General features: G+C 39.6%; 1 protein-coding gene across 3 annotated transcripts; it reads left to right on the forward strand.

The window, feature by feature from the left end:
* Nucleotides 1-37,269: 37,269 nt before the first annotated feature.
* LOC132979438 (netrin-G1-like) lies at nucleotides 37,270-111,675 on the forward strand. 3 transcript variants are annotated; one of them, XM_061045248.1, is made up of 7 exons: nucleotides 37,270-37,665; nucleotides 43,390-44,040; nucleotides 71,850-72,493; nucleotides 93,325-93,497; nucleotides 99,749-99,775; nucleotides 101,554-101,598; nucleotides 109,629-111,671. In XM_061045248.1, the coding sequence occupies exons 2-7, from the start codon at nucleotides 43,795-43,797 to the stop codon at nucleotides 109,853-109,855; spliced, it is 1,362 nt and encodes a 453-aa protein (XP_060901231.1). In that variant the 5' UTR covers nucleotides 37,270-37,665; nucleotides 43,390-43,794; the 3' UTR covers nucleotides 109,856-111,671. The 3 variants fall into 3 exon arrangements, with proteins under 3 accessions (XP_060901231.1, XP_060901232.1, XP_060901230.1); XM_061045247.1 differs by lacking the exon at nucleotides 37,270-37,665 and adding an exon at nucleotides 38,575-39,135; XM_061045249.1 differs by lacking the exons at nucleotides 37,270-37,665; nucleotides 101,554-101,598 and adding an exon at nucleotides 38,574-39,135 and having other exon boundaries at nucleotides 109,629-111,675.
* The last annotated feature ends 12,704 nt before the right edge of the window (nucleotides 111,676-124,379 follow it).

A 124,379-nucleotide genomic window follows, 5' to 3' on the forward strand; every position in this document is an offset into this window, starting at 1 on the left:
ACAACTTCTGTATTTTTGGTCCACATCGGGACTTGAACTGGTGACCCTCTGGTACCCAACCCGAGTCCCTACAGACTGAGCTACTACCGCCCCACCTTTACTCCAATCGACCATTATAGAATCAAGGCTAAACTGGTCACCAAATCAAAGTGGATCTTTAGAATTAAGCTCATGCTGTTAATTTCATATAAAATTAAAGAACACTGAAAAAAATGTAACTGAGAACCTCTAAAATGTCTCTGATTGTAATTTGACATCTTTCTCTTTCCTACTCCGTGGGCCATCTCCAGCTCAGAGGAAAGCCAACAGTGAGGAAAAAAGCCACGACGGTAAAGTTTTCAAGAGGATTACAGGCAGACTTTGTCAAACAACCCAGGACAAGGAAATCACTTTCACTAATCCCGCTCTCTGATGTCGGCCCCACAAAATGTCCCTTTCATCAGCAATAATTGAACATTGAGCAGACTACTATTGTGCTCGAGTCATTTCCTTTGCCCTCAGCCTTTTGACTTTCAAAGTGTCTCTGTCCTGTCTCAGATTTAGAAAATGTTCTGTCATTGCTCCGATACTACATTTTGAGGGATCCCACTACACTACTGCAGGGTATGGCTTACTTTTTTTCCAACATTTAAAAAAGTTATTTACTTAAAGCTCTTGTGAGGAACTTAACCTTTATGTATATTGTGGTGCCCCCTGTTGACAAAGCGCTACAAGCCCTACATCTTATCTCTTTGCTGATTTTGTCCTGTACATGCATAGGTAAATTTTTCTGCCCAAAGATCTCATTGTGCTTTCTTTCAACAGTTCATTTATCACTCATTGTTAACATGTGCTGTGGAACATGTAAAACAAATTATGTTTTTCAGTGTAGTGTTAATTGTTTTAACTGACATCTACCCCTGAGCAGAAGTAAAAGATGTTAGAAATTACAAAGTAAAAGTCAATCTTGTAACTGATGGTCTGGTGTGCTTTTTTAGGTCATAGAGAGGTATTAATTTAAATGTCATTCTGTTTATTGACCACATAAAAAATCCTCACAGGGGCTTTAAATTACAATCAGTTATATCCAGTCTAGAATAAAAATGGTGTGAAGTTTACCAGCTAAACTTTACTGTAATTTTCCTGAAGAAAATATTTCCATATTTTCAATTCGGTAGACAAATACAGTCTTTCTGTTTGTAGGCAGCAAACATTAATTTTACCGTTGAATAATGACTGTCACTGGCAGATTCAATCAGATGTAGCTATAGCAGCTATCTCAGCTAATGTTGGAAACCTTCTCCGGCTGACTTTTTAATATTTCCAGCTGAGTTGTTTTCTATGTGAATATTGCAGTAGGGGTCTTAAATATGCTCTTAAAGGCTACATACATGATGCCATGCTAAAAGATTGATGTCCCAAGCAAAGGTAAGCACACTCAATGTTAATGTTAATCCTTGTTGAAGACATGGAAATTAAGAACATTTTTATTTTACTACAGTAGCTGGTCCTAATAATTGACATATGATGTTTTAATTCATTTAAAAAACAGCCCAGTTTGGCAGCATTGCTTTAGAACATTCTGTGCTCAAACTGTTTGTTGAGTTAATGATTTTTTTGCAGGAGAGTAATCCCCCTGAAAAAAGCAGGAAAACTGCTAGCATTAGCCTTAACTGGCTAGCATCCAGGAGTAGCTATCAGAGTAATGCCCTGAATGTAAATGTAGCCTGTTACCTTACAAACCTCCTTGGCTTTGGAAGTAATTGTCCGTTACAAGATGTTATGTTAGAGCTAGTATGGTATAGCAGGGCATGCTAATAGGCTAATGTAGTTTTCAAAAGAGAAATAAGCAGAAGGCGACATTTGACCCCTCACAATTTTTCTCTTACGTTTTTGTGAAAAACAAAATCGCAAGAGAAAAAGTGTCCTCACGTCGGCTTGTACAAACCTAATTTATTACGCGAAGGAACAAAAATAACCCTCTGCCTTGGGGCAAACTGCACTGGCTTTAAAATCCCCCCCTTGTACATTAATGTAGGATGATGGTAACAAACAATGTGCAAGTCCTCTGTGAATCTTCTGACCTTGTGCTTCTGGGCTTAACTCAAACTAAAAAAAAACAGCCAGATATTTCAGTTTAACCCAGAGAAACTCAGCTCAACAGTGTCTACCTGCATAGGAAGCACAATTTCAAAGTGCTCTGTCCCAAACTGAGTTAGTGAAATGTCAAAGTGTGCTTTGGGTATTGCTCATGCATTTACAAGGAAGGACAGGGTGTTAAAGTTTATACATTTGGGCTTGTTGTTTTGTCTTGTTTCCCCGGCAGCAGGGAGTTCTCAGGCCCTGCCATCTTCACACGTGGTTTAGCCCGAGGCACTTTAAACCCCCCACCACAGCACACACATACACACACTTGCTTCTCTCTCGCTCTCCCTCACTGTCTGCCTTTTTCTGTGTCTGTCACTCCCTCTGTTTGTCTGTCTCTCCTCTCCCTCCCTCACCTTCTTTCTTCCCCTGTTCAGTGTTCAGTTAGTGAATCCCTCAAGTCTATACCGGACCACTTCCTTTGACACACACATAGAAAAAGCCTGTCTGTCAGCTCCCGCGTTGACAGGATGAGGCCAAGCTTCCCCAAAAAGTTGTGTGGATGTACGTGACTATATGCAAGATTGAGCTGAGTGATACAGTACTTCCTTGCGTGCTTTTGCATGCAAGTGGTGTCACTTAAGTTGGGTGGCCTTACATTACACACTGTCAAATAATTTGGAAAAGTTTTTAAGGGAATAGTCCAAAATACATGCTGTGGATGAAATGCAATGTGCATATGAACCAGTCAAATTGTTCTGATAATACAGCTGATGACCCTTATCACTGTTTGTTTTGCTTCTAGCTTGCTTTTTACATGTATTTAGATTAAATCAGCCCTGCTGCAAGACAACGTACTGTATCACTGCCCTGAGCGGCTAGCAGGTGCATCCTGAACATTTCAGTCACTTGTAAGTATTTACATCATGTGTGGCTTATCATCAGAAATAGAAGTCCTTAAAGCTGTCATTGCAACAAGCACTAAATAGTAGTTTTGTGATGTAGTTTCCAGCCACAAGAGGCAGCACTGAGCACATGGATGCTGTGCACTCATTTGTGTTGCTTTTAACAACAACATCATGTTGTCTGTCTTTTCACATTGGCCCGACTTCAATGCTGACACGTTCTATTATATTTGGAAAAAGTGAATAGACTGTGGTATTTTGTTTATCCTCAAAAATGACTGAATGACTGAAATGTCTACCCTCCACCTGTCATTTATATTTCATGTAATACTTGTGAATGTGTCGTCTTCTGTTATCAAAGTTTTACCAAAAGGATTAAAAAAAAAGAAGTGTGAATGAAAGACAGAAAAACAAGCTGCCTAATCCCCAGTTTAAACCCTGTTTTCAGCTGTTTTTACCTTGAGCCTTGTTGTTTGACAAGTTTCTTTCAGTACTATTCTTGTTTCTTTCTTTAATCACAATGTGCACATAATTAAAGAACAGAGTTACAGTTAGGAAAGATTCATACAAAGTGGAATGCAGCAGAATAGTGTCCAAGTATAAAAGTACCATCAATGAGGTACAATTAAAAAGAAAAATATGCAGATTAATTCATTATAAATTCAAGTCAAAGTGGATTAAAGTGGACGGCATCAGTTTTTGCAATGACAAAGTATCCTGACAGAGCAACAGAGACATTTGTCCTAAATCAGCGGCTGTGTTTAGTCTCAGTTTGCAAATATGTACTATTAGATCAGGATTTAGTAAATGAGTCACAAGGTGATTGTCTTCTACCGTTGGACCTTCAAGACAAAATACCTGAGAAAGGAGGCCTTCCTGGACAAATTGCCTTGTTGACTTTGCTTTTTCCTCTTCAAGGTCACCTGCTCCATCCTTACCTCTCCGTCTCTGCAGGCTTGACTGGCGCAACAGAACAAAAACGTTGACACCTTGTTTCAACAAATGAGAAATGACAAATGCATAAATCATTCAGGCTCTGCCGCGTAGAGATTCCAGTTTGACACAGACCGAGGCTGCTCGGTGCTCCACTGATGAAAAGTTCCACGGAAAGCCCACAAGAAGCCACTGCTGATGTGTTAAAACAATCCATGTTTTTTTTTGTTTTTTTCTAACCAAAACTTCTACTATCAAAAGAGCCATGAAGATGTATGGGGACAAAACCAGACATGCATGCATTTTTCTTTAAAACATTTTTGCTCTTACCAGTGTTTTTAAATATATATATATATTGTGAATCAATGAACTAATGCAGGAAGTGAGTAATTCAATTTCCAACACATTACAGCCTCATTGTGACTGAACTGCTGCTATATTGTGCTTGACCTCATTCTTGAAAATCTCCTTCTTGAGTCAGAGGTTAGTATTCCTCTGTGGACTGAAACAATATATGAGGTTTTTCCAGTGAGAGTTGCATTTAAAAGTGCAGCAGCTCAGATAAAAAAGTGTAAAACAACAACAACCCCAAAGTGGTTCCATATTGGCTCTTTGTTCGGATAACGTGATGAAAATACTCAACAATAGACAAAAAATGACAAAACAGTGTTTAGTTTTTTCCTCTTACATTAGCTAGCAAATTAAGCAACATTTCAATTATTCTCATAGTATGAGTATGGAATGCAATTACTGTAAATCCCATGGCTTGCATTTCTTCAAAACTTACTGTATTTCCAAATGAGAGCAATATTCCACAGAAGTGCGAATCTATCTTCAAGCCTGTCCAATTATCTATTTAGCCAAACGTATAATTACTCATCTGTGTGCCAAGAGTGTTTATTAGGATTCCTTACACACAAATTAAATTGCCCATAAACAATTTTCTGGGAGCCATTAGAGCATCTCCAGAAATGATTCACTTAATGAGGGGGCGGGATGGGAGTGTTTGAAATGAGGAGACGGGGGGTTATTGGAGTAAACAGTGACATTGGGGAAATAGACAATTAGATGTTGGCAAGCTAAACTGCTATACACTATCATGATGGCTTGTTTGAAATCAATATAATGAGCTACATGTAGAGGGTTGTAACACTTTTTCATATGAACATAAACAGATGGGAGAGACCCCTCCCTCGCGCTGGTTATGAATTGAGCGCTTGTACAGAAAGCTGAGGAGGAAACAATAAGGGTGATCGCGCTGTATCCCACCGGTGTTATGGAGTGTGCATCTTCCTGTCGCTGATGTGTTGTTGGAGTAGCTGTGTGAGTGGAATAATTAATCTGTGCAGCAGCTGTCCCTCATTTATGATGATTGATTTAAACACTCGCCTGCAGTTGTAGATCTGCAGCACTGGATACATATTTAGACAGAAAACACACCTCTGGAATGAGCAGTGAGTGCTGAAAGAAGTTCTCATATTTCACTTTAAAACGAGAACACTCAATAACAAGTCAAGTAAGTACGTCAGTAAGTACTGAAAAATATAGCTTGTCTCTTTACACAAAGTCGTTGGGTCAAATTCCATGAACCATAAAGTGTTACAACTACTTCACAAATTACATCAAGACTTGGTTGGCTTTCAACTTACAGACATTTGAAACATTAAAGATACAATATGTAGATTCTGCCACCAGGGGGCTCTCAATCAATACAGCAATAACAAAATATGACGTCGAGGCTAGCGGGGAATCATGGGAGTACTCCCAACGAACTCTGCGTTGACATAGTAAAGACAAACGGGCAAAACCGAGCTGAGGAAGAGAATATATTCACAGACGACATAACCATGTATAATTTACGTGACGTTTTTTTTTTTTATCACAGCGGCACATACAGCAACAGTACGGCAGCTTTCAGTAGCAGCTCCCGCTTCCTTGTGTAGCATGTCTTTGACGTAACATCCGGTGTTTCCACGGCAACGATAAACATTTTGTGTCTGTCCTGGTGACGTTACAACTATAAAATGACAGATTTCTCTGTTTTTGATAACTGTTGGAAATATTTGAGGTGATCTAAGTACTCAACAAAAAAATAACAACATCAGTTTAGTCAATTTTTAATTAATGTCGATATTTGAATGTAAACGTTGTCGTAAATTTCGACATATTCTACATTTAACAAATAGCTCCGAGTACACAACTTTTTTTTGAAGCACATTTAGGAATTCTAGTAAACTGTCAAAAAAATGTTTTGCCCTTCACAAGCGCATACTCTGTTTTTAGCATACCATCTTATCTTTCAAAGAAGCTATGGCTGTCAAATCATTGATGTAAAAACATATTCTCCTTTAGAATTTAGAGGAAGAGAAGTTATCAAAATCATAAAATGAATAAACCAGTACATCAAAATTGTGCTCAAGTGATAGATTTATCTTTAAACCCTTGAAACATGATGTTTGTTTAATAAACCAAGCATCTGGTTAAGTAGCTCCATTTATATCGTCATTCAGATTGTATCCTTTCACATTATTTCTTCAGTGAACTTGACATAACAGTATACAGTATGTGTTACTGAAGATCCTCCGAACAAACCTTGAAGAATAAAAGTTTGACCACGAGAGGAACTGTCATCACTTATTCACTAGCTAGTGAGGACTCGTGTTTTGACACCTCACTTCAAAGTATCTGAATTCTTTTTCATGTTGGCATTGGAGGAAAGTCAAAAGGATGCCAAATGCAAAATCCGTCACCAAGGTCAAAGCTTCTCCCAAAGATGACAGAGGGGGTCGACAGACTCATTGTCAGAGCGCATATACAAGGCCACCTGTCCTTGAAATCCTGTTCTTAGCATTAGCTTTGTCCTTTCTATCCAGCGTGACCAGCTCTCTTTTCTCTTTAGATGCTCTTTCATCTGTTATTTAATGGAGGGATTGCCAACATGAAAGCCGTGACCCTTTTTTTTTTTTTTTTGCCTTTCATCACAATGACATCATCCCTCTGGCTACCTGGGAACTTGTCTTATGAAAATGAAGAAAATATCCCCTATATCGCTCCTATTGTTGAGGAGACACAAGGATCATCAGGGAGTCTAAAGCCTTTGCTCTCGGGACAGATCGCTCTCCTCCTGTGTTCTGTGTGATTCTAAAATTGTCATATTTTCACAATAGTTTTCTGTTTTTGATTAAAATTTTGAACTTTCCCCCGCTGGAACTGAGAACTGTGTGGACGGTTTTAAAAAGCAGTTGAAGACCCATTTGTGTAGACTTGCCTTAGTTTATCTGTCTATCTGTTATGAGGTATGTATTTAATGTATTTTTTTATTAATCTTTTATTGTGAAGCACTTTGTGATGTCTGCTCTTGAAAGGTGCTATATAAATAAACGTAACTTACTTACTTACTAAAATTCACAAGCACAACCAAAAAGTTTCCCTGTGTGCTGCTATGTTTTAACACCCAAATATGCCTCCCCCCACCAATCCAGATCTCTCCATTGTGTATGATATTTGATCAACACACACTTCTTTGACAAACCCTGATAGTGTGACCAATTCTTTCCCTGCACATTTTTTTTCAGTTTCCAAATAACTGCAATAACTCCTTTACTTTCTTTCTATTACTAAACTCCAGAATTAAATTTGTCAGCCTGTCTTTGTTTATTTCCTCATGGTTAACAGTTTCTGATAGTATTTCTTCAGTTCCTGTTTTATTTCTTTAAACGACTCAGCTTCTATTAAGTGCTTTTTTTCCCCCCAAAGACATATCTGTTATTTTGCTTTGTATCCAAGCCTCAAAAATAGGACAAGGTAGTAAAAAAACACACTGGAGCAATTGCTCTGGTTTCTAGAGGCATTTGAAACGTTCTGCTGTAAATTATAAAAGTCACTTTCACATCAGCAACTCGTCAATAATCAATATTCAGAAGCCAGAAATTAATGTATTCTTTTTCCAGGTGGAGTTCCCTTGTATGATTATCAGTCGGAGCCTAAAGGGCAAACAACCTGCACCAAGTTATTTGTATTGATTTAACATTATCAAACCCAAATATAGGCTTATGATGAATAATACATTGTTATCCAGGGATAGTATTAGAGCTGGCCAATAACGATCAAATGATTATATACCGACGGTTATTAGGAGAGTTTGTTACTGCACTGGTATAGAACATAGCCATGCATGCGCTCGTTTGTCCCATTGACTCATCTTTTTTTATCAGTGGTGGCTTGTGCATTATTCTCCAGATGTAAATCTTGGTTTGTTAGCTTGATGCTACCACATAATGTTAATAGACATTAACCTGTTATCAGAATTAGCAGTGTTATTGCAGTCAAACGATTTGTTACAGTCAAGTTAAATAGTTTCCTAAGTTAAGAGAAGATACTTTCTTAGCATCTCTAAAGTCTATAAGACTACAGTTTTGTCATCAGTCACCCAGTTAGCTAAAGTGCAGGAGTGAAGGTTGTGCATCTGTAGCTAGATTAGCGCTGGTGTTTTCACATAGTTTACGAAAAAAGCACGTGATCATGGCAGGCGGCATCAGTTGTCCAATCACAAAAGAAGAAAATACATTAGAACAATAACAATCTGCTGACAATGAAAGTGAGAGTGTCTCTATGAAACTTGAGACAAACTAGAGAGAAGCTGATTGGGAGTTAGCATGGAGGATAGTTCCTCTGTTTTCCTCGATGTTCTCTACTCCTGCCTCAGTACCACATGATCAGTTTTAGCAAACAGCGGGGTGTCTTTACAGATGGTTATCCCCACTTCCTCACAGTTCTCTTATCTGAATCCTGATAAGACTTTTAGGACTTGTGTATTCATCCTTGTCTCTACAGTATGTTCTGAGGGAAAAATTGTTATCTTTAGGAACAAAACTATCCTGTGTTGATAGGGAAAAGGAAGGGTGAAGGTTTTACTGGGTGCTTGTTTGTAATATAACTAATTAAAGGGCTGAGACATACAGAGACAGAAATGGATTCACTTTAGAGTAACTGAATAAAACCACTCTTTTTTTTTTTTAAAGCTTTTCTCTTCTTTTTTTTTATTGCATGAAACTGTTCAGCTGTACTCGGTTCCCCGGAGACTCTGCAGACAACTTCAATAGAACACCTGCCCTTATCAGTGTGCTTGACCTATTTCCCCAGCTTCTGTGCTCCATCCCTCCCTCCGTACAGCTCGGTCTGCAGAGGACAGGTAATCCCATTGACACTAGCAGAGACGGATGTAGTGCACCTGTGATCTGGTTATCTCGCCCTATCTCGATTCCAGATAAAGCTGGCAGCGGACCGGCGAGCTTCTTGTAAGAGTTATGGTGCTGTCACGGATCAGTGACTAGAGTTCAGCTACATGAGCTTTAAACTGGCTGTTATAAGGGACAACTTAGCGTGGCAGAGTTTAATGATGGTGCTGAGGGTGGCTACAGCCTTGCTAAGCATGCAGAGAACATTACGCTGTCGGGGAAGGTAAAGGAGTGCTGTTTGTATTTACATATCACTTTGCTGCACATGAAAAGAAGACCTTGACTGTATACAACCTATAAGCAACACTGTATGTAGCAATATGGAATTTTTAGCTTGTGTCATTTCTTTAATGAAAGAGTGGAAATGAAAGCCCCTGGCATAATTATCTGTGTGCTTATAATTGAGGTGAAACTGTGAGTTCTGCACACACACAAAAAAATCCACACAAAACTTCTTGGAGAGGGCTGCTGCATTACGGAAAACAAAGATAAGTAAAGAAAATATAAAAGTTCCCAGAGTATGGTCAATAGAGTGAAGCAGCTAAACATAAACAAACTTAAATATTGATGCAGGAAGTGGATCTCCTGGGAGGGAAAAAGCTAAGGCGTCTTCTGGTGCCTCGGCGTCTGTCTGAGCTACAGAGAAGCTTCGGCGAGCTTCTGCAGCTATAAAAGATGAGAAGCAGTGAACGCAGTCGCTATCAATGCCGGGCCTCTCGGTTGCTTAACTCGTTTTTTTTTTTTTTTTTACTCATTTTAAAACATAATGTGCACTTTGTTTTATCACAGCGGTGTAACTCAATCCGCGTAAGAGTTGTCCACTCATTCAATTAATCGATTTAGCTGTCATCAGCCACTCTCTCCAGCGTGCTCTCTCTGCCTTCCTTCTTCGACCTCTCTGCGGGCTCTTGATGGCAGCCGGACCGGTCGTAGCGAGGCCCAGCAGGTATTTAAGCTTTCAACGGCTCAGGATAATGTGCATCTAGTGCATGAAGCTAAAAATGTAGCTACTCAGGCCTCCCTAATTCATTTAGCAAAGCCCAAGGAGGCTCTGCAAGGGATATGCAAAATCCATCAGCTGGCGGTAAGAAATCAGGTGGGAGCAAGGCAAACAAAACTGCCTCCAAGAAGCAGAGATGTGTATGTGGAAGAGTTATAATTCTCTGTCACAATGGCTGCTTCCCATCAGATGAGGACTGAAGAGTCACATAGTCTGATTTATTGGGAAGACACATAATAGGAAAGGAAAAACAGAGGTGTTGATTAGTCTCAATTCTATCAGAGCCGATGTATTTGGTTTGGCTCTGGTGGTGAATTTCACTCCATTGGAAGCTTTTTTTTCTCAGTGTTTTTTTTTTTTTTTGTACTGCACTCAAGCAGGTTTAATCTCGGGGGCTGTGCAGGAGATGCTCATCTTTCTTTCGGAGAAAACCAGGGCAACCACCTTCTGACAACTCCCTCGACTCCCCTGGCTTAGAGAGTCAGACAGCGAGCACATGCATACACACAAACACACCGCGCATACTGTATGTAGGTGGTGATAGACAACTAAGAGGAAGAACACACTCATACACATACTGTACAAGGTGAGAGACACATGCAATAGAGAAGCTGGCAGGTGGATGGATAGGGAGTTAGGGAGGCGCAGAAAAATGTGCTGTAAATGCAATTCATATTTCACCTTTCTATATTAATGACACAATTCTATTACCTGCAAAGAACGCCTCTCAGTCAATGTGACAATCTGTAAACCATTTAAAATGCTACAAATATGTTCTTTTTAAAAAGTATTTCAAACTTTCTCATTCAGTTGACTTCTAGCACGGTGGGGTTTATTAAAAATGTATTGCGGCTTGTCTATCCTGATGCCTCGGCTCTGCAGTAAAGCAGAGTGTCGTCTGCAAACTTTTTTTTTTTTCACGTATGCATACACTCGCACCGAATTTTCCTTCATGGCGACAGAGGTATTGAGGCTTTCACAGATGTGCTGTGGCACAAGTTGTCTCGCGTTGACACGAGGGCTGCAGAGAGTTTTGACAGTGTTCACTCCAAATATCCTGCTCTGAGTGGAGCCGATCAGAATAGATGCCTCTCTCAGCACTGCTAGGCTCAGCTCCACATCACAGTCTGTCACCACTGTCAGAAAGTGGGCACCGCAGTTGGATGCTCACTTTACAACATGGCAATGGCCTGTAACATCTTGTTAAACTCTGAAGAATGTCAGTTTTAGCGTTTCTTTGTCAGGGGGTGGTTTGGTTTTGGACTGGTGCACAAAATGTAACACATACTGGAAAGAAACAGACTAAAATATGTCAAAATACACTGTGCATGTTGTGGAAATGGATGTCTCAGTAACCCTCATCCTCATTTGAGGTACAAAATATCACTCAATCCTTCTATCAAAAGCATAAAATACCTTTGTGTATTGCTTTATAATTCACTGACCGATCCATACAAAGTACTTTGTCATTGTTGTGAAGTGAAAAGTTCCCCTTAATGAAGAACAAAACTTAACACCCTTCAGTCAGTGTATAAAGTTTATTAATAGTTTTTCTGCATAAAATGCTGTCAGTTGTCAGTTCATGAAAGTGTTGTTACATACTTTACAAACAGGGGATTACTTTTTCAGTCTTATATCATATCATTATATATATCAAAAACATCATTTAAATTAATCAAAAACATCATTTTAATCAAAAACATCATTTAAATTAATCAAAAACATCATTTAAATTAATCAAAAACATCATTTAAATTAATCAAAAACATCATTTAAATTTTACCAATGCGAGTAGCCATAGTGTCAGTCTCTGGTCATTACAAAACTGAGATATCCATGATCACAGTACAAAGTGACATTAGTTAATAGTTCAGTCAGACAACACATGTTTGTAACAGTTGAAACATAAATTGCAGCACAGCGTCTTGGCTCAGATCTCATTTTTCGCTTTCAGGCCTCTCTTAATTAATGTCATTAAGTACTGAAGTACATTTCTACATGTCTGTGGTATCAGGTCATTTTTGTCATTTTTTTCAAAATGCTGAAGATGTGAACTATTGGAATTCCACTACCAAGAGAACATACATTTGCATGCAAAAATTGCTTTGTCTGCAACATTTTTGGAAATGTACACCGGGATCTTAACCAAACGCCATAGTAAAAATACATCGAGCAGTACAAGAGATAAGGAGTTTAAGAAAGGCACTCAACAGACTCAACATCTAGCAAAACATTTTTTTTTGTTTTAAAGGTTTATATTTGGGCTTTTTATGTTTCACGGTGAGGAGGTTCCCTGTTGGACAAGGCCTCTCTGTGTGTAGTTTGCATGTTCCCCCAGTCCAAAGACATGCTCGTTAATTGGTTACGTTAATTGAAATTTCCCGTAGATATGAATGTGAGTCTCTCTAAGTCAGCCCTGGGATTGACTGGCAAACAGTCAAGAGTGTACCCCACTTCTCTCCCAATGACAGCTGGGATCGGCGCCAGCCCCCCTGCGAACCCAAATGGGGAAAGCGGTTTAGATAATGGATGGATTGAAGATGGATTTTAAAACAATTCAGGTAAGGCAAATGATTTGGATGAGGTAGAGACAAGGTATTTTCTGCAAGTTATTTGTGAAATGTTGTAATAAGACCTTTTTGCATTAATCAACCTGTGCGAACTTTAAAGATATGCAAAACGGTATGTATGAGGAAAAAAGTTGCTTATAAAAGTTGATGTCAATGCTCTGATGATGAAACTGTAGAGATTCTCATAGCTCCTGAGTATTCTGAATAAACAGTTTTCAGTAGCAGAGTGCACCGCTGCTGCCACCACGACACGACCACGGATAAGTGGAAGAAAATTGATGGATGGATGGATGGATGGATGAGAGTGCAATGAGTCTATAAAGCCATAATAAATAAGTACTTTTATCCTCTATTAAACGCCACCATGGGATTCACATGTAAGCAATGTTTCATCTTCATAAAAACTTAGGTCAAGCTCAAAGAAGAAGTAAACTGTTTCCATTTTAGTACTGTCATTCATTTAAATGCTTCTTCGCTGTTAATCTTTATGTTCTGTCTTTTCTTTGTTCACTTTTCTTGTCATGTCTACATTTGGTTAAACCAAAATGAAGAATTCATATCCGTCGTAACAACCTCACTGTAGTTAAAGTCTCCCCTTCCTAGTGACAGCCATAATGTGACTGAGAACACGTTGCTTTCCTGATGGGCCCTCTGGCGATAACAGCCTCCCACAGTGTGGAAATTAGTAAAAAAAAGTTAAGGAAGGACGGAACAAGTCATTTGGATAATAGGACCTTGCAATAATCTCATTAAAAAAGAGGCTGATGAGCACAGGGACCATTATCTCAATCCAATGCCTACATTAGAGGTATTTATTACTTGGATTTGGTGTGCTTTTCTCATCAGCACCTTGATTGGGATTCTGCCCTTTGTGTTGTGTCGCTATCCAGGGTGTTCGCAGAGAGCCCCCATCAACACTCAGGTGAAGTGAAATCTGGAACTGACGGAGTGCTCCCTGGTGACTTGACAACATTGCTAATGGCCTCGCTCCGGGCCTGCCCAGGTATGGCTTGTCGATACAATTCTCCTTCGTTTTTTTCCCACTTGCCAGTTCCCATCTGGAACCAATTCATGAACCGCGATGGTGTGTGCGTTTCCCACGAGGTCACCAGCCTGTCTCCGCATAACACTTAGCCCTCGTCCTCCTCTCCTCGCCCCCTCTGGTCCTCTCTCCTCTCGCTCCACTGAGCCGCTCTTCAGTGTGACAGGCCCGTACAGTGCAGTGCATTACAGTGAGTCACATCCCCCTTTACTGTAAGGGTCTTATTTATGAAACAGTCATAAAAGTGCTGCTGTGGGGCTATGACTACAGCAGAAGCAGCACTTCACAATGCACATCTTCATATCACTTCGGCAGAATGTTAAGAAACGTGAACAAACTTTCAAGGAGGTGAAGTATTAAAGACAGGGTTAAAAAATAATATATAAGTAAATGCTCATCATGATTTCCTTTGATTGATAACCCATACAGTGTCGCTCCCAGACATAATCCTGCACACACTGTGCATACATTTTAGTACTGGTATTTTTTTTTCTTTGAAAACTAAACGGTGACAGCAGCAGCAGATCCTGTGTTTTATTCTTTTTCATTTATTTTCTCTTTTCTATTCTTGAGTTGCAGTTGAGTTTCAGGCTTTTGGAAATAAAAAAGCAACTTTCTTTTGAAGCACCTGCCGAGTGTAAGACTAGCGCATGTCTTGCTTACGTTTGTGGTACAACAGAGGGTAGAAAGCTAATCTATTTAAAAAAAAAAAAAAATCAATTTGTGGCGTTGGGCGGCTGTGGCTCAGTGGTACAGTTTGTCGGTTTTCCATCGAAAGGTTGGTGGTTTAATCCAAACTCCTGCAGCTCATTTGTCAGACTTAGACTTCAGACTTTAGACTTTATTGTCCTTGGGTCAGGGTGTCCTTGAGCAAAACCTGGACCCCCCAAATTTCTCCGAGTGGTTTAAAAGGGATAGTTGTTGGTTTTTTTTTTAAGTGTGGTTGTGTGAGGTGCTTGTCAACAGGAAGTGCATTACCCACAGGACATTTCAGTCAACTTGTCCTCTTGAAGTAGAAGCTGGTCAGCAAAAGAAAACTATCCATTTAACATCGGTATTTATATGAGTAAAATGGGATTAGTTAGTACTGATGGACACTAACACAGCACCCTCTGCCATCAATGTGTGGTGTGAATGGGTCACTGTTGCATGTAGTGTAAAAATGCTATGAGTTGTCAATTTGCCATTTATAACTAAGATTTATTGTATATTGTATATTGTGTATAAACTAATTTTTGAAAAAAAAAACTCTATCAATCCAACTCCATTTATGAAATTAAACTTAATTATTCAGCTTTTTTTCTGCAGTCTTGTTCTTATATTTGATGTAAGGCAGTTGCACATATATTGGTTGTTTGTCATACTGATACATACTATTGGTTGTTAGAGTAAATCAATTCAGCTGTCACTTCAGGTGTAAGTCACAACTATCCTGTCAGCTGTATTAAAAAGGAGCTCCAGGTTACTAAGGACCATAACATATAATAAACAGTATATAATATAAATATTTGAGCATTACAAGGCGCCAAAATAACTTTTTTTTAATTAAGTTTGGCTTATCTCATTTCAGAGTGCTTAAGCTTGCGATCCACCAAAACATAAGACACCATACATAACAAAAACAAAAAGTTTGTAAGCTGCCACAAGTCAAGTGGTGAACAGCAGGAGGCTGTCAGGCGGGCTGGCTGAGGAGGTTATGGTTTCCACTCACCCAGTCAAAGTGCATATTCATTCATGCTGCTCCGCTCTGGTACAGCACTGAACTGTTCAACTGTGTCTCAAGGGTGAGCATCAGACAGGCATAATTTCAAGGCCATGCACCGATGCTTTCATTATTATTCAGAGCCATATTTACCTGTTTAGCTGAGGGGAGGGAAGGAAGAGTGAACAGGTGAGACTGCAACAAGCGACGGATCGATTAAAACAGCGGGGGATTTGTTTTATGTTTAATTTCAGGGCTTTGAAATTATGAATGGTAAATTTTGATTGCAAAATAAATCATTTATGGAAGAAATCTTTTCCAGCTCAACTCTTTGACCCTGTTATAACCCAGAGGCCTAAACATATGCTGACATACACAGAGCAGAAACATGGCAGACACACTGGAGAGTTCATCATGCAGGGACGAAACACACTCAAACACACCTGGTCACACCTCGAGTCTCCACGTACAGTATGTCTTCAGAATGTGGATGGAAAACAGTACTTAAGATTGATGCCTTTATCATGTACTTAGATGTAGAAACATAATGTTGATCTGTAGAGTTTGACTAGCTGCCGTTGATGTTACAGCCGAAATCTGGTCTGAACAGAGATGCTGAATCTACATCGTCAAATTTTGTCGATAAAACTTTTACTTTTGTACCGTTTTCACTTTTCGTTACATCTTTAGATGGTGGCCATAGCTGCTCACTGAGACCTTTGAATATATGGACTGCTTAGATGATTAGGTCCTGAGACCTTCTTGGTGACAGCACGTTGCCCAAAAAACAGGTTATAACGGTGTGTCCTGTTTTTTTCTGGGTTCTTTTCTTTGAAAGAACTCTACTATATAAGGATAGAGCTTTTTGGGGCTATAACAGATTACACTGTTCTATACATGGGGCCATGCAGCAGATCCAGAGAGCTTCTTGGCAGTGGGCCAGAAGGTAGCAATGTTTTGCTTCAGGATTAAAGCTCAATAGCTGTCACTTTACAAGAAGTTGGCCAGAGGAGCATTAAATGCAGCAGACACTGGCCTGGTGTCAGACACATTTCAAAGACCAAAGCAGCAGACTTTTCATACTCACAGGTCTCTCCCCGGAGCAGAGCATGCTGTACAGTACCTGACACTCACCAACCATCAGGGAAATAAGATACTTCCCACATAGCTTTACCTCTCCAAAGATGGTGGAAACATACAGAACACCACACAAGCTTTGACTTAGTGCAAAGCAAAGCATGCCGAGGCATCTGTCTCTATAACACCCACAGGTGTCTTCCTCGTCCACCGGTCTCGCCCACATCAATGCCACCCACCAGCTATCCCAGCTGCCAAACAGTAGGTGGTAGGAAGCAGAATAGGCAGGTGTATGAAGTACAACAACACCTCCGAACACAAAGCACAGTCCCAGAGACACAGAGGTCTCCTCCTGGTGCAGAGGACACAGGCAGAGACCTTGAGTGTCATCTGTGAATATTACTTAAGATCATGCAAAATGAGTATCAAAACCAGCAAAGCAAACGTATTACCTCCAAGTGGTTTTAGACCATTAGAAATTATACCAAATTAATAAGAAAATGGTATTCCTGATTGCAAAGTTGAGAAAACAAAACGACCGTTTCAAGTTTGTGCAATAGAACGTAAAGTGAATATTTATGTAAGTAACATAGTAATATCTATGTTACTTGCACAAGTCTGAACAGACTTACACAAACAAAATGAAAAAGTTTTACTTTAATATGATTGTTGAAATTGCAACAGGATGCCAAAATGACTTTATAATAATGCAGATATATATAATAATGTCAAACTCATGCTTTGTCAAAATAAAGCATACCATTCATGAAGTGCCTGTTTGTTTTTCAAGGGCTGACTCACACTAGGTCCAGTGGCCTCGTACCTTGCTGATGCATGATTGCATGATTGAGTGAAGAAATGTGCTGTTTTGATTTGATTCTACCTCTCTTCTACTTCTGTTTTTTTCAGGCTAAAGAATCCCTTCTTGTGCATTATGACAAAACTGAGCCAGAGTCTGACTTCATATCTGTTTATTATTCCCATCAAAGAATGTATCCCATCTCACCTGCAAGCTCTGTGTGTTGACCCACTTGTTTCTGTCACCAACGCGTTGTCTTTTACATCTGTCTACATGGACCTCAGAAGCTGAAATTCATGATGAGAGAAAGCCACCACCATATACCACCATGTCTCCTTCATCCCTGAAAGAAAAGGAGAACGAGTCGTCAGTTTTTTTGGGGGGTCGTTACTGCTGTTATGGTCACCGCTGTCGTCTTCATGAAGCTCACTGAGGAGACAGACTGCTGCCTAAACACCATCACACTGGTGCGTCATGTATGCGTGTGGTGATGAGCATAGCAGAGTACTCACTTCCAGGCAGTCTCAATAAAGTAGTGATGCAAAACCATAACTATGACACAAGTGTCAAGGGTTTGCATCCAGACACCTGTGAGTAATTTTTATTGAAACTATATCGCTTTGGTCATAGAGATCATGATTTTGGTTAAATATTAATAACACACATTGTCTTGATTCACAGTGGATTTCTCATTCATAAAATCAGACAACACTTCAATTCTCCTCTATACCCGACTCTCTGTTTCCTGGTTGAGTGGAGTTTAAGCTCTAATAAAGTCTGCCAGCTCACCTTTAGCAAACTCATTTGGGTTGTCTGCAAGTGTCTCATCGCCCCATCGGAGTTTAAAATGTAAGTTTCCTTTTGTTTAAAATGTGAAAGTAGCATTTAAGAAAGTCACGATTTCATTACATCGTTGATTTTGTCTCTGATGTGGTTAAATAACATCGTTATTCTTTATATTTGAAATACTAATGATGATGATTTACCTTTGTTATTATTTGAGTTTTAGTTAGAAATGATGATTTCTAGGTGGTTTTTTTAACCATTGGACTAGAACTCCTGTCCTCTCCCACAACCCACTGAGTTTGTATAATTCCCCAACACTAACAGTACTATTCCACTAAAAATGCTCTTCACTAACCTTAACACACTAATGTTAACATGTTAACATTCAGCTGTTGTCATTTCAAGTGGATATGGGAAGATTGCCAAGAATTTACTGAAAATGTAAAAACAAAAGCATTAGGTGAAACAGGAAGTGTGTAAAATGTAAAATGTATAAATGTGTATTTTTATGAGCAGTAGAAAGATTTCTATTGTTATTTCACAAGAGAGATTTTGCTTTTTCCTTTCTTTTGTGCTCTCAACAATTTCTCAGGTTTAGGGAGCTCTGAAGAAAAAAAGTTTGTTTTTTCAAGTTTGTCGCCAAACCACTCTCAATCAAAATGGATCTAACCACAAACATGCTGATCTTTATCTGACACATCCTGTGATCATTCAATTGTGTAAAGCAACAATGTGTGATTTCTGTATGGAGTGAGTGCAAAGAGGCTTGATCAGACCCCTGCCATAAGACAATGTACATGTCTGGATGTAAAAATATGCAATATCTGATCTTCACATGCATAACTTTCCTCATATGAAAGCCTATCAAGCCATTCACACATCCAGCCTGGCTTTAAATGTGAAATGAAAAAGGTGGATCCTCATATCCTTGCATACTCAGCTCTGCTGCTTCTCTCTACCTGCCAGCCTCTCTGAGTAGAATATTACACAGCTCTTTTTTTTTTTTAATGTTCTCTGTAAATCCTGTGGGGAAATTACCCGAGCCCGGTCACCACCGTTTGTGACAGATGGAAAACCTTTCCAAAGGGATTATGATGCCCTAGACTTGCTCTCGTTCTCATTTCTTTTAAAGCCCAGGTATCAGTGATCTGTCAGCCGAGCTCTGGTTCATCTCGACAGAGGCGCACATGTCTCAGTCTGCTCGGCCCCTCAGCCGGAGAGCAGATGAAATTCCCCGTTCTGACCTCTTTGTCTCTGGCGTTCACAGCTGTCAGGCGACACAATGACATGACGGTGACAGTTGAAGTTCACCTATAATAGTGCCCTGTTGAGCCTTGTTACTAGTATCTCACCTCACACAAGAAGAGGCTGTATAGATGATCATCTTATTGTGCCGAGGTTCACTATTGCTCCTAAAAAATGGGATTAACTTTCAAATAAACACATGAGATGACACAGTGAAAGGGAAACCCAGCTGACTGCTCTATTAAAGGGGAAGTTGTTGAATTGTTTTTGTTTTTTTTTAGATTTCATGAAATGATTCAAGCATGGGTGAGTGTGAGTCAGAGTCGAGGCTGTTGTCATGATGTCAGGGGGCATTGTCATTGTGTCTAAGAACAGGTCCACACAAAACACTGTTTGGTAGCATGAAGGGTTGGTTGGATTTTGTCCTATCATTATTTTAACTGTAAGAAAAATGTTAGAAACACACAAAAAACTGATATGAGAAAGGACAAATAGAGCTTTAGAAGAGTGTTGGAAAGATTCGCAAAGCAAAAAAAATAAAAAATGTTAAGTGTCTGTATGCGCAATACAAATAATGATTAATCAAAAATAATGATATAAAAGACGGTAAATAGTTAAAGAAAAAGCTTTCTTAATGTAAGCGTTTCTTTGAGTAAGCTGGATCTGTTTTGTCGTTATGTTTTCCATGTGGAATTGCTGTTGACAGTTGATCAATAAAGACACAGAAGTGTCCCTCCAACTGAAAATATTTTCTTGTTTATTTGCACTGCTTCATGGCTTTTTCTCCCTCCTTCTTCGTGTTCTTTTACTGTAACTAAATTGGAAGGTGGCACAAGAGGAAGGGGACAAGGCATCGCTAAAATCATGATCTGAGAAATCGTCTGCATGGGCGCCATGAAAGAGTACAAATTTTAACAGCAATGATCAAACGTGTGTCAATACAACATAATTGCTTTTAATGTACTGATTAAGCTTTATCAATCACTCTGCTGTGTTGATATAAAGTAAAGATCTCAAACCATCCTGGTATGAGGTGGTAAAGACTTTAGCTTAGGCCTATAGGGCGATTATATCTCTAACACTATTACATCTGTAACACTTTGGTGCAGAAGCTCTGTATGAGAAGTAGAGGTTAATGTGTAATATGTTACAGTTAAAATAATGAATTAGTCTTTATTAGCTTAAATGTATTTGGTCAAACAACACAGTACTGCGAGTAATTAGTGTAGTTCTAACCCATAACCGCTGTTACCACATGGGATCTGGATAATTAAACACATACTACAACGTCTTTCTAAAGGCAGTATTTATCTGTTTATGTAAGGATATATAATATGTACGTATTTATGGATGGAGATCAAAATGTACCTTACATACATACAGAATATTACAGAAATTGTTCAGAAAGTACACGAATCAACACATTTTCACAAAAACTAACACAGGAATAAAGGGAAAAGAAATGGGAGTGAATAAATATCTATAATGTAGCTGTTGTGTTTGTTTGTTTTTTGTCACAAGATCCCTGACAAATGTCATATTATGGATTGTGAAACTATATAGCATTACACATAACATGGTAAGGAGTAAAAAAAAATACACAATCCCTCTAGACCCCAATTAAGGTTTCTAGGGTAATGGCAGCACGTTTCATCCCGATTTAGTCTTTAAACTCTCGAAACCAACTGTCCAGGCTACAGCAGGAGTTTCTAATTCATGTTTTCTTTGTGTCCTTAGCTGCTTCCATCTTTTATCTGCCCAACCATCATTCATCCATCATCTTCCCACCAATCCATCCTATACTTCAATCCTTTGATCCATCCATCATAAGGCCAAAAATCCATCCATCCATCTGTCCATCCATCCATCATCTGCCCAACTATTCATCCATCCATCATCTGCCAACCATCCATTCATCCATCATCTGCCCAACTATTCATCCATCCATCCATCCATCCATCCATTATACAGCCAATCAATCATCCATCCATCATCATCTGCCCAACTATTCATCCATCCATCATCTGCCAACCATCCATTCATCCATCTATCCATTATCAAGCCAATCAATCATCCATCCATCCATCCATCATCTGCCCAACTATTCATCCATCCATCATCTGCCCAACCATCCATCCATCCATCATCTGCCCAACTATTCATCCATCCATCATCTGCCAACCATCCATTCATCCATCTATCCATTATCCAGCCAATCAATCATCCATCCATCCATCCATTCATCATCATCTGCCCAACCATCCATTCATCCATCATCTGCCCAACTATTCATCCATCCATCCATCCATACATTATACAGCCAATCAATCATCCATCCATCATCATCTGCCCAACTATTAATCCATTCATCCATCCATCATCTGCCAACCATCCATTCATCCATCTATCCATTATCCAGCCAATCAATCATCCATCCATCCATCCATCCATTCATCCATCATCTGCCCAACCATTCATCCATCCATCATCTGCCAACCATCCATTCATCCATCCATCATCTGCCCAACTATTCATCCATCCATCCATCCATCCATCTATCCATTAACCAGCCAATCAATCATCCATCCACCCATCCATCAGTCCACCCAACCATTCAGGGGTTGCAAGGGGGCTGCAGCTGATCGCAGCTGTCGATGGGCAAGTGGTGGGTAGACTGCATAGTGTGGTCATTCACAGGGCTGACATATAGAGACGAACAACCAGTGACACTCTACAAGCAATTTAGAGTCACCAATTCCCCTAGGTGTGTTTTAGGTTTCAGTCTGTGATTGTGGTTCATTTGGATAAAATGAAATTATGTTTGCTCAGTATTTGTTATCAATTGCAGATCTTTCAACTACTGACATAACACAAATGCATTTCAAATTAGTTTTTCCATTTAAAACAAAACAAATCCTTTGTGGAAAATCCTGTGACATGCTAGCAACCATAACACTAGGAAACACTTAATGACATAAGGACCTAGCCTTGACCCAGGGGGTTAAGCGGCACAATGTATTGCTTAAAAATAAAAATTTTAATGGAAGTCTGCTTTTAATGCTCTGACAGGATAGGCACTCGCTTTTTTGTCCAACATAATATTCCCATTGGTTGCCACTAATTCTATACTAAGCACAATATTAGAAAGAAAAAAATGCCAGAAGGAAGCTCATTTCCATATGTGTCCCCCTCGTCCCTGGACTGACTGAGAGCAGTGGCTCTCTATATTCATCCTCTGCGGCCTCGCCGGAGGTATAGATATTCTTCCTTACATCTTTGACATTCATATAGATGACATTCTCTGTTTCAGCTGCATCAAACCTCCCAGGTCTATTATTTAACTCCCATTAGTGCCAAAGTAAGACAAAGAGGAGTATCTATGAGGAACTGTTTAAAGTAAAAAAAAAATCAAGGAAATGACTCAATGCAGAATTTAATTTGCAAGTCTGCTCATTAAAACTGTATGGATAATAAAGTAAAAGCAGCAAACATCAAAATTAAACTTTATTATTTGAATTGCCGAGGAGAAAAGGGGGCATAAGTATTGAGAAGCAGGGTAACATTTTGGTGAATATACTTACTGTATTTTCTTAATACTGAGTATTAACATAGACACTGTTTTGGCTCAAAAGATTCATAAAAACAATTTCAGATTTAGTATCTCATTTCAGTTCTTCATAAAATTTCATAATTATACCTACAGTATTGTCTTTAATTGAATAGAGCGTGCAAAGATTGGAAGCCTTTTTTTGGCTCTGCCTTCCACATTTAATGCCACAGGGTAAGATTTAAAGGGATTATCCAACAATTTCCAACCTTTTCTCTGTCCACGTTGGGTAAATAGTGTGAAAAACGCCTGCAGTTGTGGCTGATGTTCTGTGTGTGCCAGGGTGCAGCTCTGCAAAGCTGCAAAATCTGTTATACTTCTGGCATTAGCATCATCATGTGACGTGTACAGTGACATAGTTGTGGGACCCTTAAGAACCAAAGGATATCTTCAATGATTTCTAGTCTCAGCGTTCACCTGATTTGTAACCTGGCCATGAAAGTACACCACAAACTGAAAAAAAGGGCATGCCAGATTATAACTGTGATCATATCACACAAGCCTTATTTATTCAAACCAGAGTGTATGCAGCATAGAAATCTACTGTTTGGTGCTGGTTGTTTATGCACAATGCATCCTGGAACATGTAGGCCCACTGGCAAGGCTCCATAGAGAACTCAGAGATCTCAGTCGAGGTAGCACAGACTGAGGAATGTATTTGCTTCATAGACAACATATACCATTAATACTGATCTAACGTCCAAATATAACATGCAAACAGTATCCTTTAAAAGAATATTTGAGGAAGTATCCTTCATGTCAAGAGCTAAGAGGTGATTGTTTTAGCTTAGCATTCAGGCTCCAAACAGCTGTCCTGCTTCTATTGAAGCCTTCCAAAATCTCTGTGACTCTCTAAATATCATGCTTGTTTGATTTGCACATAAAACATCGATATAAAATCACAATTTTAGGGCACTTTTCCAGCCTTCAGATAAAAGCAAGCTATTATCGGTCTGCACACAGCTCACAAACTAAACACAAATATAAAAGTGGTGTTGATGTTCTCCTCCCACTATGTAGAGAAAAAGTGGATAAGTGTAGTTTGGAAAAAATGTCAAACTATTTCTTTAATTTAGGGTTTTGCATTTGGTAAACATTTTCCAAAGGCAGAAACGAGTCAAAACTTAAAGAGAAATCCAAAACTGCAGCAGAATATTAGTTCACTCTCATCAAAGAGCGCTTAAATCAGGAACATGGTAACTTAACTCTCCCTTTGGACCTCTGGGCTGGGTAATTCTTAAATATTTAAAGTGTTAAATCCTGCTTTCAGTAAAGACCGTCATCATGGGGACATTTTGTAGTGCATATTTAATTTATTTTCACAACTATGTTGAGCCAAATATTAGCAACATAAATACACAAATATTAAAATGTGGAATATAGTATTTGATTACTTTTATTACCATTAGTACTTTGTCTTTATACTCCCTAGATATAACCATTTAATTGAAAAACGTAACAACTGAGTTGTAAAAAGACAGATTGTCCCATAAGTAGACCCAAAATGCTCTGATTTTAGGTTGACATCTACAAATTAAGTCCTTTAACTGGCTCAACCTCAGAAAAAGGGGGAAAAAAGAAAGCAGCAGGAGGGTAATCTTTGGAGACAGGGTAGTAATTTTGCTAAGTGAGTCATCAAAGATAGCCATTTAATCCCTGATTTGTGCCAGACAGGAAGAGAGAACTCTTTTGATCAGGAAATGAGGCCAGCGCTGGGCCTCCAGAGAAAAAAACCCAAATCCATTTTGGGGATTGAAGTCAATTCTGGGAATGAGAAGATCAACAAACTATCTGTTTGTCAAACAGCAAAGCCCGTGGTTATCTTATTAAGTTAAATCTACACAAATGAGGCTGTGGCTGTCGAAGAGACTAGGCAATATAGGGGAGAGTTATGGGAATTCAAATTTTGTTTTATAACAAAGATAAGAAGAACGATCTGCGAGCCATTTCATAGAGAGCTGTGTTGTTAAAGGAAACTGCTTTAGCATATAAACTCGGAACGATTTCTGGACAATTTCAGGACATTCAGGACCTCCAAACCGAAAATGATTTTGCACATCTCTTTCATAGCACATGTGCGTAAGAGGGTAATGCACCCATCAAAAGTTTCAAGCTAACTCCCACAAACTGCCTAACTTCCAAACATACATAGCAACGTTTCGGGAATAGACCTTCATCAGGTTCACTGTTGGTTAAAGGGCCAATATGTAAGAAATCTACTGAATTAAAACAAATAAACTTACTATGTCATCAGACATTAGGGAAACTTACTATGTTGTATGTCCTCCTTCTAAGCTTTGATTCCGATCCTGAATGGTTAGTATTTATTTTGAAGGTAAGCAATTTTAAGGCACCCACACATGGTTGTTTTGGACGCCCCTCTATTTGACAGATATGAGACCAGTTATTACCGCAAACCAACGGGTGTTGAAGCAAAGGAAGCAGGCAAGCGAAGTGGTTCAGATATAACTGATTCTACCCGACCTAAAAAGCTTCTGCATCTTTCTAATAAGCTCGGCAACCGGAAACATGGTAAAACTAGGATTATGATGGAGAGAGGATAGAACACAGAAAGGTTTCAAAACCGATGCAGAGTCGTTAACCACTGACTCTTCCATGTCCGCAACATGGCAACTTGCATGCACACTGACTTTTCGGGAGGGAGGCTACAGGGGGAGACAGCTCTCTCCAATGTTTAGAAATCAGACTGTGGTACCTTCTTTTAACGCTACATGTCTGATTTAACACATGTTAAATAGGAAGTGTCTACAAGCCCGGAAACCATCAACATCATAACATCAGATAGTTTAATTAATTAATAAATGACAAATATAGGCCTCCTGACTCCTGAGAGTACACATTCCAAAATGTTACTTAGAGCTAAAAAAGGTCATCCATAATAGAAATGTTCCTGAGTCACCTTTGAAACATGGGGAGAAGAGGGTCTTTGTTTTTTATTGGGATTGTTCTGTGTTCTTATTCTCACTTATTAAATGTGTGTCTATGTGTGTGTGTGTGTGTGTTTGGGGGGGTTGTGTGCGTGCATGCAAGACTGGTTGATCTGTATTTACTTAGGGTTTGAAATAAATAGTTTGCCTCAATCATGAACATATATCCCCTCTCAGAAAATGTTCGGACATTTTCAAGGCTTCATGACTTTAAACTAACGTGCAGTGTCTTTGAGTACCTGAAAAGCAGTTTTTTAAATAAAATGAATTATCATTATTATGATTATTATTATTATGATTATTATTACAGGCCATGTGTGAATTGGGCTGACATCTGGTGAATCAGTAAATGTCCAAAACATGATCATTGTACTGTGTATTGGTTTTTTTTTAAATATAGATTTTTACCTGACAACTGCATGGACCCAACTTGCTGATTATGTTTAGATCTTATAGCGAACATTATTGAAACCATCCACTCTTATGCAACCGTCATTCTCACACACAGAAATATCACAGCTTTAGCGGCGGTTTTCTATTATTGAACAGAAAGACAGAAAAACTGCAGGTGGTTGGCGTTTAATATTTAAAAGCTTTCGCTGGATTCCAGTACCTGCCTAGCATACTGAAGAAAAGCTGAGGATCTCTCAGCAGACCTGGCCTGCAGACCCTGTGGCCTCCACACTGCCCTCATTCCCACCGCATCCCCCCTCCCCCCCAATTCCTACATCTCTCAACCCAACTCTGTCTTCTCCTTAAAGCCCGGTCTGCACCCAAACACTTCGCCTTCATGCCTTATTCATCTCCCTCATTTTCCATAACATGAACATCACAAGTAAATCTGCTTCTGGCGGCCACTCTTTGGATTCTGGGATTAATATAAATCCCCACAAACAAAGAGGATTCAGTAGTGGATGATAATGGATAGGCGCTATTTGCATTGTAATATGAATACATCAGATCCGTCTATATCCAAGAGACGGCTGCCTGTCTCAGAACTGATGTGACGTTTTGTTTCACAGGTAACATTTCCTCCAGATGAGGAGTGGAGATAGATCTGTCCTTGTTCATCTGCGGAATTGTTCATCATGATTCCTACGCACTCGTTTTCTTTTTTTGACAAATCAGCTGCAGCGCTTTTTTTACACCAACATTTTAGTGGGGGGGGAGAAATGCTGGCAATTTCCCTCAGGACCCCCTATTCTGCAGCTTCTCGCTTTTTTGTCCCCTCCTCGGCTCTCAGCAGGAGGAGAAGCAATGTGTTATGTTTAAAATGAAAAGAGGTGTCATGAAGCTTCGCTAAATGCATGGGGACTGTGTTTGATTGCTTCACTCTGGTACGAGAGGCTGTTCTTGTGTCTGTTTGGTGCCTATCACTCGCTGTCGGTTTGCCTCATCATAAATAATGCAGCCTGCATCCTGCCCACCCAACAAACACCTAAATGAAGCCGAGCCTGCATTGCAGATTCTCACAATGAGTAAGGTTACTTCAAGGAGCACGGCGGATGAGAACACAACAGGAAAACGTTTGACAAAGATGCCGCGGTTCGAGGGAGGCGTTTTTCAAGTGTGTGTATATTTGTGTGTTGGTGCTGCTGTGCACATGTATCTGCTGGTGTGGGTGGAATAAATAGAGGCACCATACATATTGGTAGGAGTATAGGAGAAGAACAGAGAAATCTATGGCTGAATACGTAAGCGTGTAAAATACAGTAGCTCCATCTCTAAAAATATCATGTTTTTTTAGGGGGGGAGGGGAGCAAGATTGGCAGAAAGAAATAAGAGATGACAGCTATCTTCCACATAAAAGTGCTCAAGCATCGCTCCCAAAAACTTGTGACTGAGGCATTCCTACAATCAGAAAATCCGTTCTCCTCTGCTTTTAATCACTTCAGATTCTGATGAAATACACATATGGAGGCCTGTCAATCCTGAGCGTAAAAACTAACCAATTTGAATGCAGCATACATATGAACAGCTAAATGTCTAATTGGATGGCCTGACAGATGGTTGTAATCCTTGTATAGAATTTCATGAGTTGTGGTAACACATATTGGTCATTATATATAGGCATTACTGTACCATCAAATGAAGCACATATCTTGTACCTGAGTCATATACAGTAGCTCTTCACCTCTTTCTTAAAGCTCCTGTAACTTTTGGTAAATATTTATTTTGGCAAACTTTGATGACAAAGTTGTGTTTGAAAAAAAAAACAAAAAAACTAATTTGCCTATTTCAACATAGTGTGTTCGCGCTGCGTACCGTCAGCACAACAGTATTGCTCTGTCGGATGACACGGTGCCTCGCTGAGAGCGTTTCAAGACGGAGCGCAGCCATGAGCAGCTGTACACACATCATGAGAGAACTACTAAATCACGCGGAAATCAAGAGAAAAAAGAAATGCAAACAACACGCTGCTTTGTCTCTCTGAGGTCGATTTGTTGGTCGTTCAGTGCCTGTTTTGAATTAATGCGGATCAAGTGATGGAAAATATGAACGGGAGTCCGTACTGTATATTGTGTTTCATTCTGAAAATTTACCAGATGCTCTTGTGAGTTTAATTGTCTGACTTCCTGTCCGGGTCGATCTATTCTGTCCAGCTTGACGCGTGCTCGCATTGCTTGCTCGCTCAGGAGACGGGCCGAGCGCCTTCCTCTGGAAACAGGAGCATTGGCTAGAGTTGTAGCGAACATCACTGTGGTGGTATCACTCTTTGAGAATCTTTGTCGTGGAGGCTGTATCTACGTTGGCAGTTTCTAACTTTGTCTGACACCTACTCTCTGCCAGCGGTTTTAAGGATTTCAAAAAATGACAGAAATAACCATGTTACAAAGGAATTATTTCACGGCCAATAAAGACAGGAGAAATACAGACAGCAATAAAAAACAACAAACCAATGAACATCTTTAGACTTTGCAATGTTTTGGAAATATCAACCTCAATCCTTCAAAGATTGAATTTGAAGAGGCTTGAATGTCTTTTTATGTACTCAGTATTTATCTCAAGTGGTGGAAACATGTGAACTGCAGTGACCTCTGGACCTGCGCTTCCCTCAAACTCAACTGGATCTAACTTGACAACTAAGGTTGTCCAAATCTCTCTCTCCCTGAGGCTACAGCAGCATTACTGGGTTATTCTTTACTATTACATAACATGCAGTAGGTATGTTTCTTTGTTCCACGTATATTTAGAAATGGGATCTTTCTATTTTATTTCCAAACAGGAGAACTATGTCAGAAAAGGTAATACATGTATTTCTCTCCTATTGTAATTTCTAAATATAAAAGGCCTGTCGTTTCAGGGAGCTGGGGGAAGTGAGAGGTTTGTTATTCATTGAGCTTGCTGCTGTTTTGAAGACGTGATCTCTTTCGTTCTGATACTACAGCAGCCTTTGGAAATAGAGTTCAGTTTATGAGCAGCACGGGCCCCTGTGGCTTACAGCATCCCAATGTGTTAACCTCAATGAAAAGTAGATTAGACTCGGGTGAGTGAATGCTTAGTCAAGCATTTAGACACACAAATCAAGACTTTTACAGTGTGTGCTAACCTACTGGATCAATATTCTAAGTGCGCCTTAGCATTAGCAATAAGTCTACCCATCAAAATGAGTTACCCTCAATCAAAAGACGATTAGGTAGAGGTCAATGACTACCTTGTCGGCCGCCAATGGTCCATGTTAGGAATAATGAACCGCTCTAAACATGACAGAAACAAATACCATGATATATGAGAGTATCCTGCTCCGCACAGGCTGTGCAGGCCTAATTGTTAGTCAGGTGATTAATAAGGCAGAACACAAGAAAAATCCAATCAATTAATAGTTCCATGTTTGCAGGACACTTTGCATGGCTTGTAAGATAGAGAGATGCATGTAGCAGCGAGGATGGAATAATGAATGGCTGCTTGGAATTTTAATTAATAACAGTGGCGACGTTTGTCTGTGCTAAAGCGTGTTAACACGCGCCTAGCGTTGGTTGGTACACTCTGTTAACTGTGTGCCCCGTGCCTTAACTACACATATTCAGCACTACTGTTCTTTGTAATACGATCCAATTTATAGATAATTGATTCTGGGATATTTTCCATCCACGTCTGTCTTTTGGGAAATAGTTCAGTGGTCACACAACTGCTGAATAGCTTCAAGACATGACTGGAGAGCCAAGAAATTCTATCGTAGACTGATTCCGTTACAAAGAGATGGGATTTCATCAACTTTAAATGTGCTCCAGCATCAGATGGCACAGGAAGCAGGCTCTAAACCTCACCAAATGTCAGCCTGGCAAAGATCACGCCAATTAACACGTTATGATCAGCTATTAAACATGTGTAATTTCAAGCACTAAACATTTACACTAGCAAAAGCTGTGGGATGTAGAGCGTTTATCGACTTGTTAATTCACAGGGAATCCTGTGAGGTATGATCCTGGCATCTCAAACACTTATATTGTATCTTTAAAAGCCACATTTTTTATTCAGGGACATCTTGTCTTGCAAATTCAAATAAGCCTGTTGCATGTGGCATCTCATTCGAATAAAAGGAGAAGAAATTCTCTGAATGTGTCAATTGGCTTAGTGCTCATATTGCTCAATTGTCAGCTTGTTAGACTCTGAATTTTAGCCTTGATCCTACAGGGATGCTTCTCAAATATTAAGGACGGGCTGTCGATGATCTGATTCATTGTTACGGTTAAAAACGACTCGTGCCATCCATCATGTTGTGAAATGTAGCACAGCTCCCAGAGAGGTTGGCATGTTGCCCGTTTTCTCTCCAGGCAGGAGGAGCCGGGCTCCAGCTGCTTATATGCCCTGGTTTTGGTGCAGCTGAGGTGCCGCCCGCCTACCTGCCTCCAATACCTGGCAAAGAATGGAAGTGTGCCGCCCACTCAACAAGACTTCTGAGTTCAGATTCCAGAGTGCAACATGCAAAGAGAGCAGCCTTGAATATGTCTACCTTTCCAGAGAGTTAAGGAAACTGGGATGCATCTGTATGTGTCATTAGTAACGCTTCAGACATGATTACCCTCCTCAATATTCCATTCAACACCGACTTTGTCTGAAGACTGGATTTGGATCAATCAATGGATTTCCTTTACCATTCCTTATTCAGAGTAAATGGTAAATGGACTTGAGCTTGTACAGCGCTTTTCTAGTCTTCTGACTACTCAAATCACTTTTTACATCGCAGGTCACACCTACCCATTCACACCACATTCACACACTGATGGTAGAGGCGTCTGTGTAAAGTGTCCATCAGTATTAACTTGCTGACGCAGCAGCGGGAGGAATTTGGGGTTAAGTGTCTTGCTCAAGGACAAATCGACATTTGACTGCAGGAGCTTAGGATCGAAACCCTTGACCTACCGGTTCCAACTCTACCACTGAGCCACAGCCGCCTACTCAAGGTGCATAGAGGCTTAGTTTGGATAGAATGGAAACACTGCCCATGCCATTGACAGAAAAGTGAGGTCTACTCAAGCTTCCATAAGTCCATTGGTACATTAAAGAACAATCACTTATGAACAGAGATGACAGTCACCACATGCGGGAACAGGTTCATACAACAACAAACAACATGGTTTATTGGTAAAGTGCTCAGTAAAACTGCAAGTGTTATACCACACATCAAACTGAAATGGGATTTCCTTTTACTTCACTTATTGTGCCTCATGTTTCGCTTTTGTTTCTGAGTTTTCACACAAAAGTGCAAATGTGGAACAATACAGCAACACAGAGACAGATCTGTTTTCATTATGGATTGTGAAATTATAGTTTTGGCAATAGTTCTATGACTCATAATGACATTATGCTTTCCCACTACACTGCAGCAAAATGAAGTAAAGTCAACTTTAGATACAGAAGTTATAATAGCAGCATTTGTAGTCCATAGAAAATTTTACCAAAATGTCTTATAAGGGAATTGTCGCCTCCAGGAACTGTGCAACTGTTGATTTATACCCTTGTAGGGAGTTTTTAGTCGGTTAAGAAACAGACTATTACTGATGCTTAAATATGACCTACAAAAACAGAAGAAGAATATCTGAGACGTAAATCTTAGTGTCTGCTATCGCTGTCCCAGAGTCCGTGAAAAACAGAATGCTGCCAAAACAACCTTTCTTTATGTTTTCCATGCGGCAAAGATTGTCAGAGAGGGATGTGTTTGATTGTTTGTCCGAAAGCACTTCGTTCACACGTGTAGGAGCACATATGCAGATAAGAGGTATTGCTTCATCCACAGGGGGGTGCAGGGATCGGCACAGTGTGAAAGATTATAACAGAAGCTTGAAGATCACGTTGACAAGTCAAAGCAATACGCATTTTCAAAGGTTTGGTATTTCAGCATAGTGGTTTCAAACCTATCCGTACTTATAATTCTGTTGCTAAGAGGTTTAGCTGGATTGCCACCTAGTTGCATATGAAGATGACAACACCTCTTTTAATTTTTAGTACAAAGTTTTGATTACTGATTAAATCTTCAACGTGTGAAAACTGCCATCTATAACTCCAGACCTTTTTGGAACTGCTAAACGAGGCAAAGATATTGGCAGAAAAAGCTCATGATCTTATAAAAGATCACCATGGTTTTCTTCCTGAAAGTTAAAGGGTTACGTATTATGCTAAATACACTTTACAGTGTTTTTCTAACACTAATATGTGTCCGTAGCCTGTCGACCAAACCCCCTCTCCATCTTTTTCCAGCTCCACTTTGCAGAAAATGTGTGCTGAAATAAGCAGTTTGGAGATTTTCCCTTTGTGACATCAGAAAGGGAGGTAACTCCACTCCCAGTTGGGTGACACTCACACAGCAAAGTGTTTGTTCTGCCTTCTTCGTCTGCCTTCTCACTGTAAACAATTGGGCAAAGCCCATACCCAAGCCCTTCTAGAGGGGCGTGGTCGAACCCAGCTCACTTACTTTTAAAGCTACAGAAACAGAAACAGCCTGTTCTGAAATAGAGGGGCTAAAAGGCATGATAGAATACAGGATCTGAATGGAGTTTTTAACCAGAAACTCAGACATGTTTTGGAGAGCTCTGAGACTTTAAACTGGTTGAAAAGGAAAATATGTGACCTTTAACTTTCGATATGTATTGAAAACAGAAAGTAAATGCAGCTTTGTATTTAATGAGGGCTATAATTCATGCATCAGAAGAGAAAATATATAGAAGTATGGAGGTTCTTTAGAACTAAGTAAGCAACATGGGGACATTTGAATGTGTATGTCTTAAATGAGCATTACCTTCCAAAAGCAGACACACACACACACACACACACACACACACACACACACACACACAGGTACACACACACACACACACACACACGCACACCCCAGTGCTTGAACTGATTCCAAAGAGTGTTTCCTGTCTCTCCCTGTCTCCTTCCTTACCCTGATCACTTCCTGGTCTGAGCTTCACAGCGGTGGCTTTGGCAGATTCTCCAGAAAAGTGTCACTTATTCCGTGTACACACTAGACTTTAACGTGCGGAAACAACCCACTCGAATTAGCAAGTATGTCTCACAGGGTGAACAGCTACACTGTCATATGCCACTACATTGCTGCTCAACTTGTCCCGTTAAAGGTGAAACTCCACTTCAATTATCAGAGGGAATCTAGTGAGATCAGCTGTAACAACCTTCTCGCCTGAAGTGCATCATGAATGAGTGATGTTTGTCAGTGCTTTGTGAATGCTCCTTTAAATATAGCCAGGAGCACTCAGAGATCTGTATGTAAATTACTAATACCTGAAAAAACAACAACTTTTGGGTTAACTTTCACAGGGAATTGGGAAGTGATCTAATATTTATACCCCCTCTAATTGCATGCCATAATTACAACCTTGGCCTTAAGAAAGGCTTTGGAATAAATTGAATTAATTTGGCAGCCATAAGTTGTGCCTGTATGCTGATTCCGTCTGCTCCACCTCTGGAGAAAAATCTGATTAAATACACCTTTAAAAACATTTTAAGAGATAGAAATGCTTCTCAAAGAGAGAGAAAAGAGAAGCCTGAAGCTGCATGGAGTAAAAAAAAAACAGGTTAATCCAAATCTGGATGATAAGTGGAGAAAATTTAAAGTCACATAAAACACTAAAAGGGGGAAAAGTGGCTCAATAGACTCATTATTTCTCCTGATCTCATCTCTTCGGTTCTACTTTTTCGTCTTCTCTCTTGACTGCTCGCACACAAACACAGCTCCTAATCCTGTCCCCCGCCCCCCCCCTCTGCGGTCTTCCGACATGCAGCCGGGGTCACGGATGATTAAAGCAGTGGCAGGTGGACTCCACTTTGAAACTATCAATAGACCCCCGGGAGCTGAATCAAACAGCAAACCCTCCATCTCTGTCAGCCCGAGCTCTCGGTGGCACAGAGGGAGAGGACAGGCGGAGGGTGAGAGGGCAGACTCCACCTCTGGATCTTCATCGTGCACCGCGGCAAGCCAACAGAAAAAAAAAAGAAAAAGCGTGGAGTGTCAATGGAGGAATGGAGGAATTTCTGCCTCTCTGATGTGATTTGAAGCAGGCTTTGTGGATTCATCCAGCCGACCCCACCACCTCTGACCGGAGGTGGACGGTGAGAGCCGGCCCATGCAGAATATTGTATTCCCACCATGCTGCACTACTGTAGTTCGTAGACACAGACATGTAATGAACTTAGTGTGACATTGCACTGGTAGCCTACTACTGCTGGAATCTAAATAGAAAAAAAAGCAAGGAAGGACACCACGGTCAATTTTCACACACAAGTTGGGTTTGCGATTGTGTGAATTTCTCCTCCTGTGAGGCTTGTGTAGCTGATGTGACCATATGATGTGGTGTTTACAAAGCACAGACGTATTTCTCCAGATTGTCTCTGAGCCATTTACTCTCCAACCACCAGCAAGAGCAGCTGTAGTTGTGGAGAAACAAAACATTCAAAGGGTTTTCTCTCAGTGCCATGTTGGAAAGAAATGAATTTACCATACGTGCTTTCTATAATTCATATATCCATGCCCCAAAAAACATACCTATAGTTGTGGAGAAAGAAACATTGTTGAGGTTTTCATGTGAAAAGTCACTGATCCAAGCAAACAGTCACAACAGTTCACTTGTGTGTTGTCTGAACTGGGACACACCTGTTCCTGGACACAAATAACCTGCATATAGTAGATGTTAGCATGGAAACCAATTATTTAGATACATTAATGTGTTAACAATGAAGTTAAGCAAACGGAAATTAAAGTAACAGAAGTTACAGTACTGTAGTGTAGAAACAAAATTAGATGAAACCCTGCAGTAACCAAACCATTTTACTTTAAGGAAATGTGTTAACCGCATATGAAAAGTTGGAAGATAAAAAACAAAACACTAATATACTGTAGGAAATAGAGGACCAGTTAGCAGAAATGTTAACCTTTAACTTGAAAAAAGGAGAAAAAAAGCCCGGTTCTCAAATGTACAACATTAAACTAGAACTACTACACTCACTGAAACAGCAATGTTGATCCACCACTTTCAGCCAGCTGAAGCTGAAGCTTATATGTAGTTCAGACATTTACTGTCCACTGAAAAATCAACTCATAGACTTGGTGGCCCTCTGACTTCCTCTTGTGTCACCATAAGGCTAGCGTTTGTGTTTTTCAGTCAAATGATCTACAACTATTGATAACTGTCGTGAATTTAATCACTTGTGGTGATTTTTCATCTCACCCGAGGCCCCCCCCACTTTGCAGGGGGGCACGCCCCACAGCTTGAAATACTGCTCTACACTGTGCCACCTGTTTCGCCTTTGTTTTGTGAACCCTAGTTTTAACCCTCTACTTCTTGAGTTGGACTGTTGCCATCTTGTTTTTTTGGAATCAAAAGTGACAACATTTGGTTACGCATTCCTCCCTCTCTGTCCTTGTTGACACTGCAGCCACTGAAGTCTCCCTTGTCTGTCCTTTAGAAATACTGCCAGTTTAAGGTACATCTGTGTCAGCTTCACTTTTGCAACAACAAGCTACACCCACTTCTTACACACAGACTTTGTTAAATACTCACAAATGTGCCCATCCCAGCAGCTTGTAGCAGCTGGTAATTAGAAAATATAATGAAGTTAACATGATAAACCAAAATCTTACAAAGGAACAACAAACATGTTAACCTCAGCATGGCAGAGTTGTAAGTTTGAGCATGTTGAAGACAGTATATGGTATCAATGAGTGCATCAGAACTTCATATGAATGTCTTGTAGTCCTATAGTGTTACCTTCATTATCCATTAAAATGTAGGACAAACTGTTATCCATCTATCTATCCATCTATCTATCAAGTCAGCACAGTCATGTATGTGAGTGTCAGGGCGAATGATCGTGTTTCCAGGAGGAAGGATTTAATGGAAATGTCAAGAGCAGCACACGCTCCAAGCAAAGGCTGAACCCTCTCATACGATGTGAGCCACTTTACCTCAGCAGGGACCGGAGACTTGTTGTCATTCAGCCCCGGTCCAGACCCCAATTCTGACTTTATCAGAACAGAAATGGCATTGCCACTTTTTTTTTTTTAATGGGATTACAAAGGGTTTCGTTGCATATTAATTTAAAAGAAATCAATACGGGCTTCGCTTCTATTTTGGGGGCATATTAAACATTGAGCTGCAGAGCGTACATTCTGCTAAATAAAAGAGTGTTGAAGAGAAAAGTAAGGAGGTTGGGAAATTAGACAAGTATATTCTGGTTTCCAGGAAGGGTTAGATTGAAGGAAGAAGAAAGAAAGGTCAAATGGGCTCCTTCAAAACAAGATGGTTGATTCCAATCTTTCTATATATATATATACATACAGCACCCCCTTGAAAATGAATACATAATTAGATGCTGGACATAAGAATATGGGGGGAAAGATAACCAAATGACTAAATGTAAGGTAGATGAGGCCCAACTGGGGACACGAGTTGGAAATTAGCAATAGCTATATACTCTTTATGCAGCACATCAGTTTCATGCTTTGTATTGAAATTAAGTTAAATTGCATTGTCCCTATTAAATAAATAAATTCAATTCAACTAAGAGGGACGGACAGAAGTCTCATAGTAGTTTAAACTGTCATAAACCACATTGATGATGAATTGAACATTGGACATTAGTTACAAAGTCATGGAAAGACTAGTTTTTGTGTGCAAAGTTTGACTTTTGTTCCACTAAAAAAATCATTGCAGGGTTGAGTACAGGGAGCAGGAGCTGTCCATGGTGCTGAACATGCAGTTAGTACATCAGACAGATTATAATGTAGGAACACTAAAAAAAAAGTAACAGGAGAATAGCAACACTGTTTTCTGTGTCTTTGAGTGAACACCGTCTTGTTACACCCTCCAAAAAAAAAGGGGGACTGAAGAAAACAGGGACTTAGAGATGAACTGATAAACTGAGTTTAAACCTCTATTGCACCGGCATGGAAAACGTTCTACTCAATTACTGCTGTGACCTTCACGTGGGCGCGGTTGTTCCTATCGTGCGATCTCCACCAGTTGGCATTACAGCACAATTAAAATGCGTGTTCAAAGCGACCTGTCACCGCGGTTGTTTGCCGTGCAGCTTGGCACCCTGTAGTGGAGAGGGTGACATCTATGACTCCTCGCCAAGGGAGCCCGGGAGACGCACCTCACTGTAGTTATTCTTCCAGCACTGCCTGCAAACCCACCGAATAATTACAGCAACAACTCCGGCCAGGGGAGTTTTTTTCCTTTTCCTTTTTTTTGGCAAGCGAATTACTAATCCCTCGCATTCTTACATAGAAGGTAAGATGTCCTTTTTTGTTGTTGTTGTTGTTGTTGTTTGTTTGTTTAACCGGAGTCCTGAGGCGGTGTTGTAATAGTAATTATTTGTGTATAACCTGCGGGCGATTACAAACAAGCAAAAATATTCTGATCGTATTTTTTTACTTCTTGTTCGAGTGTATTCCTGCAACTTCGGTTGCATTTTAATTGTGCTGAACTGTGTTTTTATCTACCCTGGAGACTCGCCTCTGTTAAGTTTCTGTGGATTTACTCTCCACATGTATCCCTTGTCGTTTTAGTGCCTCCTGAAATGTGATAATAAAAACACCAACGAGTGTGCTCATGGGCTAGACTTTGCGGGGATGCAGGTGGTAGATGTATTATACCGTATTTCAGGTGAACGTTTGCAATCACCCTCACCCTGCAGTTTTAGCTCTTTTGTTTTCCAAATGACATCAGTGCATTTGGGCTTGCAGCTGTTGGACGCCGCTGCAGAAAGCGATGCAGCTTATTTATGAGCAATTATCGAGTAACTTAAAATAGAAGAATCCAATTTAGTGCCACTGCAAATAAGTCTCCGATTACGAATCGAACCATGACGTGCTAAGTGTTCAGAATTTGCTCCTTTAAGAAAAGGAGAGTGAAAGATAAACATTTCCTGGAGCATCCTTCCTAAATCATCACTGCGAGAAACTTGCTTTGTTGCGTTATAAATACATTTTCAGCCCAAGTGGCTAAAAAAAAAAAAAAAAAATCTAAGATCCAGAGACTCAGGATAATAAATGAGTCTACTATTCAATGGCTGCATGATGAGTTAAACATCCGCTTGAGAACAACGGTTGAAGTTGAGACTTCGGTGCCAGAAATCTTTAGGACCCGGCGGAACGCTCGTTTGAAACTGGACATAGTCGCTCCATTAGAGAAAGATCGCTTATCGCTCCCCTCCTCTCCCGTCCACAACTCGGCTGGGCAAACGAAATAGTCTCTCCAAAGAGTTTCTCTCCAATGGGACGTGTTGAAATGCGCGTTGATGGGCTCTTACGAATTTGCAACCAGGCTGTGAATCCCCTTAACGGGTTCTTGAAGTGTTTGTTGTGCGCCATTCCAATGAACGCAGTGCCAGGAGCAGCGCTGCGTAAAGCCCAACAGCTCGCGTGGAAACCAGTCGGTTCTCGACGGCGTTTGTGAGCGCGGAGCGGAAAAGGATTGTATATGAAAGAGTCCCGGAGCGTTATTCGAAAGGAAATAATGCTCCTTTAGTGAGGGGGGAAAAAAAGTTTATAGAAAAGTTTAAAGAAGGAAAACGTGGTTCTCTCCGCGTGAACGCGCGACTGCCCACGTTTCGCTTTTATTGTTCCATCTGGAGCGAAATTAGAATAAATCAGATAAAGTGGAATCAGTGAAAGGCGCGGGGAAAACCCTTCTGCAGCTACTCTCTCTTCTGCATATAACTTGTTGAATGAGCTTGTCGTCTCAGGAGCGCATTTTAATGTGAGTATTGTGTTTTGAGCATTATGTTTGTGTAATTTCCTTCTTTATAACCGTCACTTGTGTGATGATGACAATCATGACTAAATGGGCGATAATGGGGTAATTACAGTGGGCTGCTTCATGGGCGTAACGTTAGCTGTAATCAGGTTTGAAGTGGGTTAAATGAATAAGGAATGAGCAGCCACAAAGAAATGGAGTAAGAATCGCTGTGGCATGTATCCACAGCGTTTTAGTTTACCTTTAGCCTCGTTTTGGAGGTGTTCTTTATTTTGCAGGAAGTAAGAGCGTATGAATCTGTTTACACAGTATATTTATACTTTGAAAGCTGTTGTCATTTTGGAAGTTTTCTCGTTATCCTTGAAGGAATAATGAGAGTTTAACCTGTTGCGCAGCAGGTCAGTAAAGTCAGAATTAGGTGTGTCTCGCCTCTGCGCAAAAATCGGACCTAGAAGTGACTGTCAATATCTGGATTACTGAAAGTTCTTGATTGAAATCATATATTCGACCATATAAAAAAAAAACGACTGGACTTTTTCCTTTCTGCCAGTCCCGTGTTTCTGATTGCATGAATGTTACATGTCCTGGCATTTTAAAATGTTTGCAACATGCTCTGCATTTTTTGCATGTTAGTGCTTCAGGAGAGGGGCTTTGAATAATGTATGGCGGCAGGTTTCATGTGAGGCAGTTGTGAAGGCTGTTATCCCTGAATCTGTGTGGGCTCCACACTGAGAGACCCTCACATTGTACCCACATCAACCACATCCTAGCTCGGAGGGAAAAAGAGCTTTTTGCAGCAGAGCACAGCCGGTCCTTGTTGTAAATAAAAAGTGTCTCCAGTTGAGGAGGTCAAAAGTGCAACCCCTCTGGACTTATATGTTATATGTGCTTACGGATCTATTGCTGCTATTGACAGACATAGAGGAAAAATAGAGGGGGGGGGGGGGGGGGGTGAAGGACAAGAGAGACAATAAGAACACAAACGCGTGCCAGAACAGACATGCTTCTGCTTGCCAGTCGATTCCACTGTGACTCATATGGAGGGGCTGGTTTTTGGCTCGAGGAATGTTGGAAGCATTAACCTGTTTATTGTTGCAGTCATCAGCCAGCTACAAAGCATCAGTCTGTTTAAACTGGCCGTGGATCAGAAGTAATTGGTTGGAAGTCTGCAAGATCAATAAACATAACAAGGCAGTATTGTATTTGTGTGCATCCAAATCCAGAATAGGTGCTGAAAGGAAGGGCAAAAAATAGCAATTGTTGCTAAATGGACAACACAGGGAGCATCAGTCTAGGTTCCTTTTTTTAAATTATTTAACTTACTATGATTAGTGTCATCTTGCAACCACAGACGTCAGCAATTACAGTTCTGGCCCTGTGGATATGCAGTACGGGGTCCTGTATTTCAGCACCATGGACAGCTCCCCTAAACACCGCCCTGTATTCGAGCCAGAGGTTTTGGATCACAAAAAGCCACACTTGGAGACTGAGAGCAAAGCCACACTTCAGCAGGATTAGTATAAAATGAATGGAGAAAAAAATACATCCGCCATGGGTTTTTAAGAGTCTAGCAGGGAGTTTGTAACCAATATAAGCCACGGGGCACGGCTGCACGCTGACTTTTAAAACACTCTGCCATGCTTGAGCTGCCCAGGGGATGGAATGCAAGCGGACACAAGGGGGTGTTTCAGAGGCTACAAAAACAAGTGAAGGAAAAGAGAGATGGAGAGATGGAGAGAGAGAGAGAGAGAGGGGAAGAGAGAGGTGGTCACCCTCAGCTTTAAGCTCTCTCTCCCTCCCTGCATACGGAGAGCTGCTCAAATATTGATGACTTTTAATATAGAATCTGACCTCATATATTTCTCGGAGAAATTATGACATTTCCAAGCTTCTCCTTGAATTTTTGAGCGCCAAAGGAGGTGTGTAGATGTAGATGTAGGAACAGGGGAGACAAGGATGCTTCACTTATACCATATTGCATTTGTGGCTTAGTTTGTGTAATTGTTGTGAAATATTGATGCCTTTGTGTGAGGTATGATAGCACTTATAAATGGTATGAATCACAGTTATTTTCATAGGTTAATTAATCTTCTGCAGAGAGCTTTGTTAAAGATGAATTAGCTTCCTAAATGGTGTCAGAACACTTATTTTATGCAGAAATAATCCCTGGAGCAATGAAGCAGATTTTCTTTTTAAAATTAAACTTCATGCTTTTTTTCCCTTCACTTGCACCTTAGTAGTGCTCTGATGTTAAATGGTATGTGTCCACAGAGCTTCCTGACACCATCCTTTCATCTGTATAGATTTCATTACTCTAGGTGTCTATGAATTAAATCCAATATTCCCCTGGTTAGCTCCATTTGCTGTCGCTTATTAGCTTTGAATGTTCCCTATTAAATAAAAATAAGATAAGCGACCTCCACCACCCCGCCGCCGGTACCTAATTTGACTGCCTTTATAATGAAAGTCAACCTCGGTGTTATGAAATGGAGGCGTATCCAGGTGTGTGTGTGTGTGTGAGTGTGTGTGTGAGATGAGAGTGGTCCCTCCCATGACACATCTGTGATCTGGGACTGACATTTATATTTATGAAATGTGATACACGCATCCCCACTGAAAGGTATGGCGTATTCATCGCTCATGAGCTCCAGCGGCGTTATCAAATTTGTAAATGGCCCCTTCTTCGGAGTCTTAATGATTGACACGAGCACATTTAGAGAGCCAGCATTCTTCCACTAGCTTCTTCCCTTTCCCCAGCAGAGGTCCGTCAAATGAACCCTGCCACCCGTACCTCCTGACAGGGCTCACTTTGAAGGGGTCTGTCCAGGCTGAAAAGCAGTGCAGATCTTTTCTCAGGCTCGGATCTTTCATTCTGGTTGGAATGTATTCAAGCCTGTAGTCATTTGTAAGAAAAAAAAAAAAAAGGACATTATGTTGGGTGGAAAGCAGTAATTGGTTTGAATGTGGGCAAACCCGTTAAAATTGGTTCAATTTTCAGTCGGAGACAAGACGGCCAAGTTAAAATACTGAATCCTAATGTCTCCATATGTCGGCAGGGAGAACAGAGATCTGCCTGTGTGTGTGTGTGTTTATGAGAGAGAGAGATACACCGACTCACTCACCCAATCTCATCTAAATCTTTGTCCTTTCATAATTAATTGTTTTTCCTTCATTAATTTGATTTGACTCTATTATCTCTTGATAAAAAAAACTCTAATCTTTTGACACAAATTGAAAAAAGTAGCTCTTTCCTCTGAGCACAAAAGACTCTCCACATGCTTCAAACCGCTGCTTACCTGGAAAAGAAAAATCTGTATTTCAGTAGTGAGCGTTGGTCACAGAGGGTCGGATGTAGCCCGGGGGGAAGAGAATGAATCTGCTGACCGGAAAGTTAGAGGTTCAACTGCATGTACCAGCTTGGTTGTATTAGGCATTATTTAAGTCTGTGTTGGATTAAATATGATGTCACATTACAAACTTAGACTTGGCATTAATAGAGGACCATTTTTCACGCTTGCAGAGGGCAATGGTTAAAAGGTAATGTACACCTACCCATAGGAATAATATCAAATTTTCCCAAAGCCAAAACCTTAGGCCATCATATTGACATTCAACAGTAACTTAACTCCTATTTACAGTGTCATTACTCTGTTGGCGGCAGCTGTAAATAGCTGCTCCATTTTATTTCCCCTATAAACACACCCTTTTTCTTTTTTACCTGAGACATTGAGATTGTGCCGGTCTCCACTGACTGCTGCCAGGCAACCATTACCTGACGAGTTAGGCCATCTGACTGATGGCTTGTGATAGCTCTGAGAAACGTACAATCCCTCAAATAGACCATTTCTGTCTCCCAATTTTACTTTAATATTTCCCAAATGCCTCTAAAGGCTTTGGGACAGAGGCAACTCCTGATTCGGCTAGCGGGGAGCAAGAGTCGGGTGAAAAGCAATAACTTAAATGTCGTGACTTGACACATGGAAATAAGCCTTTTTGTATGAAAATCAAATGGAGATTAGGCTTTGGAGAACAAGCCCCATTTGAATTGTATATAGTGATTTTGGCAAGGTTATTATTGAGGGCTTGATACAAACAGTGGAGGCTTGCATTGTGTTTGTATGTGTGCACTGAGAAGCACTACTTATCCCAGTGCCCTTAAACCATGTTGAAGCATTGTTAAAATTTTAATACTGTGTTTCAGCTGTTTTATGTGTTTTTGTGGTCTATTTAAGGTATTTCTTTTCTTCTCTCCTTAAGGATGCTGCCTGTGGCAAAAACCACAGGAGAGCGAGCTCAGGGCGTCTGACAGCCGCTGACTTATGAGGAGTGTCACCCTGCTCTGCACATCACATCTGACCGCTTGTTGACCCTTTCATCAACGCTCAACACTTGTAAAGAAGCTCACTTGTTGACAACCCTCATCAGCCAGGCAGAAGTGGCAAAAATTGGAGAACAAAAAGAAGTGAATAGGGCTAATGGTTGCCTGAAGCTGCTCACTCAAAAGTAGGTAGCAACATGCTGCCACAGCTCCCCAATGATCAATTGCCCCTCGCAAAGCTGCAGTTAGTGTAGAAAATTCCCAGCAATATTGTCATATTCGTGACCAAGAAGCAGCTGTAAAGAAAAAACAAGACGTTCCACAGCAGCCACAAAGAACCAGCAATGTTTTGGCTCGTATTGTTCTCTCTACAAGCGGTGTGCACCAGCGTGGCACATGCCATGCAGCATTACCCAGCGGCCTGGGGACACTATGACGTGTGCAAGTCTCAGATCTACACAGAGGAGGGCCTGGCATGGGACTACATGGCCTGTCAGCCAGAAGCCACCGACATGACAAAGTACCTGCGAGTGGCCCTCGACCCCCCAAATATCACGTGTGGAGATCCACCAGAAACATACTGCGCTTTGGTGAGTTGTAACCTCGGCCGTCCCCTGATGGAGACAAATGAGGCTGTAGGCAGGATCGCACAGCGTACTGGGTCAGGGATAGAGAGCAGTGCATACAAGGCAACGGGGCTGCCGCTGCAGCAGAGATTGATGCACACAAACACACAGACAGCCGAGTGCATTAGGATGCAAGTGCTAACATCCAGCAGCACACTTCCGAGAAAGACACACACGCACGTCAGTTAATGCAAAGATGAATGCGCAGGCACATTTTCACACACAGACAAGTACTGCACAAGGAAGGACATACAGGCTGTTTTAGACATGCACACACAGTCACACAGACATGCACACGCATAAAGAAGTAAATGTTAAGTACACTACATCCTTGCACCCGGATATGAAAAGTGAATGTACAGAAAAATACAAACAATGCTTTGAATTTCAGTCGGGTCAAGCAAAATTACAAAAGTTTTATTCTAGCTGCTCTGATGGTAACTTAGTGACAAATGTCTTGTGTGTGTATGAGCTTGTGAAATGTGTGCAGCCAAAGAAAGGGCAATTCTTCAGATAGTGAAGGCAGATACCTTCTTCTGCATTCCTTCATGCAGTTTCTTGCCGAAACATTTCACATTCCCAAGAGAGTTGTCGTGATTCATTGCAAAATGTTGCATACCATTGCTGAACTTTCATGTATTTCTTTTTTTTTTTCCAACCTAAAATATTTCTCAAACTTATATCAAAGAAGATTTGATGAACCATTTTGTTTACAAGCCCTACAAGCATATAATGCTGCACATACAGACCTTCACAAATGCATGCATCTACAGTACAACGTCAAACCCCACTCAGTACTGCACACACACACACACACACACACACACACACACACACACACACACACACACGCACACAAACACAAACAAAGACACAGAGGAAGGATCAGTGTTAACAGTGACAGGGTTATTGTGTTCAGTTATTATGCTCTGCAGTCTCACCACAGCGTTTAGCGTTGTGTTTCACCGGGCCTTATCAACAATTATCAGCAGTTCAAGCGCAGGTTGAGTTAGTTAAGAATCACACTCAAAGTAAGCAGCAAGAGCCCACAGGCTTTAAAGTACTTCATTAGAAGTCGTGTGTGCCCGCCGAGAGCTCCTGCGAGTAAATATTTACCAATTAAAACGGGCAATCTTTAAAAAGGAGCGTTTTTAATTCTCGCAGCAGCAGATGGCACTGAGACATTTAATGCCGCTGTAGGATGAAAAAGGAGCCGGTCTCCTGTCACGTGTGGCATTCTGTGGAGCTTTATATCAAAATAAGCTGTGGAACCTTTATCAGCCTGCTATATTACCCTGATTACACAACATGCACAACACTGAGAGCATAAAGAGCTAACTGAAGGCAGGGGTTGGACTAATGCATCATTTTACCACAGTAACTCTTGGTAGTTGAAGATGGAATACAATGTGGTTCATATTTCCCTTCTAGTTATTTTGGAGAGATAAATCCATTTAAAAAACTACATTTCATACACATTGTATTAAATCATTATCATCAATACTAAAGTGTGTTATATAGTTATTGTTGATATATATTACAGATATTACAATACTACCATTGATGAGTCAGCTGTCATGAAGACTGGTCACTCGTATGTAGAACTCTTCATGCTTGTGACTATGTGACTGGCTCCAGTAAATACCTCAAGTGGATTTGTGTGTTGAATTTTGAATTTGTAAAGAATAGAAAGGATACGTGAAAGTTGTGTCTACTTTGATGGCTAGCCTACAGGAGCAGAGCCCTATAAAAATAATGTATCTGTTCTTGACATAGGTGGATAATGTGGTAATCTTGGTAATTCCATCATATGAGCGCTTACATGCAAAGCTGATACGCATCCAAATATATGTTGTGGGAAAATTCAGCGTCTCAGTTTGCAGGTTTGTTTGTTTGTTTGTATTTTAACAAGGGGAATAAAAGGGAATTATTTTGCTGTCAGTGTGGCTACAAAGATCTTTGTCTGTCACTCAGTCAGCAGGTCATCACCTGATCAATCAAACACTGGTCCAGACTGGAATAGCTCAACAACTATTGGATTGATTGCTATCATAGGCTGTATATAATATGGACAAAGAGGTGTTTTGAAGCCTAACTACTGTAGTCCCCATATTGGGAATGCTGCCTATACAATAACTTTTGGTCTATCTAACAATCAAAGAAGTGGACTTCACGCAGGTCTTTAGCCTACTGGCAAAATGGCTACAAAACACCTGCCTATCAGTCAACCCAGTTAATCTCATTATGCAAATGTATGAAAAACTCTACATGAGTTATTTTAAAAAATCACCCCTTGTACAGTGTTTACAATAATTAAAAATAGCTATTGATAATAATTTGTTTTCAATATGTTCATTTTAACTGTAAAAATAGGCATTTTAATATAGGACCTAATGGAGCATCCTGAGTTTTTGCAGACAACCTCAAGTGGACACTCAAAGAACTGCAGTTCTTTGCACTTTCTCATTGGCTTAATTTCTATAAAACAAATAGAGATTGCATGCAGCTTGATTGCTCTGCTATATTGCAAAGACATTCAATTTATCCAGAACATGAGTCCTACTGTACCAACTCAATGTTTAGCTGGCTTTTACTCTAGTGCCATAGGTCGAACACCTATCACACTTTGCAAAAGTTCCTGTGAAATATATAGAAATGGAAAATCTGAACTTACATTTAGAATGAGAAGAATCTTAATGATCTTAGTGAGTCTTTTTCTTTACCATTTGAAGCTCCCCAAGGTTGGCATTTGTATTTTTAAGAATAGTTTCTCGAGTAGATTGATTGATGTTACAGATCACCTGAAAGGTGTCAGCATATTGGCACTGCCATTGTGGAATTGTTTGCAAGCTGACATTAGCAGTAAGGTCAAAGCTACACAGTGACTCTAACAAATCTCTCCTTACTGCTTTAAGTTAAATGGTTTCAGATTGATTATCAATTATTTTATTTTATTGTACAGTATTTTTCCGTGGGTTGGTCAAATTCTCTGACCTCCAAGATCCACTGAGTTTTATTGAATGAATGAATTAAGTTGAATAAAATAAAGTTTTGAAAAAATTAATATGAAAAATTCTGACTCCCTGAAAAGTAATTTCAGTTTAGACAAGTTGTTCTCTGTTGGCAGTGAAAAATGGAAGGACACTTGACTAAAGTGTCACTTGGTATACTAGATATAACAGAAGGCGTTTAAGGAGAAATAGTTGAATGCCTACAATACAGAAAATACAAAACTGCCAAAATATGACATAATAAAACCTGGATAGAATAAAGTATCTGCATACCCAATACTCCCCCTAACACCATATGCACATTAGATTGATGCCTTTTTACAATGAAGGTTTTGTTATGCAACTTGTCAGATATCCCTACATCTCACTGCCAAAATGTCCATCACCTCTGACATGAATCTGAGGTCATCATTGTCCAGATGATCAGGAACACGGCCTCCCTCTGCACTCGCCTAAACAGCTGTTGTGCGTTTGATCTGTTTACACTCTCGTCTGGCACACAGGCAGACTGACACCGGTGACCTTATCCACGGGTGCTTCCTCAGACTTGTGTGGGAGATGAGAGGAGCATGCAAATGAGCTCTTTTGGCCAATCGCTATGTTGCCTTCAGTTGTGAGCGCAGGTCTAATCACTTTCCCCAGGAGTTGCTTTGCCTTCCGGTGGATGGTCAAAGATTGGATGTCCCTCCCTTCCTTTCCCTTCTGCCTTCTGCCTACGATTCTCATCTCTGTCGCTCATGGATGCGGTTGCTGTTTTTTTTTCATCCAAACTAATCTTTGCAGATCATGTATATAGCTTTGACAGTGTGTGTTCATGAAAAGGGCATTCATCATTCAAGAGTTGATGAGTTTTACAGCTTTAACATTTAAGGTCTGACTTTTTGGATAAAATAGTGAAGAAAGCCTTTTTGTTTTTGATTCTGTGTTTTCTTCAACGTTTGGGACATGAGATAAAGAAAGTCCGGGGATAAACAGAGTGGAGGACAGGTGTGCTGCATCGGGGAGTTAGCCCTGTTTTTATTTTTAGCTGCAGACCTTCAGGGGTTCTTCAAAAATGTGTTGGTATTAAGGCTGTTCTCCTGTGGTGCACTGGGGCACTGTCACTCACTATCAGTCAGCCCTGGCTTCAGCTCTGTCTTTCTTTCTTATTTTAAACGATCTAAAGAATCACAGAGTGTGCAAGATAAAAGATCAAGCTAGAAACACTGTTATTCAAGAGGAAAGCTGGATTCATTGATTTATTTCATCCAAATTTGTATAATAGTCATTTCTTAGTCATGCATTCTGATGCGACTAATGGACAAAAAAATATCATCTGCAATTTTATACATTAGTACAAATTATACAATTAGCCTCATTTGAATGCTTGTAGGCGAGACATTTATTAGACTATCACACCGCATGGGCCCAAGCTGTTAATGCAAACGAACGTCTGCTGAGAGACATCTGCATCTTAAAGCTCATAATCACTTTTTATATGATCAACAGACACGAGTGCTTTTAATCACAGCACTTTCCCTCTCTCCTTTTACTCCAAATCAGTTTGTCTTTTTGTGAAAAGATGAATGCCAATTCATTTGATTGTGTTTAGAGAGGAGGTGAACATTTCATTTTTTTGCAGATGAAAAGTGGATTTAATCATTTGGATATGCTGAGTTATGGGCATGGGACATGTTTGTTCCACTAAACATAAAAAAGGGTGGCAGATGGCTGCCACCACGTCATGATCAGACTCTGCTGGGTAAATAAAGTCTGTTTTCTTGATCGGACCACCATGTGACTGCTGTGGTGCAGCAGTGTTTGGATTAGCACCCTGCTGATCAGAGATTTTTCACCCAGTGGTTCAAAAAGTGGCAGGGAAAATCTCGCTGAAAGAATTTGAGAGACGCTCTGTCATCTTATCTACATGGAGGAATGTTAGCTTTGATTTAGCATCATTAGCATCTAACTGTTCTGCAGTATTTGCAGCCCTGCGGATTGATCTACATCATGTTAAAAAACACAAACATTTGTGAGACTGATTCAGTTATGTTGCTGATTCCAGATACTCTCGGTCCAACCGGGTGGATTCTTGTAATTCCTCTGAACTTTATTCAGCTCTCTCAGAATGGATGAAAGGAGACGTGGCTGCCAGTTCACCGCTCGGCCCCCTTGGAGGCTTAGGAAGGAGAGACGAGACGAGAGCTCCCACTAAGCTGCTCGGAGACTGCCACGATATTGACAGTCAATGCAGCAGACTTATCTTTGCTGGCAATGACTGGAGTCATTGTGAACTTTCAATCTGTGTCTTATATGCCCACAAGAACTGATGTAATAGACTTTAGAAAGAAAAATAGATTATAAAATTGCCAAAAGGAAGTAACCTTTAGGCCAGGAGGTCATCGACAGAAATAGTGATTTTGCAGAATGGCTTTAATCTCCTTCAAGATATGTTATGAACCTATGAATTTGCTTTGCCAGACAGTTTTTGGAAGAAATACAGAGTGCTTGCAGCCTGGATTAACATGCATAGTTTGAGAGTTTGTGTCCTGAAATGTCCTTTTTGAATAACAGGGGCGTGTCCAGACTTTTTTTTTTTGACTTGGGTGTCCCACCAGGGTCCTGATTTATGCAGGGGTGGCATATATGTGCAAACATATGATTCAATTTCATTTATCTACTTCTGAGTAACAAAGCTATTAAGCTATTTTCATAGCTTAATTATTTTCTTTTTCGAATACTTTGTACTCAAATGTCCAGATTTGGACCTGAATTGATCCATAACACTACTTAATACTCAAATACAGAGGTTTATAGTTGAAAAAAGTGGTTTTGGGGTTTAGTTACTCTTTAAGAACTCATTAAGATGATGTCCAAAGTCACACAAACTTTGCATGCAAACTCCGGCCAACCGTCCAGTGGTTTGAAGGATTGCTTGGAAATGTTTGTGGATTTGTTCCTTTCCTTTGCATCTGTTATGAAACAGATTTTAAAAGTATTTATTTACAACAGAGTCCAAATTTTTCAATTGTAACATTAGTTCCACCTCTGACAAGGTAAATAGAACATCATAGTTCAGGATTTTCTGGGTGGCCATTAAGATTTCAAGGGGGGCCCATGCCACCCCTTGTAACCAGTATTGACACGCTCTGGTTGACTTTTAACAATGGTAAAAAAAATATTACAAAAATATGAAAAGCAGTCCCTAGTCATCTCAGCTTTTTGGAGTCTTTTGGTGTATTTCTTTTGTTCTACTTCTTGGCCTGAATGTCACTGTTTTGGTTCACCCTCAACAGCCTCATTTATAGTTGCAGCAGGCAGCTGTTTTGAGTTACTAAGCTGTGCCAGACCTTATTCACTGAAGAAAAGTTGTTGGGCAAAATCAACTTTATGAGCATTATTATGTGTCTGCTGGGTCTGATAACTGTTTTCTAACTATATTGATCCCATCAAGTGTATAAAGTAATAGTTGTTAAAGGTTTTGTTCAGTTTCTTTGTTAGAAGTGGACAAATAAATCACTGAATGCACAAATAACCAAGTCTAAAACTTTCCTACGGTGACCAATAACAATATGACAGAATGTGCTACAAATCGATCAAAATCAAATAGATTGAGATGTTTTCTTGATTTACCTTCGCATTGCGTTTGTTTTGAGCTTTCAGGGAACTCTCACTGTACTTTATTTACTGACCAGAACTTCTTGGTGACATTAAAGCGCTAAAGAGTAAAGAGTGTGTTTACTAGTTTTAAAACTGATTAAAATTGATACTCATGGCACTATATGACCTACAGGAGTTAACATTACTATCAGCGACATTTATTATTTCAATATTGTTGTTTTAAACACCTGAAACAGCTGCTGAGGGGTAGCTGTCAGTGAAAGGTATTTGCAGCTTGCAGAGCAAATATTCTTGAACAGAAATATATTTCATATTTGTTTTTTTGGTTAAAATCAGTCAGTTAAAAATCCTAAAATCCTAACGGGAACTAAACAAATATGATCCGATATTTATTTCATGTTTGCTATGAACAAGAGGCATAAATTCTATTAGAGGCAACAGACTTAAAGTCGTTATTTCCCGCCTCTTTATCTAACTCCTTTAGTGGAGCCCCTTAGATGTGCTCTTATTTAATCCCCTTTTCACATATTCACTTCTCCCTGTTCTGTATGATAGAAACTGAGAAGTTAGCTCTACAGTGTGCAGTATACTGAGATTTTTTTACAAATAAATCATCATTATTTGCATCCTTCAATCTATAAAATGGGCTAAAATGCATTTTGGGATTATCTTTGACTTGTGTTGTACATGCTAATGACACTACTTCTACTATGTCACATAAAGTATAGTATATACAGTGGATTATAAAATACATTTAGAGGGATTTTAGATAAAGCCTGTGAGTGCTGGAGACCAGTCTGAGCTTTATTATCATGAAAAGCGACTGCAGTTACTAAAATAACAGAAGTTCAGAGGCCATGCGAGAAAATGCCACTGCCCCTCTTTGATCTTTGTAACCTTCTTCTTGAGGTGGGGGTGGTGGGGATTCACTCATCCATATATTTGTTTGGGGACAGGGAACAGTTGGAGCGTTTAGCTTCCTGTCAACCCTGTGCCCTTGACTCTGTTCTGAACTGGCCCTGCCCAGCACATCATCACCGCACCACTGCGTACCAAGACACCGAGATGACATGCAACATGTCCCCTGACTCCAGGAGAGGAGGGAGTGGTGGGGGGGGAGTCATCACTTATTCTTTCACTCGCCTGCCACCTCTTTTGTCTCCTGGCTTTTTAATTTCCCCGTCCCTTGTTTTCTGTCAGCTGATGATGCATAATATCCATGCCTTGTTTGAACGCACGCAGGTTAGATGCTGTGTATGAGGTGAGCGCTTGACAGATAGAGATATGTCGGCATTATTCTCCGGGATCTGTGACAGGTTAATTCTTGGAGGGTTGTAAATACAAAGACAGATGAATTATGCATGGCGATATAAAGGAAAGTGATGGGCTCTGTGGTGCAGCCAGATAGAGACTTTCTGGACAGCTTAACGTATGGATGCGTGTTTGCTGAAATGGAGCGACCTCAAACAGATTCATAATGCTCTCCGTATTGCTTGGAGAAACTTTCTAAGCAGACAAATTAACAAAGAGGCCTGTAGGAATGATTTTTTTCAGAGCACAAATGATTATAGATCCAGTTTTCCTTATGACCTTTACCTTGAAGTAGTCCGACCGTCTCCCACCTATACAAATATCGTCAATTAGACATACATATTTTTGTCAATTCAAGCTCTTTATTTGAACCGTGATGCTCAAGAACGTAAGCAGTTAATTTACAGATTGAACATTTCTCATTGTAGATTTTCACTGACCTATGATGGAACTGAGCTCCCTCACACAGCTGCCTGTCTATCCTGTACAATGTTTGCCCACTGTGTTTGAAATATGACACAGTTCCACTTAACACAGCAAGAGCACATTTGAATCATAGGGACTTGGTCCTACACTGTAAACTACTCAGTCTCCCCACAGCAGCAGCATTTAAAGCAGTGGCATTAAATTTCACCTGAAATGTGAAGCATCTGCCCTAACATTAAAAGAAAGAAGTACATTTCTAATTAGAAATACAATTAGCTTATTAATGCTTCAAAGAAAACGAGTAGCAGCAAAAGTATTATTTTTTAAATATTAACATGAGTAAGGTTATTGTTAGAGGGATGTAGAAACATTGATGAACTGTGATTCGTCTGTATCTGTGTGATGCAGCTTGATGGAAATTCAGCCTCTTTTTTAAGTGATCCAGATCATTTGGCTCAGCTCAGCATCAAATGGCTCCCAGATGGCTCTTCATTTGGTATTAATTTGGCTTTCATTAAATCAGCCAAATGTAGCAATGTTTTTACCTATGATTGATATGTGTGCATGTATTCTGTTTCAGGTATTCATTGTAATTATACTACCAGAATAACACTACACTACACAATGTTTTGGTGTAAAAAGCATTAATATTATACCATCAAGCACTAGTCCTCCTGTGTATTGAACGTGTTTCTTATGCTGAACACTTTTTAAAAGGGGCAACCTCTGGTGTAGAAAAATTAAGCCGATGCGGAAGTGCAAAAAACTGCAGTACCTCAAGTGTCCTCTTGAGGCTTGCTGCCTGTGAGCCGGAAAATCCAATACACACCCATACGAAAAAAAGGCATGATTAAAAAAAAAAGAAAAAAGAAAGATTTGGGATTCTGAATAGCTCATGTGTTTATCACTGTACAGGGGTGATTTTTTTTATTTTGTCCCTTATTACTCATAATAAGGGACGTGACTGATCTGACTGACAGGGCGACATGTTTCAACTGTTTCTCAGAAGGTTGAAGTTCTTAGCCTGTTCCTATGGTTGACTGAAAGTTAGTTTGAATGGGTGACATCACTGAGACTACGTCCATGTTTTATACAGCCTATGCCTCAAACACACACAAAAATGTTACTGCTCTACTATGAGATCTGCATCAGATGAATTCATATAACAAATCAAATAATCAGTCCAAAACACAAATGATTCCAAATAAATCACACATTAGATGGACTGCCTGTGGCCGAGCGATGTGGATAAAATATGATCTCTTTAATCTGTCGTATAAAACAAAAATGGGAAAAGTAAACCAGCTCTCAAACGTGAACCAGCTCCCATCATTCACATAAAAGAGCCTGCTGTATGAGCCGCCTCGTTCGCTAAGAACACGTCACTATGCAGCTCAGGAGTTGAATGATATGTGTTTATGACACATAAAGTGTGATTGATTGATCACACTTTATGTGTGTTAACTCCACTATAATTGTTTGAAACAGTAAACAATAATTTACAGGTTTGGAAAGAAGAACAAAAAAAAACTCTCTTACATGGTCAAATGTGAGAGAGAAAAATCTAAACTCCGGGGTAGACACAAGGATGACGTTTGATGGGACTATGCCTTGTATCAATAAAAACTGTAATTATGTCTTCAGCTATGGAAAACAATCAAGTTAAATTGAATATTGAAGTTTTAAAATATTCCCATTTGGTCTTTTGATCTTTCTGTGCTAAACGGTGGTTGTGAGACATGTCATAATCCTCGTAAAAAAAAAAAACAGTAATATCACAAATCCTTACACAGAGTTACTACTACCAAAATAAACTTAATGTATGAAAATCTAAAGTACCTGTAAGATGAAGGTTCAGTGGGTAGTAGTGTTGTCACTCTTGAAGAGAAGAAAACACAGGATGGAGGTGGATAACTTTCTCAAGGAGAACTTCCCTGTTCAACACTCCTCTGAAGTTTCAAACAAACACCACTTCCTGGTTCATAATCACATGTGTGAACTGAACTAACCAATCAGGGGCCTGGAGGACTTAATGTTCAGAAAAAGAGCATGGGCTGTATTCAGAAAGCTTCCTAGTTCAACGACTTGTTCTAAGAGACAACATTTAAAGACACTTCTTAGAATCATGATGTTTTCTAAGAATGTAAAGTTAAGACTAGATCCCGCTAGAGAATCACTTATTCACAAAGCATCTTGGCTCAGCTATAGGAGTAGAGTGGAGGACTTTTAAGAGGCTTAAGAGTTTCTCAGCAAGAGAAGAAAATAACAGAGCGAAAGGAGAAATGTTCTCCAAACACTGAAAGACAGTGAGTTCATTTATTCATAAAATACTACATTTTGTATCATTCAGGGATCATGTTTGTGGTAGATCGCAGAATAAATCCAACTCAGCTCATGCCCAATGCATGATCTGCTTTAAGATTCTTGTCAATTATAAAAAATCTCCTCTGCAGAAGTGATGACTTGGGCCGGTCGCAACCATCAATCAGCGAGGTGATCACACAAACAATGACAGTGCTGTCACAGCCTCATATTAATATCAATTAGATTAAGCACTTAAATAATCAGCATATTAAATAATCGTGAACAAAAGAAAATAACTGTCTGCAGTGAAGAGGCTACTGTGCAAGAGCACTTTTAAAGTATAGGGCTGTATTAAATATAAAATGGTGTTCATAATTACACTAAGTCTGACTAGCCTCTATGATCCTTTGTATCTATGCCGGGGCTGTCAAAGGATTAAATAGTTAATCATGATTATCCACATTTTTATTAATTTCATTATTTCACCTTAGAAAATTGTTAGGCCCAGTGTCTACCTAGCTTTTTTTTTATGAGCGCCAGTGCTTTTTAAAAATTGTTTTCAATAAAGAGAGAGTGTTCACAGAAGCAGGCGGTCGCCAGGTGAAAAAGAGCAGCGCTCAGCATTTTTTTTTTTGAAACACGCCTTTTTGTGTGGCCGCTCTGAGCGCTTGAGTAGAAAATCTTTCAACTTTTCAGGCGATGTTGACGTCACCGGCGCTCTTTTCCAAATGTATGATATTCCCCGTAGTTTTGCCGCCTTCTTGAACCTGCATCCTCCTCGCTCCGAGTTGAAAATAAATGATCTAAAATATCAAACATACAGTAAAAAGTAACGGGGCTGGGTCGGTCATACAGCGGCCTTTGTCAACAGACTGTTGTCAAAGAGACAGGATGGACGTGCAGCGCTTTTCTTCTCGGTGCGCAAAAGCTTCATGAGAGCGCTTCCGAGCGCACAGTCGATGTTTTTCTACCTGGAAAAAAAGCGAGGTGGACTCAGGGCCTTAGGCTGTTTTTGTACCGTCTTAAGCTGAGGGTACTTTTATTTGTATCAACCAATCACAGCGTTTGAAAGAATGTATCATACCTATCAACAAAGTCAACCACACCTCCTAACCCTTTAAACCAAGTTAGGATCTCTATGAGGAGATCCTGAGAATGACTGAAGTAGATTCATCAGACTTTTGTTTCAAAATGATGCTGGAGAAAATAAATAAACTTGTGACTTTGTGCAAAATAACATAATTAAATTATTTAATTAATTTAAATTACATAAAAAAATTGTAAAATAAATAAAGGCCTCGCTGAACAGGCCAAAGGGGGAACTCTTTGCTGTTGTCTACTCTGTTTGTCTTTTACTCTGTGTTTTGTGTATGTACGTTCTTTGGTGGGAATTGTCTGTTATGACAGTAACGGTGCTGTGAAAAAGAATTTCCCCATGGGGACAATAAAGTCTAAAATGAATTCACTGTATAAGAATTATAAACAAATGTATTCAAACACAGGAATAAATTTTACACACTAACTGCACATACTTATTATTTAGTGAGAACCATTTCACAATAAATGCCTTCAGGTATATCGTGTTTTCTGATTATAGTAATTGGTATATTTGCGTATTTAAAAGCTTCAAACAAATGATTTGAGAACAAAAAAAATGTTTGTCCTCTACGTAAAGAGTCAAAATCTTAAGTCAAAGATGAAGAAGATGAAAATACCAGTAAAGTACAAACACTTTAAACGCACAGTATGTAAAATCACCTCTCAATCAAAACAATAACAATAGATGACGTCGAGGCTCATGGGAGTTCTCTCTTGTGCAGTACGGTCGATTACTTTAATCTGATTAAATCTGAAGAATCAGACATCATGTTGTTGATTTTCTTTTTTTTTAATAATTTTAATGGATTTGTTTCATCCTATAGGAGGAATAAAAAAGTTTCTGTGCTAGACACATCCTGACAAAGATTTAAATTAACCAAACTTATGAGATTTACTTTTAGGGTTTACATTTGAATACAGACCAAACTTCAGTTGAACTGAATCCTTACATCTCATCTTTTCCTCAAATCGCACTTCAATAGTCTATCCACATAAGATTCTAAATCTATTTAGCTCCCTTTAGGTTTGGATTTTCAAAACAGGGGGGACAAAGACGAATCTCATTAGCATTAACTGCTAGAGGGCTAAAATTGCAGGAGATAAGATGGTATTTTGGAACGATTTAAAGTAAATCCTCTTAAACCTCACAATACAGTATGACTCAGCTTCCTTTCTTTCCCGTAGTCCGCGCCTCATTCGACTCATTTGCTGCAGCCTCGCATGCCAACGCAATTTTTTTGCCGGTTGCCTGGCAAAGGAAGCCGGCAAAACATGGATGAATGTTTCATCTGTGAATCATAATGTTTGTCTTACACCTCTGTACGGGAAAACATTATATTTCAGCATATGTGTCAATCTCAGAGTGACAGTAGTTCTTAGAAAGCTACCAGCTTCCAGTGAAGTACTGTGAAGTGACGATGCTGCTTAAGTAACCTTTTGGCTACTTTGAGATCAATTTTCCCCCTCAGAGAGCTTTTCACAGCTTTCCGTCCTGCTTTGCCTCGTCCAGGTACGCTCTTCTACTTAGAAAAAAGAAACAGACGACTGAGGCTGTCAGCATCTGTAATTTTAGAAATGAGGGGAATTCCTTGACCATTAAATTGAATTCTTCTCACTCTCCCATGCAGCCTTCAGTGCTTGCACACCCATTCAGCTCCCTTTGTATGCCTGACGAGCCGTATTGTCTTCTAGTAAAAGATACAGCAATTGAATTAGTCAAAAGCTATTTGACTCAACTTGGCTCACCCTTCTGCCAAAGGTTTCTTTTTTTTTTGTCTTAGCAGGGAGGTGCATGTAACTGTGAAGGACTTCCCCTCCCTAAAGACAGCGCCTGTAATTTTGTCCAGAAATGAGAGGTGTCAACCAATCAGAGCAGGCTCTCATGGGAGAGGAAGCTTTAACCTCGAGCATTATGGGAGTACAGCTGTGTCATAACATGTTCACCTGCTCTTAATGAAAACAAATCATAGCATCACTCTGAATGTAATAGAAGCATGATTACCAAATTAACAAGAATATGTATTTATGTTCTTAAAGCTCCTGAGAGGAGTTTTTAGCTGATTACTAAACAGAATGACATTAATATTGATATATCTTTATGACTTCCAAAAGCAAATTAGACCATCAGAAACAAGATTTTGTATTTCTGTATATTTATTTTTAATGCCTGAAGCCCCTGCTGAGGGGTAGGTATCAGACAAAGTGCCTTTGTTTGAATTTTCCACCGCTAACTGAATGCCAGTGAGTGACACAGTATTTGACTCTTAAGAGAACAGCTGTATAAGAATTATTTTCAAATAAATAACAGGTACAGCCCTGTCCTGAGGTGTTCCAGAAAATCAACAGAAGCAGGAGGTTTAAGTTGTGTTATTATGTAATGATAGGCAAACGAAAGACAGAAACTTGTTTACAACGAGACGAAGTCATCCGCATGTGAAAGGTTTTTAAAAAGTCTGTTTTTGAAGGCTGATGTTGGGACTTCAGCCTTCAGTATAAAAAAGAGCACATAATACACTCACGGTCTAAACGATCTAAATACAATCTGCATCTCTGTATTCTATTTTCCTTTCAGTTTCAGTTTTTATGCTAAGCTAGGCTAGAGACATTCCAGCTGCAGATCAAGTGGCAGCCTCCATAAAAGCCAATGCAGAAGTTCAACAAACTGCAGTTCCTTGAGTGTCCACTTGAGGCTGGCTACATAAGCCACAGGTGTCATTAACACCCATGTTAAAAAGCTCCTTTTAACAGCAGAAGTAAACATGTTTGCAGTTTGGTTTGACCAATTTTGGTCCAGACAGTTCATTGATTAACTGCTAAAAATTGTATATTTTCTATAACTCATCTATTTCAAGACTAAGAGTTGCATACATTTTCATACTTACAGTAGGGGCATGCCGAGTTGACTGACAGGGGGGCACGCTGTTGTTCTTTTTCACAAGGCGTTAGGCTCGCCTCAACTACACCTCTTTCCTTTTTTTACTGATCGCAAGGTAGGTGGAGATTTCACTTTCCATTATGGCGTTCACCATGGTTGGGCTTAAAAAAAAGTATTTTCAGAAAAAAACAATGGGTGATGTCACTGAGACTGCGTCTGTTTTATGCAGTCTATGCTGCTGATCTAAAGTCTTAAGGCAGAAACAATGCATTCATATGGATCTTCTTCACTTGTTTTCTAGAATGAACTATACGAGTAAATCAGTCGATCTCAGGTCTAAAGGTCTTTGTATGTACAGTACTTCATGTTACCTCTGACAGCCCCTAGAAGTCAAAACACTGACTGTGATTTTTGAAAAGGTTAAGCGTTGCAGGGCAGAATTTAATGTTTCTGTATACTTTCTTTTTTTTCTTTTTTTTTTGAGAAATCATGAACTGTGTCAGGGGGGAACGACTTGAAAGAGAGAAATAATGGCAAGATGACGGGCAACTGTTGCGACCCACCTCCCCTTAGGAAACCAAGTCATCATGTTGTCAGGCCGTATTGATCCATGAGAAAGAGTGAAAGAGACTGAGCTGAAGAAAGAGGGCGAGAGAAAGATGGAGAGGGTGAGAGGTGTAGGGATGAAAGTAAAGCAGGGAAGAATGTTCTTTTTCCAAAAGTGGCTTGTGCGATTTTATCATGCTCAGTGAAAGGGGTGACATTTCAGTAATGCTTTATTCCTCACTTTGGCATTTCAAATTAATAAAAGCCTCTAATAACTATGCAGATTGGAAAGATGGAGGATGAGTTGACACACAATGAGCTAACACACTGAACAATGCAGCAATTTCCCTCTCGCTGTCTCCCGTTCTTTTCTCTCGCTCACTCAATTTCATCCTAGTTTCTATCAATTTCTCTGCGATGACCCCCGCATCTCATTGTAAAAAGGCTGAGAACCGAGTCTGTGTCCTCTGATTTTCTTCTCAATGAGAGAACACTTAGAATTCCTCAGCGGCATATTTTCACGTGTTTTAAAGCTCCTTGTATGAAACCAGCAGGAGTCCAAATCAATAATGCAATGATTTTAGAATAATTCATCTGCTAGTCGTTAGGGTGGAGGCATTCTAGGGTAACAAATGGATTTCATTTTGGTTTTGCTTTGAATTGTTTCAAACTATATTGTCTCTTAGCAGCAAAACAGGATCGAGATTTGGCTTTCTTTACTCCAATCACAGTTGGAATCATTTATGTGGGCAATCATTTGTTGGGTAACACTTTAAATTGAGGTCACAATATTCACCATTAAATAGTAACTTATTATCAGGCTAATTGGTAGCATACTGGCTGCCTGTTAGCACTTATTAGTACCTTATTCTGCATGACCATTTTCTATAGCTAATAGGCCGCTAACTAAGAGTTTGCTCTCAATAGTCTCCTAATTACTGCTTATTGATAGTGAGTTAGGAAGTTGTTGTACATGAATTATGATCTTAATATGCTTTGCTTACGTCTACATTATAAGGGTCATACTACGCAAAGCATATTAAGATCATAATTCATGTACAACAACTTTCCAACTTGCTATCAATAAGCAGTAATGACTTATAGGCAGCCAGCATGCTAGCAGGCTAATAAGCAGCTAGTTAATAGTCAATAATGTGACCTAATTTAAAGGGTTATCATTTGTCTATATGGGGCTTTAATTCTGAGTTAAAATACAATGACCAGCTAATATACTGTATGGCATTAGCCAATCTAATTGTCTTAAAAACGCTCAAAGGAGTTCAACAGTTCATGATTATACTTTTTTTTAAAGTATCAATTATCCCTGAATTGCCAAGTGGGCCAAGTATTGCATATCCAATCATAATGTATTACATCATATTACATCATATTGAATCATATGGTATGGTACCAAATCGTATCTTATCCCATCGCATCGTATCATTTTGAATGGTATCATATAGTATCTTATCATATCATGTAGTATCTTATCATATCATGTAGTATCTTATCATTTCATATAGTATCTTATCATATCATATAGTATCTTATCATTTCATATAGTATCTTATCATATCATGTAGTATCTTATCATATCATATAGTATCTTATCATTTCATATAGTATCTTATCATTTCATATATTATCTTATCATATCATATAGTATCTTATCATATCATATAGTATCTTATCATTTCATATAGTATCTTATCATATCATGTAGTATCTTATCATTTCATATAGTATCTTATCATATCATATAGTATCTTATCATTTCATATAGTATCTTATCATATCATGTAGTATCTTATCATATCATATAGTATCTTATCATTTCATATAGTATCTTATCATTTCATATATTATCTTATCATATCATATAGTATCTTATCATTTCATATATTATCTTATCATATCATATAGTATCTTATCATATCATATAGTATCTTATCATATCATATAGTATCTTATCATTTCATATAGTATCTTATCATATCATATAGTATCTTAGTATCTTATCATATCATATAGTATCTTATCATTTCATATAGTATCTTATCATATCATGTAGTATCTTATCATATCATATAGTATCTTATCATTTCATATAGTATCTTATCATTTCATATATTATCTTATCATATCATATAGTATCTTATCATATCATATAGTATCTTATCATTTCATATAGTATCTTATCATATCATGTAGTATCTTATCATTTCATATAGTATCTTATCATATCATATAGTATCTTATCATTTCATATAGTATCTTATCATATCATGTAGTATCTTATCATATCATATAGTATCTTATCATTTCATATAGTATCTTATCATTTCATATATTATCTTATCATATCATATAGTATCTTATCATTTCATATATTATCTTATCATATCATATAGTATCTTATCATATCATATAGTATCTTATCATATCATATAGTATCTTATCATTTCATATAGTATCTTATCATATCATATAGTATCTTAGTATCTTATCATATCATATAGTATCTTATCATTTCATATAGTATCTTAGTATCTTATCATTTCATATAGTATCTTATCATATCATATAGTATCTTATCATTTCATATAGTATCTTAGTATCTTATCATATCATATAGTATCTTAGTATCTTATCATATTATATAGTATCTTAGTATCTTATCATATCATATAGTATCTTATAGTATCTTATCATATCATATAGTATCTTATCATATCATGTAGTATCTTATCATTTCATGTAGTATCTTATCATTTCATATAGTATCTTATCATATCATATAGTATCTTATCATATCATATAGTATCTTATCATATCATATAGTATCTTAGTATCTTATCATATTATATAGTATCTTAGTATCTTATCATATCATATAGTATCTTATAGTATCTTATCATATCATGTAGTATCTTATCATATCATGTAGTATCTTATCATATCATGTAGTATCTTATCGTGAGATATGGTGTGATTTCCCACTTCTGATACATGTTCCACTACAGTTTGAAAACCAGACCCTAAAGTCAAAACTGATGGCTAAACAACAAAAAGTTACTGCATGAAAACTCCCTTTTCCTTTGCCTAGAGCTGCTTCTCTTCAATAGCAGGAAAGCTAATTACCTCCTGACTCTTTCTGAAAATAAAGCACAGACATGAGATTTAGATTGATCTTTCCATCTAACTCTCAGAGCCAAAGCATAAAAGTGTTTCAACACAAGTTTCACATTTCAGAAACACAGGAGTCTATTTTCTCAAATACCAGAGCATATGTGCTCTTTTATACCAGAAAATAATAAAACAGCTTTTCATATTTCACCGTTGAACTAAACCTTTAAATGTATACGTATATAATTAAATCAAATGCTTTATCACTCAGGATCAGTCTTATTATGTTGGTGAGGTCATCTTTATCCTGTCTACATAATATTTTAGCTCAGCTAAAGCAAAGGAGATGCAAATCTCCAACCCCTTCATTGTTAATGTTTCCCTCCCGCTCTACAGGATCATACAATAAGAGATGCCTGTAAATGTATCTGATGTGTTTATTTTGCTCTCAAATATCTGCCCACTTTTAAGTATTCTGTCTAAAGTTTTCTTGACAAGAGAGATTTCCATTTTTACCACACAGGCAGGCGAGGTTTTATCCAGCTCTGCTTTGGAATACAGAGCGCCGCAAAGCCAGGGAGAGAATTAAACGTCCTCTCATTATAGCAATGTTAAAGCTTTTTATTGAATCCCGACATCAGAGGGAGTCTAATCCCACACACAAGCGAGCTCACACACACTGATATTTGCAGCCACACACACACATACGCTGATATGCAGGATAATATACAGGTATGCTTGCTTATAGATACATATACACACAAATACAACATACACACATGTATAAAAAAGGCTTGGATTCAGTGCTCCATATGTAAACACATCAACAACACACCCACACACACACCAAAGCCCACCACCACCATCCCCCATGATAATAAGGCAGTGTTAAATTTACCCCAGTGGGACTCTGCCACATGGGACAGATAATGAGACCAGGTGTTAATTAATGTGGAGTGCGTTTCCCCTCGCCTTCCCTACGCCCCGTGAATCCCAATCGATGTCGCGGCCCTGGATCGAGGCGCGGCTGATTTGCCAAGCAGTGTACTTCAAAAAGCCAGACTGGCTGAGCTGCAGGCCTCAAAGGGACTGCTCTGGCGAGGGCTACGTTCCAAAGGGCGGAGGGCTTGGCATGTGGCAAAACAAAAACACGAGCGGTGGGAGAAAAGTTTGTGTTCTGTTTTGATCAGACGTCTGTAAGGATAGCAAGTAGAGCCGTCGCCTCTGCACCCTCTTGATGTGCTGTTTATCCAACCACCTGATGCATATGTTCTCATTTTGTTTACTGAGTGCAGCCTCGAACATGACACTTAAATTAGCATACTGATGTGTATTTGCGAGCGTTCCCCTTTAAACTAAAAATGTTGAACCCTCTTCATTTTTGCTTCACAGATTATTCATGTTATTTTTATTCCCATCAGTCCAAGCGCCTTACATGTATTTGTTTCTATTACATTTTGCTTCATATGAAGAGCAGTTTGCAAATTGTTTGTTTTTGGTTCATCGTTACCTCGTGCAATTTCATGAAGAGATTAAAAAGAGAAGCGGAGGTGTTGCTTGCTTCAGGGAAACCATGCAGGTCACTTTAATGACCATCTCAGTAGTTGGTCATTGCATTGCATGATTCAAGAAATACATTTGTGAATCTATTATCTATTATTAATTTATGATTGTTTGGGCATGAATGAAAATGTAAAGCGTTTTTTTATCTGTAATGGTAGAAAAACGTCATAAAAGACAATGGCAACTCTGTAGTTTATGTAAGTGTGATTTAAAGATGTGAAATGAAGTAAACTGATTAAACATTAGAAAATACTAGTAAGCTTTAACACTCTCAAATGTCAGAGTTTTCATATTTGGTGTCCTGAACACTTAAGTTATCAGACTTTCATGTTGGATAGCCTTTCTTGAACATGCATGACACTCAATTTTCATCATTGGTTGTCAAGTCTTCCCTGTCTGTAACCCTTCAACCTTAGATATGATATGATGGAGCACTCACAGGGTCAGATGAGCAATCCTCCCGTCCTTCGTTCCTCTGAAGGTCAGAAGAATGAAAAGCCTGGCTCTGTTGTGAGCCACTGCTGGCCCTGACTGCAGGTCATTAAAGCTCTATTGAGTTTCTGCCAAAGCTCTGACTCTCCCAATATCTCACCATGGCTCATCTCAGCTGTCTTTTCCGTCAGAGCTTATACAGAGCTCTGAAAGGATCAACACCCAGTCTCTGTGTTCACTATACACTCAAGCGTTCCCACTTCTAAAAAGCCGACCTAGAACTACCTTGATAGCATCCTCTTTTTTGGCCCGTCCTCTGTGTATCACAACAAACGTATCATCTTGAGTCATATCGAGGTACAGTGTGAGTGCGGGGAAAAGAGAGTGCACCTCTTCTGCTCTGACTGAAAGTTGACAATTTATTGTGGTCTCTGATGGGTATCTTTTGCTTTTGTCAAGTGGTGCTTCGGCTCAAATCATCATCCTTTTTGTAACCTGGATCAACTCCCTGAACACTGAATCACAGGCGAGTGATATCAGCAAGCTGTCATTTGTAAAACTCTGCTCCTCTGGTGCACCCCGTGAATGAGGATGGGCACTCCGAGGTGTGATAGAGTGGGTTTGGGCCGGCGATAGGTCTGCAGGTGTCATGCGGCAGGTTAGGAGGTGTAAAGCCAAGCAGGATGATGGGATGATTAATCCAGCAACACCTCCGCTCCAGAGGGAGAGACTCCTCTCACAGCAGCAGAGGATGAGGGTTGAGTACAAAGTAAAGAAGCACACACAGGTCACTGACTCTTTCATTTTATATAACTGCATGTCCCATCTGCAAGTGTTCTAAACAGACACACGAAAAAGTATTTATATTTTACACGCAATGGTATTAGAGCATCCAGTTAAAAGGAAAGTGTAGTTTTAATTATTTTTTTAATATCATTATTATAATAGTAAGAATATACTCACCCAGTACATTGCTTGTTGTACTGTTTTCAACAAATGCTTCAAATTAGATTTTTTTGAAAGAGAAAAATTGGAGATGAATGTCAAAGTTGTTACCCAAACTCTTCATTGTGAACAATGACTGACACTGTGATTCATGGTGACAAAAATAACTTAAGCCCTGAGTCTTCCCATCATTTTGTCCTTGGAGCACCCCCTATTTGTACCTCAGAAAATCGGAGCCCCCAATTTGTTCTTCGAGTCCCTCCATTGCCCTAGCAGGTGTTTGTAGTCGAAATGATATCCAATTAAAGAACCAAACTCAAAAGTTTCAGAATCGGAAGTTGTTAGAAACAGTTTCCAGGATGTATTGAAAGTGATTCAAATAAGTATTTTTGGAAAGATTGGAGGAAAGGAACTGTTGATTAGTGTAAACCTTTCAGAGCATCTTGTGGTGGAATTTCTGCATCTCTGTATATGTACAGACATTTACGGATTTACAGTCACAGCTGTACTGATTAGGGCAGGCCATGACTACGCCAACCAAGGTCTCTGAGTCTCCCCTCATATCTGGCTGTTTGTTAGACTTAGTGTTTTGTTTCTCTCAAGCTTTTAGGTAGAGTAGTTAGGGTAACATGCCCCCGACTTTAGCATCATCTTGAGGATAAAAACCAAGCCTATAGGACGGTCTGACAGAACTGGCTTGGCCAGAAACTGTATGACATGTGTGCTGTTAATTTATTTTCTTCTCTGGAGTCATTTATGAATAACTTCTTAAGCCGTCTGAGTCTCCTGAATCTTTATCGTGTGAATTCATGTATAAACACATTTCCTCCACACTGATCGCTTTCTCTGAACTTAAAAACTGTATTCAGTAAAAGCAATAAAATAAAATAAAAATAATTCATCTTCACTGGAAGTGCACTGCCATGCATCCTTCTCAAAAGATTAGCGTATCAATGTATAGAGTATTTATTGTATGTTTGCCTGAATACAGTTTCAGTGTAGGTGTTTTGTATAGCACTGTTTATGCAGACAGGAAGGTTTGCCAAACGAATCAAAATTTAACGAGTCATTATTTGATTGACACACAATTTGATTAGTTATAATTTCTCAACCTAACATGAGCACCATTATTATTCCCTCCCAGTGTTGTTCTCACTGAGCTGCTGTGTAATTTGTGCGCTTAATGATCTCTTTATAGTCTCCGAGTCTCTGTTCAAAGCAAAAATACATTTCCCCCAGGACGGTTTGGTAACTGATAGCATGATTTTTCTCCTTTTTTTTCTGACAAAAAAAATGCCTCAGTCAAAGCCAAGTCAAGCCAAATTAATTTAGAGAGCATTTGCTAAGCGTAACTGCTCGTCCTGGAGATAATTACAGAGAAATAAAGCGGAGAGAACATCTCAAACTTCCAGCTTGAATGTCATGACGCTGAAAGAACAAGCTCGCCTAAAGGGAGATGACTTGAGTGGGAAACAGTGGTGAGTTCAATCTGTAATCTGAGCTTCAAGTCCAGGAATCTGTCAACTAAACTGATTGGTTGGATTGCCTGCACCCATCCTTCACCAGGACCTGTCACGGGCCAGAGAATTTATCTGCAGAGCCGCATCTTGTGTCAAAAGCCACATCAACAGGTTACGCTTTATCAATCACATTGGCCATATGTCACTCATTTAAGCAACTGCCTCACATCACATCATCGCCTGACCGCAAGTGTGTGTACATGCCTGTGTGTGTACATTTTTGTGTGTGTTCATGTGTATTCCCCAGTTTCTGAATGTTGTTGCCGCCCGCCCCCAAACTCTAATCCAGTGCATCCAATTTAGGAGAGAAAAAACTGCACTTTGAGTTCAATTTTGTGTCAATATTTCAAAGATTTTATTGATGTGCAACAAATGTATTCTGCGTGTGTACGTTGTCCTGTCACGGTTCGTTGATTCCTGTAATAGAAAACCTCGATAAACCATTGAACACAACCATGAAATTACATCTAAATATCTGCCGAGCCTTCACGACAGTCTGCAGCGAGAATGTCCTGATTGCTTCGTATCGCATGTGAACGACATTTGGATGTACATTCCAAGCTCAAGTCTCAGCCTGCCTTCCCTTGTTCTCTTGCTCTCTTACTGTGCGACACCCTGATATTGGATTGACCTTATAGGCTGCAGAGATCAGGACATCATTAGCTGTGACCAGCCGCAGACTGGCTTCTCTGGCTGGGCCTCCTGCATTAAGCCGCTGCCCCCGGTCGGATCATATAGCATTGATAGAAAGCAGCTGGGCTCGGTTACACCGCTGCCGTGGTGGCAGTAGAGATGTCAGCAATACCAACAAGAGACAGGCCATTAGAAACCCCTGGCAGAGCGGTTTGAAATGAAGGAGTTTGGAGGACTTTCTGACTGATGTGACAGGGGCTAATGGTGGTCCTTTAAATGTAAATCTTAGTATTAAGAAGATTAGTAGGATATAACAGAAAAGAAAATTCCTTGAAAAACGGTTATATTTTTAAAAACAATGAAAGATCTAAGTTATAAGCTTCCAGTTTGCAACATAGACCTTTAAAAATTGTAGTTTTAAATCCCAAGTTGTGATCACCTTGATGATATCATAATGACATCATCAAAGCTATGTGATTTTTCCATTGGAATTTGGATAATTGCAGGAATACGTTCATGATGATTACATAATTTACCAGAAAAAGAATCCTCAGAATTAAAGTAAAACAGCGGTTAGGTTATAATCTCGCTTTATCAACACAAGTTCCTCACATGAGTTTTAAGTAAACGTCTCGTCACACAACTGAGAAGGTACCTGTTTAATACACGATGCAGTGTGTATTGAAGATGTAATTTAATAAAGTAGATACTCGTTTTTATAATAAGTAGAGAGTATCAAACAGTGCCAGTAATAATGAAGTGTATAGGTAAATGCAGGGTTATCGGCTTGCTGCTTTCATTAAAACATAAAATAAATATATTTCATATGTACAAATTGTCATTCCAAACATCTTTTTCCATCATCGTGTTTTATTTCGATGGCATCATTACTGTAACTTCATAAATAACCCATTCAGCATCGTGCTTTCATGGCAGCATTTCTTTTATAAGGGCATCTTTCCATTGGTCGATATCTCATTTTTTTTTGTACAAAACTCTTGTTTCTCTCGAGCTCTCTGCTGACTATTCCTCTCTCCCTCAACCATGATCACAGGAGAAGGATCAAGCTGAGAGGGCTTATTGTTTTCCAATAGCTGCCCCCCGGCAATGGTAGTGCAGCCCTGAGTCTTAAATGACCACAGAAGCTATTGATCTTCATAATGCATTGTTTTTGTTGTTAAATAAGCACCACAGGAAATCCAATGAAAGGTCCTGACCTTTCCCCGTGTCACTATCCACTCCACCTCCACTGGACTTTATGAAAGCATTCCAGTATGCAGGGGGATTCATGGGTCAAAAGTAAATAGTGCTCATGTCACTTAAGGTTAGATTTGAAAAGTGTTATTAATGATTAAAAGGTGCTTTCATGAAAGGTTTGTCCGCAGCAGCCGCCATATTTGAACCGGCTGCTTGGTTAGAATAATCACTTCCCTGAAGGCCTGAAGTCGGGGGGCAGGCGGAGAGAGAGAATGATTATAGATTCAATTTATGACTGCCTTTCCACTGGTCTCTGAACACATCTTCTGCTGGCGTGATAAAGCAAATTTCTCTCCCTTCAAAGCTGCTATTTACCCTGCTTCTCACTGTTCAGCCAGGAAATTGTTTAGCCACAGACGCCGCGGTCTGACTGCTTTATATCATCTGCGAATAAGGCTCCCCGTTCGGGGTAGATGCAAAGGCTGCCATCCCGCTGCTCACCCTGAACATCACTGTTACAACAAATGAAAGAAATTCCAGTGAAAACCCATGTGCTTGAATGACAACAGAGGAATCTGTCTCTCTTACTCTGTCTCTTTCCCTCCCTCTCTCCCCCCGTACGGTCAAGGTCTGAGTGGACCTCCAAGGCTGTTAGGGGGGAAAAATAGCGTATATAACGAGCCACATCATCGGCAAACAGTTGACACAAGTACGATTTATTGTCCCTGTGGCCAAACTCAGGCAGCAAACATCCTCCCGATTACCCTCTCTCTTTAAGATCTCTCTCTCTCTTTCTCCTCTCTTTCTGTTTTCAGGCTACACTATGGCCTTTCAAGCTTCTTGCTGGATCTGTGTGGGCGTGAGAGAACACTTTTAGCAACCAAGATCGCTCTTATAAGAAACACATCGCTAAAAGGTCTCTACTATTATACTCTCTGTCCCTCCCACTCTTTCTCTCTCTGTCTTATGGCAGTATAACCCTTATTACCCTCCTAATTGGATCACGCAATGCTCCTTTGAGTCAGCAGAGCAGGCCCAGTGACCCACAATCCCTTAGTCTGCTTCTACCTCGGCGCAGAGTTATCACTTCCAGCCGAGGAGTGGGCCATTGATAACACATCAGAGTCCAACATTGAATAAAATGAACAAGTTCTGTATCTAAAAAACAGGGCGCTCATGCATTCATCTTTCTGGGGAGAAGATAAACATCAAGTAGTTTTTTCTTCTTCCTTTAAGCCAGAGGAATTTAGGGTCTTTACTCAAAGACAGAAAAGCAGCCATTGGTCTTTTCAAATGAAATATAATGGCGTCTGCTTATCAGTATTCCTGCCAGCGATCTGCGCCCGACAAAGTGGCAGACAGAGCTGAATGCACGGAGAGATAAGCGAGTAATGTTGCAGATAGCACTGTTCTCACCTTTAGATAATTTTGCGTGTAGAGTGTCGGATGATTGCTGATTATCGAACCGCTTTACAGTTGATCTGAATCTCATCTGCACTTAACCTCATTGTTCCTGGAGCAGAGGTGAGAGGAATGTCAATTGGAGTGTGTCTTGTGCTCTCTGGCTCTGTTTCAGCTCCCTCTCTCTTCTCTCTGCCGTTCCTCCACACTTGCACACAAGGATATAACCGCGTGTACACACACACACACACACACACACACACACACACACACACACACACACAAACAAACAAACACATTCAGAGCTCTCTATCCCCCTCTCACAAACAAACGCATCAAGAACTCCTCTTTCTCCCCGCGAACACGCTCACACAAACAGCCAGCCTCCTCCAGTGGATGTCTGTGGTACAGAGCAGACGTGGGCCCATGAAAAATGCATATCCCTTTGCGTGTTTCATAAGAAACACTCAGCGGGATTCTATTCCCATCCCAGCAGAGATACCACACAGGAATATCAATTACACTGGCAATTTGGGTGGCAGAGTAGGCAGGAATGGTTGCTGAACGAGAATCTGGGATCCACGGTGTCATCTTAATGAGAGGGTCAGTGTCGCCAGAAGCTCTGGGGGGCAGCATTCCTAGTGCAGATTATAACATACACGCTGGCCTGAGTGTGATAGAAATGCTATTGAGTACGGTGCCTGAATCCTGATGGGATGGCAGGGTAACGAGCCACTGGAAAATAAACAACCTGGACCAGCAGCTGACCTGGGGGAGGCTTGTGGGTTTGTAATAGTGAGGGTGGGACTATAAAAGCTATGTGCTTTAAAAGCGTAGTGTTCCAAGACTCAGATTTTAGACTGAATCTTTCTCCAATAATAACTATAGCAGGTTTTTAAACAATCTCTAGCATCCTGTAGACTCATTTTTCATCATGCATCTGAAATCTTAACGCAAGGAGCCACACATAACTGTTTTGTGGACCAAATCATAAACACAATTTGTGCAATTTTCATTGAATTTGCTATAAATTCGCACATTTCTTAAATATTAAAGTCATACAATACAAGCGTTAGGACACTCCATCAATGGCAAAATTATAGATCTTCTTGTCTTAATTAAACATTGCTTGCATGCAGCATTTATAGCCTAAGGTTCAAACAGCTGATACTTATTTTTGAATTAAACAAACACTGGAACTCTGAGAAATAGTCTTGTTTAAAGTAGTTCAAATGAAGACAATCCATGTATGTAGTCTTTAAACATTCGGTTCAAACGTTCACGTATGATTTCTTTTCAGGGCAGAACATTGTAAAGCCTCTACCCCTTTTGTATTTAATGTTCTTAACTGCTTTTCTTCTTTACCATTTGTCAGTTTTGTCAAAACTCTTCCTGCAAAAAGTGAAACAGCAAATTTCAGATATTTTCAGCATGGGCCTTGATTTTTTATTTATTTCACCACCATGCTGATCAATTCTGATCAAACTTTCATGAGTCTTGCTGTAGAGTTACCTTCTCCCCAGCTAGCAAGAAGAGGATATCTGTGTCCCAAACCAAGGGAGGAGTACATTTCTTTCCTCAATAAGAAGGGCTTGTTTCCCCACATTTTACCCTAGAATTTAATCAACATAACGTTTGATCAAAACTACTACACTCTGATAAATATACTATTTTAAAACAGCTTTCAAATTGGTCATGAAAAAACATATCTAGGTGTTATAAACAACATTGTACCCTTAATGTAGTGTACACTAACACGTGCTGATCTATCTGTTTCTTTCACAGGAGAATCCTTACATGTGCAACAATGAATGTGATGCCACCACGGAGGAGCTGGCTCATCCTCCAGAGCTGATGTTTGACTTTGAGGGTCGGAACCCCACAACTTTCTGGCAGTCCACCTCCTGGAAGAAATACCCAAAGCCCCTTCAGGTCAACATCACTCTGTCATGGAACAAAACCATCGAGCTGACGGATGACATCGTACTGACCTTTGAGTCCGGCCGACCCGAGCAGATGGTCTTGGAAAAGTCACTGGACTACGGACGGACCTGGACCCCGTACCAATTCTACGCCACCGACTGCCTGGACGCCTTCACCATGGAACCCAAGACGGTGAACGACCTCTCCCAGCGCACCCTGCTGGACATCATCTGCACCGAGGACTACTCCAGAGGCTACGTATGGAAGAACGACAAGACGGTGCGTTTTGAGATCAAGGACCGCTTCGCCTTGTTTGCCGGACCTCGGCTACACAACATGGCCTCGCTGTACGGCCAGCTGGATACCACCAAGAACCTGAGGGACTTCTTCACCATCACTGATCTGAGGATTAAGCTGCTGAAGCCAGCCACCGGAGCCACCATGGTGGATGAGAATAACCTCTCCAGATACTTCTATGCCATCTCTGACATCAAGGTGCAGGGAAGGTAAGACGCATTTAGATTTTGTTCTGGTTTTTCTGCAGTCTAAAGGCTTGTACTTGGAGACTTTCAGATAATATTTTTTAAATCAAAACAATGCTCTCCTCAGACACACCTCCATCATCCCTCAGCTCCCCACTCCCCTCCTGTCTCCACATTTCACTAGAAGGACTCTCTAAGGCAGTAAAGTAAAACGTTCCACTGTATTTAGGGTATATCTAATTTTTCAGACATTGATATTCAGAATGCCGCATAATATGCCTTTTAAACAAGACTCAGACTTTGGATGCGTCAGCAACCAAGGCCGTCTTGATAAGTGCCTTCCAGTTGAAAACTAGCATGCTGCATCAAATTCTGGACCTCATTCAATCTCCACTGCAGAATATTCTGGTCATCAAACATTTGCTATGATACATTATACCTCTCCAAAAACATCAGTTAGAATTGTTTGGCTACATTTCTTTCTACCAAAACACTTCAAGAATCAAACAGATGTTTTAACCTAAGAATGATTAAAATTCAGCTTTACTTGTTGGCAATATTCACCACTAGTTTTGTCTGTTTATCGCTACCAACGGTCACTCACCTTTTACACAAGAAATATGGCACAGTTGTCCATAAAGTCCCCAAAAAACCTTAACCAAAAAGTTCAGCGTTTCACTGTGAATTAAATTTGTCTTGGACCAGGAGAATCACAGAATTGCAGATTCGATGAAAACAGTAGAAACCATGAGGCACTGTGTCAATAGCCTATAAGACTTTGATGCTGTAGATGGATCCTGCAGATGGATTTTTTAAAAACTGATAAATAATTCTAATATCTGAACATAGTGGATGAAAACTCATGGCAGTGAATTTACCTGTAGAGTAGATTAGTAGGAATCAAAAACTAACAATGGTGCTTCTCTTTGTTGGGGTAAATAACCTTCTTTTTTGGTAGAAATACTCGTGATTATGTTTTTTCCATTTCTTTGAGGTGCCTCTTTGTAGAGTTATAGTGTTATCCTGTTATGACTCAATAATTAACTTACTGGACAAGCTGACTGTCACAGTCCAACATGAATGAATGTCGATGAATGCATTTTGATAAAGGCATCACATAGGTGATTACAACTGGTTGAATTTTCAAAGTGCAGAGGAAAGAATCTTCAAAGCCAGCAACTCCCTGAGCCTAAGTCCTTCATAATTCCACATCTAAGGGTTTACAAGGGCAAAGTGCTCTGTGGCCTAGAATAAGTTCAACCCAGCCCAAAATTGCATTTCTAAAATAAGTCTGAATCAGAAAAAAAAGAGCTGGCAGCCGGCTGCAGATACTGAACTCTACTCTCCTAAATTACTTATTATAACCCTAACTTGACAAGGACAGAGGGCTGAGCTCGCCTCCTGTGAGCCGTGGCGAAGAGAAGAGTTTTAATGCATGTCTCTCTGCATTTTTTATGGCCGACACACATTAAGATTCCACAGATGTCTCATTATCCTATAAAATATGATCACCATTATTGGGTCAGGTAGCCGATCATTTGGATAAATGTTTTGTTTTACAACATTTTAGTCAGTACAGCTTAGTAACTGATTTGGTTATTACCTTTAATCACTAAGACTTTTGATAGGTATGAACTTTTCACAGACCTTGTGTGGTTGGGCAATGTTTCTCTTTGTTATGAATTATTAACTTTTCACCTTCTGTGAACAGCTTCAAATATCAACCTCCAAAATTTGGTGTTTAAAACACACTTTGCATTGCAAAAGTTTCATGTATCAAATATTGGTTGCGTTTCTTTCCTACTCTGTACATCAGCCCAAACACAGAAAGTGTCATTTTTTAGCATCAACATAAAGGTGCAAGAGGAGGAGGCGACATCTTGCATGGATAGACAGCAGAGAGAAGTTTTTTTGGTCTGATGAAATACAGTTAGGCGCAAAGCCACATTTTGCCCCAAGTCAAATATCTATGTTTGCAGGATTTTGTGCAGTTACTTTATTACGAGCTCCACATTCAGTCTGGTTTGTCTGTAGAGAAGGACAGTGATTCATGTCAAACCGAAGTCAAAGTCTGTTTTATTGCTCATAATTGCATGATTAATAGTCGAGTAATATCTTTTTAGTAAAATGTCCTTCGTTTCTGATGAGTTCCCCTAAATGAGTATGGGAACGTTTTATTAGATTTTATAAAAAGGGATGTCTGAGCAGTGAATTTTATTTGTTTGGCTTGGGGCAAAACAACTTTTTTTCTTTGCAAAGTAATGCAAGTCATGGTCATTTAATAGATGTATTAATTTCTAATTAATATTAATCTCATAATATAACATATTAGCGTGAAGCCACGTTTGAATGATTTTTGTTTCCACTTGGGGGCAGTAGTGGCCGATGTGAACGCAGCTTGACCATATTATGTACACACATTACAATGAAGTAATTGGGGGGGGGATCTTGTTTGCAAACAGTTACTTATTCCAGATGCATAGAAACATTACATTACATTATGCTTCAAAATGGTTAGCCTACTTGTTAAATAAAAGTACAAATTAGAACTATCTTCTTGCTCTGATTTGGTCTAAATTTTTGGCCGATGTTAACCAGCTATTTGACAGCTATGTCAAGCCTTTGGGCCTGAGCAGGTAGTGTACAGAGAGTTTCATAATTCATCCCTGGATAGGAGGATAAAGAAAACCTTGGTTAACAAGCATGAAAACCAAAGCAAAACTCCAAAGACTCGTTGAAAAAATATATAGAGCTGATTAGACAGAAGAGCTGTGTTATTGTTCTTTTCACATAACACATACTCATTTGATCCATTGTGATTATAAAAATACTGATCCAACCAATTTAGCATGCTTCCTATCCAAATAAGGTTAAATGTCAATGTTCAAATTTTCCCAAATTAAAATCTGCATTTCCAGTAATACTCTAAAGACATTCTGAGCATATGCCATTAACACAGCTTGCAATGCTGCTGAGTATATTGCATCAGTGAGTCATCACAATGCCTCTGCGATTTTCAGGGAATGGAAACATTGTGGTTTCATGACGCATGGAAATGGCCCACATGACGATCATAAAGCCTCTACAGCTGCTCTCCAAATGGGACCTGTGTTGCTTGCTGCAGTTGGTTTATATGAGGATAACTAGGTTGGTAATGACCCATCAGATGGGCCCTGTGTGATTTGAAACAGTTACTCCCTAATTAGGATTCAGTCGACTTCAATGGCAGATTAGAACCATTAGCACGTTGGCTAATTGGTAGGAGACTAATCTCGTAATTAAGAGCATTTGCAGCTGATTAAATGGTAATCATCGGAGACACGTCAGTGAAACGTGGAGACATACAGCATTGCCAGGCTGTGGTTCCAAATTTAGCCTTGCCCTGTTCAATGATGAGCAGATTTATGGTTTGATCTAGGAGGTTTCCTTTTTTAGGAATATAATAATGTTGCTTTAAATAACACACATTTCATGATATCTTTAGTATTTCTTAATCATCATGACTGCTGCCGGCGAAATATGAACAGCTCAGTCATCGAGCTGTAGCTGTCAGAACGGGCAAACAATCTAACAACACTTCATTATGTTTGATGGCTTTGATCACATGCCACGACAAGTTTCATAATGGTGCCCTGATATTCCCAACACAGCCTTTTCAGAGATGTATACATGTTCTGCAGTCAGACACACTCTTCCAGTATTCATGGTCATACTGTAAACTTGAATTGATGAGTTCTAAATTGCATAGCCTGGTACCCAGCACAGAATAGCATCTCCCACCGATATCTTATTTTGCCATTCATTAGAAAGAGCAGCAAAAGGTTGGATGGTGGGGGGGGGGAATAAGCTATTTTGCCCAATTTTCCATCCTGCCCCTGGGCATCGAATTCAATTTTCCACCAAAAGTTTGCAGTGAGAAAGAAAAGAAAATAAACATACGATTTCTGTCCAGAGGTGGATCAGTAACTCACTTGAAAGAGGGTGGGTGAGACAGGTGGGAAGAGACTGATTAGAGTTCCCAGCAGCCTCAGCAGCCTCCTGGCTACAACCAAATGTGAAAGCCTTATCGCAGAATGGCCATCCTGTCCGTGATTTCCCAGAATGCTCCACAAATGCTGATGAACTTTCACTCATACACAGCCAAATATTTGCAATGGTAACCTGCAGATATGGTCGTGAATGTCAGAGTGAATGGCTGCTGTTTAAAAAAAACACCAAATTATATTCTCACAATGAATTTGGAATGGCTCTGCCAATATGACATCATATAAATATTGTGACTGTTTAGGCTTTGTAAGGAGTACTATGACTCATTTACATTTGTGATTATTGTATTGTATAGGTTGTAGTAATAGTAGTATGACAGTCTTGCTTGGTAAAATGAAAGAAAAGTCATGAAGTGGTTTACGTAGTGTGAACAAATATTTAACTTTATGTCACAACTGAACCACAGGAATAAACCCAAATGCTCAACTCATAAACAGAAGCCAGATTCAAAGTCTGTTTAATGGGGAAAAAAGGTCGCTACACAGAAAACCCACATACTCAAAGGCAGAGGTTTCCAAATCGAAAGGCTAATGGCTAGGTCAAAAACACAAAAAACAGGTCAGATCAAGGCTATCAGAAAACACTAGGAAATAATTGCCGGAACGCTGATGCTAAGGTACAAGACCAACTGGCACAGAAGGAGGAGAGCATGCTATATACTGAAGGGGAGTGGAGACAACAAGACACAGGTGAGAATCATCAGGTAATCAGACGCTGGGGTAAGGGCATCATCAGATCTGAAACGAGACACGGGGTAAGTAACTAACGTAAAACAGGAAACACAAGACAAGAAACATGAGGATAACAAAATAAAATACACATAACTAGCTAGGAACTGTGACAATAACCACTTCAGGTAATACAGTGGATGTGCTTGGGAATGACATATGTGTGTAATAATATGAAAACAACATTATCTGCTTTGTTTATTCTCGAGTTGTCATAAGTTGTGGGTACGAAACGTCCAAAGATGAAGCTGTGTAGACTATTAAAGTCACTGTGAGAAAGGACAGGAATCCCAAATTTCATATCCAGATGCATGTTTATAATCAGGTACACCAACAAAGGTTACAGAGTTTTTTGAGGAATAACTCTTAACTTTTCTTTAATGATCTAAGAATTGTTTCAGAGCACAAGTTATAAAACTGGCTTTTCAAGGCTCAGACTCCCATTGCACAAAGAGTACAGAAGGTACAAATCACCCTGTACAGTGATCTTGACTGGTAGAAAAGGGATGTTGGAGCTATAATGGGAGGGTATTATGGGTGTTCTTTCTTTCACCCCTCCCTAGTGGAGCGTCAGAGTGTGTGGCCGGGCCCTCCGCGCTATCGATTTCTAATGTTATTCCACATCAACGGAAAACAAAAACCTTGAACCATGCAAGCTGTCCCACCTTTCACGTCTTGCTCTCCATCGTTCCTCACATATTGATCAGATGTCTGCTCGTTAATTAAGACATGACCGCTGCCGGCCGACTGCTCGGTCAGAGCTGCACATCTACAGGGCTGCAGCGGGGCCTGGGAATCACAGGCAGCTAATCCATAAGTGCTAATGTGTTATTTCTCTCATCCCGCCCCCCCCCCCCCCCCACCCCCCACCCCACCCCACCCCCCATGTCATTCTCTATTTTTCCCTCACCTTTTCTTTTGTGCTCTTTTTTTTCGAACTTCAATGTTTCTTTCTGCCTTTCCTTTATACATACACAGAGTACTGTAACAACAATGAAAGAGCCTTGTCTCATTTCAAGTGTCAATATCATGTTTATTGATTTTATTCCCAAAAAGACCCAAGCATCCTGTAATTGAGATTATAAATCTTAAAGCAGAAAATCAGATAAGACGTGCGATTTTAGGTGATAGAAACTTTGTAAGGAAAGTCATCCTCAGATAAAAATTCTAACAGATCTGTGTTTCAAACAACTTTTATAATGTAATATATCACTTGAAAAGAAAAAAATCCCACACTCCTCTTGCTAAGCCTCACCAATCTATTAGAAAATAATCACAACTGTTGTGATTGTCCTACACACCTACTTCATGTGATAGTTGGATGTGCGAACACCTCCTTAATAACATAATGTACGAAGCAAATGGAGACTGAACAATTCGTTCTCTGCATAGATATCATTTTTGGGTTTTTTTTTGGGTTGATTGTGGTCTAAAAATGTAAAGAATATAACTCCAGAAACATCTGGTCTCTTTAAAAGTTGAGTGTAAATCGAGGTGATTTTTCCAGCATTTCAAAGAGTCAAGAAAGTTGTTCTTCCTCTAGTGGCAATTTGACAAACCTTAAAATGTATACTATGGACACTACAGCATGCTATTTAAATGTACATATGAATACCTCCTTATATGTAAATGCACTGTATTGTAATCCAGTAAACTGCAAATATTAGAAGCTATTTCTAGTTTGCTAATTTAAAAGTAGTAAGTCATTCAATTAAGCATTTAAAACGTAGGAAATGAGAGGCATGTAGCCCACTGGAGAGGGTGTGGGGGCGGTGAGAGCGTAATATAATCATGTATTTAGGATTCCAATCAGAGAATAAAAGTCACTGGATGTTGATGAGAGACAGCATGGAAACAATCTTAAAAACTAAGATTAAGGTTGTTTTTTTCCAAGTCTTGTACGCAAGAACGATGTCACCTGAAATACAAGGCTTTTGATACATGCAATTTTTTATTTGTGTTTCAAAGTTGGTGATTTTTACATTCAGATTAGAGCTAGTGGAAATTATGTTTGCTAAACGGATGTCATTATTGTATAGCCTATATATACTGTGTGTTGTGCTTAAAGAGAGAGAGAGATCTTTTTAGTTAGAGTTTTTAAATGACGAGGCATCAAGTCAATCGGCTACATTTCCATCCAAACTTGTCTAATGTTAGTTAAGTTTTTTTTCTTCATAATACTGCTCTATTTGCCTTTGAATGGCCCCCATGGGACGAATAACGTTTTTTAAATCTGAATTAGAATTTTCAGAAAATCGAGCATTTATTAATTGTAATTATGAAACTAATCTATACTTAAGAACTACTTAGAGCTACTCACTCATTAGTTCACATTTCCTGCTGCATCGATCTTTTAATTTGTATTCACAGTTGATGCAACGTGCTTGCCAGAATTACCACTTGCAAAGACAGATTTTATTTATTTTTTCCCGGGGACTTGTTGATTGCTAATTGAGAACATTCAAACAGTTTTTATTCAACACAATACGCTCTTTTTTTTTTGTGCTTGTGTAATTCAATTCCCTGTGAACCATCTGCTTTGTAACACACGAAGAAGTAAGAATATCCACTGGTTACACGACTGCAGGCTTGTAGAAATTAAAAAGAGATGTTTTATTCCCCGTTGACTTTAGTCTGCTGACAGATGTTAAACAAAAGCAAATTTCAAGACAAAAGAGAGCACATTTTATCCTGAACCTTCCCTCTGAGGTATACATGAGAGTTATTCAAAGACAGTTTGGGTTGAAGGGAATACTAATTTGAGATAAGGGATGAAACATTTTAGTGTTATTATATGCTCCCCAATGTTCCCCTCCAGCTATAGACAAACTCGGTATCTCCCTCTCCCAATGGGAATCCAGAGCTCATAAAAGTAGTGAAACACGCTCCCCAACTGTATCTTGCACTTAAAAAGGAGTCTAAATTTGTAACTCCTCCACAGCGCATTCACATGACAAGCATCGCACCTCGCTGAACCACACAGAAAGGATCTAAACCCCGAGGATATCTACAGTATGTGCTTTCCAACGGCTGCTTATAGAAACTCAGGCAAAAGCAGACTGAGGATATTTCAACATATAACCTGCATAATGTGCCAAGAAGTTTCCCTCCTTAATTCATATTACTGACTATGAATATACTTTTATTCTGACTGATTAGTGCTGACTTTAAGTGTGTTTTTTTTATTGTAAGAGTACAAGACAGAACACATGCATTCAAAGATAATAGATCAATGTTCCTCTGGAGTTTTTAAGTAAAGTTCGTTGTTGAGAAACATGGTGGTGTTGAGTTCAGTGGCTGCAAAAATTATTTGAGATTATTGCAAAGTATCCTCTTCAAAAAGAACACAATGTATGACCGTTTTCCAAATGTAAAAATGCAGCAACACTGTGATTGGGAACAAAAGAGAAGTATTGATTCTAGCTGTTTGCCATCAGCTTGTTTTGTACATTCAATATAACCGCTCTCATGCACCATTCAAAGTGTGTAATTATTCACAATTGACCTCTTCTCTTCTGTTAATGCAATCAACCCCCAAGTATGTTGTGCACGTTTACAAAAGCTGTAGGTTGTTGCCCTTTTAAAAGGCTGACGGGTAACGTGATGGTTTTTTTTCTTAAACTACTACAAAGTTGGCATGACATTAAAAGTTGCTCAGAGCATAAATGGCTTTGTGCCTTGTTTTATTCAGCCCATGTTTTTTTTTTTGTTTCATGTTTCCCTCCTTTAGTCATTTTCATGCAAAATGCTTTTGATACGCTGTCATCTTTGAGAAGATTCCGTTTCTGTACACTTTGGACATCTGTTGCCTCAGATGGGTGTTTTTCATGTCTGATGAGAACTGTGTCAAAGCCGACTGTTTGATTCCAAAGTTCATTTGTTGCTCTCCTGTTTGCATTTGAAACGTGCACAGACTGGTAACAGTAAATCCTTTACAGTCAAGATTTGTGTTACAGCACAGAGCTTTATAAGAGTACTTTACCGTCATCAGCCTCTATTATGGAATTGAAATGTCTTTGACTCTTCCAGTCATAGGTGACACCAGGCTGTCATTCATATGTACATTTAATAGATTTGTGATTATCTTATATGCAAAGCAGAAACTACAGAGCAAAAGTCAGGAGAGATTTGTTGTTTTTACTATCCAAGCAATTTACATTTAGCAAATCAGCATGTTGATTGTTAGAGCTGCTTGGAGTTTGTTTGTTTTTTATGTTGGGGACATTTCTCTCCAATGCTATTCTTAAAAAAATCATTTATTGAAAAAGACCACCATGAAGTGTTAAGAGATTCATAGAAAAACCTCATTGCACTTGTGTTGAAAGGAAATTTGAAGAAAATGCAATAGACAACTTTTCCAAATCGAGCTAAAAGCCTTCTAGTAAGAGATCAGATACGACAGAATGATTCACCTCAGAGTGTTTTGGACTGTCTCTGAATGAGCAGATGAACATGTGACTGATTAGAAAGCCAAAGAAAAAGTGAGTCGATCGTGCAGTGGACACAATGTCCTTTCTAGTACTGGACTGCAACCTTCCATGTCCCTTTAAACAACAACATTGCAATGGTACAATTGACATAACCATATGATCCAACATAAACTGCACACACCATATCAGTCCCAAACACATCCTCTCCGGCTCTAAACCTGCACTGACACTAAACACACATACACATGCCTCCGAACCTCTGCACCATTGCCCTGTGAACCGTGACAGCTGTAGCCAGCTTGATTGACAGAGATTGAAAGTCAGGTTCAGACGACCCCCAGCGATCCTCTTCTACCACCACACGCTTCTCTGCCAAACGCCTGCTCACTTATCTTCCACCAGATGCCTGTCACATGTTGCAGTGTTTCCTGCCAGTCATCTCTCAGTCTCAGGCGTTTAATTAGAGCTCATTAGGCCCCGCGCTTTCTTTGTAAATAATATATGGAGGGAAAGTACGTCAACATAAGCTGCCTCTGGTGGGACAGCAGCCTTGAATAGTAAAATCGTCAACATGTCCTTTTTCTGCACTTGTTGTATGATCAAGCTTCAGAGGTAGTGGAGCAGACAGGGTTGGTGTGGCTTTATGAGCTCAGAGGCAGGATTTCATGTTCGGGAGGTAAGCCTCAGGAGGGCGGGTGTGTTCCGAGCAAGCGGCAACCTCCGGTGTTGAAAAGATGAAGCCAGTGTAGAAGCACAAAAACCTGCCGCTCATTGAGTGTCCACTTAGAGTGATCTCCAACAAATAAACATCTTTACAGCCTGGTGCAAAAAAAACCATTTTGCTCTAAATGCTTCATGTCATTATCGACACACACCGTACAGGGGGGGTGAATGTTTTTATAACTCATACGTTTTGATTCCACGAAGGATAACAGTTATGCACAATTAGGGTTGTGACTGCAAGCGGGTGCTTTATGTCGCTGTTCACTAGGAGGCTCAAACTCTTTGCCTGTTATGTTGAAAGGTTGAGAACACTTTATTTTTTTAAATCCTCAGCTGTCCTTCTTGCACTTTGTTCCTGCCGCTGTGTTGTTGTTGTTGTTTTTTTTCACATGGATTATGTAATTGCTTTTTCTCAATTGTCAATAGTAAAGTATGTTGGTATGTTTTTTTAAATATGTCAATGTGCAGCCAACAGCCTGCACCTGTGTGTGTGTGATTGGTTGAGATGTGTAAGACCCGCCCCTTTCATGTCAGTGCTGCAACAGAGTCAAATATGAACCAGTATCTTTCATTGTGTTTCCTTATAATAACTACAAATTACCTAGCGACTGTCTGTTGTATGATAGGACCTCGGGACTCCATGGTGTACCTGTGTTGCAGTTTGCAGCCCTCCCTCCTCTGTTTTTTCATTCTTTTGTTCAAATAAAATACATTTGTTTTGGCCACTCCCCTGTCGCCTTTTGTTCAATTTTGTTGATCTCAATTTGTCTGCTAATTTATCATCTTTTTCCATCCCCTTAGTTAGCCACTCTTTTTTGTGTTGGTATATTTTTGTGTCTGACCTCGCTATCTGATGATTTATAATTTACTTTATATATCATGTAGAAATAATTATTCTGATAGTTACAGCTATCTACACGTGCACGACAAGTTAACCTGATTTACATGTGTAATTATATTATGTATGTAGGAGCTAGACAAGCTGGGACATTTCAAAGGGGTTTTGTGTCTAGTTTGTTCTCTGGCAGAGAATCAATTGTGTTCGATAAAGAGAATCTCAGCGTCCCAGAATAACTTCAGTTATAACAGTCACAACTAACCGCAGAAACCCACCGGTTATACGCCCACGATAACCATTTTTTGTGACTTAGTGAAGGTAGTGGAGCTGGATAACCAAAATAAAGCCTGAATGCGCTTAGTATAGTTCAGGCCTCAGATAGGGTGTACATATGTGTGTGTGTGTGTGTGTGTGTGTGTGTGTGTGTGTGTGTGTGTGTGTGTAAGGATGTTCTTATGTGAGCAGGGTTTTTTTTTTTCTTATTTCATCACTTCTTTTCTGAAAATAGATTTTCATTTTTTATACTTCCAGCCTTGGTTAGTGCATGCAGTAAGCAGCACTTGTATGTACACAACGCACACACACAATATTGTACACAGAGAATGCAGCCAGGCTCTGATTTCCATATTAATAAGTCTCCCCGTTGCCGATTTCTTCATGGCTTCCTCCTTGTCTCGGCAGCTTACATCACATGAATGAGACGCCCCCTCTACCATGAGGGCCAAGGTGGGACGAGGGGGGGAGGTAGACATTACCATACTGTATGCCTACATCAATGCACAACTTCAATAATAGGCCCTGTCATTGAAACAAATCACAGGCTTTCAGTGGCAGTGGCCCAAGCCTCGCAAATTCAAATTTCATTTCGCCTCGGCAGAAAATTGAAGCATGGGGAATTAACTTGTGATCCGTTCCTAATATTTCTGCAACAATTTGGGGAGCGCTGGCGGGGCTGCTTTATATTTCAGGGGGAGGGGGGGACGCAAACAATTTGCTTGAGATGTATTACATTACCACCCCAAAGAATGACAAAATTGGCCACAGCACAGAGCGACGAAAACAAGCCTAATCGGACTCTTCAATTTCACGGTGACACAGCCTGGTGTAATGAGGTGACTCTGTGACTCTCCCACCTCTCCTAAAGAAAAACTTCAATGCTAGACCAAATGTGGAAAGGAATATTTGTAAGGTAACACTGTAACCTCACTCTGTTAGCTGGACGTCATATGTTACTACTGATATGACTGTTGTTGAAGTAGGACACTTTGCTGTGTGCTTGTTGTAAAACTGTAAAAATACTACAATTCATTCCTTTTTTTTGATTGCATGATCAAACAAACATCTCTACGTGTATTTAGGGAGATTTCTAAAAACCACACTTTAGAGTCTCCTTAGTTCATTTAAAAAAATTGATGTATTCTAAACCAGCAATCTATCTTTGAATATACATCAATGGCTGTACATCCTACAGGAATAGAGTTTATCTAATCAAATAGAAAAACTGACATCATAAGTCCAAGCTTCCCTAGCATTCATTATTCATTTATAGTAAAGTCTGATTTCCATTTCAAGCCCCAATCCACACTTGAGCCTTAGCAACCAAATAATGTAGAGGGGATATACTGAAGGCTTAACATGTTTTCCGAGGAGTCCAATTAAAACATATGGGGACAAATACCACTGGGATTACTCTTTCAATAAATGAAATGTGTTCAAATCAGGAAAATTCAAGAGATAACATTTGGACATGGCCAAGCAAGGCATTAAGACCTGAAACAAGATTCAGCTTAAAATAAGGTTCAAGACACAACATGAAGTTCCAAATGTGACAAAAAGGCAATCTGAAATGTTTGAAAGCTTCCTTTCTCTGAGAGCTCTGGACATGAAAAGTATTTTGGACCAAATCAATTCTCTGAAAATCAACAGTAGTAATTTAAAGTAATTCATCTACATTATTTCAAAGAGACCTTTAATATTACCATTCAAGTAACATTCCAGTTTGGAAATTCAAGGTTGATTTTCACAATAATTTCTGTTACATATTTATTTCAGTGTGTCATATTTTTCCATGGAATGATGCTAAATATCCCAGTCTCCATTATTTGTTTAATTAAACCTGTATCTAACCAGGAAAAGTTAATTGTGACTTAAAAAAAGATTTACTTTTGGCCAAGACCGACAACAGCCCAGTTAACAAAGATTTCAACGAACCATGAGAAGGTCATGCATACAAACATAACACAATATACATGTCTATAATACATCAAAAGACTTAGAGTAACACATTAAACCAGCCAAAATGTGTCAAAATGAACCACAATAAATAAATCTGGCAGAACAACGAGCCAGATGTGCTTGCCTCCAAGTCATTAAAGAAAAAAACTGTCAAAGGATCTCATTAGACTCTCATCAGGTTTTTGTGTTATCAATTTCAAATAAAGGGAGAAGCAAATGAAACACCTTCTCCAATTGTTCAGTTCTGACCTTCAAAAATGTTTTTAAAAGAAAGAAAGAAAGAAAAGGTCAGAGGACCAAAGAGTGTAAGTTCCTGTACTCTCCTGACTGATGTAGGTACGAAGAAGGAGACCACAAAATAGACTTGTAGATGAGAATACACCATAGAGTAAGTCTGCGTATGGAGAAGGAAGACTATCCAAAATGTTCAGCAAAAGTAATGAGTTAAACTTTGTGATGAACCTCAATGCTCCATGATACACAGTGCTACAACCGCAATGTAACTGTGAGGTGTAGTTCATCAATCTGAGATTCTGTAACAGTAAGAAATGAGATCCCAGTATTTATGAAGGTAAAGGAAACAGGAGTAACTTTCATGTTTTTAAATGAAATTCTGAAATGTTTTGCTCCCCTGTAACACACCTGTATAAACGTGTTTCTTCCTCTCATGTTAATCACATCCAGCAGCCTCTCCTTCCCTGTAAAGTGTTGGATGGGTGATCCTGTTTCGTGCAGGTAAAAACATTGACATTCATCTAAAACTTTCTGCAAGGCCAAAGTTTCTCTCGCCAGCCTTGATCTGTGCGAACCTGTCAGAGCGATCACTGGTCAGGAGGTGTGAGGCTCTCTAAATGTCTTGTCGAGGGAAAGTTTTAGGAGGCCGGAGTATGTATTTATACAGCATGGAGGCACATTACAGGCTCTGACCATGAGCTACTTGTGCGAGGGATCAGGTATGATATGGAGCTGAGGGAGGACAGGTTTCCTCGGTCAGTCTTATCAGTCAGAGTGCCAGTCATGGGTTAACTCTTAAATGGAAAAAGACTGAATACTGCGAGCAGTTTTTTAGGCGTTCAGGTTTAATGCAAAAGCCTCAAAGGAGGAAACATTTTGTAGAAGCTGCTGCTTACTTTTTCCCCAAAGATAGACAATGTGGAATTTATTTTCTTTATCTTCACTGCCTCAGGATTTGTGCAAACAGTAAATTAGGTCAATCACATCAAAAAAGAGAAAAAAAATAGTCAGTGATATGCTGTTGGAAGGTTATCTTACAGCTTTAAATGTAGCTCAGTTTTGGCTGAAACCTCTTTAGTGCTTATGTTTTTTGTTCTTTAAAAGCCAAAATCTTCCACAAATGGATAAAAGACCCTGCGCTCCCTTAGGATGTTTTCAGTGTTTTATATGGATAAGATCTGTGCTAAGGTTTAAGGTATTTTAAATGGCCAACAAACCCTTCTTGTCTACTAGTCTGCTAGCAGCCCTTTTTTAAAGCAGGCATGTCAAGTTGTCATAGTTGGAACACACAACTTAAAAACATCATCTACTATATGTCACGAGAACATTTGAAGCAAACATTTTTGTGACTCAAAGAGCAGCACTTAAACACTGGATATCTTGTCTTTTCACTGAAACAGCACCTGTAAGAGTGCTAAACGTAAATGGGACTACATCATCATACCGCTAGCCTCCACAACAAAGAAAATGGCCTCAGACAGCAGTAGCAAGCAATGTTAGCTTAGTGTTAGCTAAAAATGTTACACTGAATGGTCAGCTTTTCTTTCATTTGTCGTCAACAATCAAGCAATTTTGGAAGTAAATGTGTCGCACATAAAATTGAAAACTAACACCAAGATCAAGACCAAGAAAGTAACAGACAATCTCTGTTTTTAGTTAGCCTGGAAGTAGCTTAAAATGTCACTGTGATGCAATGTATACTACAGTAAAAAAAACACCTGTTAGCATGCCAGAGAGTCTTGTGGGAATACAAGGAGGGCAGGCAAATAATTCATACAGAGTATAGCCTACTTGGTGTGAACTGAAAAGATTGCATCAAGTTTTTCCTATATATTTTTTACATAATGATGTCACAACTGAGTGCCTCAGTTAACATTATTTTTTCCGTATCAATCACAATCTTTATCCCTGTAGCGTTTAAGGCTTCGCAGTCATTAATTATCATGGTTTAAAACATGTATAGGCTATTGCTGCAGTGAGTTTTATGTAATGTATTCTCTGTGAATAAATATGTGATAATGCAACATATGGTAATTATACTCAGGGAAACCGTCTTTACAGTGACATGTATTGTTATACTGGCCAAGATCCAGTTAGATCAATAGACAGATGACAGAAAATGTGTTCAAAACAGCAAGAACATTAATTTACAGCCATTCATCTTAAGCAAAACTTACACTTTATGACATATTCTGCTAGAATGAGATTTTTCTTGGAAGTCTCGGCAAGGTTCAACTCCAAAGATTGAAAGTTTCCCAAAAGCTGTCAGCTAAGGCTCTTCTGCTTTGAGGTTCTTCTTTTAACGAGTTCTGTGCTCCTCTCTTGTCTTGAATCAGAGATGCTAGAAGCTGTCACGGGGAAGAAAAGCCGTGTTAGACATCGTGAGCCTGTCAACACAGTGCCAAGCAGCCAGGAGAACCCAAGGTTAGGCAGCAGCCAGAGGAGAAGACACAGGGCACTGCTGCTGTCTGCTCCAGCCTGTCAACATAACCTAGACCCTGACTCACCTTACTTCACTGTACAGATCTGTTACTTGTTACATTTAACATGCACACTCACAGGCCACAAGCTAGTCCAAATAAAGAGCTGCATCTGTGTCACATTTTACACCTGCTGCAGAACAAACCAGATGCAGTTCTGTAATAATGTCTTCTTTTTGAAAGGGGGAAGTGAAAAGGTAATTAAGCATAGGTCTATTCGAATCACACCTAAAGGTTTGTTTACTAAAATATCTCACATTTGATTTACCCCTGAAGATATTTTTGTTTTTATTCGCCAAGGTTTTTGAGGTATCCTCTCTTACATTTTGATCTCCGACAAGGATCAAAGAATGTAAAGAAAATGTCATTTGTAGTTTTTGCAGCATTTTGAAGAAATGTCATTGATAAAATTAGTCCGAGGCAGTCTCCTAGTTATATCAAAAGAAATATCCCATAACTATAAGTTTACTATTCTGGGACAAACATCCAGTTCCAGGCGGTGCAGACATCTGCGACCAGGACTCCATGCCTTGTTAAAATTTAAGCCAGATGGAGTCCAAGGAAAATTCACCCAAGGGGACAATAAAGCATCTTTTGTTATCATATCTTATTCCAGAGAAATATATTTCTGTTTTTTTTTTGTTTTTTTTTACAGTCTGTTTATTTGCATCTAGGTGAGAAAAGCAACACTGCAGGTATTCAACTTCCTGCCATGGGCATCGTCTGTGGGTGATTATTGACTGCCGTGGGCGTTTAGTTTCAGCTGCGGGTGTTGATTGTGGACAGAGGGTGGTTATTGACAGCGGCTGGTGCTAAGAGTTGTCCGTAGTTGTGTATTTTCTTTAGCAGGAGTTGAGTGCAGTGTGATGGAGAGATATTTTTTGGCTGCAGGTGTTAAGTGTCAGCAGTCGATGGATATTTAGAGACTGACGTATTGAGGGAATTTTGTTCCAGTGTGAAATTATTTATTTTTGGCTAGAGAGGAAATAGTTGTAGTTTAAGCAAAAAGGTGATAGGTTATGGAAAGAATATAAAATTCAGTTAAAATATTGAAAGGTTGACTTTTGGTTGCATACTGGATGTAAACAGTAGTCTACTGTGTGGAGAATTCCTCAAACTTGCATGTTTTGAGCTGGCTGGGATGTGGGTGGTTATTGACTACACTGCTATCACAGCGGTGCTAATAGTATTGTTGGTTAGAGAAACTTAATATCATGCTGCATACACTTGGCTGTTTAAAGCTACGTTTGCAGTACAACCAAGAAGCAACCTGAGGTGTTGAAAAATGAAGCCAATATGGAAGTTTGAAAAAAAAAATGCAGTTCCTCCAGTGTCCACTAGAGGCTGGATGCAAATGCAACAGAATCCCTAATAGGTCCCATATTACATTTCTTTACAGCAGTAATAAAAATGTTTACAGCCTGGTACAAAAAATGAATTTTGTATCACTAGCTAATTTTTCTAACAAACTGTATGGAGCGTGAATTATTTTTTAAAAGTCATAATTTTTAAATTTGTATGCTTTAGAGTTATTTTGAGTTGACTGACAAGTGGATGCATTGTAGCTGTTTGCCAGGAGGCTTAAGGCCCACCCCAGCTCTACCCATTTGCCTGTTACTATATTGATCAACAGTTGGGTTGAGATAGCGTTTCCAATATTGCAACCACCATTACAGATGTTATACAGGTCTATGGGTCCAACCCTGGTGCGAACAGATTAGCATGTTGGCCCCTGCAAGAGCATCCCCGCTTTTTTAAAACAATATCGAAGCCGTATAGCTTTGTGTTTCACAATTATGATGAAACAAAAGAGGGAAAAGAAGACACAGCTAAACACATCCAGACTGCAATGAAGTGACCCTTTCATAATGACTCTGACTCTCGCTTTCTTGTGCACACAAAAACACACATACAACTTGGCTTGAACAGACACAATCCATCCATTAAACTGTTGAGTTTGTCCTTTCTAAGAGCACTTCTACCCCCAGCCAAAGAAATGCAACTGATTGGAAGGACAAAGACACTAGATGATCTCTAGAGTCTCCAGAGGTAGGGTCACTTGTTTGGATAATGGATAAACACCAAATGCTATTGGGCTGGAGAAAAGGTCGTTAAAACTCTATGAAATGTGTCTTTGTAATAACGCTGGTTCAGAAGGCTGGACATTCAGGGGATCTCTTCCCCCTTGTGACTGAAACCAGGGATTTAAAAACTCTCTGATTTCAATATGACAATGCCGGTGGCAAAAGCATCACATCCCAGAGCTCCCCTGAGTCCACATCCTGTACTCTAGCAGCGTGTTCCCTGTGCTGGCTGGGCCAGATGATCCAAATTTTGCTGGTTTTTAATTAAGTGGAAGGTCAAATCTCATCACTCTTTTCTTCAGGGATCCGCTGCTGTCTGCATGGCAGAAGAGCGACACCCCATCATTAATTTTATGGAGGCAGGGATTAATTGATTAAAAAGTTAAGGACTGTGGGGAATGCGTGGAAAGTGGCAGTCACATTTGATGCTATGCATGTGTGCTGATATTCAGTCACATCTATAATGGCTTATTATAATGTGAGACCGCACTTACCCCGAGGAGATATGGTGATTTTCCTCAGATAAATGTAATAAATATTTTCCAGGTTAATGTTTTTCTACCTTCAGAAATCCATTTTGCTTCAATTCATTATTTCTTTTTGGTTTGTTTTTCTGTGTGTTTGAATGACAACCTGAGGTTTAAGATGCTTTAATTTGATTGTAGGGCGTTGTAATGTTAGTAATTGAAATATAAAAAATTGTATCATAGAATTAGAATAAAACTTTTGTTCCTGGGTTCTTAATGTGAACTCTATTTTTGGCAACATTTTTGTCAAGTGAGAATTTCTTACCACATATATTTTATTACTGTGACTCACCTTGCTCTTTCCAAAATAACAATTATTTTCTTACATTCCACATTTGTTCATTTTTTCAGTGGGGGGAAATTTTTCATTTTTGGTGTTTTTTAGGTATGATGAATGGAGACTCAGACACACAGGATTATCATGAGAGTTCGATACTTAAACTGAGACTGAAAAGATTGACTTCTTTAGAGTTATCACCTGGGTTTCACGACTTGCGTACATAAAGCCACTTGTGTAATATTCTTTTCTTTTTTTTAGCATAACTGGTGTTCTTATTTTACTCCATATCCTCGTTTTTAAACACACACAAGCTGTTTTGGTGCATAAAATTGGAAAGAAACCGTTAACCATTTGTTGTATTTGTTAATGTTTGATAGGAACCATACAATAAAAAGTAGGAATGATTACCATGCTGCCACACTGCCTTAATATTTTACAAAACAGCCCTGTTAGCGATATAAGAGAGTAGGACAAACATAAACATAGACATACTGTATGTGTTTATATGAGTTGGTATACATGAGTATAATAAATGTTAGATAAAGTAATTATAGAAGGAGTTACAGTTAGAGCCTGTAAACATAAATAGACACACATATTAATATCTGGGTGTTACTCATGGGTGCATGTTACCAGAAATCCCCTTTAACTTAGACCTCGCACTGACATCTCACTGCTGCTTATCAGCTACATAGAGCGGGCTTCAGTTTCCCTTGTTTCCCGCAGTTATCTATCATTAATGTGAGATGTCACCGTAAGGCCAGGAAGTCAATTAGAATGGATGTATTTCTGACTGCTGCTGTCATTTCTCTGTCTCATGTTCACTGCTAAACGGGGGGAACAGATACCCGGACGCTCGGTCTCAAATGGGCGAAATCTGCCTGAGAAGGACTCTGTAAAAACAAACACAGTCATGAGATGAAACCATGATCCGCCCCAAAACCCCTGTGGACGGGTCGTGTGTCAGATCAACTCTGGCTGCAAGCCCCCCCCACCCCCACCCCATCTCCCCCAATGTCTGTTTCTATATCAGCCTCCAAAACTCCCCAAGAAGCTGAGGTCACGAGTTGTAACCTTTAGCCCCCTGAGGAATAAAATCAAATATGGAGGATTATATTTGGAATACACATTATTTATGTAAGGGATAATATACAATGAAAGGGTTGTTGTTGGGAAATGAGATCTCAACAGGGTGAGCAGGGTCCCTGGCAAAAAGCGGAAGGGTCATGTCTCACCCCCAAAGGGATTTTTCAAAGGGATAAAAGGGATAAAAACAAATGCATTAAATTCTGCCTCTGATAGAACTCTTCATTTCATTCTTCATTCTCTTTCATTCTCTCTTCATTCTTGGAGAATGTTCAACTTTAAAAAATGAAATAAGAAAAATTCAAAGAGAGTAATTTTGCTCACTTAGGGTGTAAAAAACGCACACAGTAGAAGTAAGTGTGCGCCCCTTGTACATAGGCCCAAGTTCTCTCTCCCCAGTTTCTGACTATCCACTGTTCTATCTGTGAAATGAAGGCATAAAAAGCCCAAAAATAAATCTTTACACACACACAGTTAAGACTCCAACAGCACCCAGCTTGTTTTTTTTCCCCCCACACTTGGAGATACACGCATGCCTGCTCCATGTGGTCAAATGGGGGGAGGGGGGGGGGGGGGGGGTGGGGGTGGATTTGGTTGAGCGTTGAAAGGCGTCAGGCCTCCTCACTTCTCCTGTCAGGAGCATCTGTCAGCTCTGCCACAGTTCTGTCTAATAAACCAGCTCCATAAACCTGCAGGCTTCCCTGCCTGGAGGCTCCCGTGCCAAATAGCATGGTAACTTTGAAGAGAGAGAAAAAAGGGAAAATCTCCTGCTATGCTGCTTCTTTTTCACGCTATCATCTTCCAACCAGATCTGTATTTTGTGCTCAATTAGTTAATCTCACAGAGTGTCTTTCATTTGGCTCTCATAGAGGCAAAAGTGACCTTATTTGCATCGCTGTTCTCTCCGCAGGGGCAGTAACAAATGAGGCCTTGTTTTTTTTTTTAAAGGAGGGCATAATGAAGCTTTGTGAAGGCACGATCCGAGGCAGATAACCCAACAGGATTTCAATTTACCCCTGTCAAAAAATATGAAAAGCGCAAACACACACAGCAAGGGCACACTTTGTGAATCCCCCCCCCCCTCCAGAGGGCATTGATTCCATTGGATGCAGAATGATGCCTATTTATGTGTCTGTCTCTTTTTTGTTATCTTTCTGACTCAGGTGCAAGTGCAACCTGCATGCCAACAGCTGTGTGTTTGACAAGGGGAAGCTGGGCTGTGAGTGTGAACACAACACCACAGGGCCAGACTGCAGCCGCTGCAAGAGGCACTACCACGGCAGAGCCTGGAGTGTGGGCTCTTACCTTCCAATACCCAAAGGAACAGCAAATATATGTAAGTATTGTGACGTTCGGTAATTTAGGCTGGACTTGCAGCTAATTAACTGGAGATACTGCTGGTACTGGTTGTAGCAAAACACAATCTCTGGTCTGGCTATAGCAGACACTGAAATCTGAGGGTGGTTGTAAAAATGAAACATTATACCCTTTTCTTTTTTTTTTTTAGTTTAAATCTTTGCCCTTGAAAGTGAAATTTGTCATACCTCTTAATCACATTAGCTGTTCGCCTCTAGGCTGCTGTTCTCCAAAACATCTTAAGCAAGTTTTTTTGATTTGTTAAATCTGCCAGTGAGAGAGAGCTAACATGCAAAAAAACAATAAAGAGTAATTTGGCTGTCAGTTTATGAGTTAGTTTATAGCTTAAATATATTTCCATGCAATGAATGACTAACAAATAGCACTGTAATTTATAAAGCTAAGAGCATAACTACAAATGTAGTAGTTTGTTCAAACTGTATGCATACCTAAGATTTTCTTTGAACTGAAATGAAATGAATGAAATGTGGAAGTAGACATGCATCTGTCTCCTCTCAAAACCTCCTGGTGTGTGTTCTGATAGAAAACAAGATATTGTGTCAAGCTAGCTGGCAAAATGTGCCCCAATCATTTCTGTCAGAGTCTGTCAGTGATTGTGTTTACACAACACTTTCTGTTATTTCACTTCCAGTTTCTCCCCTTCATGTCAATGACATATGCCCCTTTCACATATGAACTCCCGTGAATATCTAAATGATTTCAGGGCACAGACTGCCCCTGACATTTTCAAAAGTTGCTCATTCACATATGTCTTTCAAAGTAGGATTTCTCCCCGGTGGGATTGAAGGGGAGGGTCTCTGAGGGGTGGAAGTCGCAGTGTCATGTTTGTAACATATCCAGAAGAGGATCCAATGAAGGCATGCCAACAGCCGGGTTAGTAGTATGCAGTACTGTTTGAGTAGTAGGCAGTACGGTAGTATGTGGTTTTGGACACAACAAAAAAATTCAAAAGTGAGGGTGACAAATTAAAAAACTTATTGTAGTTTATTTAATTATTAGCATTTGATCGCAATTAGTAGCCACCGCAGTAAAAACGTGCAGCTCACACTGATGCACACTGACACTCATGCAATCATGCTCTCTCTAAAATTCGCTTCACATTCTGTCTGAACACACAGCCAGGGAGGAGGTTGAAACATTTTTGTAACACCTGTCTTTGATGCTGGATGTGAGAGGCCTCCTTGATGTTTGTCTGGGCGTCCACTGGCTCCTCGCTGATCAGTTTGATCTCCTCACATCCAAGGCCAGGCCCATTCTTGAAAAGACACAGGGTCAACAATTTCACACTTATATTTAGGAACACCTGTTACAACTTGACCGAGGTCCACGTGAAGTTCAAAGTGATGGCCACTAAGCCATCTCCATGACAACTGAGCAAACTCCGTCTGCTCACAAGACAGTAAAGGACACTTGAGACCAAAATTCAAGGCGAGGTTCAGAACACTGCAGGGAAAAGTTTCAGTTGAAGTTCAACCTTTTCTTGCTGATCGTGTAGCCCAGGATCACTTTGTGATGGTTGCCAGTGGCTGATTTAATAATTACCTGACTAAACGAGTCATCTGCCTGAGGCACAGTTTGCATTATTAGGGACAAAGAAGGGTGAGAATAACTTAATACTACATTTATTAGGTAAAGCTTTTTTTGTATGAGTTAATGGTAAAATATTTGGATTTTTCAGTTGCAGAGTAACACAAACACCATCTTAGATATGTCTCTTTTGCAAGCTCTAAAGCAACTAAAGAGCAGCAGTGGTCAACAAGGAAAAGGGACTGACAGAAGAAGGCGATGAGCTTAACATTTAAGGTTATTTTCTGATGTCAACAACCTAGACTGGAAGCAGACTAGACATCTCATCTAGGTGTAAAACGTTGTAGACAAGCATATTGCAAGTGACGGTTTCAACATAAGCTCTTTGGTACGAAAGGGCAATAAGATGTAACTTAAAAGCATCCCAAGCAATTGTAAAAGTTGTAAAGTAAAGACAATTTTATCAAAAGCTTATTTCACGCATGCATTAGAATTTCTAGAAGATTTCAGTACAGGCTGCCCCTGAAATCCTTCTGATTTGCCTGTTCACATATGCACCTCACAGCAGGAGACTATCCCTGTTGGACTGGAGGGGTGGAGGTCTCAGGAGGCAAGACATGCCATAAAAACGAGGATGTGGAAATGGATGGATTGATGTCATTTTATTACCTTTATATCTATGCTACATATTGTACAGGGGCATGTCCAGGGGTAGGCCAGGAGTGGCATGGGCCCCCTTAGAAATGTGATTGGCCACCCAAGGTGCTGCACCAAAAATCCCAAACTTTGATTGGCTACTTGCCCTGTCAGAAGGGGAGACTTGTGTTAAAACCAACTATTAGGTCTTTAGGCCTTCTTTTTTTTTGCAGAAGGCTGCTAGTAGTTTTCTTAACATATCAATGTAGCAATATTTTTTGTTGTAGTTGAAATAAAAAGAAAAAATAAGAATGTGCATATGAAAGTAAGTCACACTGTCTTACTTGCAATTAACTAACTGGGAATGTGTCAGGACCAATATGTTGCAGGTTGGACTGTGCAGAATTTCACATGCACTTTTTTTAAAGTACTTTAAATGGTGACTTTGAAACATATTTTCTTGTTGTGTCATAAAAAAAATTAAGCTAATGTTGCCATTATCTCTTGTTTTAAAAGTTGATACGATTTGTGAATAATGGATATTTATTTGAGTGAGTTTGTGCACACATCACACTTAAGGCCACCCCTGTATAAGTCAGTGCCACAGTTGGGCCACCCCAGTCCAAAAAGTCTGGACACGCCCCTGATATGGTAAATATTCACAGTACCAAAAAAAGAGTTGTGAAGGATCTACTGTCGAGCAAAAAAAAAAAAAGAGTATAAAGCTGCTTTATTACATGCACGAAAACGGTTGCATCACATTGGTTGCTCACCGGTTGCAGGATATAAACATCAACAACCCTGCCCACCCAATTATTAACTGAGGGCTGGCAAAAAAACAAAACACCAAAAACGGTTGTTTTGGTCGCTTTAACATAAAATAATAAGAATAGCGTTTCTGAATGCACTGAAAGCTGACATTTTTAGAACAATCCTATGGGCCCTTTTCTAAGGCATTAGGGTCCAAAATGACATATTTGAAAATTAGCACTTGCTGCATGTATTTATGTCTTGCCTTTGTTTTCCCTTGGGGGATTGATAAATCTTGGTAGTTGTTTAATTTATTCAACATGAAGTGAACATAAACAACCCTCCTTCCAATACTTTAACATTGAATTTAGTATTCCCTTCCTCCACTCCATAATAAGGGTGAACTAATGCTGGATATTTCCCTGCCTGTTCACATGGTATCTCTGAGGCAGAAGGTGCTCTTTTGAATTATCCCCATTATAATCTTGGACGGGAGTTGAGTCACATTTATCAAATCCCGTGCCTGAGGCGGGGGGCTCATTGCCTCAATAAATCTAATACAGCCACTCAGGGATGTGGTGGTGGACGGCCAGGCGAGGGCCAGATGGTGGAAGATCTAGCCCTCTGGTCCTCCGCTCACACTGATTCAGCCTTACAGTCAGAAACCCAACATGGCAGCAGTCTGCAGGGATTGACAGCAAGTTTTTCAGATGCTAAGGTTGATTGTCTGACTCAGATTCTCAGACATGGACGCTGTGATTAGATCTGTACATAGATACGATATTGCTATTGATCCACTGAGCACATATAAACATTTGCTTTGCTCATTTCTATCTGTTATTTGGGTGATTTTTTTTATGACAAATCGAGAGATACACATTTGTATTAGCGTGTGTCTTGTGACACTGCGCGTTTGATTTTCACGCGTGTGCTTCAAACGGCATGTGTGTGCACATGCAGCACATTTGATTGCGTTTGGGAGTTTGTTTTTGTGAAGAGTTTGTGAACTCTGAGGAGATATTGCTCGATTTACCTCTGCACCTCTTCTGTGTTATGAGACTCCCTGCAATGTGCTGCTCACCGCCAGATTGACAGGCTGTTATTAAAAAATCCAACACTTGGCCGCATCTGCACCCGACTGATGAAACCAGGGGTCTAGCCATATCAAAAGCAATATTAGCACACTTGTTTGGCAGTGGAATAAAATGCAATAATGTTGCACATGGAAGTGACGTAACGATATTGGTCCCCCAGGTGTTCAATGAACGTGCTTTTCTCTTAAATTATTCCCGTGCCTTTATTCATTATGTGGAGCTCATATTTCGTGTAAAGATATTAAACATACAGGCATATCATATAAAGACAAATATGCTGAACGTGCAAGATGTAATTATGCTTTAATAGCTTTCATCTGTCATCAAGACTTCCTCTTTAATCATTCAAGTCATTTATCTCACAGGTATGAACAGGGCGAGGTCTATTACAAATTTAAATCCCAGCGTATTCAGATATATGGACATACGTGACCCTTCATCTAATAAATTAGAGCCAAAAATGGAGCCCTCTGTTGCTATGGGGCATGGCTGTCAGCGGCAGGGAGTGACTGATAGTGATTCAAATCCGAGGTTTCCCTAAAAGAAGCAGGAGAAAAAGCTGCGAGTTGCCCGCAGAGCAGAAGAGGAATCACTCTGAGAATTATGTTGACAGTCCACTTTGGAGGAGAGCGTCAACTCATCTGGTGTTCCAAAGCAGGTTCACAGGTTAAGAAGGGCTGCGGCTCAGACTTTGATCAGACTGTAGAATGTGTTTTGGCTTCAAAGGCCAATGATGTTTGCCCTCCAATTCGCACAAAGAACAACTGTTTGCTGCAGTTTGCTTGCTTTCTTGCAAATTGGAGCTTAAAATCTGTGTTTTTCCTGGGCTGCTGCGGTGCTGTGGTGAATGCCAACAGTTGTTGTGACAGCCCCAAACTGGTAATGAAGTGATGAATGGGGTGCTAACAATATGAAGCCCAGCTGAAAAATAATTAGAGAAGGACAAAGCAGTAAAGCTTGGAAAACGTATCAGAAATTGCACTAATTATAGGATGGGACATGCCCGCTGATTATACTAATAAACACAAAGATGGTGAACACACAGACAAACACTGATAACAAATATGTGGGAGACAAAAACGGCATCGAGGTTTGAGTTGAAGGCCGGGCTTTTATGCGAGTGCTTGGTAGTGTCTGTTTTTTAATGTATTTAATAATTTTTTATATTTCACACATGGTGGGTAGTCATATTTTCCTATTTAGATGAATAAGTAATGTTATCAATATGTTTTTTCAATTTAATTTTTCAGGAATCTATTGGAAACTCTGAAACTGTTCTTTATGCGTTACATTAACGCCCACTGGACTTTAAATGTATTTCTTTACATGCACTGTGTGAGTAGGTTGCATACACTGTAAGATGTTTTCTCATTGTCCACTGCACAGCTCCTACACTGCACCTTTTGTACATTTTGTGTTTTTTATTTTTTTTATTTTTAAACTCTATTTTATATATTGTAATAGCTTCTCATACTGTATTATTTAAGTTGTTGTTAGTTCTGCTTTATTTCCTTGTTAATTGTTTAGCACCAATACACCAAGTCAAATTCCTTGTATGTGCAAATGTATTTGATTCTGATTCTGATTCCTCTAAACTGACACGTTGATAACACTGTCTTTTTACAGATTCAATTAAACTGGTTTAAATCTCCTGTGAGGAGTTCAATCTGGTTGTGTAATGGACTGAAATGAATACCAATGCCTCTATAAGAGCAATACAAAGCAAAATAATTTACATGTGTATCAGAAAAGATCAGCAAAGAGATGAGAGGTACCACTTTGTCCACTTGGGGCACCAAAATCAAAGCAAAAGTTCCTCACAGGAGCTTTAATTCAGAGACCTTTAGGCTGAAAGTTTATTCACAGAAAATTCAACTTTTGAGACAAAGACTCGATCTAGTTGTTCAAACAAAATTTTGTATGCTGAAGGAAGGTCTTTTATGAATGACAACTTTGGATTCTGTTGACATTTCATGGCTGGCAGACCTGTTATTATCATCAGAACAAGGCGGGTGTTGTTCAGGTTCGCTGAAGAGCCACAGCTGCTGTTAATCAGTGCACACAGAGGAGACCAAGTGTTGGTCATCATAAATTGCTTGAAGGAAACAACTTAAGTATAACAATGTTCTCTTGCTTTTTAAGGGGAGTCATTTAAGACATGAGTAATGCGCCACTAAAACACTTTCTCTTTGCTCTTTTGCAGGTATTCCCAGTAATCACGGACCAGTGCGTAAGTGAACACGCTTCTTTATTCTAAATTGGCATGCTGACTAATAGTTTCCCCCCTCAGTGATGACTAACTCTTGTTTGACTGATTATGTTTGTGTGACACATTGTGCCGTGCATTACCATTACAATTCAACAGTTTTTTTTTTCACAAAGAAAAAAAATCCATCTTAACATTCATTCATCAATGAAGAATAACTTCATTTTACCTGACTTTAATACATCTTTAAAAGTGGCAATTATCCCACAAATTATCCCATTTGAAATTATTTAAATGTTCATTCTTGGTTTATCTTCCGATTATGAAAGAAATAATATACTCCACATTCCTGCGACTGTTGTGCAAACCACACTTTCTTTTGAATAAATTAAAAATATTGACTGATAAAAAATGTAATAATAATAACTAAGATTTATATAGCGCCTTTCATGAAACCCAAGGATGCTTTACAAAGTATATAGTATTATTATTATACCATATTTAACCGCAATTAATCACATTCACATTGAAATTCCATTATTTTCCCATTTAAAACTGTTTTTATTGTGCTTTTATTTTGTATTAAATAAGATGAGGACTATAAGGAACATCCAGTAGATTGAAAGTTAAGACATTAAATTAAGAGTGGACAGAGGAACTGCTTAACGATACAAAAGTTACCGCAGTAAATTAAATAAATTAAAGGGAACCGTAAAAAAAGTGAAATGTTTGATCTCATAAGGTTCATATAAGTTTTGAATTGGCAACTGAGCCGCCTGGTTGTTGTTGTTGTTTTTTAAGTGAATGAGCGAGTGGCACAGCGGTGTCATGGTTTCCTTTCACTGCGCAGGCAGGAAGTCGCTCGATGGCTTAACTACGGTGCCCTGAAAGGGACAAAAAAAGAAACACGATGGGATTAAAAAAGATTGGTGTATTAGTTGTGGACATTAATTGCATCACGTTTAACACGTTAACGCTGACAGCCCGAAGTTTTATATATTTCCACATTTGGAATAGAAAAAAATTAGCAGACAACTTAATATCCTTTGAGCCTTGTAACTTTTTGGATGTGTTACACGCTGTGCAGGTTCAAAGTCGCCTCTTGATTGTTCATATTGTTCCTGAATAAATGGAAATAAACCAATAGACAAAAAGAGTCTGAAAGCTACCTTATCCTCAACTCATTCATTGCCTTAAGGCAGAAATTCTTAATTTTTTTTCACAAGGGGTTTGCAAAATAGTACACAGGAATATGAAGTATGTCATTTGTAGTTGAGGTGCAACACAGTTTAAGACTGAGTGTAGTTCATGAAATATGGTAGAGCTCCTGCATGTTTGAGTCAGTGAATCAGCAGGAACTCTCTCTTCCAAACTAGAATATTAGCCCTAAGCTCACAGACGGATATCTGCCCAAAGCCAAACACAAGAAAAGCTTCCTTTTTTTTTATTATGACTACCTGGTTCCCACCATGCACCCCTACGCATGTTGATGCCTGAAGGTGACTCCTCATGCTGGATAACAACAGCAGCTACCATATGTCCATGTCTCTGCCTTTGTCTTGTGGAAAGATTCACCCATTTAAGTTGCATGCACACCATTTACATTAGTCGATCTACTACTCCAAACATGTGGCAGACGTTTTCCTACAGTTCTGAGGCCCAGATATAAAACAGATTATTGTAAAAAAAAAAAAAAAAAAAAGCAAGAATTGATGCATGCTGGCCCTGTTCTTTCAGTACATAACAGCATGAATTATCTGACGACTCGAGTGTAATTTATAACCTTTCCCATTTCCACACAGATCGAGCAAATGCTTCATCTCTTGGTGTTGCAAATCGTAACCAAGGTAGGCTTATAGGCTTTGTAACTTCAGCATGACTTTAACGATACATAGAAAGAATTGATTGCTAATTGATTGGAAACGTTAAAAAAAAAAAGAAGGTGTAATGTAGAATATGCTAATAGCAGTTTGCAAAAGGTTGTTTTCCCAAAGCCCAGATGCTTTCATCCCTGCATGCACACAAACAAACACAGGTCCTTACAAGACAGACCTTTTGTTGTGGGAAAACTGAAGGGAATGGACCTCGCGCCTCAGGATCACAGAGTCCACAGCCTCCTAACCCCTTTGATCATATCCTGCTTTTTAAATACCCAGAATGCTCTCTGAAGGGGCACCCTTTCTGCCGTGATCAGAAGGGGTAGGGGGGAGGAAAGAGGAGAAGGAGAGGGAAGGAGAGAAGAGGCTCCAGGGGGGTTTATGTAGATTGATCTCCAGCTATCTGCAGCTAATCCTCAGGCCCAGATATCCTGTGTAGTGAGTGTTAAGTTGCATCTGCACCACTGCTTTCACAGACTGGAAGGGGAAAAAAATTAAAAAGGACTTTTGGGATTTCTACGATTAAGGGAAGGGATTGTTTTCCTTCTATTTTCATGACTTGCAAAGCTGAGAACCAGATGCTCCAGTGTTGGCTGCTGTCAGAGGTGAAAGGAAACCAGTTACTGCTCTGGAATGGGTTACAAATTGTGCTTGTTTCCAAATCAAGTGTGGGAGTATTAGTCAATCAAACCTGCCTAAGCTGATCTAACCTATGGGCACTTGATGGTAGGTGTGCTGCGTTACCTGCTACTTTATTAGCAGGTCTCTCAACAGGGCAACTAGATGTTTTCTAAAATAAACACAAGAAAGTTATTTAGCATTTGAGTAACGACAACCTCCTAAGGTAAGGTCACTTTGTTTGTAACAGAAGGTAGATTTGGTTTGCAGTAATTCAGTCGGCCTCCTTTTACATACAAACGACAAGACAGGACAAAACTTGATGAAGTGACAACAGTGCTCAATACTAAAGAGAACGAGTCAGTAAAACAAGATTTTGACTCACCAATATTCACTGATATATAACAGAAAAAAAACATGTGTGTACTCCTTTTTGTTTGACACTGCAGGCAGAACATTTTCTGATATTCGTTCCTGTAAATATACTTGTGTTGAAACACTTGCTTAACTTCTGACATTCGAAAATAGTAATCAACTTTTTTTTTTCAGCTTAAGTACCGGTACACTGAGGGAGTAAGAACCAACCTCGTTTTCAGACTGACAAAGATTTGATTGCAGCTCTTATGAGGCCTGTAAAGGCAATACAAAGACACCTGTGTGACTTCTTCTTAGCAACAATGATAGAAGAGTGTGGCACTAAAACATGAGATATGTAAAGCAACAAAGTGAAGTTCTTATAAATGATCTTAAAAAGTGGCAATATTTCTTAAAGCTTTTTTTGCTGGTTATGAAACTGACTGATATGAATTCTGACACCTCAATAGGAGGAACATACATGAAAGCAGGATGAGATGCTTTGTTGTTCAATTCTATTTACACAAGTAGAGAACAAAATCAGCAAAGAAATAAAAACTCAGGTTGCTAATGACCATATTTTATAACAGATGTCCAAAATCACACCCTCATTCTCTACTTCATATTCCCAACAAAGGGAGGCAATAGGGCAAAAACAAAATGTGGACACTACTAACTAAAAATTGAGAATGAAATAAAAAGTATTTAATTTTTAATAAATGATCCAACATATTTTTTAAGCTTCATTGCCGCTAGTATGGGTGATTTAATATTGGACAAAGGCCAGTGAGTTGTTGCCCTGTGCTATGCTTAGCTAACATGCTTCTTGGCTGTAGCTTTTAAATTAGCCTACATTCAAGTTAAACTTTTTAACTAAATATCAGAAACCCTAAACCTAAACTACTAAATATCAACAACAGAGGACATTTTCCAAAACCATTGACAGATACACGAAATCCTTTGTTAGACACGTTCTTGAGCAACAGTAGGCCCCTCCTGTTATTCCAGGCAGAATTATAGCCCTGCCACGACCACGTGCTAAGTATTCAGCTGGCAGTTTATATTGAACTTGTGAGCCTGGAGTCATGACTAATGATGAAGCCTCCATGTTAATATGATAACAGGTTTCAGCTTTCCCTGACATCATGGAAAAGATATTGATCCAGTGTAATTGAAGAAACACTATTCTGTCTCAGTGCATATAATTAGCAGATCCTGTATCTGGAAACTGTCTCCAGTTATACTTAATTGCACTGGACGATCTATAGTTGTAAAAGCGTCTTTAAAAAACGCTTCAATAAACGCTTCAATAAACAACTATAAATATGACTTTTAAATAAGATTTTCTTCTCTGTGTGTAATTAAACCGAGTTGCCAAATATTCTCCAGGGTCTTTCCCTTTGACGCTCCACATGACGAATTTGATTCATGTAGAGATCAGCAGATAAGAATGAATGTTGTTTTGTTTTTTCCAAATCCTCAACCACAAAAAAAGTTGTGACAGGATCTTCATTCATTTCTGACTGTTTAACTTGCATCATGCAGTGATTTCTGTATCTCACAGACTTCTGTCAAAGAGAGTCTGAGGACGTCAAGAGTTGAGTTCTCTCTGAGATGAGAGATTAGAGAACTGCCTGAGTAGGTTTAGCACATAAACACACTGCCAGATCTTCTAAAAAAACACAGTAGCAATATAAGGATTTGTTTGTCCAACCTTTTAGTATCGTTGTCAATGTGTTTGTTACTCTGTAAAAGATTGAAAACATGGTTATTCTCTGGCAGCGGGGGTGCCATTAAATGTCTTTTGAAAAATAAAAGCACACTGTTTTCTCGAACATAACTATTAGTCATTTAGAGAGAGTTCCCCTTTATAATTCCATCACACTGCTTGCTTTAAAATATATGACGTCTTAAAGTACAGTCATTCTGCTAAAGATGGCCTAGCGGTTAGGTCGCGCCCCATGGAAGGAGGAATACTCCTCCGTTCAGGCGACCAGGTTTGAATCTGACCTGTGGCATCATTCCTGCACGTTATTGCCTATACTTTCTCTCTCTCTCCTGATTTCCTACTTGATCCACTCTCCTATATATCTGATAGCTCAGTCTTAAATCTTAAAAAAAAAAATTAAAATTCTTCCAAAATCTGAAAAAGAAAAAGAAAAATCGTAGACCATTAAGAAATGAAACACAAAGAACTTATGGATTTGCGTTGCAGAAACACAAATGTAATAAACTGTCAGAGGTTTGGTCGAAAAATACAAGCAGGTCTTTTTGTTTTTCTGTACTTCCACATTAACAAATTCTGTGAAAATACACAGAAAGAGTTATCTAATTCATAAAGGATATCATTATTCTTTACAAAACGTTTACACTATGTTATAAAGTAAAATGTGGTCGTTTAACAGAAGATTACAGTCAACAGTTAAATAACATGCATGTGCATTATTTTTCCGTTCACACAAAGCAGCAGCATGAAATTAAATTCAGCTCTTTGTCTTTCCTATCCATCACTGTCACAATGTTGCTGTGCTGGATTTTCTCCATGTTGCTTCGTGCAACACCAAGACCCAATGATGGATGTGTCACAACAGTTATACAGCTAAAATGTCACACATCTGACAGAGGTGTGAGGCGCACATATGTCCCAGAGAGAGTACGCTGGTGCTCGGCAGCCCAGAGTTCGAATTGCTGTGTTCTCACCAGCTGCCAGCACAAGTCTGAGAGAGAGAGAGAGAGAGAGAGAGAGTGATGTCATACCAGGCAAAACTGTCGTCTACAATATGACAACATGAAGCTCTTCGCTGAAATTCATTTAAAGACCTTATAGTGTATTTTACCATCTCTTACAAAAGGAAAACTTGCAAAATGTCCTCATCACAGCGACTACAGAATGTGTTTCAGCTGAGTAATGTTTTCTGAAAATTATTCTGAAAATGCACAAAATTCCTGAAAATTTCCCGATTTTTTTTGGGGTGAGCTGCTTGTGTGAACACAAACGGCCAAGTTTTTCACCCTTTCTTTCCTGGAACCCCCCTTGTAAAATATCCGCATGACGTTGAGGTTGTCTGATGTGTTAAGACAGCAGGAAATATATTAAGGAATATGACTGCGAGCGAGTGGGCAGGGTTGATGACACTTACATCACGCTTTTCCAGCTTCCTGAGACCCCCACACTCCCTCCCATCCAACAGGCAAAGTCTCCTTCTGAGGTGCATGTGTGAATAGCTCAGGAACATTTTAGGGCACTCTTGTAATCTTCTAGATTTTTGTTTTATTTAGGTGAGCATGTGTGAAAGACTCATAATGACACCTTCAGAGTTATTAAGCATCGTGCATGGTAAATATCAAAATTAAGAACACATACAATCTGGATCCTTGAGTTATAAGACATGAGTTTTTGCACGGTAGCAGTGTATATTATTACCCACCCTCCCTAAGTTGCATGATGGGAAGTGTATGGGCAGTACTTTTGAATGAATGTGAGAGTATGTCAGGTTTTGCTGCTTAGACTTTTTAAATCCATGTCTACCAATTTTATAGAAGTGCAATACTTCATCACTGAAATGATCCTTTAGACTGTTGCCATACCCACTTTGTCTGACATAATTAACACTTTCAGATTTCTTTAAAAATGTGATTTAAATACTACACCTTTAAATGAGTTGTATTGATGATTACTATACATGTGTGAAAGCATCTTGTTGCACACCCTCCTGTACAGTGTCACTGACAATCCTCCATTATCTATAACTGATAGGAACTGAAGCTAAGTTACAAACTTTTATTATTTCACAGATACCAAGTCACTTTGTGAGATTTCTAACTGACATGGGATAATTGACTTATTTTACAGTGTATTTTGTCAGACAGTCGGACCCTGTGGCTGCACAAAGACACCGCATGCTTAATCCTCTGGATAAGCAAACTAATTGGGCTACAGATGCTTTTAGAAAGACAGCGTTCCTTTGGGTCTGCTGGAGGACACGCAGATTATCCTTCGACCACAAGCCACAAAGTTAATGTCTAGACTATACAATGGAGACCCAGCTGATCCCATGGACATTTTTAGAAACGCACATATAGCAGGTGTATTCCATTAGCAGTAAAAATGGGAAAGCTCCTTTGACAGACCGGTTTGGGGCGTAGCCAGGAGGCCATTAATGTCTCAATCCACTGAGGACACCGAAGAAGCAGTCTGGGAATCAGGAGTCCTTTTTCTGGCACGCAGAGTTCAAGTTCAGACATCTTTTTGTCGAGAAAGAGGTTCATATTGTTTGGCATGTCGGGAGTGCCTTGAGGTCTTTGTCCTGTCAGAGCTCGGCCTGGACTGTCAGGACACATTTGGACTCGGTCTAAGCTTGTGTTGCATGCTGAGGTTTTGGGCAGGTTTGAGTAAGGGTTAGATTGATTACAACATAAACATAAAGTATATAATATAACCTACTAAGCTGACTTTTAATGAAAAAAAAATGACGGTCCAGTATTCACTCCCCTGATAGCTGTCAACTCAGGGACATAACTGGCTCTTAAGCTGTTAAATACTCCACTGCTGTTTAATAGGAAGTAGCTCTTTGTTAATCAACGAGCTCGCCATTGTTGATATGTTTTAGCTAAAGAGCTGCCTGCAGTTGCCAAAAACTAGAGTGTTAGTGCGTGAAACAGAACCAAAACTAAGGCTTAAAAACATGCAATGAGCTAAAAGAGGCTCCTGTGAGGATTTTTTTTAACTGGTTGTGAAATACACTGAAATTAATACTGATACCGCTTTATAGCCTACGCAAGCAAAATTGACTTTATTGATCATTCTACAGAAATGTTCACAAGTGTTTCACAAGTGATGAACAGCACACTGCAAACACAGACTCTCTTTTTTTTTCATATTCAATTACAAAGACTCATAATGAGTGTTACATTTGGCTGTTAAAAGATTGCACAATGAGGGCTTTTATTTAGTTTGTCTAAAAACACAACTTCAATATGTATAGAAAAAGATCAGCAAAGACATAATAGGTACCACTTTGTCCACAGGGGGAGCAAAACATCTACACAAACCAAAAAAAGTTTTTCACTTGAGTTTTAAATGTCTGAAGAGCTGAGGGAGACTTTTCATTACTTATCAAGTAGAACGTTAGTACATTTCTATTGTTAAAATATTGACTACAACTACCAAACAATGTCTTACTTCCCATTGCTTTGCACTTCAGGCATTTTCATTATCATTTATTTTGTAGAAGCTGCTGTACAGGATCTGTCTACGGGTTAGGGAAAGGAGAACAGAATAAAAGGAGTAATTGGCTATGCCAGCCTCTAATACACCCCCTTAACAGCTGCACTACTTACCGCCTCCAATTACAAATATTATCAAAAATGTGTTCAGCATGCTCAAATGCATCTGCGCCATAAGTCTTCCCCTTGCTCCGCATTGATTTGCCCTTTAGGGGAAATGAATGTAAACAAACGGCTTATTCACAATATGATTTGCGGATCAGGATCTGTTGTGAGTGTTTTCAAAATTCTAACAAAGTCATATTTCCAGCATTGATTCTAATAAGTTGTGTGGCCCATTTTATTTTAAATCTGTCTCAAACAACGCTCTATGAACATGTCAGATTATGGTATCGGTCCCTGAATCAAAGAGCAGTGGCTTGTCTCCAGACTCATTATTTTGCATCCGGTGTTCAAAAGTCATACACAGAGAAATCTATCACTTAATGCCTCCCCAAGACCTGCTGCACTTCAAGTGATGAGTTTGAGTGATGGGTAGAAAGGCTATATTTACTCCAATACTGAGATCATTATCGAGCTTTCTTAAACAGCATGTAAAAACGTTCAATGCAGCAAAGATGTCGCATCAAGTCTCTCAGAGTTTTTAAAAAAAAGTATAAAGGCAAATGAGGCAAGGAAATTGGAGTCATTGGAAGAGGTTTTTACAGGACTTCTTCACAAAAATTAAAGAATCTCCTCTAAAGCACATAACTTCAGTTGTGTTTGGTTGAAGTAGAAGGGAGTGTTTTCAAGTAAAATGCAATACCAATGCCTTTTTAATTAGTTTCGCAAGGAAAAATGATTATTTGTCAAGTTTATTCTCATGCATAAGACATATTACTGAAAAGCCCAAAAAATATGATTACTATTTATGCAGGGAGAGATATCCAATTACACTGAAATCTCTTGGCAAATATTACCTCTACCAGGATTTCACCTCTGCCAGCAGCGGGGCTTCCTGGGATAATTGAGTCGTGAGTTTTTGTCTGGAAATGTGGATATCGGCTTATGTCGTTCTTATCATTCTATATCAAAACAAAGACATGTTTGGAGGCCACGACAACAATCTCTTTGCGGATATTATGTCCTTTTCCTCTAACAGGGTTGTAAGGTTTGTTGTAAGGTTAACCGCAGAAGAAAATAACAGCAATTGGCAAATTACCTGGCAGTCCTGTATTTGCATATGAAAGGTAGAGGGAGTGTAGCTGGAGCCAGGCATCCATCCCGTGTCTTCTCCTCTTTCTGTTCTTTGAGTGTCACTGTGCCAGAGGGAAGCCAAATGTATTCCTCCAGTCCAACACATGGGGGGCTGTTTCACAATACTCTGGCATCCTTTGATTCACTAATCACTGATTTCACCTCATCACTGCCATGGTTTGTTTGCTCTTTTGTTTTGCCAGGATTATTTTCCCTACATTCCCATTTGTGCACCTAAAAATATCAGTATAATGTCTGTGTTTCCATAAAAGAGTCCTACATGTAAAGGCTTTTCTAGTATTCATGCACTATGATGTCCTGTTTTTTTGGGGGGGGGTTTTGTGTGTGTCTCCTCTCTGTCTGCCCACTTTACTCAAAAGTCCTTGGTTTCACCCTTCCCTAATGTGTCAGCTGTGCTCAGGACACAGAGCGTTGCAGACAGGACACGAAGAGGCAGCTTGTGCCCTGTGAACCTGCCTGTTGATGTTCTCTGCTGCTCTATCGCTGAGTGATCTATTAATCACCCCTTCCTGTCTCCCCTGCCCTTTTTTGCTTTGTCTCTGCAGCTCGCGTGTGTGACAACGCCATGCTGCGCTGTCAGAACGGCGGCACGTGCCACCACCATCAGCGCTGCCACTGTCCCCCTGGCTTCACGGGCGTCCTGTGCGAGAGAGCTCGCTGCCAGGGCCCCGGGGAGTGCGAGGACCAATTGTCTGGACGGGCCGCCTTCCATAATCACCCCATCGCTTATACCCTCGTAGTGCTCCTGCTATTGATTGTACCCCTTTGCTGAGAGACCAGAGTGGCCTCACATCCTTAACCAAAACCCTAAGACCACATATGTTGAGACTGAACTCTCAACTTGAAGGACAGAGGACGTGTGGACAATGTGCTCGGCATACAATATAAGCAACTCTTTTATATCCAAGGCCACAGGTGTGGGTGAAAGTGTAACTAGTGCAACAGGATCTGTTAAACCGAATACTAGATGGATTCATGAACGTATTGGTGAAGTCGCTGCAGTCTTATAATGTCACAGAGGACACGGTTGGAGCGCTGGCTTTGCGGTTATGTCATTGGCTGATGCTTCATTAAAAAGGCAGACTGGAGACTCGGGTAGAGCTACCCACCTTCTGAGAGCAAACTGTACAAAACTAGACACATGATTTCTAAGTATCATCTGAAGTAATTAAAAAATAATAATGTGGACGGGGACATTTTAGTTCATCTCGCCTCACTGCCTCCTTCCTTCCTTGTTCCCTTCTTCTTCTCTCCGCTCCCTCACTCTGTCCCTCACTGCTCCTCCCTGTGCTTTGGTGACTCTGGTGATTTTTACTTTGCTGAAGGGTGTCTGTTGTTTCTGCCAAATGCTGCACATGTAATGTTAACGAGCCCCTAGATGAGTACCAATCTTTTTCGTTTTTTTTTCCTTTTTCCGGAGGCTTTGTAGTCATGCTTGAGCTCACCTGTATGGGATTAAAAAAAAAGTTGTAACATACTGTAACTGTATTTAATTTTTGTATAAAACAGATATTTTCATGACTACGCAAAACAAAAGGATGTATTACTTGTTTTCTATTGCTGCAGATCTGTCCTAGACGTGGACTATATGAGTGCGTAAGGAGTTTGGTTGTATTATTTCCTTTGCTTGTGTGGCACATGGTTCTCTTCATTCGAGAGCTGCTGTCAAAACTATGTTTACATACATACTTACACAATACACTTCCACCAAAGGGAAAAAGAAACACATGTCTTTGTCTTTGTTGTTATTGTTGAACATTAGAGATATGATCAAGTATTAACAAGACATTTGAGAGTAGATGTGTACAGATGTTGTTTGTAGATAGGCGTAAAACCAATGACAATAGCTGAATGTTATTATATGGATTTTTTTTCAAAGCAATCATTGCCAAGCGATGACCCATTCACTGAAGCAAAAGCTGCATGGAACAATATATCAGTCGACGAATGATTTCCCAATTCTACGACTAGAAAGGGTGTGTTTTCCAGTGTGCTGTAATTCATCCTCCTACTCATGAAATGTGGGAGAATCAGACAAATCTCAAGCCGAAATCCCATCAGCTTTATGTAAATTTAACAAGAAGACTTGGTTATGAAAAAAGGAGATTGCATGGCTGTTGCAGAGGTTGTCCAGCTCAAATCTTTAATCAGATCTAATCCTCGAATCAAATGGGAAGAGGGGAAGGTTTTTTCGAGCTGGTACGGTTGAAAGCCTGCATCCTGCTGCGGGAGCCTCTGAGAAGCGACACGTTCTGGAAATGAGCTTTAATTCATGGAGGGTCAATGAATAGAAATGAAGTCGCATCCCACTGGGTGACATATTGAGCACTGAGACCAATTTCATTTGAGAGATTAATTTTCCTCCCAAGGTTGTCATGAAATACCTAATTGTGTTAGAGTCTACTGTAAGTGCCTCTCATTAAATGCCACTGTTAATGAAAAGAGTAGCACATGCCTTTTTTGACAGACTGGGAAAATAACTTTTGGAAACTAAAATGAGCCATCTGAAATGGCTTAATTCAGTAATATAAGGATAAGAATGGATGTTTTGATTTCGAGGACCATATTATACCTTTATTTAAACGCACGGTCATGGTCAGTACATCTGCTTTAAAAAACAAGAAGCAACTCTGTGTTGTCCATTAGTTTCTATTGAAATGAAAACAACAATTTCAGACCATCCTATAAAATGGACCGTTTGCCAAATTTATCACAACGATAGTGTTTTGTTAGTGCCTTTTGTTAGAGTTACAAATAGGCTGTGTATCTAAACACAGCTGGTCTGTCAAGCTTTGGGCATTGCTGAAATAATTCACATTGGACTATACTAAGAGCAGTGATATGAATAATTTTTTTCACCTTCTCAATCTAAAAACAAAAAGGCAGAACTCCAGGGAATGTTGTAATAACTGCTTTTGCTACAATAAGCTTCAAATGTGAGCAGATGCGGCTAACTAGCTCACTGCCTCTAACAGTAACCAAACCTAGCAGTACTACAGTTCTAAAGCGGGCTCTTTAGTTTGTTACAGCTTACTTTTACAATACGATGTAAATAGTAGTGTACACAATAGTATATTCAAAGTGGGTTTTCCCAAAGACGGAAGGGATTCCTAAAAAATGGATCAGTGTTAATGATTGGATAATAATGCTGACTTTAAGCTAGCATGTAGCTTTTGCTTTTCTTCTGACTTAAAACTACCATGCCTATGTGGGCAATAAATAGGGTCTATTAGAGACCCTTTTCCTTTCCTTTTTTTCTGAAGGAACTCTGAAAAGTTCCTCCAAGAAGTTAGCTAAAGTCAGTTTTCAACCTACTAATTCAGCTAACTTTAGCTTAAATGCATAGCTAGCCAGCCACAGGAAAAACAAATGTTGTCATTACAGCTTTCAAAAGATTGTTAGTCAACAAAAGGTATAGCAACTGTCTAAAAACAAAGACTATTGCTCAAGAATGCCAATGGGACTTGATTTTTTGAAAACACCTATGAACCAGCCTGAACACGAGGTTTCAGTGGCGGCAAACATAAATTAAGGTATGTGGAGATAAGCGACAGGTTGATGGGCTTTTTTAAGCTTGTTAATATGAGTTAAACCTGAAAAAGTATTCTTAACCAAAACTACAGTAGCATCATTACATCTTTGCAGAATTACAACTGTACCGCTGTCTGTGATTTAATACTTTTTGTTCAAGGTGCTTCTCTCTGAACTGGCTCTGCAGAATGTGAAATGGCACATCTGGGACCGTTTGTGGTGACAGTTTAAAGCAAAAAAGCTTTGGAGCTGTGTTTAAGGGCCACAGTGTGTGTGTGTGTGTGTGTGTGTGTGTGCGGGCTAGACAATTACCTTTATGACATGTTAGTGCAATAAAACCGGTGTTTTATGATCCTAGCTCCTGGCTTTAGGCTGCTATTAGCACCAAGAAGTTTTAAGGTTAAATCCAAGTCTCTTGCACTTGAATGCAGAACATCACAAGAAGCTGAAGAACAACTGGAAAGAGACTATTGTTCTGCCTCAAAAGCTAAAGAAACACTCTGCCAACGTCAGCCATTGAGGTAAAATGAGCATCATAATTCCTCCTGACAGCCTTCTTAATGCTGGAGAATGGGCATTGCAATATTTAAAGCAACTTCTACTGTTTCTAAACTAGATTAAGAGACAAAAATGTAGTGCATTATTGAACACATATTAAAACACATACAATACATTTACAAAATGTTGATTTGTTCAGATAGCAGCAATCGAGCATCTTGAGAGAATTGCTTTTTGGTTTCACTTTGAGCTGCAACAGTAAGAGGCTATTTTGCAGGGATCAGAACTTAAAGCACAAAGAAAAGACCTGAGTTTTTTGTTCACTTTATGTTCCCAACTAGACCGTGTCACAGCATCGCCTTGTCCTTCCTGCTTTCACTTCTAAGACTCAGGAGGGGGTATTAGGAGGACATTTTTAGACACGAGCAGTCCTTGTGTTCTGCCACTGTCAGCACTGGTGGCACCAACACAGAGTTGCATAACATAAGACAAGAGGTATTCAGTATCGAGGAAAGAAAAGGCTCAGCAGCATGACAGGAGAACTAATCTTATAAGCAATCCAATACCAATATTCGGCTTATCGCCTTTGAAATAGCCTTCCTCTTACCACTAATTGGTGCTCTTAATTCAGGGACAGAGAGCTAAACATGTTTGCTAGTTAACATAGTAAATACGTAAGGCATAATGCCTGAAAGGTGTCCATTATCACAAGTTTAGGGACACCTATAATGGCTCATATCATGTTTACTTGCCAAAGAATTGGGAAAAAAATAGACCTTTTTTTTGCAATCAAAATTTTAAGCTTTTCTTTGCAGGACAACAGAAAAATGACACTGATAAGACACATACATTTGTAAGACAACAAACACTTGTAAGACACATGTGTTTACTAGAAAACAAACAAATTACAAAACAACATGGGTAAGACATTTATGATTACAGGCCAGTTAATAGAATAATTTAAAAACAAATCAGTGTTAGTGCATGTGTGAAAAAACTTCAGTTTTGAAGAGGAGATGACTCTAAATCTAATAACACCATAGAATTATTTTTCATTACTCCAACAGGCTACATCAAGATCTTAGATACAACTTATAGTGAAATAAGTAAAGTAAACATAAAGTTGTGAATTGAACAACAATAGTTTTACCTGAACCTTGTCATAGGTGTCCATTATCTGGCACCCTGTAGCCAATCATAAGAGTATTCATCTGGACCATGGTTTAATTAAGCTACAGTATATCACACACTATCAGCGCAGTGGAGATTTGCTTGTAGGCATGAGGCCGCCGCGACATTCAGCGCCACATCAAAGACTTGAGTGTGACATTGCTTTAATACAACACTTGTTCTTCTTCTAAGCATTTGTGAGGCAGCGGGTTGATGACTCAAGACAATGCCCAACTTGCTATCGTGATAATTAACTGTATTCAGAACCACTGGATGAGATGATGTTACACTGAATACCAGCGCTCATTGAGTGTATCTTGTCCAATCAGATCTTGGTTGGAACTATTTGTTGTACATAGTTGAATGCATACATGATAACAAGCAGTGTGGAGTTCACAGCTGAACATTTTGAGTGCCCGTGTCCACTAACAACATTTGGTTGTTGTTTTTGCGCTGACAGTGCTCACAACCTTAATTTAAAAAGGATTCTAACTGGCGCTTTCCGTTGCTAGGTAACAAACATTGTCTTGCTGCACTTCCGCTTCCCTTAGTAGTGACAGGTCTGTTTTAAGTTGCTCTGAATGCTTTTGAATCAATGTCATTTAAGTACATTTTACAAAGAAAATGGAAAAACAATGGAAAGGAAAAATGTCCGGGTATAAACAAAGACCTGGAAATTATACCCTCGGAAACCTCTTGTTTGCAGCCCTGAAAACGCTAAACTACATGGTTTTTTTCAAAGAGAAAAAGGGGGCTTATAGCACACAAAAAACTCAGTTTGTGGACACAGGCCCTCATCCGCAGTCATTTGAGTTTTATTATAGATGCAGTGCCTTGTGTAAGTTACTTTCTCTGGCTGTTTTCAAATGAAACGTTATAAAGAAAGTACAGCTTCATTTCTTTCTCTTACAGTAATTGTCAGGCCTGTTGAGAATGTATACAGTGATATACAGCTCCGGCCATAAGGTAGAGGTTGCAGGTCTGTATACTTCTCACAAGTCTCGATGTGTTTGTAACAATAAGTCGTCCTTGACCTGACAATGAGCAAGCTTCAGCTGCTGGCTCAACCGTCACTCTAACAAAAGCGATGAAACTCGGAGTGCAGCTCCATATGGAGAGTTGCAGTTTCCACAAAGACCTTCTCTTCCTTTGAGCAAAAAAGAGCGAAAAAAGCCGCCTGCTGCCTCACAATGGAAGTTGCTTTATTTATTTATTTTCTTGTCAGCTTGTTTGGTTGTTCTGAAAGTTTCTCTGTCAGAGGCATCAACCTTTTCATAAAAGTTACACATATAGTCTTGAAAAACAAACAACTGTAGGCACCAAATGTAAACTAATTACTGCACAGCATGTAAGTGAAACAGCTGGAGAACGACTGCACTCCACAATTAATGATCAGATTCTTCTATTTTTTTATTCTTCCTTTTTATCCTGCTTCGAGGAGTTTTGAACTGATCATGACAGCCTGGATTTTATACTGATGCCTCAAAGAACTACAAGACAATCAGCAATAAACTGACCATGTGTACATCTGTTTTTAACGCCTGTGAATAGGTTGTATTCAGACAAAGTGATTTAAAGTGTTAACACAGAGAATAGCCTTTATTTAAACTTTCCCAAGCTAACATTGTCATATGCAATACATATACCAGTTAAAAGTATGCAGAGTGAGAGGTTAGTCATAAGACTTTTGTCTTCATGGCCATCGAAACTGACACAAAAAGAAAGTGTCTTGAAGCTTCTTGAAGTGACTAATCTCCATGTCTTTGTCTGTACAGCAATCGAGGACACAGGCACATCCAAACCAAATAGTGCAGGTGCAGAGTCGAGCAAAAAACAAAGACAAAAGCGGCTCGCACACGGCAGGGCTCCTTTATTCCAGGAATGTATTTCACCAGGTGAAAGTGATCTAAGTGTCTGAGCAACACACATTTCATCACTTTTTTAAAGTCCTGGTCAGACGATGAACTGGCACAGAATAAGGTGTCTGCTGTCTTTACAAAGTGTCTGATAAACTCGGTTGTGTTTGGACGCCTCAAAGAAAGTTGTAAGGATTGAGCTTAACTCTAATTACACGTTAGTTAGCAGACAACATAGCAGGGCACAATGACTTTCAACTGCTCTCTGGTCGTCTCTTTACTTTCTCTACACGCTGGCCTGTTTATTCCTGTCCTTTCAAATGGCAAAGTAATTGGGACCTGCTAGAAATTTCAGCCTCAGTCAGCGACCTGCATATGATTGAATCGGTTTTTGATTCCTGCCCTTCTGAGGTACAGCAAGCAAATATTCAAAGTGCTTTGAAACTACAACTCAGAGGAATGAGTGATGCAGGATAGAATTCCCCTTATTGAAGAAGCAATCACTTTTATCAACCTTTCATGTTTTATCTACATTCATTTCTAATTAAGACATTTTGTTTAATACAAATATAACCAGAAATGGAAATACATTAATGGCAAAGATTACACTTTGTGTTAACTAATTACTTCATGTACATTCGATGTGAAGGGCAGTAAAGAGAGGCTAATCATCAGGAAAGAAAATCACACCCATGTAGAAGTGCATCACATGTACTTTCATGTGTACAATACATACTGTACATGCAGCCAGGCAGACTGACTAACAAACATCTATAGGACCATGCCCCCTCTCCATCCTGATCAATTTTTCAGCTCCAGCAGTAGATATTCTATCGACTCCGTTTATGTGGCGACACATCAGTAATGGCACTTACAGAGGGGTGGGAGCAGCATGCCATCTGTGGCCTTATCAAACGCCTATTCACATCCCTGACATCGCAAGGACAGCTGGTGGGTGGTTTGCTGGCTTGGTGCATGGAGCAAGAGTACACTGGAATCAATATACTGAACAAAGAGGAAGTTAAGCTACCTCCGCTGGAACATAATGGAAATACCTTTCTCCCTACCGCATGCTCAGAGTTCTTGAAGGTGACTAAACAGGAAGCAATATTTCCACTCTGCCCCTGCCTATGAGTGCCAGAAGGATTCGAAAAATACCACTGTCTAAATCAAAAGCTAACCTGTGTGGCACAGGTTTGATGTTTTTGTGGATTATTAGAAGAAAATATCGACTTAATGTTTTTAAATCAGTGAAACTTGAAGAAGCACCCTGTAAGGTTCTGTTTCTCTGCAAAAGAAATACCAACAGAAAAATCAGCTTTCTTGTCACGTCCACAAACCAATCCGATGTCATCTCATTTTGATACAATCCAAGGCAGCAATCGGCTCTTCGGCTACAGATGGTAATCCAATTTAGTGTCACACACGATCATAGCTCTTGTCTGTTTTTTCTCAATGCCAAATCCAGCACTTCTGGCCTTCAGTGCCACACCTAAAGTGCAAATCAGCCCCGGCTGGGATTGGCACCACAAGCCCCCAACACCCTGTTGAAGAAATTATTTATGTATCACACCGACGCCGTCCATAAATAAAAGATACCATTCACAGTCTGTCTCAGAGTTCCCGGGGCTTGGAAGAAAATGGCTTAGACTCAATTTTTGCACATGCTGCGATGGATGTGAGGTTTGTGCTGGTCCCTGGGTTATGAGCACCTCTGACTGGGAAAACAAAAATAACTCACCTGTAGAATGTGGAAAAGATTATATACGGTTGCAAAAGACTGATATCAATTTTTTTTCTGCAGTGGGTCCTGAAAAGCATATCTATGCCATTTTTAAAATGTGCTATGAACAGAAGTCGCCAAGGATACACAAAACTGAGGCTTCATGCAGCATTGATGAAAATCAATGCAAACATTTAGAGACTTAAGAAAGCATGCATATAGTTTAAAACTGGCTTTGGTTAATTTAATTTTTCATTAGTGGGGACATATTTTGCAGTTTAGATGGATTTACTATTGGGGCTACAAACTACAAACTACAACCATGGCGGAGTGTGGCGTCATTTGATACATGCCAAATTTAGGGCCTAAAACCCAAACCAGATGCGTACTGTAATATCACCGGGGAAATCTTCCAAGCTACAGTAGAAAAAAGCCAATGTGATGCAACACAACTGCTGCTACTCTGAAAAGTCAACATGGATCAAAACCAGAAATATGACAGTGATGTGTGCTGCTGTGTTGGCTTACATCAACTCATGGAGATCTGCCAACACTGTACACGCTTACATACATGGATTACAATAAGTGCAGGTGTTTTGATGTGTGTCGTACTAAATTCACTGCGACCAAGCTAGCCATCTACATTTAGTGCAGCCTGCAAACAACCGTCTGCAATAGTCAACAGCTGACCACTTTGGCTTCAGTTTTCACTGTCTGTTGAAAGAAAATGAAAAATATATAAGCCTGAGCATTACGTCTCGTTTTCCACTTATGTTCGTGACTGGTGTCTTTATGTCGGTCAATATACTGATGCCTCCTAGTGTCCAATGCAAGGAAGTTGCCCACCGTTAAGTCAATCAAGCCACGCCCATCATTATGCGAATGTACAAATAACTTTTAGGCTTAATACATAAAAACAAAGGAGTAATAAAAAAGGTCAACCCCTCTGCAGTGTGTATCGCTTAGTGGGATTCCTTGCTTGTTGCAGACTGCCTCAAGTGGACACTTGAGGAACTGCAGGGTTTTTTTTACTCCCACATCGGCTTCATTTTTAAACACCAGAGATTGTTGATTGGTTGGGCACGATGAACCTTAACTTATTGCAAATTACTTTGATGCAGTAACCTGCTTTTGTCATCTTGCTGAAGCTTAGCCTGGACTATTTCTTTGGGTGTAGCTAAAGGACTTAATAAACAGAAGGACAATGTGTCTCAACATCCTCCCATTGTACAAAGATGAAGCCAAAGCATTGGTGACACATTGCACATATAGACCTATCAATCATGGCCTTTTATACCTATTTATAGCATCAATTAACTAATATTGATAAAATCTAATTTATTTGACATATATTTTGATTTCCAACTTTTAGCAATGTCTCATCTGTTAACATGAAGAATGACCTATACTGCAGCCAGCCAGTAGGGGGAGCTCTTCATCTTTTGGCTTCACATTAGGTAAGTTGTTGTTGTGGCCATTCTTAATGCAGTCCATGGTGTAGCTTCTGTGTAGTGACAGTTAATTTCATGTCGTGTAACTACCTTAGCTTACTCTAGTTTTCCAAACACTGTTGAGAAATAAGCGAAAGTGAAAAATATCTGAGATGTATCTAACAAATCTTAATTTAGTCAATTTGCAGCCCAAGCAACATCTGACTCTATTTTGAGAAGTCCTCCATTTGAACAAACACTATTTGATTTTGAAGTGTAACAAATCAGTGTTGACAATGGCACGAGTTAAACCGAGGACTGTCGTGTTGGAGAAGAAAATGACACAGGTGGCCACGATGGCAGCAAATCCCTAAACAAAGAGCTGCTACAAAAAAGCAGTTTGCGATGATACAGTCATACAGAGAGATTGTCAGAGAGCCAGATTCAGAAAAAGAGGCAGTTTAGAGACACACAAAAACACAGACATGCATGTTACAGTGCGGAGAAATAAAGGAAAGAAAGACAGAAGCCTTCATTACAAAAGCCTTGCCATGAAACAATGGTTCCCTGATGGAAGGAGGCAGCAGTAAACATCAACACCCCTGTTTGGCAGACATTGAGGAAGGGATTGGAGAAACAAGGAGGAAAGAGGGAGGTGGGGGGTGAGGATTAGACACAGACAGGCCCTGCCAAAGCGAGCCCCAATGACAAGCAGTGCCACCTCGTTAAACTTGACCGCAGGAGTCACAGGCAGACGCTTTGCTTTTTCTATGATAATGGCCGACCTGCTAAGGAGCTAGCGGAGTCACGCTCCTTTGAACAACCACTGACCTCAAAGCTGTCACTCCGTTTCACACCAGTGCATGTTCTAACTAGCCGCACTTGCCCCACGATACTTGTTGCATCGTAATTTTTTTTAATATGGGCCGACATGATTGAATAAAGCTTGTTATTAAATGCTGTATGCAAGTTTTCCCTGCTGTTTTGGTCTTCATAAGTTTGTGCTGGGCCTCAGCGCTTGGGCTGCGCTGCATGTGGGCGTCAGATAAAGTGGCAGGAGAGACTCGTGATCACCAATTACGTCTTAAGACCTTTGAAATCACGCTCCCTAGCCCGTGCAAATTGGCAGAAAGGATATGAAAGTGTTTCCCACTAATGCACATTTATTTACCATTTTACATTTAGGAGACCCACCGCTGCCGAGAATCAAAGAGCAGCGCACAGAGCCACGAGTCAAAGGGAAGTAACTAGGGTGAGGGGGAGATAGAGAGGGGAAGAGAGAGATAGACGAAGGAGGGGAGAGCAGTGGTTCTCTGAGGATTAGCTCATTTAGACCGCTTTGATCTGTGAGATCTTAATTGCCGGGTAGCACTGATAGAGTCCTCACAGAGAGACTTCGCAACACCATCCGGGCGAGGAGGGAGGAGGGTGGTCGTGTCTCTAAGTTCTCTTCCTCATTCCTTCTTTCTCTGGATAAACTCATCGACATTCCTGGACATTCTCGTTTTAATTTCCAATGATCAGAAAGAATAAGCTTCTACAGCCGTGTTGTAAGCCTTGGCAGGATGTAGTTTGGCACAGCTGTGCTTTAAATGAATCTTTAGAATCTGATAATCTTAGCCATGTTCAGCAGCAGTATACTTGGTTAGCATGCTAATATTTGCCATGTTGCACTTCACAGATATAGCAATCAATGCCTATCTGACATGACCACTTTTGCAGGTATTTCCTCAGACTGTACAAAAAACTACAGGAAACAGTAAAAGTGAACCTAAATTATAACACTTTGAAATTTGAGACAACATTTGAATTTCTTTGTTATGCCAATCCAGCGTGCAGATGTGGAAAACTTTCACAGGATATGACACATTTATATTGGATACATTTGAAATGCAGCTTGCACTAGGGGAAAGGTCTGATAGCATTACATGTTGCAACTTTTTCAGACAACATTAAGCCTCTCCTCTTTGAAATGTTGCTCTGTTCAGATTAGGCGAAATCCTGCCGTCAAAGTTTGGGGTTAAGAACAGATTGCCTTTGTTGTTAATGGAGCCAACAATGAGCATCAGAAGAAACAATCAGTGGGTTTAAATCCCAAAATTCAGCTTATCCATCCAGACACTGATTCCTAACTCTACGTGATGTCAAAGAGCAAGTGAGCGAACATCAGGGTTTTTTTTTTATAATTGTCTCAGTGATGATTTCCTGACCTGCTCTGTTTGTCAGCGGACAGGCTGTGCAGGTCACCACGCGCTCTTGTTCTTTTTCTGCAAACGTTTTGTAATTGGACTGCGCTCCCTCACGCTGTGAATCAGTGTTCCAAGTAAAACATGAACATACTGTTCATATTTTGTCAAAATAGAACTTCAAATAAAAATTGGATATTGTTTGTAATGAGCCAACACAAAGTGATCCATAACTTTGAGGTGGGTTGCAGAAGAGTCCAAGGGGAGTGACACTTTGAAAGGTTCTGTACATAAGGACAATTGTTTGAGCTTCAGCCCTCACGTCCTCATTGTATTTTAGGTAGACATGTACTGTAGGGCTTCTTGTTTAGATCGTGCTACTTCTGGCTTTATTTACCGTATGAGGGAAAAAACTAACGACTGTTATGTTCAAGGAAACATGGATCATTTAATTCACGTTTAACAATCACTGTTCATTTTCTAATGGGGGCTGCCCAATTTCTTACATGTGCTCAAAATCTATGACTTATTTTTCCCTTAAAGATGAAAATAAGAATCACATTTTTTGTATTTATTGTGTCTGGTCAGAGTTTCTTTCCCCAAAGGAACCCTTCAGGGCGTAAAATCAGACGAAAAAGAGATTGAGAACGAGAAAGAATTGCGAAATTCATGAAAGCCATAATTAAGTGACCTTGTCTCTGTCTCATTTATGTCTCATTTTAGTCTCTCAAATAAGAAATATTTTATCCTGATGAGGTCCTATCAATGTCTAATCAATGTCTCATCTATTGCTCTAACTCGTCCTGCTGCAGGTGGTCTTAGTGTCCTGACCTGGCTCTGAACCTGGACTCTTCTGATAGCAGGGCAGTGATGTTGATTACTACACTACAGCTTCCAAACTCAAATCGATTAATTCAACCCAAACATGGAGTACCACTGAAAGTTTTATCCAATGCAACTTTCTCAGGCAGAGCTCAAGGCAAAAAAAAAGATTTTGTGAATGATTGTCCAAAAATGGAAGATCCTTTATTCAAAATAGTAAATAAACAAACCACTGTTTCTGTTTAAGTGATCTATTTGGCAGGAAGATTTCCGCTCTATGGGGATGTGATTTGAATGATATGAATTGTGTGTGAAATCACGTCTGAGTTGCACAGACTCCTTCATGTGAATAAAACATTTATAGCACATAAATTAATCATCTTAAGCTTATTATAGCAAAGTGGGGTTAAGATTTACAGTATATGATAAGACGTATATACAGTAGACATATAGGCCCTGGTGTTTTCTCTTGTTAAGATCATAATGAGGCTCATTTGAGATCTCACACTTGTCTCGTTTTTCTTTCAGCTTACATCATCTACTCACATCCTTAAGACAATTTAAAGAACATGGACTTGTCTCGTATTTGTCTGAGATATCTGTAAGACAAATCAAGGATCAAGGACTGTAGACTGAACCTTTATTTTGTGTGAGAGCTTGCTGTAGTCTCCTTTTTCTCCACATCTGTAAGAAATATACCGGATCTCACGCAGGGCTCACACAGGGCTCACTGTGAGACGAACCATCTTTATGTCTCAGGACCGTCTCTGAAACAAATGAGAAAATGGACCACAAAAATCCTTTGGGTCTAAAATAGTGCTCATCTTTGTCATAAGACATAAATAAGATCTGATGTGTGGTTATCTCTGTTTCTCTTTTTTACATTTTTCTTTTCCGACACAAGGCGTCTTTTTAAACCTTTTCTGAATACAGAGGAACTCTTCGGCTGAAGTTTTTATGATTTTTGAGGGGAGAGGTTGTTGGTCACAAGTCAGCAGTTGAATATAAATCTTACAGATAAAGTCTTTAGGAGGGGGAAGCGGAGAGCTCACCGTATTTGCGAGCAGCATCAGCTTTTGTTAAATCCCTTTTTAACCCCATATAGAGCTCCAGAGGGGCTGACCGGCAAAGACCAAGGGTTAAGGAGATCATTCAGACAGATGAAGATGATGCATGACTTCCCTCTCTCTCTTTCTGCTGCCTTTTCTCTCTCTCTCTCTCTCAGATGCACACACACAACCCTTTTTCTCCTTGTATTTTATCTACTCCATGCAACCTTGTACACCCGTTCCCCCCTCTCTCTCTCTCTCTCTCTCTCTCTCTCTCTCTCTCTCTGGCTGCAGCCCAACATCTCTGTCGCTGCCTTTCATCTCTTTGGTTAAGACAGGAACAGGCAGATTAAGGAGAGGAAGAGTATTAGGGGAGCCGTTCTTTCTGCCTCTTTGTGAGGGAGGGGTGCTGTTAGTGCAGCAGAGCCCTATCTCTGCTCAGTTTGGTCGTTAGAGAAGCTGCAGAGCGGGGGGGGGGGGGGGGGGCGTAAGCCTGAGGGAGTGTTTACATTACAAGAATGCTGATATTTCTCAGACGCTCGTGTAAAAATGCATTCAGTGGACTTCTGTCGAGTGTTATATTCTAAGATGCAAAAGGGTAACAAGAATAATATTTGGTGTATAAAACAGCAGAGAGAGCAGATCAACTGCTAAGCCGCACAGTCGTGGAGAAATCACATTAAGAGCATGACAACACTGCAGGAGAAATATGTGCTAACCCCAGTGTGAATATTCCTGTAGTAGAGATCTTTTGACTGTTACCAGCCGCAACAGTTTCAGAGGTCTTTAACACGTTGAATAAATAGTCCCTCCTGTTAAATCTGTCACCACAAAGACGTTAATGGGGCTACTTGCGACACATTACGATTCCAAAACAGGTTTGACACAAAGCATAACTTGAATTTTATGATTGCTAAGAGTTCAAGGGAGGTGCATGTACAGTACAACATCAAAAGAGGGGAACCTAAAATGAACATACATAAATACTGCTGTATGGGTGCAGTGATGACAGTCTCTCCCAGGAGTGTCTT

The sequence above is a fragment of the Labrus mixtus genome, chromosome 8 (genome assembly GCF_963584025.1).
Source record: "Labrus mixtus chromosome 8, fLabMix1.1, whole genome shotgun sequence".
NCBI lineage: Eukaryota > Metazoa > Chordata > Actinopteri > Labriformes > Labridae > Labrus > Labrus mixtus.

Coding starts and splice junctions, on each gene's coding strand:
- LOC132979438 (XM_061045248.1), top strand. CDS start 43,795: ATGTTTTGGCTCGTATTGTTCTCTCTACAAGCGGTGTGCACCAGCGTG. Junction 44,041..71,849: donor CAGAAACATACTGCGCTTTG/GTGAGTTGTAAC, acceptor TTTCTTTCACAG/GAGAATCCTTACATGTGCAA. Junction 93,498..99,748: donor CAAAGGAACAGCAAATATAT/GTAAGTATTGTG, acceptor GCTCTTTTGCAG/GTATTCCCAGTAATCACGGA.